The following is a 111,188-nucleotide window of genomic DNA, read 5'->3' as shown; positions in this document are numbered from 1 at the left end:
GTATAACTTTGTGAAATGCTCTGTAGCTGCTTCCAGTGATAAGAGTGGTAACTCGCCGTCTCACTCTTCAGCTTGCGGATCTACAAACAAGGAAACTGCATGACAACAACACTCCAGTGATCTGCCTTTTTCATGTGTCTGCATTCTGCCCCGGCTCCTCCAGCCCATCACCCCCCCCCCCCCCCCCCGCCCCCCCCCCCCCTCCCCCCCGTAACTCAATTTATCCATCAATATGGTTCTAATGCACTTAGATGTGCTTCAGACAATTAATGTTTGTTGTTACTTCATTTCATTAAACAATAAACATTAATTTTATACCACTAAAACACTATTTTTAATAATTATGATTTTTCTATCCTCTGCTCTACAACAGGTATTATTGCAAAAAAAAGGGACCTTTTTGTAGGAAATTTAATGTAGTTTGATTTTGTACTGGAAACATTTTCATCAGAAGCTGCAGTTTTTGAGTAATTCAAGAAAAATATAAAATGTGGCCTTTAACCCCACCCCATTCACACCCCCTTGGTCAAGATCCTTATAATGTTTGTTTATGAAACGCCTTCCTACTGTTGTACAAAAATTTGTGACTGCATGATTTTTTCCCCTATTCGACCTTTTTTGGTTTTCATTGAAATTGCTTGAAACAAGATATACATCCAGTGGTTGACAAGCAGCACAATCCCACTCAACCAGATTTATCTAGCACTTGACTTGCAAATATATGTCCACACATTCAAATAAATTATTCAGATAATATTAACACTTTGTTACACTATGTCTCAATATTTTTCAGTGCATGAAATGCTACTACTAACATGATAACCATAATTAGTCTTGACAATGTTCTTGCCTCTGAAAAGTACGTTTTCCTGCTTTGATGTCTTTCATTGCAGTTATTAATAAATACAGGGTGTTTCACAGTGATCTTATAATTTTGATCACATATATCTAAAATTTTAGTAGCCGTTTAATAGGGTTCAGTCTGTGTGCCATTTGTAGCACCCAGGATATCTTAGCAATATTCCAGTTATTCCCATGTCTGGCCGAGAACATCCTCATTAATGTCTGTGATTGTGGGTCTGATGTGAGTTCAGAGTTCCTGGAGATCCTGTTCCATAGTTTGATAGACAGTATTCTCCGCAAACCTCCAAAGAAAAAAATCTAATGGCGTTATGTCTGCAGACCTTGTGGGCCAGGAAATGGGTTCTCCTCTGCCAGTCCCACAAACTGCAAATGTGTCATCCAATGTTTTTTAACAATTCAAGCCCAATGAGGAGGTGCACCATCCTGCTACAGCATTATGTCAGGTTGTAGTTCTACAAACTGCAGAAATGCAAGCTGTTCCAACGTGACCAAATAAACAGTTGAGGTTACTGATGCCTCTGCAAAGAAAAACAGTCCCACCGCATCGTCACGAAGCAGACCATACAAAATGTTTAGTTTCGGCCTTTTGTGCACAATTTCCATGCTGAAGTAGAAGTTCTCATAGCCCCAGATCCTCACATTGTGATGGTTTACCTTCCTGGACACATGCAAGCAAGCTTTGTCTGTGAACATCACCTTTTCCAGATAGTATTGAGTCATCATTCATGCAACTCACAATATCAACTGCAGATGCTTTGCACTTTGGCCTATCATTAGGTTAAACTGTACCCGCAGCTGCACCTTGTAGGCATGAAGCTTCAGTCTGGTGTACTCTGGTTGGTGGTGGCTGAGACATTTCATTGGCTCCAGATAAACGCCTATTGCACTCTTTCCACATCTGCAACACTCATGCTCAGATGCCCAGAACTCGTCCTCTTCATGACACTTCCAGATTCCTTGAATCATGTACAACTGACTGGTAGTCAGAAATGTTGGTGGTGTGCCTCTGTAATGTGTCCGAACGTTCTGCTGGATTTGGGTGTCAGATTTGGTGTCTGTCAACAATTCCACACACTGTGCCATCTACTGCGGGTGGCTGTTGTCACAAAAAAAAAAAAAAGCTTTAGATTGCGTGAATATTATGCCACAGACTACACCTATCATCGTTTCACAAATGTACATGATAAAAGCTGTAACAATCATTTTGGATCATCCCGCATATGCTTCAGTCTTAATGCAAAATTTAAACAAAGAGCAGTGAACCAAAGTCATATGATGATGCCAGTTTGATATTAGTGAGGTGCAGTACTCTATGCTTACTTCATGGATATTCCTACTTTGCGGGTGTTGCACACAATTTCTGTACAAGCAAATCTAAAACTTTTCATTTGCTTGTTTGTTAATGGGTGCAATGTTTACTGCCATAATGAGAAAGAAATCATTGAATTTGTAGCCCAATTATTTGAAAGTATCACCATTTATGCTATTTAATCTAGACCATAATTTTTGTTGGTTCCTTGTTTAATATTGTTCCATATTGGTTTTGCCTTATTATTGGAATAGTAATATATTTGCATAGTGCATGAATATTGCATTTTTAATGAGAGACTGAATGAGTTTATAATACTGGTGATAGCTTCAGCTCTTGATGACTTCTTGTTTCCTGGATTCTCTTCATAGTAAAAGATACTTTAATCCAACAACGTTATCCAAGCATGTGTTTAGTTTTATCTTTGTTTGTTTTAGGGCAAAGCAAGATTCGTAGTGATGCTGCAGTACATTTGAGAAAGAGTTAAATTTTTCATCCACACTGCTTTATAAATTTCGTCATAGCATCCTCTCCATATTTCCTCTCTAAACACAATTAATGAGGCATTGTTTATAATTTTGTGATACAGTACTTTTATGATTTGTACCTAACTAGTCAGTATATTTTATAGCTAACAGTTTGGTCTGCTAAGCCATTGACTTGGTTTTTACAGCTTTATCACTCCAGGTTGTTGGATCTATAAACAAGTTGTCAGTTGCTTTTCTACTACATCCTTCAATCCTCACTGGGATTTTACTGTGGCAAATAATCGAGAGTTGGACTTCAAGAACTCTTATGTACCCCCAGTCAATAGAGTGCAGACGCTGTATTGCACCATTCAGTGTGAGTGAAAACAAACTAGAATTTAGACTGCCCAAGTGGAGAGGACTGGAGCTGGGAAACAAGTCCCTTCTCTCTTCCGCAGAGTTGGCAGCCTACATTCATGTTCTGTGCTGCTGCAAAAGCAGAACTGATATGATGATCATAGTGATTGCTGATCCCTTTTGGTGTTCATCCCTTCACTTATGTCAAGGTGAGAAAAGAAAGCGATGAGCAATGCACAACATAAAGCAAAGTAGAGTATACAAAGCATTTATTAACAGTTACAGCACAATTGTTTGCTGAGGTTGTCAGTGTTGTAAATGTGGTAGTTCAGACCTGACGTCCACTGATATCTTAGGCAACCATGGTTCAAAACATACCCTACCTATATCTGTCACAATAAAGTGTTCACATAATACTACCTGACAAAAAATCAATAGGAAGAAAAAAGCTAGTGTTGAGAGGAAGAATCCACATGGCGCAGGGCATGAAGCAGTTTATTAAAGTAAAGCACATCTTGTTAAGCAGCATGTTCTTCAGTTGGGTGGTCCGGCTGTTTCTTGGCCACAGTTTGGCAGTGGCCATTCATATAGAAAGCTTGTTAGCTGTCATGCTCATATAAAAAGTAGCACATTTGATGCAGCTTAATATGTAGATAACATGGCTGCTTTCACAGGTGGCCCTGCCTTTGCTGGGGCCGGTAGGAGATGCCTATAACAGGACTGGAGTGGGTGAAAGTGGGAAGACATATAGGACAGTTTTTACACCTACGTCTGTTACTGGTGTATGAGCCATGTGGCAAGGAACTGGGACCAGGAATGGAGTGGGGATGGAAAAGCATCTCGCATAGCTCTGGTGGGCAGCAGAATACTGCTGTGGGGAGGAGTTGGAAGGATAACGGGCAGGATATTTTTTTCAGTTAAGGACACATTGAGGGGTAGTCAAAACACTGGCAGAATTTGCCTCAGTTGCTCCAGTGCTGGGTGGTACTGAGTCATGAGAGGAGTGCTCCTTTGTGGTCAGGCAATAGGTAAGTGGGAAGAGATAGGTGACTGGAGAGACAAGGCATGAGAGATCTGTTTCTGGACAAGATTAGAAGGGTAATTGCAGTCTGTGAAGGCCTCAGAGAGATCATTGGCATATTTGGAGAGGGACTGCTTGTCACTACAGATGTGATGGCCATGGATGGGATGGCAGTGGTCAAAGTTGAGGCATTGTGGTTGGTAGGGCTGATGTGGACAGAGATTGAGGTCAGCATTGGGAAGGTGGTTGTTGGGTTAAGGAGGTGAAGTGAATGGGGAAAAAGGTGTTGAGCTTCTGGAGGATTGTGGGTAGGGTGTCCTCACATTCAGTCCAGATCACTAAGATGTCATCACTGAATCTGAAGGAAGTGAGAGATATGGCATTCTGGGGGGTTAAGGAGTAGTCCTCTACATGGCCTGTGAATAATTTGGCATAGGATGATGCCATGCAGGTGCCCATTTCTGTACCATGGGTTTGTTTATAATTGATGCTTTCAAAGAAGAAGTAATTGCGGAGAGCATATAGTTGGTCATGGTGACCGGGTAGAAGGTTGCAATTTCGGAGTTCGTCAGGTGATGGAAAAGGTAGTGTTCAATAGCAGTGAGGCCATGGGCATTGGGGACATCAGGGTAGAGGGAGGTGGCATCAATAGTAAGGAGCATGGCACAAAGTGGTAAAGGAGCAAGGTTGTGGAAAATTGATGGAAGATATAGTTGTGACTTTTTTATAGGAGGGTAGATTATACGTAAAAAGCGAAGGTGTTGGTTCATCAAAGAAGTGATTCTCCCTGTGAGGGGGGAGGGGGGGGGGGAAGGAGGAGAGAGGGGGGTGGAACAGTAACCAGCCCCAATGGGGTGTCCTTGGTGGTTGGGTTTATGGACTTTAGATAGCATGTAGTGGGTAGGAGTGCGGGGAGTGAGTTTCTGGGTGGACCTAAGGATTTCAGGAGGGACTGGAGAGCCTACTGCACTCTTGGAGTAGTGTCATTATCACAGGCTTTGTAGGTGGGCGCATCTGACATCTGGTAATCCCAGCTGTCCATAATCCCAGTGGTGGAACTTTCAGCCATAGCTGGTGCCTTTTATATTGGAGGGTAGATTATACATAAAAAGGTAAGCTGTTGGTCCATGAAAGCAGTGATTTTCTTGGGGGGGGGGGGGGGGGGGGTACAGTAAACATCCACAAGGTAGGGATTAGATTTGAAGGGGTGGATTGTGGTCCTTTCTATGGATGTAAGATTAATTTCTATGCTGAGGAGTTTACAGACTGATGGAGAGACAAGGTTCGAGGTTAGGGGGCGATCTAAGGCCAGGGAGAGTGGATCATTGTATTGAACACTACCTTCTCCAAATCCTTGACTGGCTCCAAACCTACAATCTCCTTCCTGTTCACCATGATCAGCTATACTCTCATGCACAATTACTTCTCCTCTAGAAGCATCACCTACGAACAAATCCATGGAACAGCAATGGGCACTTGCATGGTGCTATCCTATGCCAACCTACCCATGGGGCATCTAGCGAAATCCTTCCTAACTGACCAGAATACCAAAACCCGCACTTGGTTCAGATTCATTGATGACATCTCTGCAATCTGGGCTAAGGTATAGGACACCATATACACTTTGTTCCAGAACCTTAACATCTTCTCCTCCACTTATTTCACATGGTCCTCCTCGATCCAAAAAGCCACCTACCCGATGACGACCTCCACTTCAAGGACGGCTAATCAGTACCTACATCTACATCAGACCTTCAAACCACCAAATATACCTCCACTTCAACAGCTGCCACCATCCATATCAAGAAGCCTTTCCATTCAGCCTAGCCCCACATTGTCCTCGCATTTGTAGTTACAAGCAGTTCCTCTCCCAACATGCCAAGGGTCCCAATGAGGCCTTTACAGACTGAAATTACCCTCCCAACCTTGTCCAAAAACATATCTCCCATGCCTTGTCTTTTCAGTCATCTATCATCTCCTGAATATCAACTGTCTGGCCACAAATGAGCACTCCTCTCATGACTCAGTGCCACCCATAATTGGAACGGCTGAATCACATTCTCTGCCAAGGTTTCAAATACATATCCTTGCACCTTCCCATCCCCCACACCAAACCTACACGACATCCTTGTCAATCTCACCTCAACTGTTGTTCCCAATCCCTTGCCTCATGGCTCATATCCCTGCAATAGTCTTAGATGCAAAAAATGTCCTATCCATCCTCCCACTACCACCTACTCCAGTCCTGTCACAGGCGTCCCCTATACTAAGAAAGGCAGAGCTACCTACCTGTGAAAGCAACCATGTGATCTACAAACTAAACTGCAACCACAATGCCACATAGATGGCCACTGCCAAATATAGACAAGAAACAGCTGGACCACCCAGCTGCTGCACATGCTGTCCAACAGTGTGCTTCACTTTAATGATTGCTTCATAGCTTGGCCATCTGGATTCTTCCTAGCAACACCCCCCTTTTCCAAATTGCATTGTTGGGAACAATGTATCCTTCGTTCCCATAGCACTTCAACTTTCGCTAGTCCCTTGCTCCACTTGTCTATCCCCTTCCCTGCTCCCACTACACAAGCCTTCTACGTCATCAACATTCCACTAGTCTTTCCCCCTTTTCTACTTCTTTCCTCTCCTCCTACCTCCCCCCACCAGCAAGTCCTCCTAAGACTGCACCTAGCAGACCTATCCTGTCCCCACCATGTCCCTGCATGCCCCCACAGGCAACATAGCATCTCCCCCACTCTTACCCTGCCATCCATCCTCCTCTCTGCCCCATGCCATCTCCCAACTCCACTACCCACCCCAGCAGATTGCTCCTCACATCAAACACAGTTGTAGTCAGACTCCAACACCTAGAGACTGTGGCCATGTGTGTGTTATTGTGCTTGTATGATGTGCATGGGTTTTCTATTTTAGAAAAAGGACATGATCCAAAACCTTAATATTTTAGCAATATTTTTCATTGTATCTGTCTAAAACTCAACACCTCATCTAGGTTGGTGACTAGCAATCTACCCTTTCCATACTGTTGTTATTTCCATTGTATTTTTATAATTACATTGATTTTGAACAGTATATCAGTCTGTCTACACTTCCTTGGTAATTACAGTGCCCATATTTGTACATACTAAAATGCCTGCCTGGTTAGCCGTGCGGTCTAATGCACTGCTTTCTGGGTGGAAAGGCATGCTGGTCCCCAGCATGAATCTGCCTGGTGGATTAGTGTCGAGGTCTGGTGTGCAGGCCAGTCTGTGGATAGTTTTTAAGGTGGTTTTCCACCTGCCTTGGCGAATGCGGGCTGGTTCCCCTTATTCCGCCTCAGTTACACTATGTCGGCGACTGGTACGCATACACTGTCTCCACGTATGCTTACACCGTAACTACTCTACCACACAAACATTTGGGGTTATACTCGTGTGGTGTGAGATGTTCCTGGGGGAACATACTTCTACAGCTTTACATTTGTCCTCGAACCATTTCTGCTTCTCTCCAAATGTCTCTCTAATTTTCTTATGGGTGGTAGCTATCTTTTGCATTGTTTCACATGCTTCTACAATCTTACATTTGTCCTCTAGCCATTTCTGTTTAGCCATTTTGCTATTTCTGTCATTCTGACTTTCAGACTACTGTATTTCATTTTGCTTGCTTCATTTGCTGCATTTTTATATTTTCTTCCTTTGTCAGTTGAATTCAATATCTCTAGTGTTATTCAGGGACCTTTACTAGACCTTGTCTTTCTACCTATGTGATCCTTGGCAGCCTTCCCTATTTCATCTCTCAAAGCTACCCATTTGTCTTCTATTGTATTCTATTCCTTTCCCCTGTTTCAGTCAAAAGTTGTCTAATTCTCGCTCTTAAACTCTAAACAAGCTCTATTTTCTTCAATTTATCCAGGTCTCGTCTCAATTTCCTAGCTTTTTGTAATTTCTTCAGTTGTGATGTACAGTTATTAACCAATAAATTATGACAAGAATGTACACCAACACCGGACATGTCTCACAGTTTAAAATCTGGTTTTGAAATCTGTGTCTTACAATCATGTAACAGTCTTAAATATTCCAGTGGCCTAAGTCTCTTTCACCTATACAGCCTTTTTTCATGATTCATACACTAAGTGTTAGCAATGATTAAATTATGCTGTATGCAAAATTCTACCAGACAGCTTCCTCTTTCATTCCTTTCCCCCAGTCCATATTATCCTACTAATTTTCCATCTGTTCCTTTTCTTGCTATTGAATTCCAGTCACTCATCACAATTAAATTTTTGTTTCCCATTACTACTTGAATAATTTTCTTTATCTCATCATACATTGTTTCACTCTCTTTGTCATCTGCAGAACTGGTTGTGTAGTATTACAGGAGATCTCCCTTCACCTAATGTGAAAGGGTCACTTATGTTTTGGCATTGTGGCTTGGTAGTGTTTTGAATGGCAGAGAGAAATGGTTGGTGTCTATAATGTAAATGTCCCAGAAAACAACTGAAAATGTTTTAAGTCTGATATGTAACTTGACCCAACATACTCTTTGAAATTATGTCATAAGATTCACTCCATATATGTTGCTCGTATTAATGTGAGATCTGGTCAGCCAATTGTGCAATGGTTTTATTTGAACAAAAAAAGTACAGAAGAGTTCTTTCAAAATTGGTTATGCCATTGTGCAGTGAGTTGGCATAGTTGTCAGCTCTCTTCCAGCCCTCAACCCTCTGCAGATGATGAAAAAGTCTGTACAGTATAATTAGTGGAACTAAGTAGCAGATCCACAGCTTCAAGAAAATTCAAAAAGGTTACCAAAGGTTAGTGTAAGGCAAAATCTGAGCACAAGAAGCATTGGTGTGACACATCAGTCGAGAAGTGAGAACTTAGTTACAACCCATAACAAGGGACTCCTTCATTGTTCCACTTTAGTTAGTATATAAACTTGTAGTACTGTGGCGGTTGTTGCCTTTGTGTCCATCTTTCCTATGATAATGCATTACCTGTGATGTCCATAGTAGCTTACCCAAATTCCTATTTTCTCATTCATTATTAGACCTACTCCTGCATTACCCGTATTTCATTTTGTATTTATACCCCTGTACTCGCCTGATTGGATGTCCTATTTGTCCTGCCATCTCACTTCCCAAATTCTCGCTATATCTGTCACACTAACCACTTCTCTTTTTAAATTCTTTAACCTATTTACCAAACGAAAGCATTGGTATGTTGATAGAAACAATAACAATAACAAACACAAACACACACACAAATTTCAAGCTTTCGCAACCCACGGTTGCTTCATCAGGAAAGAGGGAAGGATGTCTGCTTGTGTCTGTTAAGTGCGCTGGATATGTGTGTGTGTGTGAGTGTATACCTGTCCCTTTTTCCCCCCAAGGTAAGTCTTTCCACTCCCGGGATTGGAATGACTCTTTACCCTCTCCCTTAAAACCCACATCCTGTCATCTTTCCCCCTCCTTCCCTCTTTCCTGATGAAGCAACCATGGGTTGCAAAAGCTTGAAATTTGTGTGTGTGTTTGTGTTTGTTATTGTTTCTATCAACATACCAACACTTTCGTTTGGTAAGTCACAGAATCTTTGCTTTTAGATACATTTTTCCCACATGGAATGTTTCCCTCTATTTTATAATTTTTTTTGCAGATAAGTTTCTACTGTTAAATGTTTTGTTGTTCGTAAGGGAATGTATTCCTCCATGTCCCACGATCCTCGCCAAGTTGTGGGGGCTTGTGTACCTCAATGATACAGAAAGCCACACTGTAAGTGCAACTACAAGTGATGAGTATCTATAGAGAGGCTGGGTGTCGTGGAGAGGACACGCAAACTCGTGGAACCTGAAGAAAGACAGCAGCCTTTTCAGCAGTTGCAGAGGTGACAGCCTGGAGCATTAACTGATCTGGCCCTATTAACATTAGTCAACATAATCTTGCTGTACTGGTACTATGAACAGCTAAAAGCAAGGGGAAACTACAGTTGGTTGCCCTCCCCTCCTCCCCTCCCTATCCTACCCCCTGTTGTCAAGGGGATGCAGCTCTATGGGACATGGTTTCATGAAGATGGCATCCACTTGGGTAAAATATTCTGAAGGTAAGATAGTTTCTCTTTGGATCTGTGGACAGAAACTAATTACAAGGAAAACCAAAACTGGTTCTACAGGTCATGGTGCAGAAAGTTAGAACTACTAATTGGGTAGGTAGGATAAAGAATTTAAAAAGAGAAATGGTTAGGGTGACGGATATACCGAGACTTTTTATTTTAAAAGATTATACAAGCAATATTTAATATTCGCACAACAGACACAAGAAGCTAAACTAGTTCTTAAAAGTTAGATAGATTCACCGAACTGTAAACAGTGTTGTTCAATACAACTCCTACATTTTCTGCCGTCTCCCTCTCTTTCTCTCTTTGTCTACATCAATGCCAGGTGATTCAAAAAGAAAGAACAGATATCATTTGCTTATTACAGCCAAATTATAAAAGATAGAAAGATATTATGCATGTAACTGGATAGAGGAAGATTCAAAGTTTACACACAGCTGTGCTGTTCTTTGTTTGTAGCAACAAGGTGACTACACCACAAGAGAAATCATTTTGTATGTTGGAATTTGCACAAAGTCAACTGTTCAAGTGCAATGAGCATCCTTCCACAATTTCAGCAAGAAGCTGCCTTGAAGAAGTAGATTTATGAGTGTCAGACAAAATTGTTGGAAGTCAGTTGCACATGTAGAGGGAAGGGCAGTGGTCGGCCACGACTGAGCCTATATGATCCTTTAATTTCATGTCCCTAATAAATGTTACACCTAAGTATTTGTTTGAGTTTACAGATTCCAACTGTGATTCAGTAATGGTATATTTACAGTATACTATGTTCTTGTGCTTTGTGAAATACACAATTTTACATTTTTGAGCATTTAAGGCAAGTTGCCAATCATTGCACCACTATGAAATCTTATCAAGCTCTGACTGAATATTTGTACAGCTTCATTTAGACTGTAATTCTATGTACATAATTGCATCACCTGCAAAACGTTTGAGGTTACTATTGATATTGCCCATGAGATGATTAATATACAACATGAAATCAGAGTACCCAACACACTTCCCCGGGGTTCACATGATGTTACTGCTACATATGTTGATTAATCTCCAACCAAGACAACATGCTGCATCCTTCCTATCAAGAAATCCTCAATGCAGTCTGATACCTCACATGATTGTACTTTTGGTAATTAGCGTAGGTGTGTGTACTGAATCAAATGCTTTTTGGAAATCAAGAAATACTGTAGCTACCCGACTGCCTTGATCCAGGGCTTTCACTAAGTCACATCAGAAAAGTGTGAGTTAGGTTTCACATGACCTGTGTTTTCAAAATCCATGATGGATGGCATGGAGGAGGTATTACGTTTCAGCTATCTCATTATGTTTGAGCTTACAATATGTTCTAAGTTTCTACAACAGACAGATGTCAAGGACATTGGATGGTAGTTTTATTGATAACTTCTTGTAGGCAGATGTGACCTGTGCTTTCTTCCAGCTACTAGGCACAGTTTTTTGTTCAAGAGATCTACAATGGATTATAGTAGGAGAGGGGCTAACTGAGCCACGAATCGGGAATACAATCTGGTAAGGATTCCATTGGGGCTTTTTTCAATTTTAACAATTTCAGCTGTTTCTCAATGTCACTAACACTCCCTCTCCCTTTCCCTCTCACATTTCGCTGCGCTCCAAAGAGGATTTGTAGCATTACATAACTTGTACACTTTCTGCTTCTCTAAATGTTCTTCTAATTTCCTATGTGTGATTGTAGCCCTCTTTTGTTGCTTGTTTTAGCTACAAACGTCTTTCTTATCCTTTATGATGTTCTCTTGTGGCTATTATTTATCACAAAATTAAAACTCCGTGAGACACCAGGACTTGAACCTGGATTTCATGGGCAGTATGCTGCCACGTGCACAATCTGAGCATATCTCTTAAACGATCTCAAAGCTTCAGCTTGACATTTTCTTGACTCCATTCCTTCCAACTTTGCAGAGGTTCTTCCATGATGGACAATACTAGTACTTCTTGAAATGGGGATACAACAAGATGTTCTGGCTCCCCTACAGCAGCAGGATTATTTTCAGATCAAATTCTTCTAGTCTTGGAATATATGGGGAGCAGTATGTAGCTTTCAGTTGGTTCATGAGGCATCCTTGGGCACTGGTTGCAAGCACAAGTATCAGATCTGGCATATGATTTTAGCTTGTCACTATGTATAATTTACCAAGAGCAGAGTAAGCTGATATCTTAAATTGTTATATTTTTGAGCCAGACAGGGGCCATTCATACATTTTGATAATCTCAAAGTTGCATTTCATTGCGTTTCTGAAAGATAGTCTGTTGTTAGTTATTACTAGAACTTTTCCCTTTTGTCATGCACCATTCATTTCTCTTGGGGTTTTTCTCCTTCAGTCTTTACTTCAGTTATCCTCTAGGTTATTTGGTAAGAATTACATAGTGGCCCATCCCCCCTTTTCATTTTTCATATTTGATGCACAATACGCGAACCAAAATAGGAATCTGAGATTTGTCTATTATGTAATACAGTGGTCTGAATGTGTCTCACAGTTTTCATTATTTATAACCAAAAGTGCATTGAATATGGAATGAATGTAGGCCTTTGGCTAAGTTCCAGATCAGTCGGTTACCACAGTCTTTATTTTGTAATCACATTAGTTGATTTTATCAATGAAACTTGGCTTCCAACCTAACCTAGACCTCAGGTTATGCTAAATATCAGACCGTCACCACAACTTAGATTTAGAGGCAGATAGCAATGGGGACATTAGCACACTGTTATGTTGAGTTTGAATCACTTTACTTATAAGAACATTGAGCAAATCTGTCACTGGAGGTTAGTTCTCTCCAAAATTTTTAAACTCGCTAGTTGGTTTGGGTACACAGGTACCATCCCTCTATCTAACAATATTTACAATTGCCTCAATAAAAATAATAGGTACTGCTACTTTAAAATAATACACACACTGAGAGCAGTAAAAACATCAAAACTGTTTATATGTGAAAACTACGAGTGCTCAACAACTCATGCTCATATGCACTATGTTTGATAATAAGTATGTTAATGTTGAGCCTTTTTATGGTCACCTTGCGTACGATAATGCAATCAGCACATTAAAGTGCTGAAAACTATGTGAAATGTATTGACGTTGCAAAGAGTCAGATCAATTATTCAATTCATATGCTACAACATATGTGGCAATAATAGTAAAAGGCTGCCCTTTCTGGGTATAATAATCATGATTTTATTTAAAATTCCAACACATCATTACTAATACAATTACAAAACATGAACAGATACTGTGTATGATGGTGTACTGACTACTCACCCACAGCAGTGTTATTCTTTAACTATGGAGTCACAAACAAGCATTGAATTTCATCCATGTCATGTACTAAAGGTGACAGAGTCCATAATGAGAGAGCAGCTATTAAGTTGTTTTGAAGGAAATAACCTTACGAAACACAGCATGGCTTTCGGAAGTGTAAGTTGACTACAACAACAGTACTTGACGCTTACAAAAAAAGTCAGGGTTTTGCTGAAATTGAGTTCTTAGCACTGGTACTCCATGACCTTTGTATGGCATTTGATTGTATCCCACATATGGCCCTGCTCAGCAAGCTAAAATCATATGGTACTGGTGCAGCTGTTCTACATACTCTCAAATCCCACCTAAATAACAGATGACTCGCTGTATCAGTACAAGTAGCAGAATCAGTTGAAATGAAGAGAGAAACATCATGTGCCATAGGGTTACATAATAGGGGCCTTGTTGTTCTTAATTTTCGTTAATGACATAGGCTCCAATGGGCACACCTGGCAGTTTGCAGACGACACAACTTCGTTCTCAAAAGGGGAGAATATACTTCAAGCTGTTCGACAAGCAGACGTCCCATTCAGTGAGGCCAAGAACTAGATGGAAATTGATGATGACAAAACAAAGAGGATGATATGGAGTCTAAGTGAGACTGAAGCACTGGGTGACACAGCAGCTGTTAAGCTTCTGGGCTTACAGATCATAAGACCTACAGAAAGAGAAATGAAGTTCATCAATACATCACTCACTATAAAGACAGGCCAAGTTATCAATTAATTAAGACACAGGGCAGTTTCTGAAAGGTGGCCTAAAAATTATTTAATGTTCTACCTAAGGATATTCAGTCATAACCAGTTGAACAATTTAGGATTCAATTATTGTTTATACCAAAAGACCAACACTGGTACAGTACAGAAGAATACTTTTTTGGTGATAGAACGGTGTCTACCTGAGCTGCAACTCAGTGCCAATGAAAACAGCAGCAACTCTGTTACTTTGCAACATGATTGTCTTATTATTGTAATGTATATTGTAATCTAGTACTTAAAAAGATATATGTTTTAAAGTGGCGGTGTCTGCTCAGCCATGGCTGCTGAATGACGAGGAACTGGTAATAAATACCGACAAAGTTCAGGCGCACTATAGCACGCAAACGCAGAGCTTTACCATCAGTCTAAATTACTTTAACATTGATTTCCGCTCGTATCAAAGGCTGCTATATAGTACCGTCCGTAGAACAATTCAAATGCGAATTATTCATACTCTACCGATTTGTGTTCATTTTAAATACTGTAATTTTCCTACGGCTTTATTTCAGTCTCATATTTGATGAAATAGTAGTTTTTTGTGTAGAATCTCTGCAAGCTAGAGACAGAAGACTTCAGGGATTATATTATACAGTACTTCGATGGAGTTAAAAGTCCGGGTGGAAAGTAAAACTATTTCGTCACCAGACACACCACAAGCATAAGAACGAGCACCATGCGCACTCAAACAAAATCTCTGACTGGATGTTGTGCGTGTACGACGATGTTTTTACACAAGTTCGCCGCGTGCCGTTCTATAGCAGTGTGTAACTTGTCATTTTCGAATAACAACTAGGCTGAGTATTGTTCAAATACAATTATTTTATTGCTAGTCTTTTCCGTAGGTAGGTACAACATCGGCATTTATCAGTTGGGAAGAAGTTGTTTACACTCCACTGTGACCTTCAGTACTATCAGTGCGTTAAATGCATGTATATAAAACACAGTCCTCTTAAAGGCTGTACCAATTCATTACGGAAAGGGGTCTCGTAAGGACGGCAAGGATGGTAAGAACGGAAATTTACTCTGCTGATTATGAGTAAATTATTTATACATGCTTTTTGCACGACGCTTCACGTACGGCACTTAATACAGTTTTAGACGATCAGAGGCAGAAAATGAAACATGCAGTACGAGCGAGAAACTACACTATGTGCTACACGGTCATTGTTAAATATTTCTGTAAAGGAAGGGGGAATTGGGTAGTTTTTGAAGAATTAGAACAAGTACTAATGAAATAGTTGCTAAAATATATGAATTTTTCCGAACAGTTTTTCTACAATCGTCGATGTGAACTGATCACATCAGAAACATATCTGAATGTACTTGCATCTATCGTTCATAAGGTTCAATGAGTTCCAAAATCCGAAAATCAGCCACAGTTCATTAATAAAGCTTACGTGTTTAATTACAATTTTGTATATGCTGCTTGGTATGCATTATATTAATTCGGAGGAACGCTGTTCGTAAAAGATAATCAGTGCTTTTTAAGGTTCGAACTGGCGCCTGCGCAATTCTAAACTTATAAAATTTAGGGGCTACTGCTAGCAAGTAAGAATAAGTCATTGTTGTCAATGTAACTAGGTGTCTGCTTAACGCAAAGGCCATTGGAACGATGCTTTTCGCTTAATTAACAAACTGTTTTGGTTGTATCTGCATCCATTTTGTGCAAAACACCGTGGAATACATGGAAAACGGTACGTCCCGTCGTGTCAGCTGTTAAGTTCTGGTCACATGGGCACCGGCATTGGCGGATTTCACCGACGACCGACATCGGCCGCCACAACCCAGCCAGTCTCATTGCCCGAACGGAGATACTTCGGATGACAATCGGTGATGTCAATATCAGTTTCTTCGGTGGCATCAGCAGATTTCCTCATACAAGAAATATAGACTGAGAGAAACAGATGCGCTTAGTCCAAGAAAGGAGTAGTCTGTGGCATCCTAGGTGTGAGAAATACCGTAATTGGGATACACCACCGAATCTGTGAACTGAAATCGCAGCAAAGTAGGCAAAAATCTGTATTGGAAATTTTACACGTAAATTATAACAGAATCTCGACAGTAATTTGTTCAAGTGAATATGGTGACGTATCTTGTGCTTAAAGTTAGGTACTGTCTATAGTGGATCCTTTTTGGGTCCTGGTAGGTGGGTATTAACTGTCTACAAACTATTATTCCTGCTTATTGATCTTTTTATGCCAGTAAGATGGTGATTGTGTTATATGGGGTGGTTTGCGAACGTGGTGTGTGTTTCCGCTTTTCATTGATTTAGATTTTTAGAGTATCTTATTCTAAAAATGTATGTTTGCCTTATATGCACTAATTGACATGTCCGTGTTGCGGAGTGTTTGTAATCTTGCTCTTCAATATCACCACAAATCATTTCTGGTATGTAATAGAGCGTATCTGTCTTCATCTCACATATTCGTAAAACTTGTCTGTTTATTCTAATTTGTTCTAATTTATTCTAGTAAGTTCTTTTCGAGATAGATATAGCTCATTCACATGCATTCGCCGTCTTTTTAATAGCTGCAATGCACCGGTGGTCTCCTAGCACAGAGGCGTCGTGTCATCCATCCGGCCCAAGGAGGTTAACATAGATTCTAAACTACTTAGTAGACCAGATTCTAAGCTGACCTCCTTGATCCCTCCAAAAACTGATGGAGGAGGTCAGATGCCTTGAGACCAAGCTGTCGGCCGATGTTATCTTGCGGCCTCTGGCAACTGAGTCTGCCGACAGTTGTCGGTGCCACTCGAAATACAGTCTAAGCTGTCCTCTCACGGGGCGTGAAAACGCAATTGGACAAGGAGCTGGTGACGCGACAGCGTGGATTTCCGCGTTCGACTACACTGCAAAGCGCGCAATGAAGAATCTGGCATGTCAGATTTTTGCCTCGTGGAGAAGAACATGGCCAATGAGACACAACGTTGGCTTTACGTTAGAAGCAGAATTTAGTTGCCGCCATATCGTTTGCAATTAACTTCCATATTTTGTGTTTTTCTTCAGTATAGTGTACGTGTTATGAATATTAGCTATTTCAAAGCATCAGAAAAATGGAGGATTTCTCAAAATCGCGTCGTTTTAGGTAGGATCTGTTATAACAAAATGATAGGTGACTATATACCAGTAGTTAAAGGCTTCCCCTATTTGATGATTTTAGTGTTATAACTTGTGTGCTATAAAATATACCACTTCCGTGCTATGGGACAGTGATGATCTATTAGAAGCTCGTCCTTTTGGTACAATTTGTTGTAATTAAATATCAAATATGACAGTTCCAGATGCATCCATTACATAGTACGTACCATGTACTGAGACGCGGACTGTCATGTCGAAGCCACAGGGTAGTTACGTGAGCTGTATAGAGAAAGGTAGTAGTTCGTGTCAAGCTCATTCCAGTATTTTTACCTTTTTTACACGTTTCGGTTTTTTCTTATTAATTTAACAGAAGTATTATATGCAGTAAGCTATGTTATTTATTATAAATAATGTATTTGCTGCAATTCTTGTTCCAACGATTGGAATGTTTCTCCAGTGGCCCGAAATTTTAACGTTACTTCTATTCTATATCAGGAAGTAAACAAAAGTTATACACTGGAAGTTTTTGGTGGTTCAAAATGGTTCAAATGGCTCTGAGCACTATAGGACTCAACATCTGTGGTCATCAGTCCCCTAGAACTTAGAACTATTTAAACCTAACTAACCTAAGGACGTTACACACATCCATGCCCGAGGCAGGATTCGAACCTGCGACCGTAGCGGTCACGCGGTTCCAGACTGAAGCGCCTAGAGCCGCGCGGTCACAACGACCGGCCGAAGATTTTGATACAATGAAACTTACAGTGAAATAAATATACATATCTCTTTGTTTTATGGACTGCCTTATGTTTGTATCTTGCCGGTAAATTTCTTTCTTATGCCGGTAAATATCTTTCTTAGTGATGCTGAGCAGCACTGAAAAAATCTCCTCTTCCATTAAAATGAAATTACGAAACAAATTTCGATCTTGAAATCTGTATGATTAAGTACGTAACTTTGGAGAGCTGGTGGCCAATACAACAATGAGAATAGGGATATTAACGTCTGTAAAGTGACATTAGATGCGATTCTTTAACTGCACTCTGGTGAGGAAAGGTATGGGATAGCGATATGCACATATACATATGGCGGTACTATCGTGTACTCAGGGTATAAAAGGCCAGTGCATTGGCGAAGCATTTTGTACTCTGGTGATTTACATGAAAAGATTTCTGACCATTATGGCTGTAACACAGAAACTACCAGACTTTGAACGTGGAATGACAGTTGGAGCTAGACAAAGGGGCATACCATTTCGAAAATCGTTAGGGAATTCAATATTTCGAGATCCGCGATGTCAAGAGAGTGCCAAGAATACCAAATTTCAAATATTACCTCTCGCAATATTACCAACGCACTGACTGATGGACTTCACTTAACGACCAATAGCAGTGGCCTTTGCGTAGCATTGTCAGTGCTAACAGACAAGCAACACTGCGTAAATAACTGCAGAAATCGATGTGGGTCGTATGATGAATGTATCCGTTAGGACAGTGCGGCGAAATTCGGCTTAACCGCCGGGAGCAGCAGACGACCAATGTGAGTGCCTTTGCTAGTAGCATGACATCACCTGCAGCCCTCTCCTGGTCTCGTGACCATATCGATTGGACCCTAGACTAGTGGGAAACTGTGGCATGTCAGATGAGTCCCGATTTAAGGTGGTAAGAGCTGATGGTAGGGTTCCAGTGTGGTGCAGACACCACAAAGCCATGGACCCAAGTTTTCAGAAAGACACTGTGCAAGTTGGTGGTGGCTCCATGATAGTATGGGCTGTGAATGGACTGCATCCTATGGTCCAGCTGAAACGATAACTGGCTGGAAATGGCTATGTTTGGCTACCTGGAGACCATGTCCACCCATCCATGGACTTCATGTTCCCAAATGACGATGGAATTTTTATGGATGACAACGTGCCATGTCACTGGGGCAACATTGTTCACGATTGGTTTGAAGAATTTCCATGTATCCGTTGTGTATGACGAACAGCAACTGTGATTTAAATTGGCGTTTTATCTGGTAATAAACATGCAACCAGTCTCTTTTTTACGATTTATCCAACCATGAACATGTTTTCGAGCCCCTACAGGATCATCATCAAATGGCGGTGTTACAAGAACATTATGTTGTGGACCAAGTGTAGCTAGATGCAGTGCTGATGCTACTAGCATCTAGATACACTTCGTCTGATGATTTGCCTGCAGTGGCTCGAAAACATATTTACAGTTCAGTGAATCATAAAAAAAGCGACTGCTTGCATGTTTATTAGCAGATAAATCGCCAGTGGTTTGAAGAGCATTCTGTACAGTTCGAGCAAATGGTTTGCTCATCCAGGTTACCCAACACATATCTGAGATGTAATCAAGAGGTCAGTTCATGAACAAAATCATGCACCAGCAATGCTTTCGCAATTATGGGCAGTGCAGAGGCAGCATGGTTCAGTATTTCTGTTCAGACTTCGAACGACTCGTTGAGACCTTGCAATGTCAAGTTGCTGCACTACGCCAGTCAAAAGGAGGTCTGACATTATATTAGGAAGTATTCCATACCTTTTTATCACCTCATTGTATATTAAGTTTAAAACCGAAAATGAGATGGAGATTTAATCGAGTTATCGAATAAGTTCTACTACTATGAATCTCAGATCACTTCACAACATTATGTAGTGCTGAATAAAGAAACAAGATTACTGTTACCAGTCTCTGTTTATTTATATACACTATATGTTTCAAAGGTTTAAACCTTCACTGTCAAGTGGATTTGTATGTGTTAATGTGACGTGTGTGTGTTGTGTTACGACTTTGGGGTAACCTGTGACAGTGTCTAGTGGAAAAACAAAATACTATATCAGAGATGGTTTTTGGGGAGGTTTTGACTAAAAACTAAATGTGAATGTAACTGTGAAAATAAAACAACTGAAATAGAATACCTCTAGTGGTCGCAGACTCCTTTCTCTATCGCAATACATCACACATAAATTGTCACACTTTTTAAACAAAGATGGCGTCTGAAAACTACTAGGTGCAAAGAAAATATAACAGAGACATTATTTCGAAGTACAAAGTTTTCCTCTACCAGCAATTAGCTATTCATCCCATCGACGAGTCCAGAATCTTGCGCATGGGATGCTGTCGGGAACTGCCTCTAGAGAGTGCAGTGGCTGCAAATATGATGAGAACCATGTTGTATGAGATGTAGCAGTTCATTTCAGAGAATGCAGCATCTACGATTGACACCACATTTGGCATGCATTGTGATGAGCAATATGTCCTGTGTGAGGATGGCTTAAAGCTGAGTTCCTACATGCAACAAAAGTGACGCCACTTGGTAGCCACTAGAGTGGCGCCACCAAAATTGTGTGTGTAAAAACCCAGATTCCTGTGGTAACACACTATGACGTCACTTTCCCACGCCACGAAAGTTAAAGTCGTTCTAACTTTGTGACGCCACTTTCCTTCCCTCCTCGACAATTAGCATCAGAAATAAAATACACAGCCCCCAACTTGATATCAAGGTTTCCGAAGGTATTGTCATATTTGCTATTTTCTGTATTTATGCCTGCATATCACGAAAATGCAGTTTCAGTTTTGCACCGCATGAAGGACCTCTCCAAAATGCATCGTTTTAACTACAATTTGTCATGCTACAATGGCAGGAAATCAGACTTCAGTATATAAAACCTTCATGAGCACATAATAGTTACTATACGTCTTTAATGTGTATGTCTATCATGTATGACGAACAGTGATAATAAGCAAAAAAATTGGAATTCTACTGACTTACGTAGCAAAAATGAACTTTTGAGAATTGAAATGATGGTGGAGTGAGGGTATTTCTCCTTTTTTGCATCAAGGTAATGTGTAGCTTTTTTTTTAATACGGAAAGAAAGGATAGCCACAACCATTTTTTGGTTTCGCATTACGTTTAACTGTTGTTCTGTGTCTCTTTTAATGAATTCTGCTGTGGTGGCATTGCGAAATGGCTGAGTTAGACACCAAAGTGAAAGTGGCCAGAAAACTTCGAACTTGGAGCTATGACACACGTCAGATTGGCGAGTTACCACAATCTGCAATATTTTCAAGGATGAAAGTCTTCTGTTTTTATTTTCTGATACAATCTTTTCAGTCTTTGTACATCCTTCGAGTAATTACATTAATCACACATAATCATTCATCAAGTCATAGGACCTTTGTGATTACTATAAAATAAGTACAGTGGTTTGTAAAACTGTGTAATACGGATGAAATGACTCAGATGATCATATATAAATCTGAGTTACAGGTGACTAATGCTCTAATAAGTCTATATGGACAGTTCCACAAATAAGTGTACGCCATAATTTTAAATGTAACGTCCGCCGCGACATCTCTGGCAGCATCTCGAATCTGTTATCAATGCGCTTTTATACAGTGTGAGAGTTGAATGCTTTGTTTTGTCAGTTGCAGTTTAAAATGAGTGCAAAATAACTGAAGCGTCACGAGCCAATGTTCGTCGTAAATCATCCAAAGGGACCAAAGCTTTCATATGGAGCTGCTGCTAAAATTCTTAGAAAGTCAAAGACATTCGTTGCGAAGCGGGTCAATCCATATTTAGAGGTTGGAAACATGGATGATTTACCGGAGAGAGGGCTAAGGTAATGGAGATGAACGTTTGGCGTCATTGACCGGGAGGTCCCTTGCGGGGCAGCTCTGGCCGTCTTGGCGCAGGTATTCATTCGACGCCACATGGGCGACCTGTTCGCCGGATGAGGGTGAAACGATGATGAAGACAGAAAACCCCAATCCCTGAGCGGAGAAAATCCCCTACCCAGCCGGGAATTGAACTCGGGCCCGTAGGACGGCAATCTGTCACGCTGACCACTCAGATATCGGGGCGGACAGGGCTAAGGTGCTAAGCTGTAATCGATAATGGCGGTGACTGGATTAACTATTAGGTAATTGTGCAATTAGTAATAACATGTATTTTCATGCAAACATATAATAGGGTCTTTTATTTCATACAGATAACGGTGTACACTTTCTTGTGAGACTGACTGTACATTCAAACATATTGATTGTCTGTACAATCCCGCACTACAAAATTTATCCACCACTTGCCTCATAAATATGTGGGCACCAAAGTCCATAGAGTGACATAAGTTAGCCGTATGATTTAATGCCTTCATTACAGAATCTCCCGACATTAATCAACATGTAAAGGGCTCCTTACTTGTATGATGACTATTATTAGACTTCTGTGCTACTTACCTACGAAAAGTAATTTTTCCTCCTAGACGAATTTCCATTTGCATCTGTAGCTGCAACAATTCAGCACCATTGCCGTTATCAATAAATGGAAGTATGAAAACAGGACATATAATTATGTGTAATATTAAGTTCTGGTCTTAGCGGAAAATGTAAACAATTATTTCTTAACAAGATGACATGACTGTTTCGTTTCGATTTAGTACCCTAAGCTCACTCCATAGATATTCGTATGCTATGCTCTCATCCTAGGAGTCATTGTGCCGTGTGCTCTGCTCTCCTCCTGTTTTAGCGATCAAGAAGCAGTTTACACACTGCATGCGTTGTGAAGGAGGTGATAACGTTGCCGACTCATTGTGACGTGGGGTCTACAAGATATCTGGAGAGTTGAGGACCTGAACCCGTGGCATGGTTCCAGGGTTTGGTTCTGGGTGGAGAGGGGCTTTCCCATTGTGTTATTTCCTTCCTCTCCCCCAAGCCCGAAATATAATTTTCCGTCATCTGTCACTCGCTTCCGCTTTTAACGTGCCGCAGATGGCTATTGTTTTCTAAATAATAACAAAAAAACGGTTTGATGTAGTAATATTTTCATTAGTAACAAGAACATTTATAAAAATTTTAATATAATAATAATAATAATAATTTGTACACATCAGTGATTATTAAATACCTTTAGTATGACTTTCAAACAACCATAATAACAACAATCTCTCACAACCCTGACAACGTCATAATTTACACAGTATGAAGTCAAAGTGACTCCTGTACATAGGAAGGGTAAAAGAACGGACCCGCAAAATTACAAACCGGTATACGTAACGTTGGTTTGCTGCACAGTCTTTGAACATATTCTAAGTTAGAATGTAATAAATTTTCTTGAGACCGAGAAGCTAATGTTCACGAATGAACACGGTTTTAGAAAGCATTGCTCGTGCGCAGCTCAGCTTTCCCTTTTTCACATGATATACTGCGAACTGTGGATGGAAACAGGCAGATCCCATATTTCTGGGAAGCATTTACATGGTGCCGCAGCGACGACTGTTACCGAAGCTAGGAGCATTCGGAATAGTTCCCAGACGTGTGAGTGCCTTGAAGACTTTTTAAGTAATGGAACACAATATGTTGTCCTCGACGGCGAGTGTTCATCAGAGACAAAGGTATCATTAAGAGTCTCTAGACACATTAATGATGTGATAGACAGGGCGGGCAGCAATCGGCGGCCGTTTTCTGATGATGCTGGGGTGTACGGGAAGAAGTCGTCGCTGAGTGACTGTAGGAGGATACAGGATGATTTAGACAAAACTTCCAGTTGGTTTGATGAATGGCAGCTAGCTGAAAACGCAGAAAAATGCAAGCTAATCCTCCGTTACTCACGCGAAATTTCGTGACGTCGTCACTCGCGCGGATAATTGGTGTCATCCACAAAGCAAGCGGTCTATTTGTACACTTTGAACGGTCTTTATGACTGATTTTATGATTTTTTTATTAACTCTAAATATAATGCATTTAATATTTGTACACAGTATAATATATTCTAACGTTTGAAACAGTTTGACCATTCGAAAAACAATGTCTTCAGCTGAATTACTGGCATTACATGGTCCCTCTTGTTGCTTACCGACGTACGGTTCTAAATTCAAAGTGTAAGATGGTTTTACGTCAACCAAAGCAAGCACTTTTAACCCATACTTTGCTGGTTTGCTAGGAACATATTGCCTGAACGGGCAGTTCCCTCTGAAGGCCAAAAGCTGTTCGTCAACAGTAAGATATTCACTAGGTGAAAAATATTTTTGGCAATTCTTCGTGAATAGTTCAAGTACCTCTCTGAGAGCTCTGATAGCAGCCAACTAGTCAATCTCTCTGCGAACACCTCTATCACGGATATTATCAAACCTCAGACATCTCAACAGAAACCTGAATCGGTTTTCACTTATGCATAAATAACATGATTCAAATCCGTTTCCCTTTGTGTTATCACACAATTTCGATATACTGTTACCAGAACTTCTCATCTCAAAGATCCACATAGATATAACAAACCAATGAAAGCTTTGATATCTATCGCATCTGTTTCTTTAGCGTCCCTTTCCCTAGAGAAGTTACCACGAACTTAATTGATGTACATATTAGTGCATGTTGCGTTAATGCTTATTATGTTTTCATCCAAGAACAAATTCAGAATTTCTATTTCGCCTTTTTTATAAGAGCTTGATTTTTTGGTCCAGGCAAATCGGTAATAAAATTACAAGATCTGCTTCTAACACTGGTAGGATATTTATTTTTCCCCCGTTTAGTTATTCCATCTTTCCGTAAAAAATGCATCCTCTTGAGTTACTTCTTCCTGTGATTCATATTCATCATTTTCTGACTCTTCTTGTTCTGTTCCTGAATCATGACGGGTTTCATGAACAGAATCCTTAGTCTCAGAGTCAGCGCTATCACTGTGAGCATCTTCATCATCAGCTCATTGAACCATTCCAACCATACATTAGGATCTCTACTAAACTCTGTCCGAGGTTTTTTGCCTTTGAGATTTCTTCCACAATGTAAAAATAAAGAGAATACTAGGTAACATGGAAGGTAATTGCAATCAGTTTCAGTACGTCTAAATTTACGCACACGAAAGATCGATTGAATATAGGAAAGCAATAAAGTAATACAGAATTACTTAGTTTCAGATTGTGGCAGCAGAGCTCGCGCGGATGACAAGTGTCCTCCAGACTATAATAATGTTTCATAAACAACGTGTCTTTCGTAACTGAGAGACAACAATGATTGGAGCTAACGGCCGAAGAGTTAACAGAAAGATACTGAAAATGGCGCGAACTCAATACAGCCCTGGCGAACAAAATGGAGCGGGGAAGTCATGTGGATGACGAGTGTCATCCGCGCCAGCAACGGAGGATAAATGCAAATGAGTAGAATGAACAATCCCATAATGTTTGATTCAGCATCAGTAGTGCGCTGTTTGGCACAGTCATGGCGATTAAATATCTAGGTGTAACATTGCAAAGCAATAATAAATAGAACAATGTAACGTTTGTAGTAGGGAGGACGAATGGTCAGCTTCAGTTTACTAGAATGATTTTAAAAAAGTGTGGTTTATCTAAAAAGAAGACTGTGTACAGAACAATAGTGCGACCCATTCTTGACTATTTATCAAGTGTATGGGATCCCCAATCGGACGGATTAAAGAAAGACAGTGAAGCAATTCAGAGGCTACATAGATCTTTTACCAGTAGGTTCGATCAACATGCAAGTATTACGGAGATGCTTCGGGAACTCAAATGGGAATCTTTGGAGGGAAGACGACGTTCTTTTCAAGGAACCCCACTGAGAAAATTTAGAAGACCGGCATTTGAAGCTGACTGCAGGACGATTCTTCTGCTGCCAACACACACTTCACTTAAAGGCCAGGAAGGTAAGATAAGAGAAATTAGGGCTCATACAGTGGCATACAGACGGTCATTTCTCCCTCGATCTATTTGCGAGTGGAACGGGAAAGGAAATCACTCGTAATGGTACAGGGTACCCTCCGATACACGTAGTATGGTGGCTTGCGGAGTATTGATTTAGATGTAAAAGTGTACACGCCCCATTATCAGTGTTTGACTGGGCCTTACGATTGTGAAGACAAATCTACAGATTGTGGCTATTCAGTCGTGTAATTGTGGAGGTGTTAGTACTCTTTCTTTGAGTCGCTTCCGCCTGCATCTTGGAATTCAGTCTTTCCGTAAGTTTCCCTTTCTGTCTTACCTTACTCAACTTCCTGTAGTTTACCAGTACTATCTGTGGACCCACGAGTATTATCAAGTTTGTTAGTGACAACAGGTATGATCAGCCCGTGAATTGGCACCTTTCCAGGCTTGAACGTTCTCTCCCACTGATCAGGCCAAAAACCCATCCACATGGGAAGAAACTGAAAAGTATCCTGTGTTAAATACAGCTTGTAATTTTCTAGAGATTCTTTCCATTTTCTACACTCTTAGTATTCATGCTACTTCATTATCCGAAACTTCGGTCAGAGTTTTGGAACTGATATACACCGATGAGCAAAAACATTGCGGCCCCCTGCTTAATGGCTCCTTGGTCCACCTTTGGAAGGCAACATTCAAGCCATTCTGCGTGGCATAGATTCGACAAGTACTTGGCAGGTTTTCGGAAGTATGTGGCACCAGATGTGTACGCACAGGTTTCACATTTCCTGTTCATTACGGATCAGTGGTGTGTGGATGCAGAACTGCAAGTGGTAGCAACTCAGATGTGTTCCGTCGAGTTCAGGCCAGAGAATGTTGCGGCCAATATATCAGCTTGAGTTCACTGTCATGCGTCTCAAACCAGTGTAACACGTTTCTAACGTTGTGACATGGGGAGTTATCCAGCTGGAAGATGTCACCGCCTTTAGGTAAGACGTCAAGCAGGTGGTCTGCAATGATGTTCAGCGGACCACATCTGTCATGGTACCTTTTATTACTGCCACAAATCCAGTAGAAGCGCAGGTGAATGTCTCCCATAACATAAAGCTGCTTCCACCAGATTGCATCCACGTTTCAAGCAGTTGTTCACTTGGATAATGACGTATCCGGATACTACCATCGATCTGATGTAACAAGAAATGTGCTTCATCAGACCAAGTGAAATGTTTCCTTTTCTCATGGTCCATTCTCGATAGTCCCGTGACCAATACAATCGTAATTGACGATGTCGTTGGGTCAACATGGAAATACATATAGGTCATCTGCTGTGGAGTCCCATGATCAACAATGTGCACTGAAAAGTGTGTTCCAAAACACTTGTGCCTCCACCAGCGTTATATTCAGTCATCAGATCTGCCACAGATCGCCAGTACGTATCCTGTGCTTTAAAGAGCTGACAAGCCCCTGACCACCAATTCCTGTGATGAAGCGTGGACGTCCAACACCTTGCCACCTATTCGTGATTCCACCGTCCTTCACTCAGTTTCCATCGCTGCTCGTGACAGCAGCAGGTGAACAGTCGAGCAGTTTCGCTGTTTCCGAGATAGTCGTTCCGAGGTGCTAGATTATAACAATGTACCATTTGTTGCTTACGATGAAGAATGATAACCTATTTGTCTCTGGTTCTATGATGGTGATTTGATAAGTCTTGTAAAAGACTAAGAAAAAAGTTTGTTTCGTGAACAACTCACCTTCTGCTTGACATGGTCTCCATTGAGGGATATACAGTTTGTCCATCGATTCTCCAACTTTTTCATCCCATCGGGAAACTCTGCAAAATACTCGTTGACTGCAAATTATTTTCTCATTTGATGAAAATTTCTTCCCAGAAAGCCGAAGTTTCAAGGTAGGGAACAGAACGAAGTTGTTTGGGACTAAGTGTGGAAAATAGGGCGGATGAGGAACCAACTCAAACCCAATTCACACACTTTCGCCATTGTTATCGCTGACGCGTGTGATGCTGCATTATCCTGACTAAGGAGCACTTTGGACTGTTTTCAGCCAACGCAAGTTTCAGATGATCGAATAATGAAGCATAATAGCGTCCAGTTATGGTTCAGCCTTTCTCCAAGTAATCTGCGAGGAGTAATCCTAGGCAATCAAAATGCTTTTTGCCTTCTTCAGTGCTCTTTCATCAGCCTTTGTCCATTGTTTTGACTGCCATTATCATTCTGGATTGTAATGAGGGATCAAGGTTTCATCAATAGTCACAAATCTGTGCAAAATGTCTTGCAGAGTGCGATTAAACATCGCCGGACATCGTGTTGATTATGTTGTGCCGGATGCATTTTTGGTCGACTATGAGCAATCGCGGCACCCACCTTGCACACAGCTTCTTCATAGCCAATTCTCCATCCAGCATATTACGCATCCATTCGGTTGAGATGACTGCAGTTTCAGCAATCTCACGAATTTTTATTTGGTGAACTTGCATTCCTTTAGCATGGATGTCGTCAACGGTTTCTTTCGTAAAGACCTTAACTGGACGACTGGAGTGCGTATCGTCTTCGATGTTTCTCTGACCACGTTGAAATTCATTAATTAAAAAGTAAGTGGTCGTTAGTAATGGTACAGAGCTCGCGTGAGCGTCATCCAATTCTGTTTTGGTTTGTGCAGTAGTCCAACCCTTCAAACGAAAATGTTTAGTAACAGCACGAAACTTGGTTTTCTCCATTTTCAATCAAGTGGACATACTGAACAATTCAGACGATGAATTATATACAGTACATTGTTGGAATTCTTTATACGATTCTTGGAATAACCAAGCTTGCCAACCATGAAGACACAACAAATATGTTCCATTCTTTCATTGAAATTTACCAGTCTTATCAAACTATCTTTGTATATTTCCTAACCGCGTCACGTACGAGCAACGCCACCAGTTGGAATTCAGTCTCGCGATGTACGTAAGGGGAAAGTCATGACAGCTGCTAATACTGATCAACGGACGTTCAACAACCATCCACGAGATTTAGAGGTTGACAAAATGATGCACTGTCTCGCAAGTTATATCGTCTGTCTCTAGTATCTGTATGACTCACCTATGAGAAAGACCGACAGGTAAGGTAAGGGAAAAAGGAAACCAGCCTTTAACTTCCCGTCGACTATGAGCTCGTTATATTTATCTTTATCATTGTGGACGTCGAACCTGCAACTGTGGTTAAAATAGCGGATATCATTAGAGATAATGCACTAGCTGGGACTGAAAAAAATTGGGCATGAAATCTGCTGTGAACTTAAAGCAATGCAACGAAACATTCCTCACAATTGATTTGGGAGAACCAAGAAAATCCGGAACTAGTGTCTCAACCTCGTCCGGATGTATCAGGGGATCTACTTCATCCCATACAAACAACCATCATGTACTAATACCACTATCAGCTTGACCTGTAGTTAGTGGGAAAGAAGTACCAATCGCATGTGTACTTTTCGACGCAGCTTTACTCATCAATCACAATGCATCAACAAACATTACGGCTCGTCCCTCGCAGCGACTTTTTTCCGTGCTTCTTACACCCGGTGATGGCGTTCCAAAGTTTGTGCTAATGTCTAGGCCCTACGGTATGGAAAGTTATTGACTTCTGTACCCCGCGGGGAGAAGATTGCTATTCATTTGTTCTCGCTGTTGAGTACCGAATTGAAAAGTGATCTCATACAGTGTATCGTAACTTCCACCGATAAAATACTATGACGTTGGCGCAGACTCTGGTAATCAGTTAACTTTATGTAACAAGTTCTCCTTCCCCTGCTGGCCAAATTCTAGTGATGAAAATTTGTTCCACCAAAGGTTTTCGGACCAGTTACCTACTAATTTATCTCTGCCACAGGGGCATGTACTAGCGGCTTCAGCCACGGCAACGATGGTGATGTCGCAGTCGCATGCTATACCAAAGCATCCCTGTAAAGTGGCAGCTGCCTCTAACTCAATTACTCATCAGTCTGCATTACAGAGACAAAATAACTCTTCACTACTAATAGTATTCAGGATTTTAACTGATATACTGTACCAGCTGAGACCACAGCAATAGAAAGACCCACAGACTCTGTCAAGTTTTGGCTGTTAATCACGGGAGACCATAAACGTTTCATTTACTTTTGCGTTTTCAGACGTCACGATATAAAGCCAATTGCTTACACTACACTAACTGAATTCTAAGATGACTTGTTCATAATGGCAGCTCCGTAAGCTGTTTTCATAGTGCCGGCCGGAGTGTCTGAGCGGTTCTAGGCGCCACAGTCTGGAACCGCGCGACCGCTACGGTCGCAGATTCGAATCCTGCCTCGGGCATGGATGTGTGTGATGTCTTTAGGTTAGTTAGGTTTAAGTAGTTCTAAGTTCTAGGGGACTGGAGACCTCAGCAGTTAAGTTCCATAGTGCTCAGAGCCATTTGAACCATTTTTTTGTTTTCATAGTAATTGAGCGTGTGGTTCCTCTGCATCAACATCTCTCTTGATAGCATTGGCAAAGTTTAGTGAGCCAACACAGCTCTTCGTTTCACTGGTATATCTATGCTGTTGTCGACTGTAGAGGTACAGTTAACGCTAAGATCTGCATGGATACTGCCTGGAAAAAAAACGAAGCACCCAGAAGGGGAGGAAGAAACGAAATGAAACTTCATGGGTTGAGAGGGTATGTGATGTTATCTCAGTGATTACAAATTCGAGTCGACTTAACAAAGAACTTTGCAATTTCTGCCCACTTATCAGTATGCACGCACTAATTCTGTTGGGATGTGTAGAGTCTTGTAGCACAACGAAGGAAGGGAGAGGACGTTGTTATGGGTGGCCGGTATTCTCTTTCTACAACATAAATACACACATGGATTAATATGGTTCTTTATTTACGTGAGTGGCAACGGCCTTGCCGCATTGGATACACCGGTTCTCGTAAGCGCTGTCGGGCGTGGCCAGCACTTGGATAGGTGACCATCTGGGCCGCCATGTGCTGTTGCCATTTTTCGGAGTGCACTCAGCCTCGTGTTGCCAATTGAGGAGCTACTCGACCGAATAGTAGCGGCTCCGGTCACAGACAACCATCATAACGACCGGGAGAGCAGTGTGCTGACCACGCGTCCCTCCTATCCGCATCCTCAGCTGAGGATGGCACGGCGGTCGGATGGTCCCAATGGGCCACTTGTGGCCTGAAGACGGAGTGCTTTTTTTATTTACATGAACATTTACTTAACTGGTATAAAATCCATGTGTTGTGGTATAAGCTCATCAGTTATAGTCCTCTTGCAGACAATATTGTTAATCTGGTTATTACAAACTTTAGTTTCACTGCTACTCCCACTATAGGCACTAATCTGTTCCCTATGTACTGTCATAGTCTGCGATGAACTTTACCCGTTTCGCGCGTGGCCTGACAGACGCCAATCTGAAGGAGTGAGTCTGTGTGTTGAGGCCGAGCGACTGAGCCCTCTGGTCAGCGGCAGCGGCCTAAATACATGCTGTTGAGAGGGCGTTGACGACGTGCTGCTTGTCGGTGTGTTTCTGGCCTCATTCGTGATAGGCGCACTCGATCCAGCACCTACTATCGATCTCCGCGCCTCATCTTTGCCGACCGGTGCGCTGGCGACAGCTTACGGTAACACAGGATGTGTGTCATAAAGCCATCGTATCCTCTCCTGAGACTAGGTGGCCTGCAGCTGTTGTAACTGGTCCTTGATGACTTATGCGGAGTTGACATCTGCTCTAGTCCCACACATTTTCTAACAGAGACAGATCTGAGGATCTATCTGGCTACAGGAGGACCTCAGCATCACCCAGATAGTTCATAGTGACACGTGTCATGTGCGAATGAGCATTGTCCTGTTGAAAAATGGCACCATGATACTGTCGCATCAGAGGTAACACTTGGGAATGCAGAATGTCTGTGACAGACTGTTGTGGCCGGCCGAAGTGGCCGTGCGGTTAAAGGCGCTGCAGTCTGGAACCGCAAGACCGCTACGGTCGCAGGTTCGAATCCTGCCTCGGGCATGGATGTTTGTGATGTCCTTAGGTTAGTTAGGTTTAACTAGTTCTAAGTTCTAGGGGACTAATGACCTCAGCAGTTGAGTCCCATAGTGCTCAGAGCCATACTGTTGTGCTGTAAGAGTTCCCTCAATCATTACTAGCAATGACCTGAAGAAACGCCCACTGGCTCCCCACAACATGACTCCATGTGTTAAGACCGCTGGGCCTCTCCTAAACACTGGAAGAACAGGACCTATCTCCCCATATCGCTGTCATACTCACCGACGATGGACATCCGGAATAGTGCAGAACTGTAATTCATTGCTGAAAACAACGTGACCCACTCATCAGAATTTCATGCTTCCCGGTCAAGACACCACACCAAAGGCAACCTTCGGGTTGTGATCCTAGTGGCAGTCTACGCATTGGATGGTAATTTCCTAGTCAGCTGCTCCTAGTCTTCGATCAATGATGTGGGATGAGCCAAGATTTGCAGGGAGCCCATTACGTGCTCTCGGTTGTTAGGTGCGGATATGAAGGGGTTACAATGTGCTTGGTGCACGATATAGCGATCCTCCCTTGTCGTGGTCGGACTTGGTCGACCAGAATCTTGATGACAAGTGTGACTGCCCCCTTCGTTCCCGTGCAGCCTAACATCGGGACACTCACATCCTAAAGCCTCACAGATCTGGAAACTGCACTTTTCGACCAGCTAGCCAAAAAGAGACACGCAATGATGCCCCTTTTAAACTCTCTCAGTTGCTGATAATGCTGTCTCACATGCGTACACAGCATTTCCGTGTCATTTACAGTGATTACTCAACATCTGACGCTTTTCGCGCCCCATACGTATGCTACTAGGCCTGGGAATAACACAAAGCACAAACAAAATTAATGAAACCTGGTAGCCGTCCTACCTGTAACAAGAAATAGCAACTCTAATCACTTTGATGCCCTCCGATGTCGTGTATGTATACGAAGTTACACTGATATGCAATCATATTTTCTGGAAAATTCACGTTTTCACCTCAGGGAGTGCGGCGGATGGTACTTCTGGTACCACTACATTTTCTAGTTTTCGCTTTTCCGTTCATGAATGGTGTTGGGAAGAATGATTGCATTGGTGATATTGTCACTGCGATGTAGCGATCGCAGTACTGTTAGTAATGTAAAAGTTTAATTCCATCTGGATCGAAAAGTGTTTCATTTAACACATGGCCGGTTTCACTTCTTTATGCGCCGTGATTAAATATAAAATCGAGACGGAAATAAACTTATATGTTACAGAGGAATGCTTGTAAACCTCCTTATGAGCTCTTATTCCTCTGGTATTTTTGTCGTGGTCATTTTGCAACTCGTACGCGATAGGAAGTGATATTTTGCTCGACTCTTCGTGTAACAGACGCTGTTGGAATTTCAACAGTACACCGTTCTGCTGTGCTCATCTCTCTTGTAGCGTCTGGCGCAGGAATTTCCGAAACGCTGTCGCGTCGACTGCACGATCCTTCAACAGCTCTCTCTAGTACCATGGAAGTTATTTCCTGATGTCTTAAGAGATGTGCTACCGCCCTGTTCCTTCTTCTTGTCAATGTTTTCCAAGTATTTCTTTCCTTGCCGATTCTGCAGAGAACCTGCTCATTCCTTACCGTATCAGTCCACCTAATTTTCAACATCTCAAATTTTTCGATTCTGCTCTTTTCTGACTTTCCCACATTCCATGTTTCACTACTATAAAATGATTCTCAGACATTTCTTCCTCAAATTAAGGGCTGTGTTGGCACTAGTGACTTCTTTCGGACAGGGATGCCTTTTTTCCAGTGCTTGTCTGCTGTGTCTGTCCTCCTTGCTGAGTCCTTCATGGGTTATTTTGCAGCCTAGGTAGCAGAATCTACTTAATTTCATCTACTTCGTGATCATCAATCCTGAAGTTAAGTTTCTCGCTGTTCTCATTTCTGCTACTTCTAATTATCTTCGTCTTTCTGCAGTTTACGCTCAGTCCATAAACTGTACTCATTAGATTGTTCATTCATTCAGCAGATCCTGTGATTCTTCTTCACTTTCACTGAGGATAGCAGTGTCATCATCGAATCTTATTATTGACATCCTTTCACCTTGAATTTTAATTCCGCTCGTGAACCTTTGTTGTATTTCCATCATTGCTTCGTCGATATATACACTCCTGGAAATTGAAATAAGAACACCGTGAATTCATTGTCCCAGGAAGGGGAAACTTTATTGACACATTCCTGAGGTCAGATACATCACATGATCACACTGACAGAACCACAGGCACATAGACACAGGCAACAGAGCATGCACAATGTCGGCACTAGTACAGTGTATATCCACCTTTCGCAGCAATGCAGGCTGCTATTCTCCCATGGAGACGATCGTAGAGATGCTAGATGTAGTCCTGTGGAACGGCTTGCCATGCCATTTCCACCTGGCGCCTCAGTTGGACCAGCGTTCGTGCTGGACGTGCAGACCGCGTGAGACGACGCTTCATCCAGTCCCAAACATGCTCAATGGGGGACAGATCCGGAGATCTCGCTGGCCAGGGTAGTTGACTTGCACCTTCTAGAGCACGTTGGGTGGCACGGGATACATGCGGACGTGCATTGTCCTGTTGGAACAACAAGTTCCCTTGCCGGTCTAGGAATGGTAGAACGATGGGTTCGATGATGGTTTGGATGTACCGTGCACTATTCAGTGTCCCCTCGACGATCACCAGTGGTGTACGGCCAGTGTAGGAGATCGCTCCCCACACCATGATGCCGGGTGTTGGCCCTGTGTGCCTCGGTCGTATGCAGTCCTGATTGTGGCGCTCACCTGCACAGCGCCAAACACGCATACGACCATCATTGGCACCAAGGCAGAAGCGACTCTCATCGCTGAAGACGACACGTCTCCATTCGTCCCTCCATTCACGCCTGTCGCGACACCACTGGAGGCGGGCTGCACGATGTTGGGGCGTGAGCTGAAGACGGCCTAACGGTGTGCGGGACCGTAGCCCAGCTTCATGGAGACGGTTGCGAATGGTCCTCGCCGATACCCCAGGAGCAACAGTGTCCCTAATTTGCTGGGAAGTGGCGGTGCGGTCCCCTACGGCACTGCGTAGGATCCTACGGTCTTGGCGTGCATCCGTGCGTCGTTGCGGTCCGGTCCCAGGTCGACGGGCACGTGCACCTTCCGCCGACCACTGGCGACAACATCGATGTACTGTGGAGACCTCACGCCCCACGTGTTGAGCAATTCGGCGGTACGTCCACCCGGCCTCCCGCATGCCCACTATACGCCCTCGCTCAAAGTCCGTCAACTGCACATACGGTTCACGTCCACGCTGTCGCGGCATGCTACCAGTGTTAAATACTGCGATGGAGCTCCGTATGCCACGGCAAACTGGCTGACACTGACGGCGGCGGTGCACAAATGCTGCGCAGCTAGCGCCATTCGACGGCCAACACCGCGGTTCCTGGTGTGTCCGCTGTGCCGTGCGTGTGATCATTGCTTGTACAGCCCTCTCGCAGTGTCCGGAGCAAGTATGGTGGGTCTGACACACCGGTTTCAATGTGTTCTTTTTTCCATTTCCAGGAGTGTAGATTGGAAATGAGCGTTTGGCGTCATTGGCCGGGAGGCCCCTTACGGGGCAGGTCCGGCCGCCTTGTTGCAGGTCTTATAACTTTCGACGCCACATTGGGCGACCTGTGTACCGGATGGGGATGAAATGATGATGAAGACAACACAACACCCAGTCCCTGAGCGGCGAAAATCCCCGACCCAGCCGGGAATCGAACCCGGGCCCGTAGGACGGCAATCCGTCACGCTGACCACTTAGCTATCGGGGCGGACGATGTATAGATTGAACAATAGATTCAAAAGACTACATTCCTGTCTTACACCCTTTTTAATCTGAGCACTTCCTTCTTGGCCTTCTATTAGTTCTTTGTTGGGTCTTTTACATGTTATATGTTACCCGTCCCTCCCTATAGCTTATTCCTATTTTCCTCAGAATTTCGAACATCTTGCACCATTTTACATTGTCGAACGTTTCTAATGGTTGACAAATCGTATGAATGTGTCTTGATATTTCTTTAGTCTCGCATCCGTTATCAGCCGCAATGTCATAACACCCTCTCTGATGCCTTTACATTTCCTAACGCCAAAATAATCGTCATCAAACACATCCTCAATTTTCTTTTCCATTCTTCTGTATATTATTCTTGACAGCAACTTGGATGCATGAGCTGTTAAGCTGATTGTGCGATAATTCTCGCACTTGTCAGCCCTTGCAATCTTGGGAATCGTGTGGATGATGCTTTTCCGAAAGTCTGGTGGTACATCGACAGTCTCATACATTCTACACACTGACGTGAATAGTCCGTTCTATTAATCCAACTAGATGAGGGTCCGAGGCTGATTAGCAATATTCAAGAATCCATCGAGCAAGTGTTTTGCAAGCCACCTCTTTCGTGTATGGATTACGTTTTCGTAAGATTTTTTGTTTGTTAATGTGACAAATGCCTAGTTGCGCCGTAGTTCGGACACACGTTAAAGCTGCAGCACCCCGTACACACGCAGTTTGAAAGTCTGACATAGGCAACGTCATACCATCTCCAATAGGACAATGACTAGTAATGCACTTTCGGGTTGATGACAGCTGAACTTTTCTCCGAAGAACTATTAGTGGCACCGCTTTACCTACAGTTTATGTGCTAGTTCGACTCAAGGTCGTTCCAGATAATAACTCCTTGGTTACCTTTGATTTGTTTGGTGCAAAAGAGGTGAGACATAAATAGTTTTAATACTTAGGCATTTTTATTACGTGTTAGAGCCATGAGTGGAGGACCAGAGTTTGATCTCCAGTCCTGCCAAGGATTTTTCTTTCGTCAGGTGATCAAAGCAAAATACTGACGGCATTGAAAAAACAAAAAGAAGGGGAAATAGGTTCAGGTTTGTTTATTACTAAACGTCTCTCGGCTGTGTAGTTATAATGTAGATGTGGTCTTGCCTAAATCAAATTTGGTTCGCTGTCAAGCTTTCAGAATAGAAATGTACCCAGGAAGTAAAACAATGGTTCAAGAGTCGAATTAAAATTCAAGGTGAAAGGATGTCAATAATAAGATTCGCTGATGACATTGCTATCCTCACTGAAATTAAAGAAGAATCACAGGTTCTTCTGAATGAATGAGCAATCTAATGAGTACAGTATATCGACTGAGCGTAAACTGAAGAAAGACGAAGGTAATTAGAAGTAGCAGAAATGATGCAAAGACCTTGTAGGAGCATTTGTTTCTTTTAAATTTAAGGCTGATTCCTTGAGAATTGGGGTCATTCGTTACAGTTGTTACAGAGTTGTACGCCGCACGGTTTGATTCTTGACACTTTCTGATTTATTCCAGTTTTTTCATAGTCCTGTTTTCTTTCTGTTCTTCTTCGCAACGCGTCCCATTTTATTGATCAATGGGGTTCTAGGGGCAATAGTGGTTAATATAAATCCAAGCGATTACACTTCCAGTAGCTGTGGAGATCTACGCAGATAGCGTCGTTATTACGATGAATTGTCTGTAGCTTACTTTCAGAGCGATAGGGTTATCTGTCGGATTTTCCTCAATTGAGAATTCAGTAGCGGCGATCTTTGTTTATCATTTAGACAGATTAGATTCTCTGGGATGAGAAAAACCGGCCCATTATCTCTCCGTTTTTTTTTTTTTATTTCAGTAGTCAATGCCGGCAGCTATTGAAAGTACCTGATTAAGTTTTGAATGGGCTCTTGTCGCTATTCATCGGTGCTGTATCAGTTCTGAACCAGTATTACTTTCTCTCATTTTTATTTCAGTTACGCTTTTGCCTGTTATTTTGCAGACGTGCGGACAATTCAGAATTCTCTTCATACTTATTCTTTTCTTCGATTAGTGTTGCTCCTCTTGTGAGACTTGCGAACTTTTTCTTGCAATTTTGCATTCTTTGCAGCCAGTTACTCGCAGCAACCTCCACCATGTTGGGTGAATATTTATAGATCTGGTGGAGCTTTTCTTATTTTTTGGCTTTATTTTACATTTTACTCAGTTGTTGAAATTTTAAAACGTTATAAAGCTCTGCGTTCGAGCCCCATTTCAACACATACACTACTGGCCATTAAAATTGGTACACCAAGAAGAAATGCAGATGATAAACAGGTATTCATTGGACAAATATGTTATACTAGAACTGACATGTGATTAGATTTTCACGCAATTTGGGTGCATAGATCCTGAGAAATCAGTACCCAGAACAACCACCTCTGGCCGTAATAACGGCCTTGATACGCCTGGGCATTGAGTCAAACAGAGCTTGGATGGCGTGTACAGGTACAGCTGCCCATGAAGCTTCAACACGATACCACAGTTCATCAAGAGTAGTGACTGGCATATTGTGACGAGCCAGTTGCTCGACCACCATTGACCAGACGTTTTCAGTTGGCGAGAGATCTGGAGAATGTGCTGGCAACTGATTCTGGTCTTCGGATGACCTTACTAGACGGTAAATTACAGCATCATCTGCGAAAAACCTAAGATAACTGCTCAGATTGTCACCCAGGTCATTTATATAGATCAAGAACAGCAGAGGCCCCAGGACGCTTCCCTGGGGAACACCTGATATCACTTCAGTTTTACTCGATGGTTTGCCGTCTATTAATACGAACTGCGACCTTCCTGACAGGATATCACGAATCCAGTCGCACAACTGAGACGATACCCCATAGACCCGCAGCTTGATTAGAAGTCGCTTGTGAGGAACGGTGTCAAAAGCTTTCCGGAAATCTAGAAATGCGGAATCAACTTGAGGTCCCCTGTCGATAGCGGCCATTACTTCGTGCGAATAAAGAGCTAGCTATGTTGCACAAGAACGATGTTTTATGAAACCATGCTGATTACGTATCAATAGATCGTTCCCTTCGACGTGATTCATAATGTTTGAATACAGTATATGCTCCAAAACCCTACTGCAAACCGACGTCAATGATATAGGTCTGTAGTTCGATGGATTACTCCTTCTACCCTTCTTAAACACCGGTGCGACCTGCACAATTTTCCAATCTGTAGGTACAGATCTATCCGTGAGCGAGCGGTTGTATATGATTGCTAAGTAGGGAGCTATTGTATCAGCGTAATCTGAAAGGAACCTAATCAGTATACAATCTCGACCTGAAGACCTGCCTGTATCAAGCGATTTGAGTTGCTTCGCAACCCCTAAGGTATCTACTTCTAAGAAACTCATGCTAGCAGCTGTTCGTGTTTCAAATTCTGGAATATACCATTCGTCTTCCCTGGGGAAGGAATTTCGAAAAACTGCGTTCAATAACTCCGCTTTAGCGGCACAGTCGTCGGTAACAGTACCATCGGCACTGCGCAAGCGAAGGTATTGACTGCGTCTTGCCACTTGTGTACTTTACATACGACCAGAATTTCTTCGAATTTTCTACCAAATTTCGAGACAATGTTTCGTTGTGGAACCTATTAAAGGCATATCGCACTGAAGTCCGTGCCAAATTTCTCGCGTCTGTAAATTTTAGCCAATCTTCGGGATTTCGCGTTCTTCTGAAGTTCGCATGCTTTTTCCGTTGCCTCTGCAACAGCGTTCGGACCTGTTTTGTGTACCATGGGGGATCAGTTCCATCTCTGACCAATTTATGAGGTATGAATCTCTCAATTGCTGTTGCTACTATATCTTTGAATTTGAGCCACATCTCCTCTACATTTGCATAGTCTGCTCCGAAGGAATGGAGATTGTCTCTTGGTAGGCTTCTAGTGACACTTTATCCGCTTTTTTAAATAAAATTGTTTTGCGTTTGTTTCTGGTGGATTTGGAAGAAACGGTATTGAGCCTAGCTACAGATGTGCCAGTATGTAATAAGGAAGACAGACTGTCTGAGATCAACGTCCCATGGACACTTCAGTAATTGGTTACAGCTCTGATTCGACAACGGTGGAAAAAATGGTCGCTGTCAAAATCAAGATTCATCCTAGAGACAGTCCCGCAACTAATGTCTCCGCAATATCCTTTCTTCTAGGAATGCTGCTTCAGCAAGGTGTTCGGGAGACCTTCTGTGGAGTTTGGAACGTAGGAGATAAGGTACTGGGGGACTTAAAGCTGTGAGGATGGGGCGTGAGTCGTGCCTGGATAGCTCAAATGGAAAGTGAATTTCCGGGGTAACGCAAGGTTCCAGTTTCGACTCCTGGAGCGGCACATATTTTGAGTCTACTAGGAAGTTTCAAATGCCAATATGTTTGGAGGTGGAGTTATTGAAGTTGGTCGTTCGCCCTGTAACGTTTTCTGACAATGAGCGCTGACCAATTACAGGGATCAGTGAAAGAAATCTTCATGCTATGGACGTGTGTATGCAGAGTTTTATAATGGTCGTTTACCTGCTTGATCATTGCACCAATAACGTCAACTGGAACGTCATCAAAATACATGAAGATCGTTCACCTTTAGACGCAACGTATCCAGATAAGTGGCATCCCAAGAAAAGGAACCTCCTAACGTGGAAACCTCTTTAATGATGAAGAAAAAGAATTTTTTAAACGTTAGTTAGAACATGGTGCCAAGTATATATTCGAATTCAATAAACTCTATTTATAAGGTCTGTGTTCTTTTTCTACTCCCAGATATTACGCTTGTCCTTGGGAGAGTGGGCTATTTAATAGTGCTGTAGATGCGCCAGTATGTAATAAGGAAGACAGACTGTCGGAGATCAACGTCGCATGGACACTGCAGTAATTGGTTACAGCTCTGATTCGACAACGGTGGAAAAAATGGTCGCTGTCAAAATCAAGATGACCTTTTGAATGAACGTCAATCGTACTCCATGTCAAACTATGGTACAGTTAGTGAAAGCCACCAGTCATTATCATAGTCTAACGGATTGCAGATTACTTTTGTATGAGTGCAAGGTGAAATGTTCATATCCTGACGGGGTTGTCTTTCAGTGTAGTCCCCGTTCAGGCCAGCGCACTTATTCCAACATTGTTCCAGCAAGTAAGCAATGTCCCTGAAGAGCGTTTCTAAAAGGTCTGCAGAACAAGAATATACACTCCTGGAAATTGAAATAAGAACACCGTGAATTCATTGTCCCAGGAAGGGGAAACTTTATTGACACATTCCTGGGGTCAGATACATCACATGATCACACTGACATAACCACAGGCACATAGACACAGGCAACAGAGCATGCACAATGTCGGCACTAGTACAGTGTATATCCACCTTTCGCAGCAATGCAGGCTGCTATTCTCCCATGGAGACGATCGTAGAGATGCTGGATGTAGTCCTGTGGAACGGCTTGCCATGCCATTTCCACCTGGCGCCTCAGTTGGACCAGCGTTCGTGCTGGACGTGCAGACCGCGTGAGACGACGCTTCATCCAGTCCCAAACATGCTCAATGGGGGACAGATCCGGAGATCTTGCTTGCCAGGGTAGTTGACTTACACCTTCTAGAGCACGTTGGGTGGCACGGGATACATGCGGACGTGCATTGTCCTGTTGGAACAGCAAGTTCCCTTGCCGGTCTAGGAATGGTAGAACGATGGGTTCGATGACGGTTTGGATGTACCGTGCACTATTCAGTGTCCCCTCGACGATCACCAGTGGTGTACGGCCAGTGTAGGAGATCACTCCCCACACCATGATGCCGGGTGTTGGCCCTGTGTGCCTCGGTCGTATGCAGTCCTGATTGTGGCGCTCACCTGCACGGCGCCAAACACGCATACGACCATCATTGGCACCAAGGCAGAAGCGACTCTCATCGCTGAAGACGACACGTCTCCATTCGTCCCTCCATTCACGCCTGTCGCGACACCACTGGAGGCGGGGTGCACGATGTTGGGGCGTGAGCGGAAGACGGCCTAACGGTGTGCGGGACCGTAGCCCAGCTTCATGGAGACGGTTGCGAATGGTCCTCGCCGATACCCCAGGAGCAACAGTGTCCCTAATTTGCTGGGAAGTGGCGGTGCGGTCCCCTACGGCACTGCGTAGGATCCTACGGTCTTGGCGTGCATCCGTGCGTCGCTGCGGTCCGGTCCCAGGTCGACGGGCACGTGCACCTTCCGCCGACCACTGGCGACAACATCGATGTACTGTGGAGACCTCACGCCCCACGTGTTGAGCAATTCGGCGGTACGTCCACCCGGCCTCCCGCATGCCCACTATACGCCCTCGCTCAAAGTCCGTCAACTGCACATACGGTTCACGTCCACGCTGTCGTGGCATGCTACCAGTGTTAAAGACTGCGATGGAGCTCCGTATGCCACGGCAAACTGGCAGACAGTGACGGCGGCGGTGCACAAATGCTGCGCAGCTAGCGCCATTCGACGGCCAACACCGCGGTTCCTGGTGTGTCCGCTGTGCCGTGCGTGTGATCATTGCTTGTACAGCCCTCTCGCAGTGTCCGGAGCAAGTATGGTGGGTCTGACACACCGGTGTCAATGTGTTCTTTTTTCCATTTCCAGGAGTGTATGACTGCCATAACCACCTCTTTGTACTCAAAACGCTTCTCAGCCATGTACTTCTGTTGATGTCGTTATGAGTGAATGTCAAAGGGAACGAAATACGGTGTCTATGGAGGACATTTCAATCTTTCGTGCTTAAAGTGTCTCAGTATTTCCTGTGCTGGAGGAACTTTGATAGACTTCAAGAAATCTCTTTTTTTTATCTTTTCGCTTCCAGGCCTATTATCATGAGTTTCTTCATTCATTTTTTTCTCTAAGACTTGCGTAATATTCAGCACTAATTACATTGATCTTTTCAAGGTATCGGTTAACACAATAAGAAACTGGCGCACAAAATCAGATGAATAATTCTTAAATTAGTTCTAACTTTTTCTTCCTTTCTGGCCTTATTCTTCGTCTTCACGGGGTCGGCATGTTATTTTAGATTTGGCTGTGTTAATGACTAGGGTGGTCGGACGGCTTCCTCCCCCTTCCTTTGTGCCAGGAAGGGCTCTCAACAAGGGAAGTGTCCTGGCGTCTCGGAGTGAACCAAGGCGATGCTGCTCGGACATGGAGGAGATGCAGACGGACAGGAACTGTCGATGACATGCCTTGCTCAGGCCGCCCCAGGGCTGCTACTGCAGTGGATGACCGCTACCTGCGGATTATGGCTCGGAGGAACCCTGACAGCAACGCCACCATGTTGAATAATGCTTTTCGTGGAGCCAGAGTACGTTCTGTTACGACTCAAACTGTGCACAATAGGCTGCATGATGCGTAACTTCACTCCCGACGTCCATGGCGAGGCCCATCTTTGCAACCACGACACCATGCAGTGCGGTACAGATGGGCCCATAAACATGCCGAATGGACCGCTCAGGATTGGCATCACGTTCTCCTCACGGATGTGCGTCGCATACGCCTTCAACCAGACAATCGTCGGAGACGTGTTTGGAGGCAACCGGGCCAGGCTGAACGCCTTAGACACACTGTTCAGCGAGTGCAGCAAGGTGGAGGTTCCCTGCTGTTTTGGGGTGGCATTATGTGGGGCCGCCGTACGCCGCTGGTGGTCATGGAAGGCGCCGTAACGGCTGTACGATACGTGAATGCCATCCTCCGACTGATAGTGCAACCATATCGTGCACATCTTGTGAATGACTTCCTTCAGGATAACGACATCGCTCGACTAGAGTGACCAGCACGTTCTCCAGACATGAATCCTATCGAACATGCCTGGGATAGATTGAAAAAGGGCTGTTTATGGACTACGTGATCCACCAACCACTCTGAGGGGTCTACGCCGAATCGTTGTTGATGAGTGGGACAATCTGGACAAACAGTGCCTTGATGAACTTGTGGATAGTATGCCTCAACGAATACAGGCATGCATCAATGCAAGAGGACGTGCTACTGGGTATTAGAGGTACCGGTGTGTACAACAATCTGGACCACCATCTCTGAAGGTCTCGCAGTATGGTGGTACAACATGCAATGTGTGGTTTTCATGAGCAATAAAAAGGGGGGAAATGATGTTTATGTTGATCTCTATTCCAATTTTCTGTAGAGGTTCCGGAACTCTCTGAACCGAGGTGGTGCAAAACTTTTTTTGTGTGTGTGTGTGTGTGTGTACAAGTTGTGAACTATCGACCTTCAATGCTCCCTCTCAGAATCTATTGGGAGAATTTTAGCCTGTCATGGTAGTCTTGTGGCCTGCGAGCTTTGACGCGCTGTAAGTGATATGCATGAAGTGACTGCTCGGGCTGAAGTGACGACGCAAGAGCTTGTTTTACACCTTCAGATGCTACAGTTTTTCGCTTATTTGTTTCCGGATGATCATGTACGCGTCGGAAAGCTGTATGAGTTTACCACGATCCACTGTCCTGGTTGCTAGCGATCCTACGTCTGCAACTCGCTGGAACGATCTTGCGAACATTTATAGGGTGTTTCAAAAATGACCGGTATATTTGAAACGGCAATAAAAACTAAACGAGCAGCGATAGAAATACACCGTTTGTTGCAATATGCTTGGGACAACAGTACATTTTCAGGCAGACAAACTTTCGAAATTACAGTAGTTACAATTTTCAACAACAGATGGCACTGCGGTCTGGGAAACTCTATAGTACGATATTTTCCACATATCCACCATGCGTAGCAATAATATGGCGTAGTCTCTGAATGAAATTACCCGAAACCTTTGACAACGTGTCTGGCGGAATGGCTTCACATGCAGATGAGATGTACTGCTTCAGCTGTTCAATTGTTTCTGGATTCTGGCGGTACACCTGGTCTTTCAAGTGTCCCCACAGAAAGAAGTCACAGGGGTTCATGTCTGGCGAATAGGGAGGCCAATCCACGCCGCCTCCTGTATGTTTCGGATAGCCCAAAGCAATCACACGATCATCGAAATATTCATTCAGGAAATTAAAGACGTCGGCCGTGCGATGTGGCCGGGCACCATCTTGCATAAACCACGAGGTGTTCGCAGTGTCGTCTAAGGCAGTTTGTACCGCCACAAATTCACGAAGAATGTCCAGATAGCGTGATGCAGTAATCGTTTCGGATCTGAAAAATGGGCCAATGATTCCTTTGGAAGAAATGGCGGCCCAGACCAGTACTTTTTGAGGATGCAGGGACGATGGGACTGCAACATGGGGCTTTTCGGTTCCCCATATGCGCCAGTTCTGTTTATTGACGAAGCCGTCCAGGTAAAAATAAGCTTCGTCAGTAAACCAAATGCTGCCCACATGCATATCGCCGTCATCAATCCTGTGCACTATATCGTTAGCGAATGTCTCTCGTGCAGCAATGGTAGTGGCGCTGAGGGGTTGCCGCGTTTGAATTTTGTATGGATAGAGGTGTAAACTCTGGCGCATGAGACGATACGTGGACGTTGGCGTCATTTGGACCGCAGCTGCAACACGGCGAACGGAAACCCGAGGCCGCTGTTGAATCACCTGCTACACTAGCTGCGCGTTGCCCTCTGTGGTTGCCGTACGCGGTCGCCCTACCTTTCCAGCACGTTCATCCGTCGCATTCCCAGTCCGTTGAAATTTTTCAAACAGATCCTTTATTGTATCGCTTTTCGGTCCTTTGGTTACATTAAACCTCCGTTGAAAACTTCGTCTTGTTGCAACAACACTGTGTTCTAGGCGGTGGAATTCCAACACCAGAAAAATCCTCTGTTCTAAGGAATAAACCATGTTGTCCACAGCACACGTGCACGTTGTGAACAGCACACGCTTACAGCAGAAAGACGACGTACAGAATGGCGCACCCACAGACTGCGTTGTCTTCTATATCTTGCACATCACTTGCAGCGCCATCTGTTGTTGAAAATTGTAACTACTGTAATTTCGAAAGTTTGTCCGCCTGAAAATGTACTGTTGTCCCAAGCATATTGCAACAAACGGTGTAATTCTATCGCTGCTCGTTTAGTTTTTATTGCCGTTTCAAATATACCGGTCATTTTTGAAACACCCTGTATGTTCAGGTGGAATGCGGCGCTGAGTGTGTCGTTCAGCGTACTTGTCATGTGTCTGTCGATTAACACCGTTGGCAAAGCCAGAGCAGAAAACAATGTGTGCAGTTTCTTGCATGGACTAACAAGGCTCTGTTTAAGTGTTCACGTAGTTTACACCCACGAAATCACCAATCTTATTCTGATGCCAGAACAACCTTGAAACAGTAGGTACTGACTGAATGACGTCAAATGTAGCCTTAAGTGCTGTGTCTGACAACAGAATCACAGTCAAAGGGAAGGGAGATTAGGTTTTAACATCCTGTCGACGTCGAGGTCGTTAGAGACGGAAGCATGCTCGGATTAGGGAAAGAAATCGGCAACTATCTTTCAAAGCAACCATCGCAGTTGTTGCTTTAAGCAAAATTACTGGAAACCAGAATCTGTGTGATCGGATAAGGCTTTGAATAGATACAAATCCAGCGCGTTGCCACTGGACTATCTCGCTCGGTATCAGAGGTCAAAGCAGAGAGAAACACAATCAATAATAAATGGATAATAAGGTGCTGACTCTTTTAAGTTTACTACTTAGTATGTACTGGAACAGTGTGTCCTTACTGCTGATTTTTGCCATCATTCGAAGGCACGTACATACACACATAGATTTATAATTCGCAAAAGGCATTATTGTGGCCCCCTGCTGCTACGTGACAATGTCTCAGATTGATTCCTTAAGTTTCTAAATTAACAATATTGCATTTAGTGCTAAACTTTTGTTTAAAATAGTTGAGCTGTTTTAGGCATTTCTCCATTCTCCACGAAACGACTGGTCGCCAGATTCTCTTGGACTAGTCCGCCTGCTTAGCTCAAAAAATGTTCCAATGTGAGTGAAATCTTATGGAACTTTATTGCTAAGGTCATCAGTCCCTAAGCTTACACACTACTTAACCTAAATTATCCTAAGGACAAACACACACACCCATGCCCGAGGGAGGACTCGAACCTCCGCCGGGACCAGCCGCACAGTCCATGACTGCAGCGCCTGAGACCGCTCGGCTAATCCCGCGCGCCTGCTTGGCTGGGTGGTAGCGTGCTCACCTCCCGTGCAAATTCCCGGCCGGATTGGAGATTTTCTCCACTCAGGGACTGGGTGTTGTGTTGTCCTCATCATCATTTCATCCTCATCATCGGCGCGCAAGCCGCCCAATGGGCCGTCTACTGAAATAAGACCTGCACTTGGCGTCCGAACTTCCCCGGATGGGGCCTCCCGGCACCGTTGCCGTACGCTCATTCCATTCTGTTGGACTAACAAACAGAGCTCCCCGTATACGAGTATGATGAGCTAGAATAACAAGATCGCCAGTTAATTCAAGGCTAACTGTCTCACTATTAACTGTGGTAATAATTCTGAAGTCATACATATTGACAGTAAAATTGTGTTCTCTGTATCACACCGAACCCATCGCTAATGCAAGTGACATTAAATCAATAGGAAATGGCTAACGAACGTCAACAGGAAGACAGAATGGACCACTGACTACCGACGCAAGCAGAATTACCCGTATCTCAACAAGTACTCAATTTTGGGCGTATGTTTGTATTTTTTTTCTACCTTTGACTAGTGCCATCTCCTTTAAGAATATGAAGCACCCTACTTAAAAAAAAAGAAAAAAAGAAAAGACGTACCTTGTGCGACATAAAGAGTGAAAGTAAAATAAAACAACCACGCAAATCTAATAACGTGAGGAGCAAATATCAGAGGATGGAGCTTAACGTCTCGTCCCTGCCGTACTCATTAGCGGCGGAGCACTAGCTCAAACGATGACCTCCTTGTGGGGGGAACCATCCCATCATTCATCTGAAGTGTCTCGAAGACAACGGAAACCTAAGTGGGTATCTGAGAATTTGTACCCCCGCCCTCCGCGCTATTATTGGGTAATTTCCAAGAATGTTTACCTATCGAAGTCGAAGGGCTCCAAACGATACATATCGAACGTGCGATACTAAATCGATTATGGAAGTATCGTGGCGCGCGTTACGAGTATGTTTCAAGTTGTCACTACAGCAACGAAAAAACAAAAGCGTTAGCGAAGCACTTGTAAATTCAGAGGAGTCAACTTACCTTACTCGTCGTCGGTGTTATCGTCTTGTGACAGTCCGCGTGATTTATAAGCTACAGGGGCAATTCCTTTTTTCCCGTACCCAGGGTAAACTGCCAGTATCACGCAGGAATATCGGCAGAGTGTCGCATGCGTCGATTTTCCCCTGCAAACGCAAGTTGTGCAAGTACAGGTACTGGAACAAGTACAGATCGTCCCTCTGTCCTGGACGCCCTTCTCTTTTTATGGTTGACTTTACAGACTTCCACAGCCGTTCTATATTCTTGGTATGGACACTGGCGTCATCTGAAGAGACGAACTCCGTAGAGTTCAATTCAAATGGCTCTGAGCACTATGCGACTTAACTTCTGAGGTCATCAGTCTCCTAGAACTTAGAACTACTTAAACCTAACTAACCTATGGACATCACACACATCCATGCCCGAGGCAGGATTCGAACCTGCGACCGTAACGGTCGCGCGGTTCCAGACTGTAGCGCCTAGAACCGTTCGCCCACTCCGAACTCCACAGAGTGGTTCACGAATTCTGGGTCGAAACCTTCAGCTTTCAGAGTCTGGTACGACTCATACCCGTCTGTGATGACTTTTGTTCCGGGGAGTATGAAACGTTTTATGTGACCCACTAAAGTCACCTTGTCTCGGGACAATACCCTCACAACGAAACACTTCCGCCGGCCGCGGTGGCCCAGCGGTTCTAGGCGCTTCAATCCTGAACCGCGCGACTGCTACGGTCGCAGGTTCGAATCCTGCCTCGGGCATGGTGTGTGTGATGTCCTTAGGTTAGTTAGGTTTAAGTAGTTCTAAGTTCTAGGGGACTGATGACCTCAGATGTTGAGTCCCATAGTGCTCAGAGCCATTTGAACCATTTTTTTGAAACACTTCCGGGACCCTCTTTCTATCACACCGAAAACCCAGATATGATCTACTTCACTTTTAGAAGGTCGTCCTCTCTGATTCTTTCGTCTGGCAATAAGAGATTCGTCTACTTCTACTGTTTTATTCGGTCCACCAATTGGCACACTGTCATTTGTCACGACCACGAAGCACACTTCTCGGCAAAACCCGAGTAGTCACACACGGTATTTGCCGAAAACTCAGTTTTTGATGCTGTGGCTTGCAACGTGTAATCTCGAATCCAGCACGACGCAAGAATTACGCTCGTCTGAATCGATAATTTGGAGGACTCAAACCACGTATTTTTCCTGATGCTGGTTCGCTTTCCGTAAAGTCCGCAATGAAATTGCAACAGAATCTCGGTGTCCACATTCCTCTTACGAAGTTTTACAATCTTCGCAGCACCACAGTGAACACAGTCCCTCTTTTTCTCGTCCGGCAGAAGTCCATATTTCCGGGAAAAAGTCAAACATTTGTCTATGCTGGATATGCATGGAATTATAGTTTCCCATGTCAGGCAATCCGCAGGAGAAACGTGAGAAGCAGCAGACATTACACTCGCTATCAAGAGAAACCGTGTCGATTTCCCAATGGAATCACGAATAATTACGGCGGGAATGTAACGTACACGAACTGAAGAAAAAACGGAAAGCTGATAAGAATGACGATCCCAAATAATTGTTCATAATGTGCGCCACGAGACTTCCATAATCGATTTACTATCGCACGTTGGATACGTATCGTTTGGAGCCCTCCAACTTCGATAGGCAATTTGTACCCCCGCACGCCGCGCTATTATTGACTCAATCACACATGTCGGTAGCCCGTACTTACCCCGTCATAGCTCTTGCCAGGTGCGGCGGCATTGCGAGGTGCCACGCATCGGAGTCTGGTGTTTGCGCATGCTGGCCATGAGCTCACGGTAAGCGAGCGCCTGTCATCTCCATGGTTACTTCCCTCTTCTGTTGTCCTTGTCGGTGCGTGCACTAATCGTAATTTACCATAGAAAAAGCCGACTTCCTTACGTAGAACGGGTTTCGTTAGCGACGAAATTATCAATTCGGAAAGCTGCATTCCGCTAGACTTCGTGCAAAAATTTGGCGAACATTAACAAATCGTCATTAATCCACGGTAATACAGCAGTGGAATCCTTGCAGCATTTCTTAAGTATGTCTGTTTGTGCTGATGTCCACTACATGTTCGCTTTAAACAAATTAATATTTCTGACTAGAAAATTAATATAGAAGGTTTCGGCTGATATCTACTGACGATATAGATGCAATTGTTTAACAGAATAACGAGTTAAATGTATTTTCAATATACTATATAGCATAAACAATTTAACATTATCTTACCGATCGTGATCGACCGGTACGTTTTCACACAATATTTCAGCAATAGTTTAATACGTTCGTGATGGCTGGGTGTTGTGTGCTGTCCTTAGGTTAGTTAGGTTTAATTAGTTCTAAGTTCTAGGCGATTGATAACCTCAGCAGTTGAGTCGCATAGTGCTCAGAGCCATTTGAACCATTTAATACGTTCGCGGAAAAACTCCCATCTCTTTAGGTACTGTGCTTGCAGTAGCTAGACTTAGTTTCGTGATAACTGACTGCCCCATCCTCCAGTAGGCCAAATTGTATACTCGGCTTCGGCGCTGATGGGTGTTTCCGTCGGAACGCGTTTACTACGGGTAAACACAGTTCCGTTCATTAACACTTACTAAAATTTTCCATCGTATGTATTTTATCGCAATAAACTCAGCGAAAAAAATGCATAGACAATGTGACGCTTCTTTTATTGGGGTCATCAATCTTCCGTTTGGTTTGAAGCGGGCTGCCACGAATCCCTCTCCTGTGCCAACGTCTTCATCTCAGAGTAGCACTTTCAACTTTCTTTCACTACTGCCTTTATCCCGCTTTGTGCGCAGGGTCGCAGGTTAAGTACGGAGTTGGCATGGTGAATTTTAAGGGGTGGCTGGATGCCCTTCCTGCCGCCACCCCATAGCCCCCGGGACGGAATTAGTGTACCCCAGCTGTTGGCGTCTAGTGTAAATCGTGAAATAGTGCGAATGAGTTTCAAATGTCTGTGAGTCGTGTAACTGAGGCGGACGTGGGGACGAGCCCGGTATTCACCTAGGAGGATGCGGAAAACCGCCTGAAAACCACATTCAGGCTGGCCGGCACACCGGCCGTCGTCGTTAATCCGCCGGGCGGATTCGATCCGGGGCCGGCGCGCGTACCCGAGTCCAGGAAGCAGCGCGTTAGTGCTCTCGGCTACCCTGGCGGATCAGAGTAGCACTTTCAACCTACGTCCTCAATTATTTGCTGGATGTATACCAATCTCTGTCTTCATTTACGAATTTTGCCCTCTACAGCTCCCTCTAGACCATGGAAGTCATTCCCTGATGTCTTAACAGATGTTCTGTCATCCTGTTCCTTCTTCTTGTCAGTGTTTTCAGCATATTCCTTTCCTCTCCGATTCTGCGCAGAACCTCCTCACTGCTTACTTTATCAGTCCTAATTTTCAACTTTCGTCTGTAGTACCACATCTCAAATGCTTCGATTCTCTTCTCTTCCGGTTTTACCACAGTCCATGTTTCATTATCATACAATGCTGTGCTCCGAAAGTACATTCTTGAAATTTCTTCTCAAATTGAGGCCTATGTTTGATACTAGTAGATTTCTCTTGGCAGTGTTAGTCTGGTTTTTGACGTCCTCTTGCTCCGTCTGTCATCGGTTATTTTCCTGCCTAGGTAGCAGAATTCCTTAACTTCATCTGCTTCGTGACCATCAACCCTGATGTTAAGTTTCACGCTGTTGCCATTTCTGCTACTTCTCAATACTTTCGTCTTTCTTCGATTTACTCTCAATGCATATTCTGTACTCATTACACTGCTCATACCATTCAGCAGATCACGTAATTCCTCTTCACTTGCACTCAGTATAGCAATGTCATCAGCGAATCGTATCAATCGACATCTTTTCACCTTGAATTTTAACCCCATTGCTGAACCTTTCTTTTATTTCCATCGCTGCTTCTTCGATATACGGATTGAGCGGTTGGGGTGAAAGACTACATTCCTGTCTGACACCCTTTTAAATCCGGGCTCTTCGTTCTTGGTCGTCCGCTCTTATGATTCCCTCTTGGATCTTGTACGTATTGTATATTATCGGTCACTCGCTATAGCTTACCCCTATTTTTCTCAGAATTCCGAACATCTTGCACCATATTACATTGTCTAACGCTTTTTCCAGTTCGACAAATCCTATATGACGCGTATCACGCATTTTCTGAAGGATTCACGCATGGAAGTGTCTTAACTGCTGCTCTACTGTGCAAAGCTCATATTAGTTTCTCTACATGCAACAACCGAAATTGCAGAAAACGTGTATTACTCGACACTTATTAAAATTATGATGGAATGGTTAACTAGACAGGAACCGCATTTGTTCAAATGATTTTCTCCGTTAGATCTATAGGCTAGTGTCCACTAGCAAGTAAATTCCCCAACGTCTGCTATCACTTACTGCGGTGTTTACATTAGAACAAAAACTTGCACAAGTTTATTTCTCCATGTTTGCTTTCTCCAATTTCGTTGTAACGTAAACTGCTCTGGAGCGTAAATAGTGCGTACTATCTCGAAGTGTATTGTGTGAAGTTTATGTTGTGTATTTGATTTCGGTTTAAAGTTTGGATGGCAAATTATCTGGCAGAAGTCAAATCGTTCACACCCTGTGTATCATTATAAAAACGCGAAGGATCCATTTGTGAAGCGGATAGCCACAAGACATGAAGAATACATCACTGGCCATTAACACTGCAGCACAATGAAGACGGCGTGCAACAAACATGAAATTGGCATGAAGTGTACTAAAGGCTTTGGTATGCAAATGATTAACATTTCAGCGCCACATAAAGTACAGGGCATTTTGTTTTTGCTCTTGAGGTCCTTGTCCGGTATAATGCCCGCTTGCTCGGCTCGTGTTAGTTCACTCGTAGCCTCGTTCGTTGCGGTGAAGTCTGTGAGTGTGTAATTGGGGCCGTGTGACAATAACGAGGAAATTAGTGATTTGTTCGCAGTCTTTAGCTGGCAGAAACATGCAGTACATACTTCGACAGTTGATTTTTATTGTGGAAACATACTGGAAGACAGACTCATTGGGTAAACACAACGAGCATCCCGGAGAAAATTCAATGTGCGCTATGTTCCAACAAAGGCAACAATTTTACCTATTGTAAGGAAGCTAGAGACTACTGGTGCACTAAATAGGGACACTGGTAAACACAGATCATCATTGAGTGCAGAGGTTATTCATAATGTTGGAAGACGCTTGGAGAGCTCTCCATGGAAATCATTGCGCCGATTGAGCAAGCAGGCAGACGTTTCATATGGCACATGTCAGAAAGCTGCGGAAAAATCAGCATTGCGACCATACAGACCGCACACGATGCAAGCATTACAAGAAACAAACCTTGAAAAAAGAATGCGTTAGTGTCGGTGGTTTCAAGGTTTTCTTATTCAACGCCCGTACATTCTCTTCATAACTTCGTTCACAGATGAAGCATAGTTCCATCTCTCAGGCTACATCGACACACGAAACTGCAGATATTGGGCTGACGCAAAATTTCCTATTAGCCACGAAACACCACTGCATGATGAGAAGGTTGGAATGTGATGCGCGCTGTCAGCTTCCAGTACTTTTGGCCCCATTTTCTTTGATACGGCACAAGACTCTACAGTTTGCACGGGCATCTTCAATATATTTGTAAAGCATCTGGATGTTGTCGAACTTACTGACGGCTATTTCCAAGATAGAGCAACGCGTCGCACATCCGCAATTTGTAGCCATTTTCTTTGGTGATCGAATAATCTCAAAAAAAAAAAAAAAATCGTTTCCCCCCTCCTCCCGACAAACTGACTTATCGTCCCTGATTATTTTCTTGTGGAGGTACCTTAATAGCAGAGTGTACAAGCATAGACCACGGACAACTGCAAAACTCCGTGACGCCAAAACACACTAAATAAGAAACATGGGCGAGGATAGAACGTCGGAGAATATGGTGAAACGAGTACAGTTGAGCATCGAAGCTGGTGGAGAGTACTTCCAGCATTTGCTGTGAGGACCTTGTACGTATGTAATCTCCCAACTGCGTATTATCATCTCCCAAAATTACAAATGTGTCCAGTTATTGGTCCAAATGTTATGACTCATTAAAGTAGTTAGGTTTTATGTGGATCCCACTCTAAGTAGGACTAACATCATCTGCGTTCTGTATATGAAATGAAATGAAATGCCGTGTGGCTAGGGCCTCCCGTCGGGTAGACTGGTCGTCTGATGCAAGTCCCTTTAGTTGACGCCATTTCGGCGACTTGCGTGTCGATGAAGATGAAATGATGATGAGGATAAGACAACACCCAGTCCACGAGAGGAGAAAATCTCCGACCCTGCCGGAATCGAATCCGGGCCCCTTGCGTGACATTCTGCCGCGCTGGCCATTTATTTTTTCTTTCTTGATCTCATTTTTTGTTCTATATTGCTAGTTTTGTATGTTCGAGGCGGACGTCACATGACCCCCCTTCAGGGTGTTCGTTGAACCGTTCACTCTGCTTTTTTATTACGGAGGGTAGCTAACCCTCTGACCGAACACGCTGAGCTACCGTGCCGGCAACCATTCAGCCATCGAGGCGGACATTCTGTATATGAGGACAAATTATGCACCGTGTTTCTCACTCAGAAATCAGATTTCAACGTTGTTTGTGAGAAGATGCTGTTATGCATCACGTAAGGAGGAACGGCTACTAGGTCCTGTCGGAATTCGATAGCGGCAGGATCGTGAACTGTCGAGGCTGCGGCTTATCGCTATACGATACCGCTGCTCTTGTCGTCAGACGGGAGCCCGCGACTGTAATGGAAAACCGATGGTTACAACAGCGCCGTACGACGGCTCCCGTATCTGCATGCATGCAGCACCTCAGTGGCTCTGCCCGACTGGCGTCCAAGGGGGACACACACATTCGACTACATCCACAATATACACTCCTGGAAATGGAAAAAAGAACACATTGACACCGGTGTGTCAGACCCACCGTACTTGCTCCGGACACTGCGAGAGGGCTGTACAAGCAATGATCACACGCACGGCGCAGCGGACACACCAGGAACCGCGGTGTTGGCCGTCGAATGGCGCTAGCTGCGCAGCATTTGTGCACCGCCGCCGTCAGTGTCAGCCAGTTTGCCGTGGCATACGGAGCTCCATCGCAGTCTTCAACACTGGTAGCATGCCGCGACAGCGTGGACGTGAACCGTATGTGCAGTTGACGGACTTTGAGCGAGGGCGTATAGTGGGCATGCGGGAGGCCGGGTGGACGTACCGCCGAATTGCTCAACACGTGGGGCGTGAGGTCTCCACAGTACATCGATGTTGTCGCCAGTGGTCGGCGGAAGGTGCACGTGCTCGTCGACCTGGGACCGGACCGCAGCGACGCACGGATGCACGCCAAGACCGTAGGATCCTACGCAGTGCCGTAGGGGACCGCACCGCCACTTCCCAGCAAATTAGGGACACTGTTGCTCCTGGGGTATCGGCGAGGACCATTCGCAACCGTCTCCATGAAGCTGGGCTACGGTCCCGCACACCGTTAGGCCGTCTTCCGCTCACGCCCCAACATCGTGCAGCCCGCCTCCAGTGGTGTCGCGACAGGCGTGAATGGAGGGACGAATGGAGACGTGTCGTCTTCAGCGATGAGAGTCGCTTCTGCCTTGGTGCCAATGATGGTCGTATGCGTGTTTGGCGCCGTGCAGGTGAGCGCCACAATCAGGACTGCGTACGACCGAGGCACACAGGGCCAACACCCGGCATCATGGTGTGGGGAGCGATCTCCTACACTGGCCGTACACCACTGGTGATCGTCGAGGGGACACTGAATAGTGCACGGTACATCCAAACCGTCATCGAACCCATCGTTCTACCATTCCTAGACCGGCAAGGGAACTTGCTGTTCCAACAGGACAATGCACGTCCGCATGTATCCCGTGCCACCCAACGTGCTCTAGAAGGTGTAAGTCAACTACCCTGGCCAGCAAGATCTCCGGATCTGTCCCCCATTGAGCATGTTTGGGACTGGATGAAGTGTCGTCTCACGCGGTCTGCACGTCCAGCACGAACGCTGGTCCAACTGAGGCGCCAGGTGGAAATGGCATGGCAAGCCGTTCCACAGGACTACATCCAGCATCTCTACGATCGTCTCCATGGGAGAATAGCAGCCTGCATTGCTGCGAAAGGTGGATATACACTGTACTAGTGCCGACATTGTGCATGCTCTGTTGCCTGTGTCTATGTGCCTGTGGTTCTGTCAGTGTGATCATGTGATGTATCTGACCCCAGGAATGTGTCAATAAAGTTTCCCCTTCCTGGGACAATGAATTCATGGTGTTCGTATTTCAATTTCCAGGAGTGTAATTATACTCTCTGGCTGTGTGTCCTAGGAGTAGCATCCACAATATAATTATACTCTCTGTGTGTGTATCCCAGGAGTAATGGTCACTATGGATGTGATAGGAACGATCATTCGAAGAAAAAAAGTTTGGTGAACGTGGGCTTTAAAATGCATAACTTAATAGCATGAGCACTATCTTTGTCTTAGGTGCTGCGAAACAAATCTCTTCTACTGCAAACTCTTTGCTTTCTCGGTCTCTGAAGCGCAAATCTTAAAGAGCTACTAGCACTTGTCCACCTTCGCTGCCACGAAACACGCATTTTAGAGCCAGTGTTTACTAGACAATTTTTTCTTATTTTGGTCCACATACTCCTCCCAAAATATAGAAAACAGAGAACTTGCAGTAGAAGAGATGCTTTTCACATTAGCGAAAATGAACAAGGGCTCGTAGCTCTTAAGGTAAACATTGTAGAGCCCATGTGTGGTAGACAATTTTGGTTTCAAATGATCGTTCCTGTCATATCCCCGAAAACTGACCGTTCCTCTTGGGACACCGTCTATAACGCTGACTACTGCCTGAATTGCGAGTGTTATGTCTCTGATTCAGTAATCCTACGATTGAATGGGAGATAGTCCACTCGCAGTTAACAAATACATGGTGGCGCACGAAATATGTTACCAATTGTTTCTTTCACAATTTACGACGCACATTAGATATCCCGCTGGGATCTCTACAGCAGTACCAGCAGAGCTTGGAAAAACAAATGAGTTACGAAATGACGTGTAATTCACGATATTGCCGCTAGGAGACTAGTAAGCAGCAATGGCTGACAATGGAAGACTGACGACAGAGCAACGATCGGCAATTGTGTTACTTTTTCATGAAGCGAAAAGTCTTGTTGTGACTCAGAGGCGTTTTCGACAACAGTTTAACACACGATTGGTCCCTTGCAAGAAGACCATCCACAGGTTGTACCATAAATTTGTACAGGAAGGAACAGTATTGGAAGCGAAGCGACCTCGACCTAAGCCTGTTTGTTCGCCGGAGAATATTGAAGCGGTACGAGTTGCTTTACAGAGAAGTCCCGGGAAATCATGTGGAAAGACAGCAGTGCAACTGGGAGTATCCAGACGCTCCGTTCAACGCATTCTTAAAAGAGACCTCCATATGTACCCATACAAGATGACCATTGCACAGAAACTCACTGAAGAACACAAGCAGCACGGACTACTGATTGCTCAGTGGGCGGAGGATAGGGAAGAAACTCTCAACAATGTTTGGTTTTCAGACGAGGCGCATTTTCATTTAGACGGTGTGGTTAACAAACAAAATGTACGCTTTTGGGCCACTGAAAACCCACAAGTGCTTCATGAACGACAACGTTATGCTCCGAGGATAACAGCGTGGGCAGCAATTTCCTATCACGGACTTATTGGACCCTTTTTCTTTGAAGAAACTGTGAACAGCGAGCGTTATTTGAGTATGCTTCGCAATAGCTTTATTCCACAGCTTTTTGCTACTGCCTTGCCCTTCAACACGCAGTTGTTCATGCAAGATGGAGCAAGGCCACATACTGCAAACACTGTGTTGGAGTTTTTACACGAGCATTTCGACATGCGGATCATTTCACTTAGGTTTCCAGGTCGCTTCAGTGACGGACAAAATTGGCCCCCCAATAGTCCAGACCTCTATCCATGTGACTTTTTTCTTTGGGGGTACCAAAAGGAAAAAAAATTCCCGAAACGTCCACGTGATTTAATGGAGCTCAGAAGACTTATTCTTCAAGTTTGCAGTGAAATTACGGAAGATATGTGGCGTAGGGTAATCACTAACTTCAGTGTTCGTTTGAAGGAAGTTAGGAGACGAAATGGTGGACATATTGAGCATGTGCTGAGTTAGAACAAATCTCATAGTAGTATATGTTCCTTTCAGATTGTATTGACAATAAAGTTTATATTCAAAAACAAAATGTTAGCACATTTCGTGCGCCACCCTGTAGGTAGTTAAGGGTCCATTTCGGCATTCATCTCAAGTGATTAAGGAACACAGAATTAATCGAAACCAGGATAGTCGGACTTTTTTTTTGTATCCCGCTCCTTCGAAACATGACTGCAATCTCTTTACTGTACCACTTCACCTGGTACTGCGGTACCTTACGATGGAAGTAGCTCACGAGGCGGTCGTGGAACCTATCAGTGAGTAGGTCGGCCGCTCGTACGCGTGGAGTAGACACAGTGGACCGAAAAGCATGAAAAAGTTCGATGATATACAAGGATTTTGAGGAGTTTTTTGTCGGCACGAAAGCATTACGGAGATACTGGCAGTTCATAAACTCCAAGCAAGGCCGAGTGCAGGTCTTGGAGGAATTATCTAATTTTGAGAAACTGTCTTTTCAGAGGATTATAAATAAATATTTCACTCCAGTAGTGTATTGCAGCTGAAATTAGACGTGTACGAAATCGCATGGGAAATCACGTTCTCATGCAAGCAATATTTGTGCAATATACGAGCTGTCTTGCCCAATGCAGTGGTTTCTAGGATACGAGGATAAATATTAAACAGAACTGAAAACCCACCCCTTTCGTTTTTTCCCTTTGTTAACATGAAAGTTTCTACGTATTGAGCTTAACGTACGGAAACTCATATTAATTTCGTGAAGGGGCAAGGATGGAAAGAACGAAGCGCCATTTCCTGCAAAACAAAACTCAAAACTATTGAGAAACTATGTTCATGAATCAGCAAACGTCTAATGCTAACACTTTATTATAAATGCCTGCTGCCTATAATGTACTTAAAACAGGAAATATAATTTCAAATTTATTCTGCTGTTTGACTGGTAATAACGAAGAAAATATCGTGAGAGAAAGGAAGGTAAAGCGTGTTTAGGGTTTAACGTTCACTCGACGAGGCTGTTATTATCGATGAAACACTGCTCACATATTCTAGGATTTGTGTATGTATGTATTGAACTGGGGACCTAGAAACAACGGAGAGGTTTCGTCCCCGCCGTAGCCCTCAGTGGTACACAACCCCACAACAGGCCACAGCAGTGCACTCACCCCACCACCGACCCACACCGAACCTAGGGTTATTGCGCTGTCCGGCCCCCAGTCGAACCCTCCGGGAACGTCTCATTCCAGACGAGTGTAAACCCAAATGTTTGCGTGGTAGAGTAATTATGGTGTACGCGTACGTGGAGACAGTGTTAGCGCGGCAATCGCCGACATAATGTAACTGAGGCGGAATAAGGGGAACCAGCCCGCATTAGCCGAGGCAGATGGAAAACCGCTTAAAAACCATCCACAGGCTGGCCGGCACACCGGACCTCAACACTAATCCGCTAGGCGGATTCGTGCCGGGGACCGGCACTCCTTCCCGCTTGGTATTCTAGGATAGGCAGAGAAATTGATCACCGGCTCCTGAAGAAACTGAAATACGGGGGGTATGATTTTTGATTCAGAAAACGACAGATCATGATGAACCGATGACTAGGCCTATTTGTTCGGCGCTTTATTTATCGAGTGCAAGGCCAGGATTTATCATTGTTGCGCCACGCTTTCTATGAAATACTGAACGAAAGGAGACAGAATGACTCTTACAAATTCATGGTAGAATTTAATCCTGTTTTGTTCGAACCAACTGTCAGCTGTGAACAACGTCGTTGTGCCCGTTGCTGGGTTGTATTCACTGTTGTTTACTTGCAGAACAATGCTTACTGTCTCCGATGCCTTTCCTCGATGAGATATGACGGCTCAAGATAGCGTCTAGTATTTATATCATTAATTACATAACTTACTGTTGCCTAGGACTGCGTTTGAAGAGTGACAGATAAGAATTTACGTAACTCTGATAAACTCTAGGGACGGAGTGACCTTGTAGCCTGGTGCCCCCGTTAACTTCACCGTTGTTGTAGTTACGCTGGTGGCCGTGAAAATTGCAATGCCAAGAAGGATAACCATTACTGAAATTTTCAGAATGAAATTTTCGCTCTGTAGCAGAGTGTGCGCTGATGTGAAACTTCCTGGCAGATTAAAACTGTGTGCCGGACTGAGACTAGCGGGCAATTGCTCGAACGTCGTTTTTTCCCCCATGTTGTTTGTTATTGTTCTCAGCGTTTGGTCTGGGCGGAAGTCATATGACAGCCCGTCAAGTTCATTGTTGAATCTTTCAGTCAGTTTTTCTATTATAGAGGACAGACAAACGGCTGGCCGAACATGATGAGCTACCACGCCGGCAAGACTAGTCTGGCAAGTTTCACAGGAGAATTTCTGTGAAGCTTGAAAGGCAGGAGACAAGGCATTGGCCGAAGTAAAGCTGCGAGGACGAATCGTGAGTCGTGCTAAGTCCCATAGTGCTCAGAGCCATTTGAACCATTTGAGCCACAACGAAATTTTACTTACTGTATATACAGGATGGCCAGAAACAGTCTGAAAAGCGTGTAGGGTGTTGTTGCACGGTAGGTTGTTCTGAAAAGTAATTGTTAAGAAATAAGTTCAATACGTTGCGCCATTCCCGAGTTAATTGGCATTGAAGTTAGCCATTCAGGTCGGCACGCGCGCTGCAGTGATAGTATCAATTGTTCTCATACCGCAGAATGAGCGCACGAGACTGCTCAGCCTTTGGATCGGATTTGATCCATACTACTTTCCAATGTTCAATTTTTATATCGCTCTCTTGTTCGGTTTTAGGAAACCAAGCGAAGAAGAAGTTTGGCGACATAGTCTCTGACGAGCCGCTTGAATTTGCGCGCACAGCGGACTGACTGGTTAACTTCAATGTTAATCAGTTTGGAAACGGCGCAACATGTAGTTTTTTTTTCTTAACAGTTATTTCTCAGTACGACCTATCGTGAGACTGCCATACTCTTTCTGACCACTCTGAATACTGTATGGTGAAAAAAAAGTTACATGTGTATATGATTTAGGAGTGCAAAATTTAGTAAGCAGAGCTGCCACTTCTAGGCATCGAACAAACTGGGTTTGAGTGACAGACATGGGTACATCATTCCGCGCTGCCTGAACTCTGTATCAGAGTTTATCGCTCGAAGTGGATGGCGAGCAGTGGTATATCAGTCTCTAGGCAACCCATGGTCAGATGTTCTCACCGAGCGAGGTGGCGCAATGGTTAGCACACTGGACTCGGATGCGGGAGGACGGCGGTTCAAATCCACGTCCCGCCATCCTGATTTAGATTTTCCGTGATTCCCCTAAATCGCTTCAGGCAAATGCCGAGATCGTTCCTTTGAAAGGGCACGGCCGATTTCCTTTCCCATACTTGCCTTATCCGATGGGACCAATGACCTCGCCGTTTGGTCCCCTCCCCCAAATCAACCAACCGATCAATGAGATGTTCTCAATGAATGAGTGATCTGGAGACAGTGCAGGGCAGCGCTAGAGTCGAATACCATATATATCGAGGGAAGCCAGAACAGCATGGGCAACATATATTCCTGTATTATGTTGTTGAAAGATAACTTCACGGAAACCTCGAAAACAGGGCACAGCCACCGGCCTTAACTCGTCAGAAACGTACCGCTCCCGTCCATATTAGGTGCTACGCAAACCAGACGTGATGTGCTGAGCCCATTCTCCTCAAGCCTCCATAAAGGGATACGTCCATTATGTTACTGTACGCAGAATGGACACTCGTCGGAAGAGATGACAAGGTGCCGCTGCGTGCCGTGTGTCACCATTGGCATGCCTCTCTCTCTGCTGTTGCATAAAGAGCAGCTGCAACAGTGGTAGCCGTTCTGGCAGTCTGTGGTGTACCAGACGTTGTTGCACTTTCTATATGGATACTTGCCTGCTGCAAACAAACCAGTGTTCTGTCTCAAAGTACGAGGGACGTCCAATAAGTAACGCAACACATTTTTTCTCTGCCAATTTCAGTTGAAAAAACGCGGAATTTGTTGTGGGACATGATGGAATATTCGCGTTTCAGCCCCTATGGTTTCATGAAGTTCCGCTGGTTGGTGACCCTCTACGTAGTCTTTAAAATAGTGCCGGTAACGCCGGCCGGAGTGGCCGTGCGGTTCTAGGCGCTTCAGTCCGGAACCGCGTCACCGCTACGGTCGCAGGTTCGAATCCTGCCTCGGGCATGGATGTGTGTGATGTCCTTAGGTTAGTTAGGTTTAAGTAGTTCTAAGTTCTAGGGGACCGATGACCACAGATGTTAAGTCCTATAGCGCTCCGAATCATTTGAACCAATTTTGTCGGTAACGGAGATGCGTTCCAACCAGAGAACTGTCATTGAGTTGCTTTTGGTGGAAAACCAGAGCATCGCAGATAACCATAGGCGCTTGCAGAATGCCTACGGACACCTTGAAGTGAACAAAAGCTCCGTGAGTCGGTGGGCGAGGCGTTTGTCATCATTGCAACAATGTCGCACAAACCTGTCCGGTCTCCTGGGTGTCGGCCGTCCATACACAGCTGTGACTCCTGCAATGTTGAAACGTGTGGATACTCTCATTCGAGGTGGTCGATAGATCGCAGTCAGACTGCTCGCTGCTCAACTGGACGTCTGTGTTGCTAGTGCTGACACACTTGTCCACCATTCGCGTTACTCAAAGGTGTCTGCCCACTGGGCTCCTCGCCACCTAATAGAAGACCACGAAGAACCATCTTAGCACAGTTGTTCGCGCTTTACGATGCTGATTGTGACAATTTTTTGTCGAACATCGTCACAGTCAATGAAGCACTTCAAACCAGAAACAAAACAGCAATCCATTCAGTGGTGCCACATCATCTCTCCTCCGAAGAAAACGTTCAAAGCTGCACTGTCAGCTGTTAAAGTCATAGCGACTGTCTTCTGGAACTCTGAAGGGGTTGTTCTGTTTGATGTCCTCCCTCATGGTGCAACGATCAACTCTGAAATGTATTGGACTCCCCACAGGAAGCTGAAGAAACGATTTCAATGTGTTCATCACCACGAAAATGCAAACGATGACAGTGCAAGGCCTCACACAAATCTCTGCACCCGAGAGGCACATGATCTTCTCACAGATAACCAACACTCAAATCCGATTTCTGAGTGAGATACCCACTGCGTAATACTTCCTTGTATGAAGAATGTAGGCAGTGTTAATACTACCTACTTTGTTTGGTTGTATTGATATAATCATTTACATATATCCAAGCATGCAATACACTTCACACCAATTTGCCATCTGTTGCCAGCTGTCTTCATGGTGCTGCAACTACAATGGCCTGCAGTGGATTGTGTGGTGGGGGTAGAAGTACTTGAGAGAGAGGTCATCAGTCCCTCAGTCAAGAGATAGTTCATCTGGAGTCAGAGACGTATGCTAGAAATTTGTTCAGGTTATGAAAGTACGTAGGAGTGCTAAGAGCTAGGCAATGAAAGCAATATTGGCATTAGAGCTGAGAAATAATTTAAGGAGGAGTAAAAACGTACAGATCGGGCTGGTCAGAGCAACTGAAGGGCCTCCCAGCACTCATCTCTGGTGAGAGGAACCCAACCTACAGCTGACCACCTGCCAAGCCAATGAATGGTGAAGACAGTTACAGAGTAAAGTATGTCTTCTAGTCGAGAGAGTCTAATAGTAAAAATGAGAAGTCTAAACACGTAATGAACTTCAGTTGGACCGTCAATAATAAAACAAGGTGAGAGAAATGATCAGGTCAACACATCAGTGGTGCCAGATGAGTTACCCCCATCGGCTGTGCAAGCGATGGGGACTGTCCCTCCCACAGCTGTCACAATCCCGATCTATTACAGTCAAGGCATTAATAAGAGGGACAGCACCCACTATTCATCAGAGTACCATCCCTAAAACAGAAGGATGGTGTAGAAAAAGGGGCTAGCCTCATTTAAAAGCAACTAAAACAATAAAAGAGGGATGATCAAGGCAACTGGTCAAACAGATAGGGCAGATAGTCCCCTAGATCCAGTATGTGCTGGGAGATACTCCAACACCAACCACCCCACACCCATCCAGAAAGTAGTTTGAAACTTCATTGGTAAGAAAAAAAACACTTCTATGGAGAAAATGGAGAACCAGCTCAACTGTCCATGATACACCCATCAATAATAGAGGCAAAGAATTTGGAAGACCGTGTTGAGCGTGGGGCCAGAAAAACTTGGCATTCCACCAGCATTTAAGCTACTGTAAGCCTCCACAACCACAATGTGAGGGTGGCTCGTTACATAAAATAAAACTATGGATTAATTATGTATGATGTGGAGGTGACATAGGATGGTGAATTCCTCCTGGCAGGAATGGAAGGAGGAGCGATTTGCAGCAGTAGTCTCCTTGATAATGCAGTTGTGGTTTGGTCTAGCTGTCGCAGTGTCCACGTGTAGCGCTTGTTGCTATTGTTATTCTGCATTCGTCTCTGCATGCAGACCAACTGTAGTACACCGTGTTACCAGACGTCTGTGATAGTGTAGTGTTGTAGGAATTGTGACCATGGTGTATTCGAACTCTGAAAAGGCGGAGATGATACTCATCTATGGCGAGTGTCGACGAAATGCAGCTGAAGCCTGCAGGGTGTATGCAGAATGGTACCCAGACAGAGAGCATGCAACGTGCCGCACATTGCAAAACATCTACCGCCAACTGCATGCAACAGGTATGGTTGTAGCATGCAAACGGGTCCGTAACAGGCCCGTCACAGGAGAAGCGGGTGCAGTTGGTGTGTTAGCTGCTGTTGCCATGAACCCACACATGAGTACACAGGACATTGCATGAGCCGGTGGACTGAGTCAAAGTAGTGTCATGCGCATACTGCATCGTTACCGCTTTCACCCGTTTCATGTATCGCTACATCAGCAATTACATGGTGATGAGTTTAATCATAGAGTGCATTAACAAAGAATGCGTTGCAATTCTACCTGTTTACCGATGAAGCGGGTTTTACAAACCACGAGGCAGTGAATCTATGGAACATGCATTACTGGTCCGTGGACAATCCTCGCTAGCTCAGACAGGTAGAGCGACAGCGACCGTGGACTGTAAATGTATGGTGCGGAATCATTGGCGACCACCTCATTGGTCCTCACTTCATTGCAGGGGCCCAAACAGCTGCAACATAATCGCGTTTCTACAGAATGATCTGCCAACGTTGCTCGAAAATGTCGCACTGGAAACGTGTCGACGTATGTGGTATCAGCATGATGGTGCACCTGCACATTCCGCAATTAACACTAGGCTGACCATTGACAGGATGTTCGACGGGCGTTTCATAGGACGTGGAGGACGCATAAATTGGCCAGCCCGTTCTCCTGATCTTACACCTCTGGATTTCTTTCTGTGGGGTACGTTAAAGGAGAATGTGTACCGTGATGTGCCTACAACCCCAGAGGATATGGAACAACGTATTGTGGCAGCCTGCGGCGACATTACACCAGATGTACTGCGGCGTGTACGACATTCATTACGCCAGAGATTGCAATTGTGTGCAGCAAATGATGGCCACTACATTGAACATCTATTGGCCTGACATGTCAGGACACACTCTATTTCACTCCGTCATTGAAAACGGAAACCACGTGTGTACGTGTACCTCACTCCTCATGGTAATGTACATGTGCGTCAGTGAAAAAGACCAATAAAAAGGTGTTAGCATATGGCTGTAATATGCTGTTCCAGTCTCTTCTGTACCTAAGGTCCATCAATGTTCCCTTTGGATCCCTACGTAATTCGGTGCTCTCCGATACACACGATCGAACAGCAGAGGAGTGGTACTCAAGCGTCAACTTTAGGTTACAATATCTCCGGATGTAATTAACATTTTACAATGCAACAAACGGCACTGATTACGTATTTGTTTATATGTTCAGATGTGCTAACAAAACTAATGGGGTTCCATTTAAAAAAACGTAGGTTTGTGTTAAAAAACATACTTCCTTGTATTTTTTTATGGTTTGTATCAACCAATTACACTAGCCCCTCTCCTCACGTTCGGTCTGTGGAATCGATTCGTCAGTATTTGATGTGGTTTACGAAATATATCCAGTGGTAATGTTAGGTGACTCACCCTGTATATTAAGAACAATAGGGCACCCAAGACTGAACCCTGTGGGACACCATTCTTCTTGATTACCCCCCACCCCCCCACAGTTAGAGATCTCTACTGATTTTTGCAGACTATCTGTACTGTTAATTTCAACCTTCTGCATTGTTTCAGTTAAATATGAATCAAACCATTTTTGCACTGCCCTACTCATACCACAATACTTAAGCTTATCTAGAAGACTTTCATGATTCACACAGTCAAATGTCTTTGAGAGATCACAAAATATCCCAGTGGGCAACATGCAGTTATTCAGAGCATTTAATATTTGATCACTGAGTATAATACACTCCTGGAAATTGAAATAAGAACACCGTGAATTCATTGTCCCAGGAAGGGGAAACTTTATTGACACATTCCTGGGGTCAGATACATCACATGATCACACTGACAGAACCACAGCCACATAGACACAGGCAACAGAGCATGCACAATGTCGGCACTAGTACAGTGTATATCCACCTTTCGCAGCAATGCAGGCTGCTATTCTCCCATGGAGACGATCGTAGAGATGCTGGATGTAGTCCTGTGGAACGGCTTGCCATGCCATTTCCACCTGGCGCCTCAGTTGGACCAGCGTTCGTGCTGGACGTGCAGACCGCGTGAGACGACGCTTCATCCAGTCCCAAACATGCTCAATGGGGGACAGATCCGGAGATCTTGCTGGCCAGGGTAGTTGACTTACACCTTCTAGATCACGTTGGGTGGCACGGGATACATGCGGACGTGCATTGTCCTGTTGGAACAGCAAGTTCCCTTGCCGGTCTAGGAATGGTAGAACGATGGGTTCAATGACGGTTTGGATGTACCGTGCACTATTCAGTGTCCCCTCGACGATCACCAGTGGTGTACGGCCAGTGTAGGAGATCGCTCCCCACACCATGATGCCGGGTGTTGGCCCTGTGTGCCTCGGTCGTATGCAGTCCTGATTGTGGCGCTCACCTGCACGGCGCCAAACACGCATACGACCATCATTGGCACCAAGGCAGAAGCGACTCTCATCGCTGAAGACGACACGTCTCCATTCGTCCCTCCATTCACGCCTGTCGCGACACCACTGGAGGCGGGGTGCACGATGTTGGGGCGTGAGCGGAAGACGGCCTAACGGTGTGCGGGACCGTAGCCCAGCTTCATGGAGACGGTTGCGAATGGTCCTCGCCGATACCCCAGGAGCAACAGTGTCCCTAATTTGCTGGGAAGTGGCGGTGGGGTCCCCTACGGCACTGCGTAGGATCCTACGGTCTTGGCGTGCATCCGTGCGTCGCTGCGGTCCGGTCCCAGGTCGACGGGCACGTGCACCTTCCGCCGACCACTGGCGACAACATCGATGTACTGTGGAGACCTCATGCCCCACGTGTTGAGCAATTCGGCGGTACGTCCACCCGGCCTCCCGCATGGCCACTATACGCCCTCGCTCAAAGTCCGTCAACTGCACATACGGTTCACGTCCACGCTGTCGCGGCATGCTACCAGTGTTAAAGACTGCGATGGAGCTCCGTATGCCACGGCAAACTGGCTCACACTGACGGCGGCGGGGCACAAATGCTGCGCAGCTAGCGCCATTCGACGGCCAACACCGCGGTTCCTGGTGTGTCCGCTGTGCCGTGCGTGTGATCATTGCTTGTACAGCCCTCTCGCAGTGTCCGGAGCAAGTATGGTGGGTCTGACACACCGGTGTCAATGTGTTCTTTTTTCCATTTCCAGGAGTGTATTTTCTGTTGAAAAAAATGTAGTATGTGAAAATTCTAGTGCTTGCACAACCTTGAAGATGGAGTGTCCCATGCTTCATGAACTTATGATCTGACCCTGGTAGGATGCACTGATATTGTGTTTATTGCCCATCCCACACTCGATTCTAACACCAAAGGTCAGTATCAGGTTTGATGACATCCCAGTGACAAGACATGTTCACCATGCTGACAGCAGCACACTCTCTCCTATTTAACAGCTATCTTCAATTCAGTTTCTCACGAGGGCAGTTCTGGAATTTGAGAATTTGTACTTTTTAGTGAGGTTTATCTTTTAAAAACCACTGGAGTGTCAAAATTTTGAATGAAAATCAATTGCTTACAAGCTGTCCACATTTTTTTCTTTAATTTTTCCTACATTAATATTTGCAAACTTTTCTGCCTGTCTATTTTAAGTAAGGCATACACAAAGATACTGGCTTGTAAAAGATATACTGGTACTGCAATTTGAATGATTTTTTTTAGTGTGCTCCAACAAATAGTCATTTTCTTACCAAAAACTTGCAATGTAATATTGATCTTTTAGTTCTTTTTCATGTATAATGCTGCTGTAGCAGTTACAAATCTAGCTGTTTTCGTATCAAAGTCAGGTATACTCTATTACTCTATTAGTCATTGAAAGTGAAAGTTCAGCATTTGATATCTATTTTGATACAGCTTCTACTGCCCCCCTCCCCCCCCCCCCCCCCCCCAAAAAAAAACAACATTCTTTAGAAATATATTGTATGTCATGAGAGATTCCTATGTCACTGTGCTGAAATAATTTTGGCGAGTTATTCAGTTTGTTTTTGCTGTGAACATTTTGCTACCATAAAATTTGTGATAGAGGTTGTCACTGCCTTACAAAATATTGCTTGAAAATGAATACAACAGTAAAGTTTAACATTGCTAATATTAAGCTATAACCTTCTCAAAAATGCAAAAAAAAGTTTGACAAATTGTGCTAATTTGTTGATAAAGCAAAGTAATCTTTCAAATTTTTTCTGATCAAAGTTTGGTGACATGATTGTCAAATTATGATTATGTTTACAGAAGTACCACTTCCAGGGGTTGATGTCACCAGTGTTGACTCCTTTCAAGAGAGACAGGTTGGTAACAATATTCTCTGTTTGCATTGGTTATTATTGCACATGATCATACAGAGAATTTACTTTATGCTACGTATTTGCATTCATACTCATTGTGCTGTGTTTTAAACAGACTTAAATTTAATTTGTTGACTTTTTTTCAGTGCACAGAGTGTCAATCTTGATATCATACCAAAATATGCTAAATATCTCTCTGATGTTGGAATTAATGCTGTCTTGGGTAAGTTCACATTTCACTTAAATGAGATAATTGTTATTCTGTGCAGTATTTTTTCATTAATATTCACTTTCACCATTGTTTGAGAAGTACAAAGGAGGGAAATGTAAATTACATCGAATTCAGGAATTAACATGAAATTTAATTGCTGGGCAGTCACAGTATAGTACTCAAAGTAATTTTGAAAACATGAAAGATATAAAATTTCAGAAGTCATAGTTCCCCTAATATTATCACCTGTATCTATATATCTACATTGTTTAAAAGTGCACAGTGTATGGCAGGGATATTTGTGGCCCTTTGCAATCATTTCATGAATGGCAACTGAAAAATTATGTGCAAATGATAGCAACACTTAACTTGCAGGGTGATTCTGTGGTGTGTTACAAACTTTCAGGGGTAATGGAGAAGGATAAATGTATCAGTCTGAGGTAATGGACCCCGGTCCAGAAACAACCAAGTCAAAAGTTATAAGTGAAAATCATTCTGATACCTTTGTCAGTGGGCCTCTTCTTCTGCAAGCTCTTTGTTTTACATATTTTCGAAGCAGGTAAAATGGAACAAAACAAGAAAAAAGTCCAGGAAACTGGGCTCCAAAGTGCATACTTTAGGAGCTATGAGCTCAGTAGAAGATATGTATTTCACAGTAGCAAATATGAAAAAGTGGTCATAGCTCTTAAAGTATGCACTTTTGAGCCCATCTTTACTGGACGTTTTTTATTGATTTGATCCATACTGTTTCCTTCCCAAATATAGCAAGCATAGAGCTTTCAATAGAAGAGGTCTGCTATCAGAGATATTAGAACGATTTTTGCTTCTAACTTTTGACTTGGTCGTTTACAGATCAAGGTCACTTACCTCAATTTGATACACTTAGTCTTCTCCATCACCCCTGAAAATTTGAATCATCATCATGTAAACCCCATGTATATGCTGGATCCTTGGAATTGTGAATTAACTGATGTGTATACCAATGGAACATGAATATAAGGAGTTGAAGATAAATTTTTCATTTACAAGTTAATGAAATGATTGTCTCTGCTGTATTGTGTTATCTGTGTTAAAACACTGAAGCACACAGAAACCGTTTGATAGCAACAAAATAATGAGTGAAGAACTGGATCAAGTAAATCTCACATCTAAATGTAAAAAAAAAAAAAAAAAAAAAATTCGAATTTGGATTTGAATGTGATGCAACTTATCCCTTTCTTTCTTACAATTCAAATTAGTTTTATCATATTACATTCGCTGTGAGATTAAAAGTTCTGAGGCTTTGGTACCACTTCACTCTTGCAGGAAAACTTTTGATTTGACATTCAGCTTGAAGCCTTCTCACAGAAACTGGCTGCACACGTATGTGCACTATCATACTTCAGGTAATTTAAGGGGAGTATTTCCTACATTTACTGGTGTAAATGTTCATGATAGGCTGTTAAAGTGTTGCTGTGGTTGGGGAATTGTTCACTGCTGTAGTAGAGCCTGGGGAATGGGATGTGAGTGCAAATTGCAATTATCTTTGTGTATTCTGGTATCATCCATGTAGCAATAAGGACAGGCAGCCATGCCATCAGGAGCCTAAGGATGTCGTACAGTTAAAACTGTTCGGGTGTTTAAGAATCTTGACTGCCTTTCTGAGTTTCTGTTTACATTGTAAGGTGCTTCTAATAAATTGTGAACATTCACAAAATCTTTGTCCTGACAATAGGATATGTTCAGCTATGACTGGCTTTTTGCATTACTTGAGGCACCACACATGTTCTTTGTGCCCTTTCAGACATTTTTTAACCCCATGGCCTCTCTCACCTATGCTTAACACTTACTTAATTTCAATACTCAGCAGTCTGTAGTGGTTCTGTTTGGTCTTTTGTTGATTTTAACTTAGACTTTCTTTTATGTCAGAAAAAAATGGTATTACATATTCACACAAGGAAAAAAGGGAGTCATTTGATATAATATTATAATGCTCTGTAAGATAGAAACACTTTAAAACCTCCTTTCTAGATAAAAACAGAATCATATTTACCACCATTTCTTCCTACTTAATGACAAAATATTCTTACACTTTCCACTGACCTACAGTTTTACAGAAAATTCACTATTGATGAACATGTTATGCACTTAAACTTTGTAGAACCATTTCATTAAATAAATTGTACCTGCTAAATTATGAAAACAGATATTGAATTACATCAGTTCTGAATTCTCACTTTCACTATACACTCCCCTGTTTGTTAATATTTCATAATAAATCAAAGTACAATTATTTATAGTTTAATTATATAATATATTACAAAATCCAACCAAAGAGAGGAGTGAAATTAATGTAGGCAGCACTTTTATATGTTTGTCAAAACTATAATTAAGATACTATCAATTCAGATTTCTTAGATGGTGAAAAATTAAACTGGCACTTAATCTGAAGTTTCTGGTTGGTGTGCTATTAAACTCTCCGTCAGCCATAATTTAAGTCTTTCTAAGGAGTTCTGTCAGTACTTTTTTTCCTTGGTGGTACCCAATAATGAAACACTACTCTCTCAACTTTTACTTAGGATAATGAATGAAATATTACTTTTAACATGATAATTCTTTGTGTGTGGAGAAAATACGTACATCTACTGATGTAAGATGTATGCAAACTGCAATCAGATTTTCCAAATCCCCCCTTAAAAATGAGGAGAAAAAGGTGTTACATTACCAAGATAAACATACAGTTTTACAGAATTATGTTGTCTCAGTTACCCTATTAAGAGAAATTTATGGACTGAACAATGGAAGAAAAGTTGACAAGGACACTCAGTAGAGGAGAAATGTAATTCTCTCCTAAAAAATTCTTACAAGACTACGAACTGGGTTTTCCTTGGCAGTGGGTCAGATAATTACAGTGGAAGCTGAGAGAAAGGCTGACTAACATTTTGGATCAAAGTATCTTGTACCCTGACAAACTGTATACAAGGACATGACAGCAAATGAGTGCTAAATATATTTTCAATTTTAATGTTCTTTGATATTCAAAAAATGTGACAATGGTGCTCTTCTTTCATATGTCATTTCATCACAGCAGTAATCATTCATCATCTAACATTCACCCTGCCCGCTGCTTATGGCCGCCAAATTTTCTGAAAATAAATCAAGGTGGGAATGTTAAAAGTGAATTTTAAATGACGTTCTGCACCCCATGTTCTAGCAGCTGTAGAACAAATCATTAATAATGGAAACATAGTTATCATCTCTTCTGTTACCCAAAAAAGTCCTTCACAATTGCTCTGTAAGGTGACTAGTGGCTAATTTGATAATTGTGAGTTTGATATCAATGAGTGGATCTTTCATCACTTTTCTTGTTTGTGATCCACCAAATATACCTTATTACAGCTATGCTTCACTCAATTCAAGAAACTTTTCTTTGAAATGGTTGAATGCCTGAAAGTACGTACATGCTTCACAAAACTCAAAAATATTAACTGCAGGAACATTTTGAAAGGTGGATTCAGATTCCGGCTGTTGACAAGTGTTATTAGGCATGAAACAAATAAAATTGATAGGAGAAATGATATACACTCATTGATGACATTCAATTTGAGTCACTGGCAACTAAATCCAATTAATTCCTCCTTGCAGTAGCTGAAAACACAGGTACCAAAAATTGTCCATCACAGACAGATCCATTAGTTTTACTTAGATTGGCATTGCATACTCCACCATCAGACATCAGTTTTGCTGAATCATGTGTTAACCCCTTGAGTTACCTTTACAACCTGTCAACGATCAAAAATGAAGTTGCCAAACGACATGTATGCAGTAGTAGTACCCATTCACAAAAGTGGAAATAAGATCCATCAACCTTCTTTCTATTTATCAGAAATTTTCGATAAAGTAGCTTACAACAGTATACTGAACCATAACTCTGAGAGTAACATCATAACAGGAATTCTGTTTGGCTTCTGTAAAGGCTTCTCTACTGAGAATGCAATATATGCTTTTAAGAACTCAGATTTTGTAGAAATGAACAAGAAAAAATGCCCTTTTGACTTTTCCTGTTATCTTGCTCTGTTGCCTTTTATTGTATAGTTCATAAAATTCTATTCCGAAATGATGTGGTGTTAAGGGCATTCCCCTTGTATGTATGGAATCATAACTTAGCAAAAGAAACCAGAGGATCACATCAACAAATTGTATCATCGAAACAAGACTAAATTCAGAATGGTGGAAATATTAAATATTGCATCCTGCAATATCAACTGCTTTGTCCATTCCTTTTCTTGACCTAACTGGGAGACTGGAGGACTCTTGAAAAACTGCGGAGTTGCTGATGACTCAACTATATTGACAAAGAGCCTAAACACATAAATGTTAGATGCAGCCAGAATAATAATAGAACATGATAACATATGGTTCACAGCTAACAACTTAACCCTTAATTAAAGAAAAACTCATAATACTTAACTGCAAACTTATAGGTACCAGAATTAGATAACAATGGGTACACAATGGTTGAAGTTCCAGGAGTGATGTTTCTAGGCATTCAGATGGATAATAAACTTATGTGGCACCAGGATGTAGATAAGTTAACCTAACAGCTCAGTTATGCCTACTTTACATTTAGAACTCTAATTGTGTTGACAGGCAGCAGAGACAGCTGAGATACTTCATTTACTTTCACTCAATGATGCCCTATGGTGTAATCTTCTGGGGCAATACGGCTAATGTCTAAAAGGTTTAATTCTACAAAATTCTGAAAAAATATTATGAAAAGGAATGTTGCTACTCACCATATAGCAGAGATGCTGAGTCACAGATAGGCACAACAAAGACTGTCACAAATATAGCTTTTGACCAGTAAGGCCTTTGTCAGAATAGATGGCAAACACACACATACACACTCATGCAAACGCAACTCACACACTCACATGACTATAGTCTCAGGCAACTAAGGCCTGTGTGTGTGTGTGTGTGTGTGTGTGTGTGTGTGTGTGTGTGTGTGTGTGAGAGTTGCATTTCTGTGAGTGTGTATGTATGTGTTTGGTGTCTATTCTGATGAACGCCTTACTGGCTGAAAGCTATATACGTGACAGTCTTTTTGTTGTGCCTATTTGTGACTCAGCATCTCTGCTATATGGTGAGTAGCAACTTTCCTTTTCATAATACTGTTACATTCCATCCTGGATTTTCTGCTTTCAACATTGTGTAGAAAGCAGATGGTTTGTTATAAATAGAAGATGAAAACAGCAAATGATTAGTGAAGAGGAAAATTTTCTTCAAAGTAGCTGTTTGTCTTGTAAGTACATATATAAAGTAATCCAGAAGTAATCCCACACTTATCTGTGTGAAAAGACCAACACTGGTGATAATTTGTTTTTAGCATACTTTACAGAAGCAGCCAGCGGTGACTAGTTTTGTCTGTTACTGTAAAACTTGACTCATTCTACATCCTTGGTGACTTTCTTCATAATGGAATTTAAGGAACATGTGTGACTGGATGAATTAAGTAATTAATATAACTAACTGTTATGCCAGTTATGAAGTGTTGGTATTCCTTATGAAGCCTATATTTATTTATTAAAAGTGATTGATCATAAATATTCTGAAAGAGATGAAGACTGAAGAATATGAAATTCTGAATAGAGATACATTTTGAAAGAAGGTTTTAGAATCTCCTCTGTGTAGTAAACAAAAAAAGAAAACTGGAGAAAAAGGATGAGGAGTTCATAAGCAACCACACTCTGATTGAATGGAAAATATTGGAAAAGCTGAAAGTTAAATCAGATGTAGTTATTTACATAGTACATAGGAGGCCCAAATCAAGTCAAGACGAAAAGTGATCATAAGCAAAAATAGTTTATTGAATAATCTGCTTATATCAGTTGATAACAAAATAAGCATGACTGTGGTTACATAATATCACAAAACATGTATTTCATGACATTTGAATTATAAAAGTCATGTCACTCTGTGTTTTGAAGATTAATTAATGAATTTTTGATGTATGTATCAATTGTAAAGAAATTTCAGAAACAAAATTAATAAATAGTTTTTAGAATAGATAGGAACTCCACAGCTTACTTTTTTAGTCTACAAAGAGAATCCTTTGTAATATTCTCTGTAATGTAATTAAGTAGCAAATATTTACTCAAGGATTTCAAAATTTTACAACACTGTATTTGTACTTGCATGCAATTGTTGTATATATTTGTTTATGGAGCTTGGTTCTCTCTCTTACATTAATATGTTGTTGTTTGTAGTAAATGGAACAAGTGGAGAAGGAATGTCAATGACTGTTGATGAGAGGAAAGCAGTTACAAAGGCATGGGTAGATGCTGCAAAAACCACCAAACAAGTTGTCATGGTTCAGGTTGGAGGAGCTTGTATGAAGGATGTCCTTCATATGGTAATCTTTATATACCTTTTATTCCATTCTGTTAACATAAGTAATTTCTTTTCTATTTTGTGTGGGTTTAATATCCATTCAGTAATTAAATCAATAGACATTGGACACGAATACACTTGGTCTGTAGTATTTAATGAAACAACAATAGCCTAATATGATTATCTACAGTAAATCCAAATCAGAGTGACATAAGTAAGATTTGTAATTTAACCTTCCTGAATATTTCAACTACTCTACCAATATGAATTTATTATGTAAACATTATTAAAGCAGAAAAGTGAAATTGTTCCTCTTTGTTGTGTGAAGGTAACACTGCAGAACGTTATCTTTTCCTAATATAAGGAAAAGTTAGATTGCTACCTACCATAAGGGTTACACATTAAGTTGCAGACACGCACAACTAAAAGACACTTAAACATTAGCTTTCAGCCACAGCCTTCATCAAAAAAGGAAACACACACACACACACACACACACACACACATTCATTGACACAAGCAAGCTCATGTCATTCACACATGACTGCCGTCTCTGGCAGCTCAGATCAGAATGCTGGTCTGTGCTGCCAGACAAGTTACCAGTGTATCAGTAAATAATCAGTAACTGTCTCAAACTTCCTGCCACATTAGAATTGGCTGTTGGGTTGAGGCTTGAACCCAGAACCTTCCCAGTTTCAGGTTTGTATTCTGGTTTGGCACACACCTTTAAACTGACAGCAAGTTTCAAAACAGTGCACACTGTGTTGCAGAATGGAAGATTCTCTTGAGCAATTTTACCTTTCTTTTACAAAGGTGTGACAATATAAACTGCTCAATCCTCAAAATTTGAAATAGTGGTGAACAAGTTAACAGAAGTGCTTCAATACCTCAGTAAGATCTATAGACTTACTATCACAGCCAAAAGCCAGTGCAGAACAAAATTTACACTTTTCACTTAGTTCTCAAACTCTGTAAGTGCAGAGCTGACAATTAGAAAATAAGATATCAAGCTAAGCTGTTATAATAGTGCTCAATCACACCCTCACCTTTAACAAATATTGTGAGACTATTAAACAGTAAATGAGTGCATGCAACAGCATTATAAGATGTTCTCATTTGACAATTGTTAAGCACATGCACATTTGAGCCACAATTCCCTCCTCTATCCTAAACAGTTGACATAACATCTAATGAATCCTGAAAACCAGTTATACTATCTCTGAAGCTAACATTGATATATCAAGTCTGTTCTAACTGCACAAGAGAACACCACATGATGACTGACACAACAAACTTTATTGAGTCTAGAAAACAAGTTATTACAATGGGTACACTAGCCAAGGAGTGGTTCACAGTAACAATCTGATAACACATATGCATAGGTAAACATGTAAATGAGTTAGAGCTGGCCTGGCCCATCTCTAAAAGCCCACTAATATCCTTGCTGTTGTATGCCCGTAAGCTCATCTTCCTCTCTAAAAGCTGACTAGAGGCTGTGCGTGCATCCACAAGTGGAAGCCTCTGATGGTTTTTGAACTTCTAGTTGTGTTTGCTGACTTCTGTGGTGTGCCCTACAATTGTATACCTGTATCTCAGGTGTGGATCTATGTGGGTCACTACACTCCTCCCCCCTTGTGGGGGGAGGGCAGGTAGAGAGTTGCTGATTCCTGGGGCAAGTTGCAAATGACTGTGATTTGGAGGCAGCATCCATGTCCATGAAGGCCCCAGAAGTGGGAGGAGCGAGCAATCCCCAGTTGCCAAAGGCCTGGGGATACAGGCAAAAGTGGCTGGTGTGAGGAGGAGAGGACCAGGGGCTTCTGCCTAGCATGAGAAAATCTAAGCCGAGCCAACTGCTTCGAGGTTATGTGGGCTTGAAAGTCTATGGTGCACCCTAGGCCTTCTGCAAAGACATCCTGAAATTCTGAGCACAGAAATTCCGAAAACTGACCGTGGATCTCAGCAGATGCCAACTGCATGGAGTTCATGATCGAAAAGCCAAAGCTGTGAAAGGCATGAAACCTGAAAAGGTTTGCTAAACTAGTGTTGTGAATGACAATAAAAGTAACAGATCGAATCACTGATTTATAGGTGACCTCCACCCACCACGAATAGACCAAGCAAAGGGATTTGCTGTTTACTGTATTGCTCAAGATGCCTGCTTACTGGTGACAACTGCAGAGAGCTGAGGTCTGAATATGTTTCGGCTTTAAGCAGGGAAACTGCCATGCTGGTGTCTACCTTCAGGCACAGCTGTTGTGAGAGAACCAAAATCTTGCTAAAAAGCTTTTTGGAATCATGATCGGGAACTGGCCCCCACGATAACACTTCCTGAATATTCATATCCATGATCTTTGGTGCTGCAATCTGGGCAGCTGAGTGGCAGAGTACTGCAAAGTGACCTTTTTTCTGACACTTACAAGAGATGGCTCAATCTTGGGGACACTCTGATCTGTCATGTTTGGAGTAAAAGAACACACATGATAAAAACAGAGAGCAGTGGCTGGAATGCTGTCCACACACTGTGAGGGAGGTGCTGGATTGGTCAGTTTATATTGCCATGATGTCATCCTCCCTGGATGCAGCCAGGCCACCCTGTACCGTCACAACATTGCACAAGGCCACTAGTTGCAGACCAGCAGTATGGTAGACCTCATATGGCTGCTCAGTTGACAAAACCTCTTCAAGGAAGGAGTTATCCAACTGGACAGCCCATTGCTGGACTTCTTCATCTGGGGTGAATTGGATGATAACATCATGAATCATGACATGGGCATATGTCTATTGCAACTCAGGATGTTGAGGGTCATGACAAGATTGATGGGGCTCCTTCTTGCATCGGTGAAATTCAACTCCATTGTCACGATGTGTGTTTGGCAGTGATAATAGGAAGACAACAATGAATGTAAGTGTCAAACAACAAAGGCAAAGGTTTCTGCAATGGGACCAACTGCTGCAACACCCGATACAAGGGTAAAGAAATCCATGACAAAGACAGTCCATGACATACCTTCACATCCAGAATGTGGAAGGCATGAAAGTACTGCCATAGGTGGTGTTCGTATGCCTTCCAATTTTCTGCTGCCTCACTGAAAGCATGAACTGAGGAGGAAACAGAGTTAGAGCTGACTGGGCCTGTCTCTAGAAGCTGCTGACCAACCAGTACAGTGCATGGGCAAGAGACTGTGGGCACATCCAAACTGACAGTCTCAGACTGTTGTCAAACTTCTAGCTGCACCTGCTGACTTCTGTGGTGCACCTTGCAACTGTCTCAATTTATTGAAAATTTGTCTGAAAGAAATTTAATTCAGGAGGATAAATGCTGCTGCCAGTTGCTTGATATGATCTACATGATCAGTGACAGAAACCCAGAAAATTTTAGTCCTCCAATATACTGTATTATAACATCCCACCATCCTCCTGGATTTAACTTCCATTAACATGCTCTCTCACCTTCTCTTTTTTTTTTACTTTTCACTTTTTGTTACTATTTCTTAATTTATTTACTCAATAATTTACTCTGTTACTTTTTAATTTTTTATGTTCATGTTTCTCCCTTTCTCCCATATCCTCATTTCCTTTCTCACTTTCTTCTTAGTTCTTAACTGAAGCATTCATGTCACTTCTCTTCCTCTTACTCAGCTTTATTTTTCACTCTGTCCTATCATTTATCTCTGTCCCTCTTTTTGGTTTTCCCCCATTTCCATTCTACTTTCCTCTTAGTTCTTAATTGCACTGTATTTCTTTTATCTCTGGACTGTTGCTGGCACAGGGCTTACCAATGTGCTGTATACTATATCCACCTTCCCTTCATCACTGTCTGTCCTTATCCTCACAACAGATGGAGCTTTCTCATCTTTGGGTCTGAGTGGCCTATCACTCCTTTCTAAAATTCCCCAGATTATCCCTTTTTGTTACTTGACGAAGGAGCTAGCAACCTGGAAGTTAGCATAACAACAGTATGGAAATGGGAGATTGTTACTGACCACACAGAGGAAGCACTGAGTGACAGACAGAAACACTGAAAAACAACTGTATGATGAAGCAAGCTGGGATATTTTTACTTCCCATTTTGTTTTGCCATCTGCCTCCTTAAAATCGGTTTTTTCAATTTTAATTGATTACCATTAACATATGTGAAAATAATCTGCATTATTCATAAAAGAGAAAGATTGGCCTTTAGTTTTAAGGAATATAACACCAGATCTTATTTTGTGCTTAATATTAGGTATGTAATTGATTTTTGAATTTATTTCGACTATTCCTAGTTAGTATCTTTTGTTATAGGTTGAAATATGTAATTGTTTCAAAACTTAAATTCTATTGTTGATGTATAAACAAATATAAATTCTGTACTAATTATAAACATTTGGGAGATGAAGCAAGAGCATTCTTAAAGGATCTATTTGACTCTATTCGAAAATATGTTAGCAAAACCAGCCCTTCATTAATTCCAAAGTAATTAACAGTTTTGTCAGAAGTATTGTTTACATAACTATATATGTTAATTTCATCATTTAAACAAATAATTTGGCCTAAACCTTGTAGTAGAAGAAACTGTAAAAAAGATGGAATTTTTCAATGTATTCAGTTAATTTAATGAGTTAAGTTGTAATTGTAATTTCTATAAATTTAACTTTAAACAACGTGTAGTTTCAGTACCTATTATTGTGATGATATACAAGGGCCTGATTTCTGGTCCTGAGACAGTCAGTCCACGCCCGAGTTTCAGATGAGCCTGTGTTGGCTAGAACAACAACAATGCTGCAACTTAACTGTGAAATAAGTATTACACAATTGGCTACTAGAGATCAAGAGCCATGTCCAGTGTAAAAATCCTTAAACAGTTGGGTTTCACTGTTCCAAGAAAAATCCAAAATCAAACTAAGAGGTGTCCTGTGTACTTGTTGTACTAAGATAAGATGCCACGGTTTTGACTGTTCTTCCTTTGTGATACACGAAGAATAATTGTATTACTGTCTAGAAGCAAATAAGTTGGATAGGTATAACCAGTACCTGTAATGGATAGTTTAATTGAATTGTCATATGGAAAAGACAGTGCATATTTTTATCATCACAAGTTCTTACAGTATGTACATCCTTATTAAGCTCTATATGACGGCATGGAATAGCTAGAAGTACAATGTAATTTATAATACCATCAGCTCATAGTTCACTAACAGTCTGAATGAGTGAATATATTTCAGAATGATTCCTTCTTATCGAAAAATGCTTTATTACATATGTTCAAATTAAGCACAGTAATATCTATATTTTTCATTTGTTTTGTATGATAAATGATGCAGGTTTTATGTCATGTAAGTATGACTGAGAGATAGAAAATTATTTACTAACATAACAATTCACAAAATTCTCTTCTAGGCAAAACACTGTGAGGACCTTGGAGTTTCTGGACTGCTTTGTTTGCCTGAACTTTTCAATCGCCCTGCTTCAATTCAGGACCTGGTGAGGTACCTGAAAGAAGTTGGAAAAGCTGCACCAAAAACACCATTATTATACTACCATTTACCAGCTTATACTGGTGTAAACTGTAAGTGTTAATCACTTTGAACTTCTGTATATGTAAACACACACACACACACACACACACACACACACACACACACAATATAAAGTTCACCATAGATGGACCAATAGATACATAGATAGAAGGAGATAGAAAGAAAATGAGAGGAAGGGGAGTAAGATTTTTTTTGGGATGGGGGAGGCAGGATGACTGAGGGTGTGAGGAGTATGAACAGGAAGATGAATTATTGGGAAATGTATAAATTGTCAGAAAGTGCATATTTATTCGTTTATTTAATTTTGGACCTGTGACATCTTGTACAGACACAGGACAAGTCAATAACCAATACAGAGGAGATAAAGATTATATGTATATAAGAATAGAATTTATCACAAATGACTGCTCTGCAAAAGTTTGATGAGTGTGTGTGTGTGTGTGTGTGTGTGTGTGTGTGTGTGTGTGTAATATTTGTATAGTATCATTATGTTTGATAATTTTATGTTATAAGTTTCCCCTTCAATTGGTGAGGAATTCATGTACAGAGCAGAAGCTGTGATCCATCAGAAATGAGTTAAGCTTTTTTCTGAACAAGCTTTCTTCTTTTGATAATTTGATGTTGTTAGGAAAGTGATTGTATAATTGTCTACCTCTCTGAAGAACACTTTTCTGATAGTTTGATGTCCTGGCATAGGAGGCATAGATGTTATTGCCATTTCTTGTTCCATGACTGTGCACAAAGCTATTTTCCTGGTATGCACTGGAGGTTCTTAAATATTTTCTTGTAGGGACTGTCATTTCAAATATGTACAGGCATGTAATGTTCAGTATTTTTAATACCGGGAATAGAGGGTGACACAAATCTTGTTTCTTTACGTTGCATATGATTCTGGGAGCTTGTACTTTCATTTAAAGTCAAATGGTTTTCTACGGGTTTCAAGTATGTATAAAAATTATAAAGTGTGTAGCCATGAGTTGTATGCAAGGCAATAATTGTACAGTTTTGGATGTATGTTATGTAATTTTAGAAAAGATGTAGAATGTTAAAACATCAAATAATGAAACACTGACTTTATAAATTGGCATAATACCAAACAGAGACACATTTCTGACATGATATTATGGAAACAGTAACACTAAGTTAAGATGAAAATGTAATGCTCTTTGCACAAATAAATGCTATGCTGATGCACTCTAACATCTTCAATATATGTGTTACTGTAAAAGTAACATGATTGGCAAATCCCAGAATTAACTGGTGAAACCTAAACCTTACCAACACGGTGTGGTAAAAGTCTGAAATTTCTCATTATATGCATAGATTTTGAACTTTTACTGAGAGACGTTGGTAAATCTTGGAGTATAACCATACCAACTGGTAAAACTGCATTCATTTTAAAAAATCAGCTTAGCAATTGATTGATTGATTGATTTTTATTGTTGTAGAGACCTCAGAGATCATCTGAGGCATCACAAAAGTCAATATTACATAGTATAAATGTTACACAAATAATTACAAAAACAAGAAAAATATTACACAAATAATTATGGTACCTTCACACAAAAACAAAACAGAGAAACTTCTGGTACAAATTGATATTGCCTAGTAAATTTAGCCAATTACAGACTTACTCATATATAGAAGCATATAAAAACTGATCACAAAGTGTAGTCATACCATATTCTTTGCCTCCATTAAAAATTCATCAGTTTCATAAATGCTGAGCTCAAGAAGAAATTCTTTTACTTTTTTTTTTTTTAATTGTTGAATTGGAAGATCCCTGATATGTTGGGGTATGGCATTAAAAAATTTTATGGACTTGTATAAGAAGCACTTTTGTGTTTTTTATAGTTACATCGGAAAGAAACTAGGTCCTGCTTGTTTCTTGTGTTATAATTATGTCGCATGTCATACTGTTGATAACTTGGATAGTTTTCCTTAATATGCATTACACACTGAAGTATAAATATTGACGGCAGGGTCATAATCTGTAATTTTTTAATGCTTGGCCAACAGTGAGCTCTGGGTGAAATAGTTTGTACTTATTGTAGATTTATGTATTTTAAACATTCTTGCATTCCGATGTGATTATTCCACATTATTGAAAAATGTAAAAAATGTTACCTTGTGAATATTACTTTTTATTACAACAAGGTTGACTATTGTGGCATTTCAAATTACATAACATTCAACGTTTATAAAATTTTCCTTGCACAATATGAATTTACTCCTAGTGTACAGTGACTTCATTTTACCAGCTTTGGTACCGAGTTGATAAAATTCATCATCCTGAATATTTATCACTACTGCTGAAGATAAGGTGGGTAGATCACGTAACTAATGAGGAGGTATTGAATAGGATTGGGGAGAAGAGAAGTTTGTGGCACAACTTGACTAGAAGAAGGGATTGGTTGGTAGGACATGTTTTGAGGCATCAAGGGATCACAAATTTAGCATTGGAGGGCAGCGTGGAGGGTAAAAATCGTAGAGGGAGACCAAGAGATGAATACACTAAGCAGATTCAGAAGGATGTAGGTTGCAGTAGGTACTGGGAGATGAAGAAGCTTGCACAGTATAGAGTAGCATGGAGAGCTGCATCAAACCAGTCTCAGGACTGAAGACCACAACAACAACAAACTGCTATTACAGATTTTGCATCAATGTTTGCCCTGTCTACATCTGGTACTTTAATTCTCACATTCTGTCCAACTGAAGGTTTTGAAATTTTGTTACATGAGGCTGCTTTCATTTTCTTTGCCTGCAATTGAAGATCTTCTTTGGCAGCTTCTCAGATCTATTTCACTTTATTAACACTTTTAAAAGTTGTCAGCATCTCATCACAACCATCATCTGGTACCAATGTCTCATTGTTAACTGTCATCAAATCCTGGTGCTTCCTCACCTGCTGCAGCTGCACTTTCTGCCTCTGTTTCTTCTGTTTCTGTATTTGATTCACTGGCATCAATTCCTTGGCCGTCATTTTCAACTTCCAGTGAGTCAGTGGAAGTGGTGTTTAACATTATTTCCAAGTATTCTTCAGTGTTTATATTTTTTATTAAATCACGTGGAACAGCTGAGGTCACAATGCCCATTTTCACTGGAACCCCAAACATGGCTTCATATGGTGAACATCTGATCCCTTCATGATAAGCTCTATTTTTCATTGCTCGCACAAACCTCAGCCCTTCAGACCATTTTGAAGTTTCATTTGTTTCCATCCAAGTTGATAACATATTTTCAATATCTTGATTTGCTCTTTCGACTGATCCCTGATTCTGAGCTGCACATTTGGGAACTCTCCTTGCAACATAATCTTCAGTTCTCTAACCATCCTGGCCTCAAGCTTTGCCAGTCTCTGTTCCTGATGTGCCTCTATCCACTTCCCTGCTCCCCTCCAGCCTCATACATGCCTTCTACATTCCCACTGCATCTGTGCAGTCCTCTCCCTTTCTCTGGTTTCCATCTCTCCTCTCCCCATTCCCCCCCCCCTCCCCCCAGCCCCCCTGTCTCCCTCCACTGCACAGCCTCTCAATGCAGCACCTAGCAGCCCATCATTATCCTGTTTGCACAATGTCCCTGTACACTCTCACATGCATCACTACGACACCTTTCCCAATGCCTTCCCTGCTATCTGTCCAATCCCCGGCCCACGCCTGTTCTGCACAGTGGAGCAATTTTCTTCCAGTGCCAAAATGGGTATCTAGCTGTTTAGATGCCTGAAAACATGACAAGGATATTAGAATTTTCAGGAATTCAAGCACCATAACTGGCTGAATAGGGCAACTGTAAGAGCACAGCCAATTCCTTTTTTGTGGAAAACTGCCATGTGATAAATGCTGTATGCAAGAGCATGATGTCATACTTCTTAACCCAACTATGAAACTTTAATCTCTGATGTCTATGTAGAAGAATCTATTGCAAAAATACTGTAGGACTAATATAAAATAATCATAGATTACTCTGTTACATTATATTATATTGATCAAACTGCAATGGAGAAACAGTTATAGGATGTGGAAAGAAGTCAAAGGTGCACAAATATGACTTTGTTATGGTGTCAATGTGAATTGCATTACAAGACCCACTAATTTTCAGAGCCCTTGTGAAGATGCTGTTGAATAGAGTAGAAACAATTGGCCAAAAGAAAATTATTTGATTCACTCTTAAACTCCATTATATTATATACAAGACATTTGTTATGCTATAGCTTTGAATGTATGTGTAATCTTTTAATGTGACTCTTTCTATACATATATTCCACATCTGAAATCTTTCAGCCAAATTTAATGCAATTGTTCAGTGCAAATGTCTGTTAGTGATTAATAACTGATTGATGTTTCAGTCAGTGTTCCAAATTTCTTGGAGGCTGCCTTGAAGGAAATACCAACATTTGCAGGTGCAAAGTATACAAACACAAATATAGAAGAAGCAATACAATGTTTATTGGTAAACAATGGTGATGTAAGTGTTTTCTTAGGATGTGACCAGGTATGTGAATTATTGTTTTTATGTTGAATAATTAAAAATGTTCAAGTAGAAGCACTCTTTAATTATTAATTATTGTTAAAACTATATATTTAGCATTAAGCAAGAGTATATCTGGCTTTGAATACTGTAACCAAAAACAGATGGTGTTTTGGAGTATAATTTCTAAATAAATAACTGTTTCCTTGCTTATTCTTCAGTTATAGAATGGATAAAAAATTATTTATTATTATTTCATATTCAATTTTTAATCCATTTTTATCAATATGTGTACAGAATGAATGTCTCTGCACAGATTATTATATATTTATTTTCCCCTTCTATGCAGTGAAAAATATGGTTGGTTATTGGCACTGAAACAAAATTTTTTGTTGAACTGTATACTAAATCTGCATCTAGGTTCATATGTACTCTGCAAACTACTGCGAAGTGCATAACAATGAGTACTTAGCATAGTATCACATGTCAGGGTGTCTTCTCATTCCCATAACTTTTGGAGTATGAGAAGAATGACTGCTTAAATGACTCTGTGCACACTGTAATTAGTATAATCTTGTCTTTGCATTGCTCTGGGAGTGGTACAAATGGGGCTAAAGTATATCTTTAGGTTATTTGCTCAATACTGGGTCTTGAAATCTTGCAAGTGAGCTTTTGCAGAATCTGTCATTTATTTTCAAGTGTCTGCTATGTTGGGCCTCTCAGTACTTCCATGATGCTCCCCTATGAGTCCAATGAACCTGTGACCATTTATGCTGTCCTTCACTATATATGTTCACCATCCCCTATTTGTCCTACTTGTTATAGGCCCCACACATTTGAGCAATATTCAGAGATGGAATATAAAAGTGCATCATAAGCAGCTACCTATATATATATAGGCTGCATTTTCCCAATATCTTGCCAATGAACTGAAGTCTGCCATGCATTTTACCTATGGCTGAGGTTAGGTGATTACTTCATTTCAAATCTCCACAAACCATTACATCCAAGGATTGTACGAGTTGATGTATTCCAGTTGTGACTCACTGATATTATGGGATACTATTTTTCTGCATTTTTTGCAGTGTAAAATTTTACATTTCTATATGTATAAGACTATTTTTCAATCTTTGAACCACTGTAAAATCTATGCCTACTGCATCTGTAATTTTCAAGCCACCTTGCAGTGTGTGGTCAGGGTGCATGGTGAAAAATCAGTTTCCCTGTTTCCTCACCTGAGAGACCAACTGATATCATCATATCACAAGTTCTGACACATATAGTTCTATCAAATTTTATTTTATTTTACTTTTTTATTTATCTATTTTATTGACTTGTTCTTGTAAAGTGGCAACATTTCTTGTTATCCAGGCATATAAATGTTCTTTGGTTTATTGTGTTAATAATTAAGTGACTGAACGTGTTACATCAAATTATTTTAATCCTACTGTAAAACTGTTTGAACAGGTTCTGGCAGGTGCAGCTACTCTTGGATATAATTCTACTATAGCTACAACACTCAACATGCTTCCTGGGCCAGCACAGAAAATTTTTGAGAGTATTAAGAAAGGTGATGCACATGAGGCCCATAAACAGCAAATGATACTAAACCAGGCTATTAAAGCCATGACGAGATACGGTAAGATAATTTGTGTCATTTAAATGCATTCACACATTTTCTTTCATGTCCTCTTTCATTATTTATCATATTCTTTTGATTATTCTGTTAAATATTTTTCACTTGATCTGTTTGCGTACTTTGCACACTAGCAAAATAAAATGTATTTATGAATTACTATCTTTTAGTACTAGCATAATCAAAACTGTTAGCTTTCTAGCTCTTTCAAGAGACCATTTGTGCATTTGATGCTGACAGTTTTGAAGCCAATTTTTCATATTTTTTTCTGATTGTAAAGATGGAATCAAGTTTTACTGAATGTTGTCAGATAAGAAGATTGTTTATTAGTAGCACATCACACATACCTGGTATCAAAAACTGAGCAGGTAGGTACAATATTTCACATGCCAACAAATACACACTTTGATACCATCACATGAAGTAAATGGCTTAATCAATACTTGCAGATAACAGCAACATCTTAATCATGCAAAATAACAAAGAAACTTTTGAAAGCAACATTAAGACTGTCTCCAAGACACAGTAGAATACTTGACACAAACTGTTTGATTATAAATCTGGGGAAAAAAAGCTATTGCAATGGACATATTCATATTCACCACAAAGAATAGGACACCAGTTAATCCTCATACTGAAATAAATAGACATTTGGAAAAACACGAAGTACAAAATTTCTTGGTACTTGGCTAGAACATAATGAGAAATGGGACACACAGGTAGAATACATAATCAGAAAAAGCAAAGCATGTTTTACATTATGAATACCAAGGAGCTGTAGATCATACAATAATCTCAAGACCATATATTTTTCTTATGTTCACTCAGTATTGAAATATGGAACAGTACTGTGAGGAAATTGTGGAGCAAATTGAAATGATTTAGATTACAGGATAAGATTATTAGACTAATGGAAGGAGTAGACCATGGTCATCATGTATGCAGCTATTTCAGAAAAATAAAATACCACCACTTCGACATATATACATGCCAGAAAATAGAATTACTGTAAAAGAAAACTTAAACAGCAGCAGTCCAAGCTTTACTTATAATAAATCTATACAAAGCTACCATACAAAAGAAATAAATGGTGTGTATGTACAACATACAAATACAGCATCATTACAAAAGGCATACTCCATCCTGGCATCAAACTGTACAACACATTACCCAAATCCACAAAAATAATTATGGACAGAAACTGTTTCAAATCAACTGTGAACGATTATTTTGTCTTCGTAGTAAGGGTGTATCTAGGAGAATAAAACTGTTGTCTCAATTACGATTGTATTTCGAAAGTGTATACAGTTATAAAATATTGGGTAGTATATAAATGTAATATTATTTTTTGCTAAAATGATGTGTTAAAAAAATTTCAAGAAATATGTATATTAATTGAGGAGTTATCCAGTACCCAGTATAATCCTAGATCCAAAGAAAAATTGAGTAAATAAATCTTTAGATGACATCTTTAAAATTGGAAATTACAAGATTTTCTTTTTTCCTCTGTTATTCTGCAGGAGTTTATTTCAAAGATCTTGTGTGTATCAGTCTGCCATTTTACTTACTTTAGCCCTACTGCATACTGCATACTGGAAAAATTAAAATTTTTGTTGTTTGAAAAAGGTGTTTGGGTACCTGCAATGAAAGCAGCCATGAATCTGATGACTCCAATTGATGTGGGTGAGCCACGTCCTCCCCTGGTTGGATACTCAGAGCAAGAGAAGAAACAACTTAAGGAGGAACTGAAGTCACTGAAACTGATCTCTTAAGGATGAAGAAATATCATGATTCACTGATGATATAACAAACACTTGAATATAGAACTACAATTCTGTATTAGTGTTTCAACTGACATTGGCACATTTTGCAAATATACTACTAAAACATCAATACAATGCTCTCCTTTTATTTTTACATTTAAATATACAGTTGGGCTTTTGTTTACATTAACTTCTTAAGATATCCAGTTTTCAAAAGAATAGAATGTCTCATGAGAGAACTGATAAAAAACGTGGAAGGTAAGTACTGTCACCTATGTAATACTTTGTAGAAGGCTAAATAAGGCATGAATAGAAAAAGTTAATTACATTTCATATAGACAGAGTTTAGTGGAAATGGATTATATTTTTAACGTAATTAGTTTTGCAAATTACAGAACAAGGAACAAAATTCATCAAACAGTTTCTAAAAATGTACTAAAATACAAAGTAAAAATATCTGATGTGTAGGAATGTACTCAGAAATAAAACTGTTCACAGTCAACAAAAGATCTACTAGAGCTGGCAGAAGGACAAGGTTAATCAGTCTCAAGTTTTACAATCCCTCAAAAAATGTCGGGAGAATGGATTAATGTCATAGGAATGTGAAAATGATGAATAGAACAATACATTATCCATATTCTGTTGTCACTTGACAGGAGGCTATGTAACACTGATCTTCATATTTAACACTGTTTAGGTTCCCCAAATGTATCAACTACACACTATCACTTGATTTGTCATTGAAATCAATCTTGTCCAGTTTATGATAAAATCAGCACTGAAGTGTTTTATTGCTCTCTCCACACTGTGGTAGTGAGCAGTTTGCAAGTGGGAAATATTTTTGGACACTATGCCTTCACAGCTTTCAAATTCTTCATAAAAGACTCTTGCATTTTAATATCAGACAATTTGCTCTTCTGGATTTAGAAGAACTATGTCAGATTATACAGGGTGGTCCATTGATCGTGACTGGACCAAATATATCGCAAAATAAGCGTCAAACGAAAAAACTACAAAGAACCAAACTTGTCTAGCTTGAAGGGGGAAACCAGATGGTATTATGGTTGGCCCGCTTGATGGCACTGCCATAGGTCAAACGGATATCAACTGCATTTTTAAAAATAGGAACCCCCATTTTTATTACATATTCATGTAGTACGTAAAGAAATATGAATGTTTTAGTTGGACCACTTTTTTCGCTATGTGATAGATAGCGCTGTAATAGTCACAGACATATGGCTCACAATTTTAGATGAACAGTTGGTAACAGGTAGGTTTTTTAAATTAAAATACAGACCTTAGGTACGTTTGAACATTTTATTTTGGTGATACATGTGAAACATGTACCTTTGTGAACTTATCATTTCTGAGAACGCATGCTGTTACAGCATGATTACCTTTAAATACCACTTTAATGCAATAAATGCTCAAAATGATGTCCATCAACCTCAACGCATTTGGCAATATGTTTAATGACATTCCTCTCAACAGTGAGTAGTTTGCCTTCCATAATGTTCGCACATGCATTGACAATGTGCTGACGCATGTTGTCAGGCGTTGTCAGTGGATCACGATAGCAAATACCCTTCAACCTTCCCCACAGAAAGAAGTCCAGGAACGTCAGATCTGGTGAACATGTGAGCCATGGTATGGTGCTTCGATGACCAATCCACCTGTCATGAAATATGCTATTTAATACCACTTCAACTGCACATGAGTTATGTGCCATACATCCATCATGTTGGAAGAACATCGCCATTCTATCATGCAGTGAAACATTTTGCAGTAACATCAGTAGAACATTACGTAGGAAATCAACATACACTGCACCATTTAGATTGCCATTGATAAAATGGGGGCCAATTATCCTTCCTCCCATAATGCCGCACCATACATTAACCCGCCAAGGTCACTGATGTTCCACTTGTCACAGCCATTGTGGATTTTCCATTGCCCAATAGTGCATATTATGCTGGTTTACGTTACTGCTGTTGGTGAATGACGCTTCGTCCCTAAATAGAACACATCCAAAAAAACTGTTATCATCCTGTAATTTCTCTTGTGCCCAGTGGCAGAACTGTACATGATGTTTAAAGTCATTGCCATTCAATTCCTGGTGCATAGAAATATGGTACGGGTGCAATCGATGTTGATGTAGCACTCTCAGCACCGAAGTTTTTGAGGTTCCCAAATCTCATGCAATTTGTCTGCTGCTGATGTGCGGATTAGCCATGGGCATCATCATTTGTTGCAGGTTGTGGTTGCCATTTCACATGTGGCTGAACACTTCCTGTTTCCTTAAATAATGTAACTATCCAGCAAATAGTCCGGACACTTGGATGATGTCATCCAGGATACCGAGCAGCATACATAGCACACGCCCCTTGGGCATTTTGATCACAGTAGCCATACATCAACATGATATCGCCCTTTTCCGCAATTGGTAAACAGTCCATTTTAAGATGGTTAATGTATCATGAAGCAAATACCGTCCGCACTGGCGAATGTTACATGATACCACATACTTATACGTTTGTGACTATTACAGCACCATCTATCACAAAGTGAAAAAAGTGGTCCAACTAAAATATTCATATTGCCTTACGTACTACAAGAATATGTAATAAAAAATGGGGGTTCCTATCTAAAAAAAACGCAGTTGATATCCATTTGACCTATGGCAGCGCCATCTAGCGGGCCAACCATAGTGCCATCTGGTTTCCCCCTTCAAGCTAGACGAGTTTCGATCTTTGTAGTTTTTTCGTTTGATGCTTATTTTGTGAGATATTTGGCCCGGTCACTATCAATGGACCACCCTGTATATCATCCTTTTACCCAAGACCTAGGACATACAAAATACTGGTACAGCTTACACTAGCTTTCATTAAAAGCGCACTTTTTTTTAAATTTTCTAGGGTAGTACATCCATTTCTTATTCCTATGGCTGCTTTAGAAGTTGAGCAGGAGAGACTGGAAGCACATGAGTCAATCAATCCCACATAATTAGTGGGCAACACGTATGGCCAAAGCCAAGAAGATGAACTGCATGCTATGTATCTGTTGTGATTTTACAAGTAAAACGACAATAAAACAGAAGCTGTTGTTCACACAGATCCCATACCTTGTGATGCAAAGATGCATCTTCTCTCAAAATATATTATCCTATACTTGTCAACAAGTTTTGTTAGATGCTAAATCACAGAATCTCCAGATTTTAAACACAAATTATGGTTTGTAAAGATATTAGGATTCTTGACAGCAGTCACCCCAGGCAATTTTCAGTGATATCTGGCATGTGTAAACTATTATTTTATTGTGTCACCTACCAGACAACCTTGTCACTGCATCTTTGAAGCAACAACATTTGGGAAAAGCAAGCTACTTGTTCAATTGTTTGCAAGACTCATGGTTGCCACATAGTGTAAAAAATATTATATTTTTTATGATTACTCTTTTAGTTTTTGTGATTTTCAGTATCGGGAACCAAGTATGCAGAAATCATTATACCAATGGGCTCTGGCTGTTTTTCCCATTTATATGGTCACTTTTGCTCCAAAGAAGTCTGTTAAGTGCATGGGCCGCATACATACAGGGGATGGACAAAAACATGGAAAGACTCTGAGGAATGCATGCTTGAACATAAATGCAGATGCTAGTCAAGCCTGCAAGGTTGCACTGTTGTGTCTGACCATGAACAGCACTGAGCAACATCCTCAGTACACTCAAAGTGTCAGTCATGGTCAGAAAAATAGTCTTTGTAGTTATGAGTGTATTATGTCAGAGCTAAGTGAATTGGCAAATTGTTGGCGCTTGTATGGTAGGTGCTTCCGTAACCAAGGTAGCTGAAGTGTTCGATGTTTTAAGAGGAAAAGTGTAGAATATTTACACTGCTTACATGGAAAGCAGAAAAACATCATTCGCCTAGTCACAATGCAAATGAAAGTATATGTTGAGTAATCATGACGGATGATCACTGAAGAGGATTGCGATGAAAAATAAGAGGACAACAGCTGCAAGTCACTGTAGAACTGAATATCACAATCATGAATCCAGTCAGCACCAAAAAAAAAAAAAAAAAAAAACAAAGGAGCCCCAGAAGCAGACAATTGCTGGGTGAACTTGAATTCCTAAACCACTCATCTGTGATGCACATGCTCGTAACAGGACAATGTCTTGCTGAAGCCCTCAAAACAAGGATAGCTATGAAAGAATGCCATTTGGTCAGTTGAGTATTGTTTCACACTTTTTTCAACTACTGACCTGCCTATATACCAAGAATGAAACAAGGTGGGGGTACGGTGATGATTTAGGCAGCCATATTGCAATATTCCATGAGCCCCATGGTTACTCTGCGAGGTTGCATTATTGCCAAAGATTATGTGGCCATTTTGACTGATGAGGACCATCCCAGTATACAGTGTTTGTTACCCAATGGTGATGCTGTGTCCTGAGATGGCAGGGCATCTGTTCATTCAGCTCTCATCATCCAGGTCTGGTTTTGTGAGCACAAGTGTGAATTGTCGCATCTTCCCTAGTCAGCATAGTCAGCACGTCTCAATGTTATTAAGCATTTGTTGTCTTCTTTGGAGAAAAGGGTGCACTATCACTATCCACCTCCATCATCATTATCTGAACTTGCACTATTTGCTGGGGGAGTGGTATAAGAGTCCCTTAAAAACCACACAGGACTTGTATTTGTCATTTCCAAGACAGGAAGTTGTTGTGAATCCCAATGGTTTTTTTACGCTTTATTAGACATGGTAATGTGTTGTGTTTTATGCTGTTACTGTATTTTTGTCCACCTTCTGTAGTACTTGGAAATATGAATTTATTAAGGAGAGTTCAGTGGCACTTGGTAACCTGGATATTTCTGCTGATGTCAGTTAGTTTCCAAAATTTACCTTAACAGCAGTGAGTATCATTCAGTTTTACTTTATGAGAAAGAAGTCTCTCCTTCTCCCTGGTTGCCTCTCTGTGATCATGTTGTGCATGATGGTCAGGTTTGTGCACATTATCCACAGGCCAATCATTCCTACTAGCTGCTGACTTCTTGTACTATGATTTAGGAGCTGTGCTGTCACACACAACTTACTAAAGGATGCCAAGAGGATTCTGTCTGTCTTTCTCTCTCTCCTCTCTCTCCATCTCCCCCCCCCCTTCTCTCTCTCTCCCTCTCTCTCTCTCTCTCTCCAAGCATAGAGGACTACTGTGCAGAGGCCACGGGTTCAGTTTCTGGTACTGCCAGAGATAGGGTTTGTTTCTTGGTGGAATGACTGGAACAGAGTCCACTGCGAAGGCAACAAGGACTGACATTATGCCTCTCCATACTGCATCCAAGTGATGCCAATATGGCAGAGGATGACACAGCAACCAGTTGACATCATGGGTCCACTTGCAGAATCTGGTTTTTTATTTACATAAAGTCTTCATTAGTCTTCAGCGGATCACCTGAGGATGACTGACACGTGCACTGTTGAAATATTGTGGAGTGTACAAACGATGCCCCACTGAAAGCCAGAATTTTTTTTTAACATTATGACCACTGCCCATTGCAAGATTGAATGCCACCTGTTGGTACAGCAGGCAACTCATTGTAGTCAAAGGCACTGTGAAAGCTGTTGATTACATGTATGTTATTGTGGACCACCTGCACCCATTCATGTTTGCTGTCTTCTCCAAAATCAGTTCAATGGTTGGAGAAAGGCAAGGACATACCGTCTCCACCAAGACCACTTGTAGTAAACCACTGTGATGTTCAAATCAGAGTTCGGGTTGATGACAGCTTTACCTTTTGTTAATTTGTTATAACACATTGTGTACTATATTTCTTAAATTAAATGTGAACTGAGTGGGATATGTTCTAAGTAAAATGACTTGTCCTACTTTATGAGGACATCAGTGTGCAAAATGAAATGGGCTGGAGCGATGAAATTACAATCAAACATACAATGTGGTCCATAGTTACCTCAGATAAGTAAGGCAGCTTCAAAAGGAACTCCTTTCCATTATTCGCTTCATTGTCTTTATATAGCTGTTGTTACAACTGACATATAATGATGTAGCTGTTAAACTACCCCTTTTTTAACCAGTCCTTACACAATCACCTGAGGGCCACTGTGGGATATTCCAGCCAAAAATTTCATATGACATTTACCTCTACTGTGAACTGAAGGTGTAGAGTAGAGTCCATTACTGAAATGCAGAAGAGAAAAGTCATTTAACACAGCAGCAGAGATCCCAGTTGTTGACTAAAAGCAAAGTTGGAGAACAGCTTAATCTCTCAGGCAAGATGGACTTTTGCAGCCTATGAGAAACCATTTTCGTAAGTCCAGTGCAAACTATGCCTTTGTCTCATGGAGGTAACTGACAGAGATGTGGTACACAATACGAATTTGCGTAATCCTACTAAACCCACTGAATAGTGAGCCAGTCTCCACATACAATTTGTCATCTGCTGCATGTTTTCAGTTGAATGTCAAATACTTCATCTACATCTTCATGGATACTCTCCAAATCACATTTAAGTGCCTGGCAGAGGGTTCATCGAACCACCTTCACAACTTTCTATTATTCCAATCTCATATAGTGTGCGGAAAGAACAAACACCTATATCTTTCTGTACTAGCTCTGTTTCCCTTATATTATCATGGTGATGTCTTCTCCCTGTGTAGGTCGGTGTCAACAAAATATTTTTGCATTCGGAAGAGAAAGTTGGTGATTGGAATTTCGTGAGAAGATTTCTCCGCAACGAAAAATGCTATTGTTTTATTGATGTCCACCCCAAATCCTGTATCATTTCAGTGACACTCTCTCCCCTATTTTGCGATAACACAAAACATGCTGCCCTTCTTTGAGCTTTTTCGATGTACTCTGTCTATTGTATCTGATAAGGATCCCACACCATGCAGCAGTATTCTAAAAGAGAATGAACAAGTGTAGTGTAGGCAGTCTCTTAAGTAGATCTGTTACATTTTCTAAGTGACCTGCCAATAAAACACAGTCTTTGGTTAGCCTTTCCCACAACATTTTCTGTGTGTTCCTTCCAATTTAAGTCGTTTGTAATTGTATTTCCTAGGTATTTAGTTGAATTTACCGGATTTAGATTTGACTGATTTATCGTGTAATCGAGGTTTAACGGACTCCTTTCAGTATTCATGTGGATGAACTCACACTTTTCGTTATTTAGGGTCAATTGCCAATTTTCGCACCATACAGGAATCTTTTTCTAAATCATTTTGCAATTCGTTTTGATCTTCTGATGACTTTATTAATCGATAAACGACAGCGTCATCTGCAAACAACGTAAGACGGCTGCTCAGATTGTCTCCCAAATAGTTTACATAGAAAAGGAACAGCAAAGGGCCCATAACCAGGGCCGGCGCAAGGCACGTGCGAAACGTGCGGCCGCACGGGACGGCACTTTCCGAGGGGTGGCAATTCTGCTGCCCCCCACTTTTTTTTAGGACAAAATCAACATTCATGCCCGAGAGGGGATTCGAAACCAAACCTCGGAGTAACCGGCTTCGGGAACTGTGGCATGGCGCCTCGACTACCTGCCGGCCGCCCCTGTTGAATAAGGGGAGGGCGGAGGACTAATTTCTTCCTCGCCAACGTGGCAGCACCGTCGTGTTTACGCCGGAGGAACAGAGAGGGGGAAGCAGTCTGGCGTACACGCCAGCGGCCAGTATTCTTACGAGTGGAGCACTGCCAGTCTGTTACGCGCCGTGCGTTTACTCACAACCACGAGGTCTGTTCAGAAAGTAAGCTCCGATTGATTGCCAAATTGAAACCACAGTGAACATCAGAAATGTTTTACTTGTAACAATTAGCTACACCTTTCAGCTACTTCTCTACGTAGTCGCCGTTCTGACTTAGACTTTTGTCATAGCGTTGTACCAACTGTTCAATAGCCTCATCATAGAAGGCAGCCGCCAGTGCTTTCCGCCAATTCTCCACGCTGGCCTACACCTCGTTGTCTGTGTCAAAATGTTGTCTTCAAAGACAGCGGTTCATGTGACCAGAGATGAAACTCAGGGGGAGACAATTGCGGACTGTATTGTGGGTAATCTCACATTTCCATTTGAAAACGATGCAGGAGCATCTTCATGCCCCTGCAGAATGCGGCTGAGAATTGTCTTGAAGAAGAAACAGCACGACAGTTATGTAATGTTAGCTGCATAGCTTCAGGTGAAATTTCTCACCAGGCCCTCGTACTTGGCGACAGACACTATTTTCTAGACATCTTTACGCACTCACTGCGAGCTCAGAAATGAGAAGAGAAACGTGATGCTAACTGGGGTTATACTAGAGACACTACCCAACACATCTGTGCAAAGCTTTATCGGATTTTCATAGTCGTTTCCATTTCGCGACCGATCGGAGCTTACTTTCTGAACGCACCTCGTAATTTTGAAGAAAACGAAATTTAATTTGGAAATTCGAATGCAATGTTCGATACTGCGGCTACATGTTAAGCCTGAAGCAATTTTGCTAAGCTCTTCAATGGCAGTTTACGAGTATTTTACTCTTCCCGCATTATGGAAAAAAATGGTTGAACATTACTACAGTCAAATAAGCCCAACACCCACAATGGCTAGAAGTATTTCGAATGGATAAATACGCTGCGAGTAATTGCAAGGGATAAAGACACTGCTAATATGCCTGGCATAAGGTGGGTTTCGTCGTATTTTTGAAAATTTTTGCTATCCGTTTCTGAGTGATGAGTCGGACGTTTTGGTTTTTGAGCCATGAAACACCTGTCTTCGCCTGCATGAACAATAATTAAACTCTGACCGGCACTTTTGTTTACAATACTACTCGCACACTATCACTTTGCCAACATTTATTTACTGTATAATGCGTGTGAATCCATGTTTCATCTTAGTAAACTACTGATTGCTTTGATTCTGACGAAAACCTGAGAAAGTATGGTCTTTTAGCAACAATGCCCTCTCGTCCGCACAAAACAAAATGGTTCAAATGGCCCTGAGCACTATGGGACTTAACATCTGCGGTCATCAGTCCCCCTAGAACTTAGAACTACTTAAACCTAACTAACGTAAGGACTTCGCACACATCCATGCCCGAGGCAGGATTCGAACCTGCGACTGTAACGGTCGCGCGGTTCCAGACTGAAGCGCCTGGAACCGCTCAGTCACAAAGGCCGGCCCACAAAACAAAACGTTAATTTTGACACCTTCTAAAATAGACAGAACATTGCTTCGAAGGGTTTCCTTGCTAGCTTTGAAGCTCATTTCTGTTTGACAAAAGTTGTGCAGTTTTCGCAAAGTTCGTATTTCTTTCTATTCTTCGTAATGCCATAGAAATTGCTGCCTGATAATACATTTATCCATATCATCGGTCACATACTTATTGTGAGCTTCTTGCTTCTTCTTCTTGGCCGCTAGTTTAACCGTAGCCATGCTGTACCTCGTCACGTGACCTAGTTCCTGGCACTGCCGCGTCACCACTTCGCCTTTCCAGGCAATGGGTATTGTTGCGTTTTCTGCAACGAAAACTACAGAATTCGTTTCGGTTGTTGGTCGAGGGAGCCAAGATTGGTCAGAAGCACTTTCATTGCGTTTCGTAAGAACAGAAGAATTGGTGCGTCCGAATTTCTTGCAACTTGGGATGTAATAGGTAAGTGCTTTTCATATAATGTACAATTAGTATTGCACAAGTCGGCAAATAAGCACGCGTCGTTCCAATAGCTAGAATACAAATAAAGCGAAGAAAAATGAAGTGATACGGCGATGACTAATTTGTTACTCCTTACTCCATAATCAGGCACGAAAGAAGTGACACATGGAAATTACGACAGATGAAGAGTGTCAGTTCTTTGACACGAAAAACCGCAGTGCTGTGAGTTAATATATTTCGACTAGCATTAGTACCCGTCGATGCCCGAGTGTGTATTTATTGCATTATTATCTCCTGAACAGTGTTTCCTACAGCAATATAATTTTCCGTTTACTTGCAATGGAATATCAGGAAATTGTCTGCAAAGTGCGTTGCAAATAAAGTTAGTACACTAACATCAACAGTTAGTTTCACGTAATCGTTCTTCACAGGCTGGTTCGAAACATGTCCGACGGTAGAAAAAGACTGTCTGGCAGTGAATATAGGAAAAGACGGGCGCTGAAGGAAGTTGACGATAAGAAGCAAAAGGATGCACTACAACGATATTTCAAGCCAAAGAGAGAACGACCTAGCAGCGGCGAGAGTGGAAAAAATAGATCCTGAAAGTACAGAAACTAGTGGAGCTACTGCAGCTACATCTTTATCTTCAGAACATGACCAGAAAGTTGACGAACACAGTACCGTGACCACCGCATACAGTAGCAATGCTGACGGTGTGCCATCCACAACATGTTCAACAGACCTCGTCTGGACTCAAGACCTACTATGTGACGAAAGCTCTGAGATTGAAGCATCAGGCAGAACTGAAATTAGGTGATCCGATTCGGAAAATACCGGAGGAACATCAGCCGAGGTACTTACCACCGGAGAAGAGATTGAAGGCGAGCCTAAACCGGAAGACACGATTGACTCAGATCGCGGAAGATGGCTGGAAATTATTACCGACTGCATTCGAAAGACTTTGGTCATGCGAGGTCCTCCCGAGTGCATTAAGGAAGCTGAAGAATGTCCTAAAAACGCGGACAACCGGCGTTTCAGCCCTGTGCACTACAGCTATTCTTTGAAGAAAGAAGCAGATAGACATTGGTTGGTGTACTCAAAGAGCAAGGATGCTGTGTTCTGCTTTTGTTGAAAACTTTTTTTCGTCATCTACAGTAAAAATTGTAAAGAACGGTATAAGCGACTGGCGGCAGGTTGCTTCGTATCTCGAAAGTCACGGGAAGTCTACCAACCATCTGAATTCACATGAAAAGTAAATCGTGTTTTCCGAGGGACTGAAAAAGTCACGAACTGTCGACGCCCATCATCAAAGACTTCCGAATACTGAAAGCGAATATTCGAAAAATGTTCTTGAGCGCTTAATAGCAATAATTCATTTCCTGAGTCGGCAATGTCTGCCTTTGAGAGGAAGTACAGAAACACTCTTTCAGCCTGACAACGGAAACTTCTTGAAACTCGTTCGACACTGTGACGATGGAGCACCTGCGCAGAACAAAGCAAGGTGAGAACAAGAGTCATCATTATCTTGGAAAAACACGGAATGAAATAATTCATCTTATTGGATCATCTATAACCAACAACATTCTGTTAATGAAGAAATCTGCAAAGTATTACAATATAATTCTGGAATGCACACCATATATTTCAAAAGCTGAGCAAATGACATTTGTGGTACGTTTCGTCTAGGAGACAAGACTCGACGGGGTATACGATGTCCGAATTCGTGAGCATTTCCTGGGATTTCTTCCAGTGCCCGATTCTCCAAGCTCCACTTTGAAGCAGGTTGTACTCAAGTTCTTGGTAGATAAAAAAATCCTATTGTGTAATATGAGAGGGCAAGGATACGACAATGGAGCAAACATGAAAGGAAAGAAGTCTGGTCTCCAGAAAAGAATTTCAGATATGAACAAGAGAGCATTTTATGCACCATGTAGCAGTCACTCATTGAATCTTGTTGTAAACGATGTCGCTATGTCTTCTAAATATGCTGTTTCTGTTTTCGACAGTGAAAACCTTGTATGACTTCTTCTCGTCCTTCGTTCGACGTTGGGATGTCGTGAAGAAGTATCTGCCTAACCTGTCGCTGTAGCCACTGAGCGATACTAGGTGAGAAAGTCGCATCGATGCACTTATTCCCCTGAGGTTTCGAATGGGAGGCGTTTATGATGCACTGGTTCAGATATCAGAAGAATTCGATGGCATGACCGCTCACGAAGCAACTTCACTTGCGAATCAAATAAAAAATTACACCTTTCTCACTTCTCTGGTAATCTGGCATGACGTTCTGCTTCACATCAGTGTAGTCAGTAAGACCCTCCAGACCACTGACATAAATGTTTCTGAGGCCGTGGAAATGCTTGAAAAAACGAAAGCATATTTTGAGACCTGCAGAACAGAAGAAAAGTTTCTGTCTTCCTTGACGGATTCCAAAGAATTGGCTACAGAATTAGAGCTAGAAGAGCTAACGTTACCACGGTTAAGCGTTTCCGGACGATGAAGTAAGAATCCAATACACTTTACCTATGAAGGAAGGGACGATACAGTAGATGACCCAACAAAACGTTACAAGATTGAATTCTACTATAATTTTTTAGATATAGTAACCAAATCTTTGGATGAGAGCTTCAATCAACTGAAATGTCATTGTGATTATTTTGATTTTCTCTACGACATCGGCGAGCTGAAGAATGCACCTCCTTCGCAGCCTGGACACTTAAGTGTAGAAACCTCGCAGCGATTTTGCAAGATCATGAGTCAAGCGACATTGATGCACTGGAGTTGAGAGAAGAACTAAAAGTGCTTTCAACACAGTTGAAATCTGGAATAGGTCGAAAAGAGACTCTGAAATTTATAGGAAGACATAATTTTTACCCTAATGTTAACATTGCTCTGAGAATTCTCCCAACACTCCCAGTGACAGTTGCGAGTGGAGAGAGGGGTTTCTCAAAACTGAAATTGATAAAGACATACCTCCGATCAACGATGAGCCAAATTCGTTTGAATGATCTTGCAACAATATTGATTGAGCACGAGCTTGCAGCGGACTTAAATTACACAGATCGTGTGAAAGAGTTTGCACAAGCAAAAGCCAGGAAGGTTCGATTTGTCTGGTATTTTTTTAATTTTTATATTATGATCAGTGTCTTGGTTATGTACAGTATTGTTTCTATTTTGTTCAGCATTAAATAGTTATTCTAAATATTATTGTTCAAACCAAATTATCGTTAAATTGTAAATATACTTTGTTTTCCGTTGAATACATCATCTGCTCGCAACCACTGAAAAATGTTTATTTACGTTAACTGTAAGTTCATGCCGCGCGGGATTAACCGAGCGGTCTCAGGCGCTGCAGTCATGGACTGTGCGGCTGGTCCCGGCGGAGGTTCGAGTCCTCCCTCGGGCATGGGTGTGTGTGTTTGTAATTTAGGTTAAGTAGTGTGTAAGCTTAGGGACTGATGACCTTAGCAGTTATGTTCCATAAGATTTCATATACATTTGAACATTTTTGTAAATTCACAAGTCTTATTAAAATTAGTTAGATTTCTTCAATCAGGTTTGACTCCATTTTTGAGCTGGCGCCCAGCGACTGTTTTGTACAAATCTGTAGAGAATTTCGCCAATCAGTCGCAATTTTTTGTCTTTATTTTCCAGATCTACATAGATTTCGGGACAGTGTTCTCAATGCTTTGAGTTATGTGGCCGAAACCTAGGTAGATCTGAAAAGTAAAGACAAAAATAGCGATTGATTGCTGTCATTTCCTACAGATTTGATTAAATAAAATTCCACAAATGTTTTGTAAAAAAAAAGAAGATGTGTGTGTGGGGGGGGGGGGGGGGGAATTTAGCAGCTCGCAGGGGCGGCACTTGGGCTTGCGCCGGCCCTGCCTATCACACTATGTTGGGGAACGCCACCTAAAGTAGTGAGTGAGCGATGAGCTATGCTGGTCAGCTCTAGCTGCAGCCAGGAGAAAGAAGTGGGGCTGTGATGGGTGTCCAGTCTGCTGGTGGAGGTTTCAGTTCAATGCATTCTGAGAGTAGCGAGATTATGTGGCAATGGATGCTGTCCTCACTCAGCTAATATTCGATGAGAATGATGCTCAGGCTCCTCTTTCCCACAGGGCACCCCGGGCACGTGCCTATCGATAGAGGCCCCGTAGTTCCTGCCAGATCACCAAATGATCACCGATATTTATTACTGAAAAAGAAATTTACTTCGAAAAAATCGTACGATAATGACTGACTACAATACCTACTTGAGTATTACCTTTGAGCAGTGCACAGTTCTGCACGGAGCGAATAGCGACTTGAAATTAAACGTGACCGACCGACTTAAATAAACCGACTCGACGATTGTGAATTTCTCACTATTTGTCTGCGGTGTAGTGACGTTTGTTTTGTCTGTAGTTGTTACTGTCTGTGCTCTGAGGTATCCTTTGAGTAATCATTCTTTACCTGTTCCGTTTTGTGTTAACGACTATTTTCGATGTAAAAATAAATACTGAATTACAAAATTAAATGTCGAAATGTTCATATCCCAGCGGATCTGCAGGAAGGAAAAGAGTTATACAGCAGAGGGAAGTAATTGAAAAATTACCAAAATTAACAGCATATTTTACAACTACTACAGGAGCAACTTCTGTAAGTAGGAATCAAATAATAAATCTTCCAAATGACGAGTCGTGTCGATTACAAATTGCGGGAATTTCTGAATATTCACGTTCTACACCAGTTTCAGATTTCCACCATTTTAGGAAAAGAGACTAAACCAGAAAGCGACCGTCCCTATGACGAAAGTGTAACAACTTCGGTGACTTCACCAACACTGACTACTGTGTAAGTTGAACAACCGTTTTCCAATCCAGGAGAAATATCACACGATCCCGCTGATTATTTTCAGCCAGCCGGTGGGGCCGTGCGGTTCTAGGCGCTTCAGTCTGGAACCGCGTGACCGCTATGGTCGCAGGTTCGAATCCTGCCTCGGGCATGAATGTGTGTGATGTCTTTAGGTTAGTTAGGTTTAAGTAGTTCAAAGTTCTAGGGGACTGATGACCACAGATGTTAAGTCCCATAGTGCTCAGAGCCATTTTGATTATTTTCATGAAAATTTTGCAGAAAGAAATCGCGAAGTTTTGATTCGTAAGGGACCTCTATATTTTCAAAATAAAGATTCTGACTTTTCCGAGGAATCCAGAACCTACAAAGATGGTAATAAATCAGTCATTAGGTATTTAAAGAAAGCATTATTTATTCGCAAATTAAAGAACAATGAAAGCGTCGAAAGAAAATGGTGTTGAACTCGCCCTCCGAAAACTCTGTATTTTGTTTTTCATGCTGCTTATTTAACCCTTCTCATGTAAATCTATGCTCTCCAAGTGGATGTAATGATTGGAAGCACATTAATCACACAGGCAATCTATGATGCTTATCTGGCACGAAGTGAAGCGGGTGGTAGAATAGACATAGACGTATTCTCTCAACATCAAAAAAGTGAATTACTGGAGAAATGTACTTAACTGATTGTAACTGTTGTAAAATTTTTGGCATCGGGAGGGCTTCCATTTCGCTGTGGCAATGAAATCCTACTAAAGACCATAAATCTGAGTATTTATCGGAAACCATCTTGAATTTTTTAGGTAACCGTGATATTCCCAGGAAGATTGCAGAGGACAAAGCTACGACAATGCTTCAAACGTGTCGGGGAAGTACACTGGTCTACAAGCAAGAATCAATGAGAAATGTGATTATGCCACCTTTGTACCATCTGGGGGACATTCACTAGACTTGGTAGGTGCCCAAGCAGCTGGGTGTGCAGAAGCAACAAAGTTTTTTGAAATGGTTCAGAAGGTGTACAACTTTTTGTTGACCTTTACCCTCCGATTGAATATATTGACAGAATATTTAGGTTAAATAACCAGATGGCCAGCCTGAGCTGATGCAGTAAGCGCCTTGCATGAAGGTCACAAACTAATTATAGAAACTTTGATGTCCATCGCAGAAGACACAGGACAGGCAAGAGAAACTAGAGACGAAGGCCTTGTCTGTCCAGGAAAACGGGAAAGCTAGAATTTATTGCACTAACGAAAATTAGGAGCTTTATATTGAAAAGAATAGACAAAACAAGTGATTATCTTCGGAAAGAAACAATAACACTGCACGTTGCAACCAATTTGTTCACTTCCCTAGATGATTTTATCATTTATCTCAGGGATAAATTTGATGACTTGAATCATCCGCCAAAGAAAGAAACCCAGAATTTGATTACAAGGCCCTATCTCGAAGAACAAAACGTAGAAGCTCACGCCAGCGTTTTTTTGATGGTTCTGCACCGTCAGTCCAACTGAATGAAAAAGAGAAATTCAAAATAGAAACCTTTCTTCCCATAATAGATATCCTGAACGTTCATCTAAAACAGGTATTAAGTTCGTATGAGACAATCAGTCAACATTTTGGTTTATTTTTTCGCATGAAAACTCTGAATTCTGAAGAGGTGACACAGAGTTGCAAAGAATTTTCAGAAATTTATTATGAAGACGTTAATGAGCAAGAGTTAGAAACGGAATGTCTGCATGTAACAGAACACTTGAAAATGGTTCATATTAGAAACGGGGAAACTAATAGTACATTGGAAATATATCACCTTTTGAGAGAAAACAAAATTGAAGACACATTTCCAAATGTAGATATCACACTCATGATCTTCTTAAGCATGATGGTAACCAACTGCAGCGCGGAACGCTCCTTCACCAAATTAAAAGGAATAAAAAATGAATTACGAAGTACAATGCTTCAAGAGAGATTAATCGCTTTATCACTGATGTCCATAGAATTTGATATGTTCAAAAATACAAATTTTGAAGAAATGATTAACGATTTCGCTCATCTCAAATCTAGAAGGATACGTGTTTAATCAACATAGATTTTTAAGCATTAACCTGTGAATGCTAAAAGAGTTACTTTTGTGGATTATATTATCTACTCATTTAATGTGACTATAAAGGAATAAAAATACATCTAGAACCTCACTTATCTACTTTTTTGTTTATTCTAACAAAATAGTACACTGTCAAGGTCATAGGGGCCCCATTATCCTAATGTACCCAGGTTAAAGATGGCAATGATGATGATATGTGACTGTAATCTGGTGCCACTCAGCACGACTGTCAGTTGTGACAGTGGCTACCGAGAGGACAGCAGAATTGTGTCCTGAAGTGAAGTTGATGTGGAGATATGAAGTAGTGATGTGGCAACCCTAGAAGAAACGAAAGACAAACGATCTACTGTGAAATGGATTGTCGTATTGTAGGGCTGCAATGGCACAGATGGTGACGGCAGAATGATACTTTAACGCCACCTTTGCTGAGAAGATGACTGCCAAGAGTGTGTAAGTAGGCTGTTTAGGTTTTTTTATTGGTAACGCCACGTAGCGCTCTGTATGAAAATCACTGGCTGTGCTGTGTGTAGTCTGTGGCTAGTTTGCATTGTTGTCTGTCATTGTAGTGTTGGGCAGCTGGATGTTAACAGCGCGTAGCGTTGCGCAGTTGGAGGTGAGCCGCCAGCAGTGGTGGATGTGGGGAGAGAAATGGCGGAGTTTTGAAATTTGTAAGACTAGATGTCATGAACTGCTATATATATTATGACTTTTGATGACTATAAAGTAAATACATTATTTGTTCTCTATTAAAATCTTTCATTTGCTAACTATGCCTATCAGTAGTTAGTGCCTTCCGTAGTTTGAATCTTTTATTTAGCTGGTAGTAGTAGCGCTCGCTGTATTGCAGTAGTTCGAGCAACGAAGATTTTTGTGAGGTAAGTGATTTGTGAAAGGTATAGGTAAATGTTAGCCAGGGCCATTATTTTGTAGGGATTTTTGAAAGTCAGATTGCGTTGCGCTAAAAATACTGTGTGTCAGTTTAAGCACAGTCTTGTATAAATGTTCTAAGGGGATGTTTCATATGTCGACCCTTAGCCGAGGATACCTCACTGGAATCTTCTGATTTTTTCTTGTAGTTTGTGTAATTAGTGTAGCTATTGTTTATTGCTAGCGCGTAATTGTAGAGAGAATTTCCTTTGTAATTGTAGTTTTTCATTGTTGTACAGTAAAACAGTTGTGACATGCATGTAGATTTGCACCAAGTATTTCGCAGCTGCGCTTGCAATTAACTAGATATTATTTTCAGTGCTATGTTAATGTGTTCTGTTATTTTTGCTCTTTAAATTGTGTTTTTCTGTGTTGTCGTGTGAAATCTTGTGACAATAATGGCGTGTGAAAAACGTAATACTAGGCTCCAAAGTAAACTCAGAAAGGACAGTGAAGACGAAAGCAGTGTGTTAGCGCCACCATGTAATGTTCAAAGTAGTAATTTGGTAATTGTGCATAGGGAAATGGAGCAGGCTGCAAATAATGGTGTAGGCAGTGAAACAATTAGTGAACAGGGAAGCATTATCGATCGATCGGTCGGCAACAGCTCGCCTCAGGATTCCGAAATGACAGGACACAATCTTGCAAATACTGTAGATTCAGGTTTTGCGTCCTCACCGTTTTCTCAAATAAATCAAGACACATTTTCTGCTTTTCAAAATGCGAATATTGCCGGTTCAAATGCACTGCCGAATAGCACTGAGGAACATGTTTCAGACACCAGTGCACTGTTATTACAGTTAATGCAACAAATGGGACAAAGGCTACAAAAGTTAGACACAACGCTTGAACAAAATCAGAAACAAATGGGACAAAATCTTCAAAAGTTAGACACAGTGGAAAAAAATCAGAGACAGACACAGCAAAAGCTTCAAAAGTTAGACACAATGGAACAAAATCTTCAAAAGTTAGGCACAATGGAACAACACCAGAGACAAACACAGCAACAGTTAGACACACTGGAACAAAATCTTCGGAAGTTAGACACCACACTTGAACAAACACGTGAAGATTTAGCTACTGAGTTACATAACATTGAATCGAAATGTCAAAAAGTCTGTAATGACGTAAAAACACAAATTTGTGAGCATTTTCAACCTATTTTTTTGCGGCATGAAAATGCCATACAGAATCACGAAGCAGCCATAAAAGAACTGCAAACTATTGTTCATGAAAATCACGACACCTTGCAAGCTAAAATTGACTCAGTTGCATCTACCGATTCGGTTACGCAACTCGCAAAAACTCAGGAAAACTTAAAGGACACGGTAGATACGATTTAAACACAAATGGACACTCTGTAACTTGGTTCAGAAAAACACACAGAGGAAATAATTTCACTATTGGATAAAGTAGCCGAACTTTCAGATCAGTTCACTAACTTATCTACAAAGGTAGATGATGATCTGAATGGCACAAGACCTGTAGCCTTCACGGACACTGAAGAGTATGAACAAATTAGAAAATTCAAACAAAATCAAAATCAAATCAATACACAGTACAGAAGAGAAATCCGGGAAGTACAAGATCAGTTGACACAGGTAATACAAGAATTACGTATTTCAGAGGACACTCGCGCCCCAATACGGGAAGAGGGACATAGAAATACGGAACAGCCACAAAATAATAACACAGCGCATTTCGGAAATTGTGAAAGAAATTGGCAAGGTGCACCGAATTTTGAAATGGAACCGCCGAAAAGACGTAACAATGACCGATATGCGACTCGCCGACATGATGATTTTGAATATAAGCTGTTCATTACTACACGTAAATTTAAAACATTTAAGAATTCTGGCAACGACATTCATCCAAAAGCGTGGCTCCATCAATTCTCTCATTGTTTTCCTCCCAACTGGTCATTAGAGCACAGATTAGAATTTATGTGTGGCTATTTAGAGAATGAACCAGCTGTAAGAATGCGATCGGTCATTCACGATTGTCACAGTGAAGGAGAATTTTACCACTTTTTAGACGTTTGCATTCCCTTTCTCCTGCTTCATTTTTAAATTTTCTCCTTTCATATATGAAATTCATCATCTCTTGTGTTATCCAAGGATTCGTACTAGGCCTTGTCTTTTTACCTATTTGATACTCTGCTGCCTTCAGTATTTCATCTCGTAAAGCTATCCATTCGTCTTCTACTGTATTCCTTTCTCCTTCTGTAGTCAACCGTTTCCTGATGCTCCCTTGGAAGGCTTCAGCTATATTTTTTTTTGTTTTTGTTTTTGTTTAAGGAGGTGGAGCCCCTCCACGGCCACACCAGTATGATTGCCAACGCGAAAGGTCTACTGCCACCTCTGCATAAGGATTAGTTTTCTCTAAAGTGAGGTCTCGCAGGATGTGGGTACTGCGATGGCTGCGTACGTCTGGTTAAGGTTAACCAGTAATACGCGCTCATCTGGAGACAGACTGGGTCGAAAGTTGAAGGAAGGGTAGCGGTTTGAAGGGCAGAGGGAAAAAGGGCCAATGCAAGCGCCAAGGGGGAGGGGGGGGGGGGAACTCTGCGAAAGTTAGTTACGTCGGGTAGTAAGAGCAGTAGCGGAATCTTGTTGACTGCGATAGGTCAAGCAAGGATGGGTTAGGTATCACGCAAGCGGATACCATGTGAAGCCGTATGTTCGTCATAAGAGATCGGTCCGTGACAGTGCTGCAGCACGGTGTGTTGGAGTTTAGGCTGTAAGAGCCCCCTGTCGCGCTGCGTCAAGCGCGGGGGAAGGCCCAGGTCGCTCATCCGTGTCTGGTGGACGAGCGTCGAAGCCAAGCGCTCGGAGATGTCTGGCCGCGTAGCGGCACCACTCCTCACTCGTTGGCTGCGGTGACAGGCTCAGTGGGGGCAGCGGTTGAGTCTTCCGTGTGCAGCGGGCGACGTGGCCAATGCACTTGAGCGTCTTCATCGCTCTGGTAGCCCTCTCGTCGGAGCAGATTTGCTCGGAATCGATGTGATTCGGCGTTCTTGCAGCGGCATCCGTGTTCTTCTTCGGTGTGTCCGTCGAGCTGCGTTCTTCCGCCGTCTGTTCCATAAGGGGAGCGGCGGCAGGTGTCTTCTCTTCACCCGTGGCCTCCGCACAGATGTCGTTCGCCGCACAGATGTGGGTTAGGAAGTCATTCCGCACCCAACTGCTTTACTTTTATTCGGATCCGTTTCTTGTACTTACTCGCATTCAATGAAGAACTCCGAAATTTACACTAGAATGAGGGGATGCATCTAGTACACTGATTTCTGCTAAAGTGTATTGTTTGTAGTACTTGTTAACAACTTGTGAACAGATTTGTGTGACTACTGTTGCATTTTTAGCATTTGAAAGCAAAAGTTCTCTCGTCACTAAGACAGTTAACCGTACTCAGTGACCGAGCGAGGTGGCGCAGTGGTTAGCACACTGGACTCGCATTCGGGAGGACGACGGTTCAATCCCGTGTCCGGTCATCCTGATTTAGGATTTCCGTGATTTCCGTAAATCGCTCCAGGCAAATGCCGGGATGGTTCCTTTGAAAGGGCACGGCCGATTTCCTTCCCCGTCCTTCCCTAATCCGATGAGACCGATGACCTCGCTGTTTGGTCTCTTTCCTCCAAACAATCCAATCCAAAATCGTACTCAGTGGCAAGAAGCAACACCGTTGATTCTGTGACAAGATGTAACAAACCTGAATACCAATTCTGTTAAACCTACCATCGTGGAGTTTTCCATTAAATGCAAGAAAATGCTGAGAAAAGACGCCAACAAAGATAAAGTGGAGTACGACCAATATACTTACAATGCATTTGAGCACATGTATTGGTAAGTAGAAACAAATATACCGGGTGGTTATGATTAAACTTTTCCTATTTAACAGATTATAACACGGAAACTAATTACCGTACGAGGACCAAACTTGATAGTATTAATGTCAAGGACCTGGGGAAGAGAATTAATGCAGAATCAATTCAATTGAAATACTTTTAATGTACTACTACGGTACATCATTCCTTTACATACCTGTAGCATTACTGCTACAAAAGGGGCTCAAAAGGTGATCATCAGTGTCCAGAATACCATGAAAGCGGAGGATTGCATCCTGCGAAGCAGAGTGAAGCAAGTCCGTGGGTACCTCTCTTGAAATGCTGCGCTTCAGATCAGCACAAGTGTGAATGTTCCCATGGTAAACCCTGTCCTTTAGGTAGCCCCACAACCAGAAATCACAGGGAGTGAGATTAGATGATCGTGCAGGCCAAGCATTTGGAAACGATCGGTTGATAATTAGATCGTTTCTAAACGTGTTTTCGGAGAAGCACGTGAACGTCACGAGCGATGTGACGTGGGGCGTCATCTTGCATGAAAACTGTTGAGTTCAATGCGTCTCTCTTCTGCAGGGCGGGTATGACATGCTGGCGAAACATATCGCAGTAATGCTGGCCAGTCACACTGCATGACTTTGTCTTTGAGCGCCAACCTGTTCAAAAAAGAATGGGCCAATGACGAACGTACC

At 42.0% G+C, this 111,188-nt stretch overlaps 1 protein-coding gene across 2 annotated transcripts; it reads left to right on the top strand.

Annotated features, from left to right (window-relative positions):
• The first annotated feature begins 14,912 nt into the window (after positions 1 to 14,912).
• Positions 14,913 to 89,294, top strand: LOC124795015 (N-acetylneuraminate lyase-like). Of its 2 annotated transcripts, none has more exons than XM_047258777.1 (8): positions 14,913 to 14,966; positions 69,147 to 69,202; positions 69,346 to 69,422; positions 75,656 to 75,801; positions 81,159 to 81,327; positions 85,644 to 85,789; positions 87,233 to 87,404; positions 89,028 to 89,294. In XM_047258777.1, the coding sequence occupies exons 1-8, from the start codon at positions 14,928 to 14,930 to the stop codon at positions 89,171 to 89,173; spliced, it is 951 nt and encodes a 316-aa protein (XP_047114733.1). In that variant the 5' UTR covers positions 14,913 to 14,927; the 3' UTR covers positions 89,174 to 89,294. The 2 variants fall into 2 exon arrangements, with proteins under 2 accessions (XP_047114733.1, XP_047114734.1); XM_047258778.1 differs by lacking the exon at positions 14,913 to 14,966 and adding an exon at positions 15,069 to 15,210.
• Positions 89,295 to 111,188: the final 21,894 nt, after the last annotated feature.

The sequence above is a fragment of the Schistocerca piceifrons genome, chromosome 4, assembly GCF_021461385.2.
Source record: "Schistocerca piceifrons isolate TAMUIC-IGC-003096 chromosome 4, iqSchPice1.1, whole genome shotgun sequence".
Taxonomy (NCBI): domain Eukaryota; kingdom Metazoa; phylum Arthropoda; class Insecta; order Orthoptera; family Acrididae; genus Schistocerca; species Schistocerca piceifrons.
Note: the sequence above shows the minus strand (reverse complement) of the source record. Positions and strands in the feature narration are given on the sequence as shown.

What these genes read in the sequence shown, in the direction of transcription:
- LOC124795015 (XM_047258777.1), top strand. Translation starts at nt 14,928, where the DNA reads ATGTTTTTACACAAGTTCGCCGCGTGCCGTTCTATAGCA. An exon ending in CCGCGTGCCGTTCTATAGCA is followed by an intron (nt 14,967 to 69,146) that starts GTGTGTAACTTG and finishes TTATGTTTACAG; the next exon opens with AAGTACCACTTCCAGGGGTT. An exon ending in TGAAGGATGTCCTTCATATG is followed by an intron (nt 75,802 to 81,158) that starts GTAATCTTTATA and finishes ATTCTCTTCTAG; the next exon opens with GCAAAACACTGTGAGGACCT.